Below are 144,179 nucleotides of genomic sequence, written 5' to 3'. Positions count from 1 at the left end.
TAGTTCAAGGCGATTAGACTGCCAAATAGAGAAGTGTCTGAACTAACAATGAAGGCAGGAAGACTGCCTCCAGTTCTCATTCTTTTATCACAACGAGGTCGATAAAGATGTTGCATCAATGCGCATTTTTAGAAATGGAAGGAGATTGACTTGTCTACATAAGATCCTCATATATCATGATCACACTATCATCACTAACTAGCATTACTTGCATGGACTGTGTTGCGACAAAACTCAAATCTTGTCTCTCAATGGGAGCATCAATACTAAGAGTGGAAAATATGACCATCTTGTCATCGTCATTAACCACCATAGCTTGTACATGCTCACCATCTTGTCATCGTCATTAACCACCATAGCTTGTAAATGCTCTTTTGCAAAAGAGCTTTGTGCTGCTGTGTGAATGGGAGTATCCATACTTGGAGGGGTGTTGAATGTGTGCTCAATTGCCTTCTTGTCTCTAATTCAACAGCATGTTCATTGATCACTCTAACTTGGAAAGAGTCCCTTAACAGACCTCGAATCTGTTGTGTGAATGGGAGTAGAACCAGGAGGTGCAATTGCTCATGATGTTCTCATGTGCAGTATGTGTATTTGTGTGTATGTGGTTGTTATTTGCCTGCTATATGCACCCGCGTCATTGTGCATGTCCATGTGTGTGGTGTGTGACCTGTCATATGCTTCATCTATTGTTGCTAATGTTATGGACTTCATTGTGAATGTCCATGTATGTGGTGTGTGACCTGTCATATGCTTCATCTTTTGTTGCTAATGTTATGGACTTCATCTTATTATTGCTATTGTATATTCAAGTGGACCCCACCTCCATACACCAAAATCCAACATGCAAAGGTTTGCACTACAAAGGAGGAGTTTCATGAACTTTACAATCTCAGCATGGATGGGGTTGACAACACGCATATGATGGATGTCTCAGACATAGGTTGGTTGTCAATGTTCACGGTGGTAAGAGCGAAAGGGGAAAACGTGAATCTCCGCACCTTACGACCATAGTTTTTTAACAAATTCATGGTGTTGTATTAAATGGTCTACCCTGAGTTACCTGTAAACGGTGAGTGCACTGCCTGGTTTACAAAAGCGTTTGCTTTCAAAAATTGCCAATGGGCAGAGTTGTCTAAGGACAAGTTTAAGCACAAGGTTGATTGGGCAGCCATGGCTACGACCTCAATCAATCAACTGGGAGCACACAAGCAGGGGCTCTCCAACAAGAGGGATAGATTAATCACGGACATGAGCAAGGGGGAGACGATGAGCACATTATCATTGGAAGTGTGAGTGTGCGAATGCGGTGCGTGTGTGGAGAGTAAGAAGGGGGGGGAGAGAGAGTACACAGGATGTGGGTGGAGCTCCCAAATGTCACTGTATGAGCACAATGTGAGAATCAGTGAGAGCTCCTTACTCTTTGTATGTATAAAGAATAAGGAGATAAATGTGGGCAGCCGTTGGACACTGGCTGATGGACACATGCAAAGCACGGTGAGGCACACCACCTTTACCTAATAGAAAGGTGCACCACTGAAGGCCAATCTAGTTGCAACAAATACTCAGCATGCGGATTTGGCACTGGCCTTGTTGGATGATGTACATGCCAAAATTAGGGATGTGGAGACGGATATAGGGTAGATCACAAAAGAAATGTAGCAAGCTGAAGTGGCAATGCAGGTTCAGTCAAAGGGAGACACCTTTTTGCAACAACTACATGAAGCTAGAGAAGAACTAGCCATATTAGAGGCTAGTGGGAATGCACCTTTGGAGCGGCCGATACAATTGCAAGCTGTGATAACTGCAAGCAAAGTTGTCCTTGCTCTTCTTGGAGTGACCGAGAGTGGCATGCCCGAAAACAACATTATATACATGTTGAATTGTGAAAACTTTATAGTTATTATATTTTTTATTGTGTGTTTGAAGAGTTAAGACTGTTTTTTTTTGTCTTTGGACACCAGGAGCGGCTCCAACAAAAGAACTTGCTGTTGGCAACACTTAAAAATCAAGAGGCTTTTGCTGGCAACAGTCTTTCTCACTTGCAACAAGGCAAAGGTCCACTATTTTCTCCCTCACCTCCTATGTCTCATGTACATCAAGGACCCATATATATCGAGGAGTTGTGCACCACTTGCGGAATGGGTCTTCAAGATGAGATGATGGTGGTTGTTTGCATGCTACCATGCAAACACCCTTATCACATTTGTTGTGTTGCAAATTTATGCATGTTACATGACTTTTGCTTGGCAATGGGATGCAGCGTAGATATCCCTGCATCTTTGAAGATGATGTTTTGTGCGAATACAACTTCCGCTATAGAAGACAAAGGTACCCCATCAGGCATGTCCCCAATAATCCATTGATAGCTCTACTGCCTTTTTAATAACTATTGTACAATGGCTGTTGTTGCTTATGTTATGGTTATAGCAGTAGTTGTTGCTTGTGTTATGTTGCCTAGCTATTAACACCCAATAATAACTGGACAATAGCTATTAACACCCAATAATAACTGGACAATAGCTATTAACAAGCTATAACATATCCAAAGTTTGCTAAAGCTATCTCACAAGAAGCTTCTAACCATCTTTTAGCTGCTGTAGACTTTCATAGCCAGAGGGTAATAGCTATGGCCTTAATTGGGTAGCTATTAATACAACTAATAACTGTTGGCTACCTTATATAAAGCTATTGTGTACATCATTAACCATTCAAGACCATTTTGATAGCTATGGAACAACTTCTAAATGCTAATAGTTGCCCAATAGTTGCCTCCAATAGTTTGTAAGTAGCTATGAACTATCCAAAGTTGGCTGTAGGTGTTTCAAAAGAAGCTTTTAACCAGCTTTTAGCTGCAATTGACTTTGACAGTTAGAGGGACACAACTTTGGCATTAATTGAGCAGCTATTGATACAGCTATTGCCTTTCTAATAGCTGTTGGCCACCTTATATATAGCTATTGTGTAGATCATAAATTCCTTAAGATCGTTTTGATAACTATGGAAGAGCTATTAACTGCTGATAGCTGCCTTCAATAACTTGTAAATAGCTATGACCTATCCAAAGTTGACTGTAGTTGTTTTACAAGAAGCTTGTAACCAGCTTTTAGCTACAATTGACTTTCATAGCTAGAGGGTAATAGCTATGGCCTTAATTGGGTAGCTATTAATATAGCTATTACCTATCTAATAGTTGTATAAAGCTATTGTGTAGACCATAAACTCCTTAAGACCATTTGATAGCTATGGAACAACTATTAATTGCTAATAGTAGCTTGGTTCTTGTTAAATAGTTCAACACTAGGTTGATAGAAAGCTTTTAACCAGCTCTATTAGGTAGCTATGTCTTGAATAGATAGGTGGTGATAGCTATGCCCGTTTTGACTAACTATTTATATAGCTTAAGTAGATATTACAGAAGAAATTATAGCTACATAGAGCTCTTGACTAGCTATCACACAGCTATTGTGTAGAACACTAACTCCTTAATAGGTATATGGTAGCTATGAAGCAGCTATGGGCCAGTAATAGCTACCTCATACTGGTAAAATAGCTCAACATTAGCTATTGGTTGCTTGTAGGGTATACCTTCTCATTTCCTTATTGAAAATACAACTATTACCTGTGTAATAGGCTATCACCGCTAATAGCTGTCTGATTCTTGTTTAATAATTATACATCATGCTGGAAGAAAGATTCTAAACAACATTAGGTTGCTATTTTCTTTTTTAGCTAGTTGGTTATTGTTTTCAAAAGGTTAACTTTGTTTTTTTTTTTTGCAACTTTATGTCCTCAAAACAATTGATACTGTTCCAAGCACCTCTGTCTTCACTCCATTGAAGAGCTTAGGTGGACTTGGAATGCAGTCGATAGAAATTACGATCGACTTTGAATGTCGGGGAGAATCTCCAACGAGGTTTTCTTGCAACCAGCTAGGTAGCGAGGCTATCTTGCAACCAGTTTTAGGTACTGTTTGTAAGCTTTAGCCAGTTATTTGCTAGCTAGTACACAATTATAAGTTAGCTTGAAGGTACTTACCAATTTTTATCACTTATTCCATTACAGCTACAAAGATTCTTGAAGCACAGAATAATGTTGCAGAGGCAAAGGGAGATGCCACAGAGGACTTGGCAAAACTGCAAAAGCCTGCAAGAGGTGGGAGGCAAAAGCAAAGCTTGCCTAGGGGGTCGACTGTAGTGGCACTCAAAGCGGAAAATGAAGATGTAGGCAACGATACATTCATGGTGAAAGCATGAAAGATTGTGCAGACACTCTAGAAGAGATGTTTGTGCAAGCAAGAAAAAGGAAACAAGGTTTGGCAAAGCCACCATCCAAGAGGCGGAAGAAAACCCTGTTCAGTGAAGCTTCTCAAGATGGTGGGGATGCCGTTGAAGTCCCTACTGGCAATGCTGCCAAGCAGGTACTTGGCCAACCCCTGGCTGATCGTGCGAGAGTTGATGGGCATGTGCCCGCTGGCAAAGTCCCTCGAGCTAGTCACCATGATGTTGAGGCGGTCCAGGGCGGGCAACAAGAAGAGTGGCCTCTAAGCACCCTTCTAGGCTCCCGTGCTGCTCAATTGGGTTGGGGTTGGAAAAAACAACAAACACACACACAAACCCGCAACCTAACCCTACACAAATTTGGGGCACCACCTAGTTTTGGATGCGAACTAGGACGTGTAGAGAGAGAGAGAGAGAGAGAGAGAGAGAGAGAGAGAGCGAGAGAGAGAGAGAGAGAGAGAGAGAGAGAGAGAGAGAGAGAGAGAGAGAGAGAGAGAGAGAGAGAGAGAGAGAGAGAGAGAGAGAGAGAGAGAGTGCTCGGGCTGCTTTGAATGTATCAGCAATGATCAAGCAAACACAATTTTATATGTAAGAAAGAGAACGAAGGGGGAAGGGGGTGCATGTTGCACTAATATCTTATTACAAATCTATCATGACCAATCAAAGTGAGATTAGTATTTGTTCAACATAGCTTGAGTGAATTACACCACAACACATCACAAGAAAAGCCACCCCAATCACTGTCTTAAGGCCAGGGGAGTCCTCTCCACCCTGTCACCCTCTTACAGTATGTGGGATTTATGGCTAAATTGATGACAACTCCCAGAGACAAGCTATTAAGAACTTAAAAAAAACACCAAGACACTTGCACATCATTGTTGTCCATTACTTCACGTTGGAAGAGAGAAAAAGTATCCAAGCTTAGTCCAAATCCACCCTCCTTGATTTAGCAAATGTTGGGCTTACACTAGTAGGAGAAATGATAGATTTCCTACTCTCAATTGAATGATCACTCTCTCTTACAGTGGCATAGAGTTCCCTTGCTAATCACCCCTAATACAACACATGCATATGCATAAGACAATGAGCTTCCACTCAAGAGCTCCTTCTAGAGAGGTTGAGCTTGGCTTCTCAAGCTATAGCATAGTGCTCCTTTTTGTGCTAGCTACACCCTCCTTTTATAGCAATTTTGAGAACTAGTTTTTTTGGATTTTTGTTGGGATGGAGTTACACCAAAAATAAGAGAAACTTGCATGAAATTATTTTTATATGGAATAAAGAGTATGCAAAATGGTAAGAAAAAATATGGTAATGGTGAGTCAATGTACATAGCGTAAATAACACACCATAGGTAGAAATATTTAAATAAATACCAAAATAATTATGAAAAATCCTTTTATTTAGGCCCTATATACAATGAAATATTTACACACAAATGGGTCATAATATACTTGTAACTTTTTTTAATTTTTTAATTTTTTTGGCTCAACTAGCCCAGTGACTAGCTAATTGAGGGTTTTTAAGAAGATATGGGAAAAGTCCCCTAACTCACACACACCTATATACAGTGAAATGGTAGGGATAGCCACAGCTGTTTGGATGATTTTGGTAGGGTGGGTTAACTCACTATGGCAATTATGGAGAGCCGAAAATCAGCTATCATTAGCCCTCCCCCAGGATGATGGTATATTCATGTACCATCATAGAGCATCTTTTCCAAAGAGAGTGCTTCAGAGTCCTTGACGAGATCTTCATTGTTTAGCCCCTTGGCATTTTGGCTCGAGTTACACTCATGCTTCATGTAACAATACTTACATGAGACAGCTGCCCTTTGACAGATCTTTGGTAGATCCTTTGGTAGAAGGCGACTCAAATAAGGCTTCAAGCGATACCCGTTTACCTTCCTGGAGTGCTCTTTTCCATTCAAGTCCATAAGTTGATAGTAACTTGAATTGAAATCCTTCTTAACTCTGTATGGCCCCTGCCATCTAGTTTCAAATTTGGCATCAAAACGGTTATCGAGTCGATTGTCATACCTTAGCACAAGATCTCCTTCATTGATGCCTTTGTCCTTTAGTTTCTTGTCGAGCTTCTCCTTCGCCTGCGTAGCTTTCCTCTTGTAGCACTCGTATGCTGCTTCTCTTTTCCACTCAAGATCAGCTAAGGTAAGAAGTCGATCCATCCATGCTTCTTGATCATCTTGTGCTGCTTTGCCATGAAGTCGCATTGTTGGAATGTTGAGCTCAATTGGTTGTAAAGCCTCTTGACCATAGACCAAGTGAAATGGTTTGAACTCCGTGGCTTCCCTATATGTGGTTCGATACGCCCACAAGGTACCATCCAAGAAGTCATCCCACAACTTTGTCTTGTTTTTCACCATCTTTCTAATGATGCCTGCAATGACACCATTAGCTTTTTCTACCAAACCATTTGATTGGGGATAGTAGGGTGTACTATGACGATGTAGAATGTGAAGTTCTTCATAGACTTTTGTGAGCAAGCCCTTTCTAAACCCTGGACCATTATCAGAAACAATCTCCAAAGGTGTGCCAAATCTACAACAAATGTGAGTGTAGACAAATTTTCTCACTATCCTCTCATTTACCTTTGCCACACTTTGTGCTTCCACCCACCTAGTCATATAGTCTACAGCCACTAGAATGTAGAGTTTACCATTTTTTGTCCTAGGCAGAGGACCCATAGCATCAATGCCCCACTTTTCAAAGGGTCCATTTGCAAGCACGATTTGCCTTGGACCATAAACCAATCTTCTATTCCCATTTACCTGACAATTGTGACAACTTTTACACCAATGTTGGACATCCACATGCAGACTTGGCCAAATATATTCGGCAAGCAAAATATTTTTTGCAGTGAGTTCCCGTGCAAAATGACCACCACACGCTTCCTCATGCAAAACTTTTAGAATGGCTGGAATCTCCTTGATAGTTGGTACTCTCTGCACACTTGATCCTTCCCTCTTTGATAGAGGGATCCTTCTAGGAAGAGATACGTGCTTGCCTTCTTCATGAGTCTCCTCTTGTGAGCCTTCGTGAAGTCTTGTGGAAACTCACCCTCCAAAATGTAGCTAATAATGGGAGTCAATGACTCCAATCCCTAGTATCTCGGTTGCTTGACAGTTGCTGCCACCATGATGACCTGCACTTCTTTCTCAACACATGTAACTACTTGCTGTGCAAGTAAATCGGCATCTTCATTCTGTTTCCTAGGAATATGATATAGTTGCACTTCTTCAAATTGATTAAACAATCTACGAATGGCATGAACTTTTGTCCTTAGGCTTTCATTCTTGCATGCCCAAATGCCTAAAATTTGCTTCACAATGAGAAGTGCATCCCCTTTTACCATGAGACGTTGTATACCTTGGCCAATGCATATCTTTAAACCATGAAGTAGTGTGTCGTATTCTGCTTCATTGTTGCTAGTTGAACCGGGTAGATTGACCTTCTCTTTTATGACCACCTCCCCACGTGGGTTGAGCAACACTAGCCCTCCCCCTGCTTTTCCTATGGCTCGTCGAAAAGCTCCATCAAAGAACAAGGTAAAAGCATTAGAAATACTTTTAGGTGGTGACAATGGTAGGGTCTTTACCTTAGGCACGTTAATTTCCTTCTCATGTACCTTATAAGTGAGAATCCCTGCCAATTGTGCACGCACACTATCTTCTACCCTAAAAGAGTATCGAAACTCTTGCAACTCCATAATCCACTTCGAGATCCTAGTACTAAGATTCATTTGAGATGACACCCAAGGGAACAAATTTTTTGCAGTGAGAATTACAAAAGGTTTTGGTAGCAAGTAGGATCTAAACTTTCTCACTGCAAACATGAGAGAAAGCATCATGAGTTCTGCCTCCGTGTAGCCTCTCTCTAAAGCATTCACGACCCAACTAACAAAGTAGATGGGTCGCATCCTGGTACTGTGGGGATCTTGTTGTAATAAAACTGCACCAATCGTTTCCTTTCCAACACTAGAGCTAACAAAGAATGTGTACTCCCAATAAGGAGGCATGAGTGTTGGTAGCTCTGACAAAATGACTTTAATATTACAAAAATACTCTTCAAGATCATTAGACCATGCAAATTCTACTTGTTGTGTCAACTTTTGCAAAGGGTGAAGTAACTCCGAGGCTAAGTGAAAGAAGAGTGACATATACTTCACCTTTTGAATGAATGAGATGACCTCCTTAAGACTCTTTGGTGATGGTAGCTCAATGAGAGGCTTTGTCTTTGTTGGATCCACCTCAATACCTTTATAGGAAACCTTGTGACCAAGCAAGATCACTTCATCCTCACCTATGTGGCACTTGTCCGGGTTGAGTTGACCTCCCATGTCGTAAAGTTTTTTTAACCCTTCTTCTACCTTTTGTAGATGCAACGATTTTGAGCTATAAATGCAGAAATCATCAATGAACACCTTGATTGACTTTCCAAAGAATGCTTGAAACACCATGTTCATGAAACATTGGAAAGTTGCAGGAGCATTTGTCAGGCCAAATTGCATAACTCTAAAAGCATAACAACCCCAAGGAGTGATGAAGGTTGTTTTTAACTGATCTTCCAATGCGATACCTATTTGAAAGTAACCTGAGTAGCCATCACACACAGTGTACTTCTCATTACCAGCTACCTCATTTAGTATCTCATCCTGAAATGGGATGGGAAAGTGGTCTCTTTTTGTTGGCTCATTGAGTGGACGGTAATCCACACACACCCTCCACTTGCCGTTTTTCTTAGGAGTGACAACAACGGGAGAGACCCACTCTGAATTCTCCACTGGATAAATGAAACCTGCTGCTAGAAGCTTTCTTACCTCCTTGAGTAAAGCCTGCTCCTTGATGACTCCTAGCCTTCGTAGCTTCCGAGCCTTAGGTGTGGCCTCTGGCTTCAACTCAATTTTGTGTTGAACAGCATCTACTCCATGCACGTCGGTGTAGTCTTTAGCAAAAAGCCTAGGAAATTTCCTTAGCACACATTTGAACTCCTTTCTTTCGTCCTTTGTAAGTGTTGTAGACCACATACCTTCTAACATTCTTTCATCTTGCACATTTTTTGGTTCTCTTGGGAACCTACCTCTTCCAAACCTGGGCAAGAGGTCTCTTGGTTGTTTGGATTAAACATTACCCCCATGACTTCGATGGAAGACTCCTCTTCAGTAATGCTGCCGCTATATTCTCCTTCTGAAGTGCTATCGGTCCAGCCTTCCTCCGTCTCACTTTGAGAGGATTCTTCATGGAGCTCTTCTTGGCGTTGTTCCTTCATGTCAAAGACAACCTTCTTTTGATTGTCATTCCTGCAAATTAGCTTTCCACTCTCCCAATCCTACAAAGCTCGCATTTTCATTAGCCATGGTCTCCCTAGGATAAATGGGTAACCATTTCCTTTGGTAGACATGACATAGAAATCCACTGCCTTCTTAATGCCAAAGGCCTCCACAGAGACATTTTTACAAATGCCTACGCACCTAGCCTTGCTATTGTTTGCCATTTTGACTTTAATTTCAGGTGTCTCATGGATGTGCATGCCTAGTCTTTGCATGAGTCCTTCTGTCATGATGCAAATTTGTGCGCCCCCATCCACTAGACCTTTCCTAACCAATCTTCCTTTGATGTAACAATCTAGCACAGGTGTAATATCCTCATTCATTTCAGCATGTGCAATTTTTACAACAGGAACACTCTCTTTTATCTTTCTCCTAGTGCTAACTGCCTTCGTTAAATCCCTCCTAACTTGTGGGCATAATGCAAGAAACTGAGGCCATGAGATATCAGGACCCTTACCTCTCATGTCTTCCAATAGGTTGTATGGAGCCATACCATGTCCAAGAGGGAAGTCTTGGAGGTTGATACGACGTCGAGTCCTTCTGGTTTCCTTGATCTCCTTTGCCTTCTTTTCTCGTCCATGATCACTTTGTGACGTGACTCCTTCTTTCTCCTTACCTTTTCCTCGGCCACGCTTAATGCCATTTGCTTCCATGTCAACCTCATTTGAGTTTTTCACCTCTACCACATGCACATTTGGATCTGGCAAAGGTGGAACTCCTTCTACCCCTTGTGGAGGTGGTCTTGGTCCATTTGGTCTTTGTAGAAGCCTTGGTTGTTGACCAGTTCCTTCACCTGCATTCATCACTGGATAATTCAAGTTAGGTCTCCCTAGCTCCCCATGGGGCCAAGGACAATTATACATCCCATGTCCAGACTCTCCGCAATTCCAACATTGCAAGACTCTCCTAGGTCGTGGATCTCGCTCTTCAGACTTTTTTGCTTGTCCCTTTGGACCTACAGCTTGTGCAAGGTGAATTGACAGGCTGCTTAAAGATTCATTTAACTTCTCGATCACTTCTGCCGTTACCTCAGGAAGCACCCTAGATGTTGATGCTTGTGACTTACCTTTGGGTCTAAGACCTTCTATTGGAACCTCTCCCCTTAAGCACTTGAGTTTTCTATATTTCTCAGCAGCCCTAGTTTCAGCTGCATCAAAGGTAGCAGGTGCATCGGCCTCAACTTTTACCTTAAGGTCAGGAAAGAGTCCGGCTATGAACCTCTCCTTCTTTAGAAATTCTGCACCATCACCAGGGTTAGCAACATTTCGTATCCATAGAGACCAAAGACGTAGAAACTATTGCTTGTACAAGTAGTAGTCGTCTAAGTCTTTTTGCTTATGAGAAACAATGTCTTGCCATAGTTTTTGAGTGTTTTGGGGATCAAAGAAGTATCTCTTGAAATGATTCACAACTTCCGTGTAATTCCCTTTAACTTCCTCAGGCAACGAGTCAAACCAAGTGCTAGCATCTTTCCTAAGGACCACTTCAAACATCTCTACGCGTTCTGGATCAGTTACTATCCTCTTGATACGACAAGACATCTTGAAATTTGCTAACAATAATTCTGCATCCTCTCCAAGCTCTCCAAAGAGAAGAGGATATCCAGACATTTGGCATTGGGCCTCCATTGAATCAGTTTTAAGGTGACAACACGTTTTTGTTTGTTTGTTTAAAAAAAAAAAGATTTACACAGTAATATTTTCTAAATTGCAATCTATTCTATAACAAAATAAAAATATTCACATCAAATGACCTATGATAATCAATAAGAGGTAGGATGACAGGGTTTGGTGATGCAAGAATTTCTCCTACTCTATGGGCACCAAACATGAACACCATACGTTGTTGAAAATGGATTTTTCTACTAATTGCAATGTTTACTCTAATGTGTGGAGTGAAATGGAAGGGGAAAACCTCTATTCCTGGGCCATTATCCATGGTCTATGCATGCCTTAATTCTTAAAACAAAACAAAAATATAGACGTCCAGACTAAGGTCGTACCTAATGAGAGGCAAAATACAAGGATTCATTTAAGCGTTTATCTCGGCCAACCTAAGCGGACCTAAAATCCTTCGAATTACTCATTGAAATTTCAACTTAGTACTAACAATTATGTGCACCTTTTGCCTTGCAAAGGGAATGAAGGGATCATACAAATTCTCGTGATTCATGCAAACTACTTGACTATGCTAAAGATTGAACCTACACAAAAGATACACTAGCCGTCTTCAGTGGGGGCACCAATTTGAGGCGGTCCGGGGCGGGCAACAAGAAGAGTGACCTCTAAGCACCCTTCTAGGCTCCCATGCTGTTCAATTGGGTTGGGGTTGGAAAACACAACAAACACACACACAAACCCGCAACCTAACCCTACACAAATTTGGGGCACCACCTAGTTTTGGATGCGAACTAGGACGCGTAGAGAGAGAGAGAGAGAGAGAGTGCTCGGGCTGCTTTGAAATGTATCAGCAATGATCAAGCAAACACAATTTTATATGTAGGAAAGAGAAAGAAGGGGGTGCTTGTTGCACTAATATCTTCTTACAAATCTGTCATGACCAATCAAAGTGAGATTAGTATTTGTTCAACATAGCTTGAGTGAATTACACCACAACACATCACAAGAAAAGCCACCCCAATCACTGTCTTAAGGCCAGGGGAGTCCTCTCCACCCTGTCACCCTCTTACAGTATGTGGGATTTATGGCTAAATTGATGACAACGCCCAGAGACAAGCTATTAAGAACTTAAAAAAAACACCAAGACATTTACACATCATTGTTGTCCATTACTTCACGTTGGAAGAGAGAAAAAGTATCCAAGCTTAGTCCAAATCCACCCTCCTTGATTCAGCAAATGTTGGGCTTACACTAGTAGGAGAAATGATAGATTTCCTACTCTAAATTGAATGATCACTCTCTCTTACAGTGGCATAGAGTTCCCTTGCTAATCACCCCTAATACAACACATGCATTGATAGCCGTTGTTCGGCTTTCCATAATTGCCATAGTAAGCTACCTCACCCTACCAAAATCATCCAAACACTGTGGCTATCCCTACCATTTCACTGTATATAGGTGTGTATGAGTTAGGGGACTTTTCTCATATCTTCTTAAAAGCCCTCAATTAGCTAGTCACTGGACTAGTTGAGCCAAAAAAATAAAAAATAAAAAAATAAAAAAGTATATTATGGCCCATTTGTGTGTAAATATTTTATTATATATAGGTCCTAAATAAAATGATTTTTCATAATTATTTTGATATTTATTTAAATTTATACTTAGGTGTGTGTTATTTATGCTATGTACATTGACTCATCATTACCATATTTTTTCTTACCATTTTGCATACTCTTTATTCTATATAAAAATAATTTCATGCAAGCTTCTCTTGTTTTTGGTGTAACTCCATCCTAACAAAAATCCAAAAAAACTAGTTCTATTTATGTGTATATTTTTCACTATTGTGATTTTTTCCTTCCTACATCTATTCTTTATTACTCTCATAAATTAGACCACAAAAAATATTCATCTTTTTATGGTAGACTTATAATGAGAGAGATTTATTTTGACCCCTTTAGATTTTTCCACCTATATTATTTATATTTGACATGTACATATTTTTTAGACCCCTCAATATTTGATTTTCTTAGTTGTACTATTCATTTATATCATGATCTCAACAATATCTTCAATTATAGACCTACCAAATAAGGTCAAGGGTATGTGGAATGCATGCATGCACCATGGGGAGCTCACTCTTGGAGGTATTCAAAAGAATCATCCAAAGAAAGACCTCATAAGGACCTTATGCAGTGGAAAAAAAAGTCGGTTTTGCTGAATTTTTAAAGATCACATGCTCCCTGAATTTGGAAAGGTGATACAAACAAAACTTGTAGCTCGTGAGCTGAACTTTCACCTCAATCTTTTTCATATTTTTTTGAGCTACGAGCTGTGAGCTATGATTTTATTGGTGGACCCCAGTTTGCCCATGCTATGCAGCCACACTCCCTCTTCCACTTTATCATTTTCCTCTTTCACACACACTCCTCTCTCTCCTTCCCACTCCCAAACCTGCAACTCCCATGTCCTAATTCACCCTCTTCACCATTGCCACATCTCTCACACCTCCATAGCCTTCATCCTCCATTTCTACACCCTATGTGTCCCCCTTTCTCTCTACATATATGTCCATATTACCATACTCTCTTCAACTTTGTAAAGAACTTCAAAAAATCAGAAAAAATCCAAGGATAACCTCTGCAAATGAAGGCTTTTATCATGAATTTTCCAAGGTTTGAAGATAACGTAGCTTCATCGACACGTATTGCTTCACCATGCTGACTGCTTCTTCCGGTGCTGTAAAGAGGTGAATGTCAAACTTCTCCAAGGCTTCAACCTTTCTTTACAAGCTCATCCCTTCTCTAACTTTTCTCATCATATATCTCACCATTTGGTGAATGATTTTGTAAATATTTTTTAGTGATAATTACTAACTACTAACCACTAACCTTATTGTAAAATGCACCCTCTACTAGAGTAGGCACTCCCAAATTATTCACTCAATCCTCTCTCCTATCATCTTCAATAATTCTCTTCCCTTGAGCCCACATCCATGTGACTCAAAGGACAAGAGAGAGCCACCCTCATTAAAAAATAAAATAAAAAATATGCATAATCTTTTATTCTTTCAAATAAATTTGATTAGGCCTAATCCTAATCGGGGCTTCTAAAACCTATAAATAGAGCCCTTCTCTCCCTTGTAAATCATCACATGATCACACTACACCACACCATTCTCAACACATAACACACCACTCTTCAAGCCTAGTTGTGTAGAGTGTGTGCATCGTGAGTGCTCTATTCCATCATTGCACATAGGTGCATGGAGAAGCTTGAAGTTAGTTATGACATCTAGAGGAGTGGAGTGATACTATACTCTACAATCACACTTGTAGCCTACTCTTGTCCATAAATAAGATTGATAGTTTTGGGTGCAATTATATGCTGCAAACTACGACTCTTCTCTCCAAATTGAATTGATAAGTTGGCTCATCAAGTGGTTGAAGGTATATTGTCCTTGAAGTTTGTTGTGCCATTTCATGCTTGGTGGTTTGAGGGCTTGTTGAATTGTTTGCCTAAAAGGTCAATTGTAAGAGGGTGCTCGGTGAGAGGGCTCCCGTGACCCTAAGACAATTTGTGTATTGGTAACAAGGTCATGTTTTGTGTTGTCTCTCTATTTCTCATCAAGCTTTGTGTGCATCTAGTCTTTAAGGCTAAGACTGAGTTGCTCAAGTTGATTTGTGCTCTTTACCTCTCTCTGACGTGGTGAATGTTTGTGTTTGGTGTGTGTGGCTATCTTGCATTCCCCTCTCTTTGTGCGTTTGAGTACAAGGAGATATCACGTGCGTCCTAGTTCGCATCTACAACTAGGTGGTGCCCCTTTTCTTGTTTGGTTTCTGGCTGTGGGTTGTTGTTGTCTCTGATTGTGCTTACCACAGCCCCAATTGAGCAGCACGGGAGCCTCGAAGGGTGTTTAGAGGCCGCTCTTCTTGTTGCCCGCCCCAGACCGCCTCAAATTGGTGCCCCCACTGAGGAATGACTTTGTGCTTATTGTTGTTGTATTGCATGCATGCTTGAATTTTAGCATAATCAAGTAGATTATATGAATCATGAAAACTTGTATGATCGAGTTGAATTTCAAGGCAACAAAAATTGATCTAGAATATGGTTTGGATTAGCATAACATAAGAAAGGAAAAAACATTTTCACATAAGAATCTAGAATTCATGTTGAAAGACCTTTCAAAACTTTGTGTAGTTAGTTGATGTCATGAGAGAAAATGATTGTTTGGAACTAATCTTTGTGTGGTTCTAGCATTGAGAGACTATGACACGCTATACCTTTGATGATATCCCAATCTTCTTCAGAAATCTAGAAGAAGATGTTGATGATTTTCTTGCTGATTTTAGAATGGTTTGTCATATCCTTGGTAAAAGGGATGACATTGAAAAAGGGGATTTTCTATTGCTATGCCTTAGAGGCAACGCTGAGCAATGGTTTTGGAGTATGTCTTCTCAGATTGAAGATGGGTATACCCAAATTTCCAAAGCTTTGAAGACCAGATTCTCTAAATTTCCAACAACGGAGAAAGCATGGGCTTCATTAGGGAGACTTCAACAACATGGTGAAGACTACTATGCTTATGAGGATATTTTTTCTCGTCAATGGGGAAGATGTGGATTTAGTTCTACATTTCCAGATTATGTAAAAATGGAGCAATTTATTTCGGGTTTGTCTCCTTTCCTAAAGACTAAGGTTACTTGTAGTGGACCCTCTACCTTTGAAGAAGCCGTCACTATTGCCCGAAGGAAGTTTCACAAGTACTTCTACATCAAAAATGGTTTCCATCATGCTGGAAGAACCAACCATCATGAAAGTGTTTCTATCAAGGAGTCATCTCCTTTTCCATACTTGTCTCCTTCTACTCCGACAAATGTTAGAGAAGTTACTTACATGCCAAGTGATTATTCAAGTGCTAAAGTGTGTGGCCAAGATTCAAATGTGGAATCTTTTTCTTCTACCTTTATCACAAGCATGCAAAAATCGACACAAGATATCTCTAATGGAATTGATGATTCAATAATGGATACATCCAACCTTTTGGCGGAGGATCAATTTCTAGTCAGAGCAGACAAAACTTTTATGCAACATGACTCTATGGAGAATGAAGACCTTGAAGGTAACCTTGATCTTATGGAATGTTTTGAGAGTGTATCTTGTCTAAAAGAAGAGAGTGAAGAAGAAGATGAAATCATAGGTGGGGAGATCATAGACCACATTGATCATAAAGAGATGATTGTGTACATGGAATGCCAACTCCAAAACAAAGTAGAAGAGTGTGAGTTGAATCCATGTGAGGATAATCTTCAAGAAGTGTTTGAGGATGTTGAAAAGCATTGGTATGACCCATGTATGTTAAGCATGGAGCAACCTATCATGCAAGAAGCCAAAGTTTTCACAAAATCAGACAGTAATCCATCAACCTTTGAGGTGGTACAATGTGAGGAGTTACAAACTTTCCAAAGGGGGGGCTTAGAAGGGGATGAAGAACATGGGAGAGTAGTAAAAAATAAAATCATAAAAGGAAACTGTCAGAAGGGTATCATTCTCTCCAATGGTGTTTTAGTGGGTGTCTCTTCATTCATGGGACAATCTCTTAGCAAGAAAGTCCAAACTTTTGAAGCCCCAATCATCTTCACATTGGGTTTCACCTTTTTAAAGTCAAATTCTCCTCTCTTCACATATACCTTTCATCGGGGGCACCATACCTTCTTAAGTGGAAGAGGACATGAATACTTGGTGATGAACGGATGTTTCCAAACCTTCTTCATTTGGTTCTTTGGTGTATGGAGGTCGCACATTGTGATGCTTCTAGTCTTCATCATAGATGAAAAACTTGTTGATTGCTACATGTGGATATTTCATCAATCAGTACCAAAATCTATTCTCTTCCAATGTGTTGGAAGAAATAGAAACCTTCGTCTATTATCTACTTATGTGGTAAACCATTTGCAATATCTTCCAATAGCAGTTGGAAGCATGGATCAAGCGTTCCTAAATCATGAAGATCATAGAAATTTTGACTTGATGAGCCTACCCAGGTTGAATGAAATTTATGAGCTACAGTTCAGGAATTTGCTCATACAAGCTCTTGAAGATCGTAGCAGATACATCAACTTTACACAGGAGGAAGAGCAACCAATCTTTTATATCACATTCATAGTGATAGATGCAATGATGGACAACAATAAAATCTACAAGTTTCTTCAACCGAAATCAGTAAGTGATTCCATACCATACATCTCTCTTTGGGAAAGATATTTCAAGATCTTTGATCCTAGGGGGTGCTTATGGAAACTTTCTCAATGGAGGAGGTTTACTCTGTCACTTCATTACATCCTGCTATTTGCTCTGAGAACCTTGCATATCACACAAGGTTTCTTAATCATACATCAAAGGTTCTTCAAAGATGAGAGCAGACAAAGACAGACGTTACACAATCTACGGATCAATGGTACATGAATGTACCATTATCTAAGGGGGGGGCTAATGATAGCCGTTTTTTGGCTTTCCATAATTGCCATAGTAAGATACCTCACCCTACCAAAATCATCCAAACACTGCGGCTATCCCTACCATTTCACTGTATATAGGTGTGTGTGAGTTAGGGGACTTTTCCCATATCTTCTTAAAACCCCTCAATTAGCTAGTCACTGGGCTAGTTGAGCCAAAAAAAAATAAAAAATAAAAAATATAAGTATATTATGACCCATTTGTGTGTAAATATTTTATTATATATAGGGCCTAAATAAAATGATTTTTCATAATTATTTTGGTATTTATTTAAATATTTATACTTAGGTGTGTGTTATTTATGCTATGTACATTGACTCATCATTACCATATTTTTTCTTACCATTTTGCATACTCTTTATTCCATATAAAAATAATTTCATGCAAGCTTCTCTTATTTTTGGTGTAACTCCATCCTAACAAAAATCCAAAAAAACTAGTTCTATTTATGTGTATATTTTTTCACTATTGTGATTTTTTCCTTCCTACATCTATTCTTTATTACTCTCATAAATTAGACCACAAAAAATATTCATCTTTTTATGGTAGACTTATAATGAGAAAGATTTATTTTGACCCTTTTATATTTTTTCACCTATATTATTTATATTTGACATGTACATATTTTTTAGACCCCTCAATATTTGATTTTCTTAGTTGTACTATTCATTTATATCATGATCTCAACAATATCTTCAATTATAGACCTACCAAATAAGGTCAAGGGTATGTGGAATGCATGCATGCACCATGGGGAGCTCACTCTTGGAGGTATTCAAAAGAATCATCCAAAGAACGACCTCACAAGGACCTTGTGCAGTGAAAAAAACAGTCGGTTTTGCTGAATTTTTAAAGATCACATGCTCCTCGAATTTGGAAAGGTGATACAAACAAAAGTTGTAGCTCATGAGCTGAACTTTCACCTCAATCTTTTTTCATATTTTTTTGAGCTACGAGCTGTGAGCTATGATTTTATTGGTGGACCCCAGTTTGCCCATGCTATGCAGCCACACTCCCTCTTCCACTTTATCATTTTCCTCTTTCACACACACTCCTCACTCTCCTTCCCACTCCCAAACCTGCAACTCCCATGTCCTAATTCACCCCCTTCACCATTGCCACATCTCTCACACCTCCATAGCCTTCATCCTCCATTTCTACACCCTATGTGTCCCCCTTTCTCTCTACATATATGTCCATATTACCATACTCTCTTCAACTTTGTAAAGAACTTCAAAAAATTAGCAAAAATCCAAGTATAACCTCTGCAAATGAAGGCTTTTATCATGAATTTTCCAAGGTTTGAAGATAACGTAGCTTCATCGACACGCGTTGCTTCGCCATGCTGACTGCTTCTTCTTCCTGTGCTGTAAAGAGGTGAATGTCAAACTTCTCCAAGGCTTCAACCTCTCTTTACAAGCTCATCCCTTCTCTAACTTTTCTCATCATGTATCTCACCATTTGGTGAATAATTTTGTAAATATTTTTTAGTGATAATTACTAACTACTAACCACTAACCTTATTGTAAAATGCACCGTCTACGAGAGTAGGCAGTTCCTACATATTGAAATAATATTACAGCAACCTACAAAAAATGTAAGCTTGCATTTGTATTCCTACCGAGTTTGACGGATATGTTTCTTTCGAGCTCCACCGTTTGAAGATAGCATAGACATCGCATATCTCTTGCACTTGTGAATGTGATAGCCCAATGGAATGTGTGTGAGATGATCGATTCGTCGGCGCCAATTACGTGCTGTGTGTTGTAGCTGAACATAATTATCTAGACGACGCTCTTGCTCCATTCTTTGATGCTCTACCTTTTTAATAAGCTTTGACATCTCATCATTTAGCTGCTTCATCTTCTCATTGGCTTCCTCTTTGACCTGCTAAATGTCTTTCACGTACTTCTCTTGCAATGATAAATAGGCAACACAGAGATGTTTTTTTGCTTCCCTTTCATTGAAAAAAACTGAATGTAATCTCCAGAAGTAGCCAAACAGTCCATCTCTCCCATCTCCAATAAAATGCAGTAGCTCAATGAAATTACGGAAAGGCGGTGATGCATTGGTCATTGGATCGCCAGGATAAATATGGCCATCAATCCATAAGTTGATTGCCTTGCATACATGGTTCCGTAGGCCGGTCTCCAACATTGGAATTATATGTGCCAAGCTGCAAAGTAGCATACAACTGCTCTAAATCAATGTTTAATTGATATCGTTTTGATTTGTTAGTAATGTCTTGCAACGATAGGGGATTGAATGACATTTGTGTTAGTTAATCAAGCAAATTAGTGAGAATGTGTAATGGTGACTGCTACAAGCAGGTGAAGGCGGCTTTGGAGGAAATAAGTGGAGAGTACTCAGAGTTAGGAGAAAAGGATTATGTTGTGGAGGGAAGAAAGAGAGGGAATGCAGCTCAATCTCCTTCGAATTCAAATTGTTGATCATGACTGTAGAGAGAGAAATGCTGCAGCACACAGAGGTAATGGAGTTTTCCATTGCACCCAGCTAGAGTTGGAGTGGGAGAAGCATGAGGGAGAGAGAGAGAGAGAGAGAGAGGGAGGGAGTGGGAGATAGAAAGACAATAAAGGAAGAGAGAGTGGGAGAGAGGACAGATCTGCAACCTTGGAGGATCTGCACTTTTTCAGAAAGAGGCAGCCAAGAATGTTCCTTAATGATTGGAAGAGAAGTGACATGAGAGAAAAGGGAGGAAAGAAAGAGAGAGAGTTGGCTCACATTTTAGAAAGAGAATGCAGTGAGAGAATGTGAAAAATCTGCTTTTCTGGGCAGGGGGGGCTAAAAAGTGCCTCCTTAAATGAGTTCTAAGTGAGAGAGTGTGTTTTATTTGTTAGCGAGAGAAGAGGGGTGGGAAAAGGACATTTGGAAATTCATTTACCCCCTCTCTTTTGGGTTATTAAATAAACTATTTTTCAAATTCAAAATATGGAAATGGCTTTTTTTAAAATCTCACCATAGGCCTTTTTGCCCTCTCTTTTAGGCTTGGTCAAACTTGGCTTAAGCTTTAAGCATTCCCTTAAACCGCCAAATAAAGAGGCCCTCCTATACCCCATTCACCTCCTAATGTTATGCTTTCAACACAATAGGAAAAGGAGATCTTCATTGTGTGGCTCATGGCTTGTAGCTTTAGATGTCATGTGTGGGGCTAGTTGAGAGCCCTTTTGGAGTCTTTTCCCTCACAAATGTGGGGGTTCCCTTGGAATCTCTTAGGGCCTCTCTCACATGGCATGTATGCTGAGAGAAATAAGAATTCCATGAGTGCTCCTTAGAGGGAAAGTGTGTTGGCAGGTCATTAAATCAAAAGAGAACATCTTTTAATGGCATAAATAGAGGCCAACATGGAGCTCAAGAAAAGCCAAAAGTTGGATTTGTCAAAGTCAATGATGTGGAAGCATAGGATTAGGGAGAGACTGAATGAGAGAGAGAAAGAGAGAGATATTTCTTTGAGCCAAACAACTTGGAAATAAAATTATATACTACCTTGGGGACCTTAAGTAAGCCACTCTAGTAAATTTCCCTACACAAAGTCATGTTAATAGAAAACAAGTGAATCATTGCTAATGGCTAAGTGGGATATGCTAGCTCAACTAAGCAGCTTAAGTAGAATAAATACCTAAAAGGTAGTATAACTAATGGGACCACATTGGGCATTCACTTGAGATGCATAAGCTTTAACACCCTCTTTGCAACTCATAGTGGACATATGTAGGAAGACTAAGTCAATGAAGAAGTTATTGTGATGTATTGCTTAATAAACCATGGCACACATACATTGATCCATATAAAGATTGCAAAACTTATAGGTTCTCTCTTATGTACAAAGATCATGGACATGTAATATATGTTATGGATAAGGGTGCTACTATACCTCTCATATCTCATGTACAAACAAAAAAGGTAATGAAAAAGAGTGTGTTTTCTTATTTGTTTTTTGTAAAAGAGTATGAGGATGAATGTATTGCACAAGTAGACATTTAAATTCTTACATGCATATGATTATTTTTTTCCAATGAATCACCAAATGAGCTACCACCAACATATCCAAAAGATAAACTAGCCTATCGTGTGAATGGCTCACAAAGAGAGGGAATCCTAAAACAAGTGAATGAGCTTCTTGACAAGGGTTTGACTCAACCTAGATCTTCCCCCTTTTATTCACTTGTACTTGCTTTGAATAAACTCACTCTTGAGAATTGTTTTCCAGATCCATGCATAGATGATATCCTTTACAAATTGAGTGGTGCTTGAGGATGTATATAAAACTATGTTTCACACATCTTTTAGTCTTTATGAGTATCTTGTCATACCCTTTGGTTTCATTAATGAACTAGGTACTTTTAATAGAATGATGGATAGCATACTTCCTGAGCATACAAAGCAGGATAGCATATTTCACGAGCATATAAAGTTTACACATGTATAATTTAACAACATTCTTGTGTTATTTCTTCTGATTTTTCATGAGTGCAAGCTTAAGAGTAATCATGAAGGTGTTCATGGATGACTTCTGTGTATATGGCAGGAAGTTGGAACATCTAGACTCCATTTGGAGCACTTAAGGAAATGTTTTATCCGTTGTCTGATGTTTTGATGTCTTCCTTTAAGTGTGCTATTGCAGTGAGAAGAGGAAAGTTGTTGGGAAATGTGAACAGAGGGTATTTTAATTGATCTTGATAAGATTGGAGTAATTCAGAAGGTACTTGTATCAAAGAATTTGAAAGAGCTATAGAGGTTTAATGGACATATGGAATATTCAAAATTTACGGTACCTGGCGGATATTATGGCACCATTGTCAAATCTCACAAAGAAGGATGTTGATTTTTTTTGGGGACTTGCACAGGATAGAGCATTCAGGGTGCTGAAAAAAATGTTGGTGGTAGCCCCTGTATTGGAGCCCCCCAACTAGGAATTTCATTTTCATGTGTTTGTTGATGCTTTGGATGTTGCAATAGGTGCAGTTTTAATGCAAGAAGTAAGGCAAGGATGGTTCAGATCCATTTACTATTCAAGTAAGCTACTTTCGTTCAACATAGAAGAATTACTCGGCTACAAAATGGGAAGCCTTGGGAATGGTTTATGCTGTGCAAAAATCCCGTCATTACCTTTTAAGTAATAGAGTAATTTTTCATGTGGATCATAAGGCATTACTATATCTTATCAAGAAACCTCAACTAGTTGGAGATTGACAAGATGGATGCTATTATTGCAAGAGTTTAATTTTATTATTGTCCATAAACTAGGAAGGTTGCATGTTGTGGCAAAATTTTTAAGCATGATGGAGCATGGTGAGCCACCTGAAGGAATTTCAGATAAGTTAATTGATGCTCATATATTCAATGTTCAAGATCAAAGTAAGATAATTCCCACCCAAGTGCACAATGAGGGATGGTATGATCAGTTTTTGGCTTTTTTAGTAGATGGGGTAATTCCACAGGGGTTGATAGTGGACCAAAGGAGGAAGTATTTTTTAAAGGACTCGGCCATTTTCAGTGATTGCTGGTGCACTATATAGAAGAGGAATCAATCAGATAATTAGGTAGTGTGTGCCCGATGAGGAGCAAAATGCGGTGTTACGGGAGGCCCATTATGGAAGCTCAAAAGCACATTACTCTAGAGAAATAATAAGTAAAAAGATAATGCAAGCTAGTCTATGGTGGCCAACAGTTCTTAATTGCACATATGTATGTTAAAGGATGTTTGCAGTGTATAAAAGCTGGTCAGCCAGGACCCACTTGTTAAGTATGGAGCCTGATTTACCCTTGTAATTTTCTGTGGTAAAAGCGCACATTTGTAAGGCCCCCATTATGAGGAGAATCCATCGTGCGTGAAGGAAAATCACTCACCGGAAACCAAAATTTTCACGGACAAGAATCAGGGGCAACTTTAAAGGCCTCGGGGGCGGAGGCCGGAAAGTGGTCGGAAAACAACCGGTCGGTTGGCCGGTGGTCGGAAGTCAATGGCCGGTGGCCGGTGGCCGAATTCAAAAGCGGTCTTGTCTTCTCAAGGGCGGCCACACATGGGCGGATTGGAGGGTCCGATTTGGACTTATTCGCACAAGGGCGGCTACACATGGCTGTCTCTCATAAGAGAGGGCAGCCCTTTTGGCCTATAAAAGGAGGCCATTTCTACACACATTTCAGAGTGTGAAGTTGATACAACAAGGTGAGTGTGAGGTGGTGAGAGTGAAGCAAGGCGGGAGCTCCATTAAGGGTATAATCCCTTTGTAAACTACTTCTTGTTTTGAAGTACTAAAGCCATTGAGTGGCTGCTTTCCCGTGGACGTAGCCCACATTGGGTGAACCACGTATATCGTGTGTACTCTCTCTCTCTCTCTACTCTATAATCTCTTGTGTGTGAAATCTATCTCTCTCCATTAAGTAATCTACTCAAAAATCTATTTAGCTACGTCTTATTTCCTAACAACTGGTATCAGAGCAAGGTTTGGTCGTAGCTAAATTATCTCAAGGAAAGGATTCCTTGAATTGAGTGGGAGTTATGGTGGAGGAAGGGAAGCTCAAGATTGAGAAGTTCAACGGCAAAAACTACCAACATTGGAAGATGCAGATTGAAGACTATCTCTACCAGAAGGACCTCTATTTGCCACTAGGCAGTATTGTGAAGAAGCCCGCAACAATGGCAGATGAAGCATGGATTGTCCTTGATCGAAAGGCACTAGGAACAATCCGGTTAAGCTTGGCGTCAACGGTGGCCTTCAATGTTTTGGAGATGAAGACAACGGAGGACTTGATGAAGTCACTTGACGACTTCTACGAGAAACCATCAGCATCCAATAAGGTATTTCTTATGAAGCGCTTGTTCAATCTAAAGATGAAAGAGAATGGTTCAGTTGCAGAACACCTAAATGACTTTAACACAAATATAAGTCAACTTCGATCAGTGAAATCAATTTTGATGACGAAGTACGAGCTCTCCTTATACTATCATCTCTACCGGATAGTTGGGACAGCCTTGTGATGGCTGTAAGTAATTCTATCTCTGGCACAAATACTCTTAAGTTTGATGATGTTATGGGTGTTCTCCTAAGCGAGGAAATGCGAAGGAGAAGCACAGGAGAATCATCAAGTGCTGCACTATCAGTGGAAACAAGAGGAAGGCTTAAGGAGAGGTTCAAAAACCGAAAGGGTCGTGATCGCTCAAGGCGGAGCAAGTCACGCACAAAGTCAGTTCTTGAATGTTGGAATTGCGGGAAGAAGGGCCACGTCAAGAAGGATTGCTGGTCCAAGAAGAAGAAGGAGACAGAGTCTCAAGACAACAAGCCAACATCGGAGGCCAATGTGGTAGGTAAAGTAGAGCAAGATGCTCTAATTCTCTCATTAGACAATGTGTCTAATTCCTGGATAGTAGATTCCGGGGCTTCATTCCATGCGACACCACACAAGCAACATTTCCAAGACTACACCAAAGGTAATTTTGGGTATGTATACTTGGGAGATGATGAAGCTTGTGAGATTGTCGGCAAAGGTACAGTTTCTGTCAAAATTGCTAACGGAAATGAGTGCAGCAACTACAGAAGTTGACAGTGCGGTGTGGCACTACCGACTTGGGCATATGAGTGCCAAAGGAATGCAAATCCTTCAAACAAAGAAGCTTCTACCAGGTTTGAAAGAAGTGGACTTAGAGTTCTGTGAAGATTGTGTTTATGGTAAACAAAAGAGGGTAAAATTTCAAAAAACAGGAAATGAAAGAAAAAATAAAAAACTTGAGTTGGTTCATTCTGATGTTTGAGGTCCTGCAAGTACACCATCACTTGGTGGCTCATTGTACTATGTAACATTCATAGACGATGCGACTAGAAAAACATGGGTTTATGTCATGAAGAATAAATCCGATGTATTTTCCATATTTCAAAGGTGGAAAGCCTTTGTGGAGAATGAAATAGGTACCAAGGTTAAATGCCTCAGATCTGACAATGGAGGCGAATATTGCAGCCAAGCTTTTGAAAGCTTTTGTGCTAGCAATGGCATTCGGAGGCAAAGGACAACCCCAAGGACACCTCAACAAAATGGGATTTCGGAAAGGATGAACAGGACAATCATGGAACAAGCACGAAGCATGCGGCTACATGCAGGCCTACCGCTTGAGCTTTGGGCGGAAGCTGTAAGTACGTCTGTGTACTTAATCAATCGGTCACCCTCAACGGCATTGGATGGGGGAGTTCCAGAAGAGGCATGGACAGGTAAACCAGTGAATTATGCATTTCTCAAAGTGTTTGGGTGTGAGGCTTTCATGCACATAGATAGAAGCCTAAGATCAAAGTTAGATGGAAAATCCAAAAAGTGTTTCTTCATTGGCTATGGAGAAGGAGACTTTGGGTATCGCCTATGGAATCCTGAAGATGGTAAAATCTTAAGGAGTAGGGATGTAATTTTTAACGAACAAAATATGTACAAAGATTACTTGGAAAGAAAACAAACAAAAGAAACAGGTGATGAGTACATGGAGCTTGAGGACGGTGAAGACTCAAGGACTGCAAACGGTGACAATGTGCAACAACGTCAACCAAATGAGGAGCCTCAACCTATTCCCCGAAGATCTACAAGAGCAAGTAGACCTCCACAAAGGTTTGTTCCTTCCTTCAACCATCTCTTGATCTCAGATTCTGGAGAGCCGGAATCATACGAAGAAGCTATGCAACATGAATCCAAAGACGAATGGACGAAGAGCATGCAAGTGGAGATGGACTCACTACATCGCAACCAAACATGGGAGTTGGTTGAGTTGCCTAAAGGTAAGCGGGCACTTCAAAAACACATGGGTGTACAAGTTGAAGGAAGAAGAAGGTGGGAAGAAAAGGTACAAGTCTAGGCTTGTGGTAAAAGGGTTTTCTCAAAAGAAAGGTATTGACTTCAATGAAATATTTTCTCATGTTGTAAAAATGAACTCAATTAGGCTTGTCTTAAGCCTTGTCGCTGCTCATGATTTACATCTCGAGCAAATGGATGTAAATACGGCATTCCCTCACGGTGACTTAGAGGAGGAAATCTACATGCTTCAACCAAAGGGGTATGAAGTAAAAGGTAAGGAGAAAATGGTTTGCAGATTAAAGAAGAGCTTGTCTGGTTTAAAGCAAGCATCAAGACAATGGTACTTGAAGTTTGATCGATGGATGTTGGATCATGGATTCACAAGATGCAACTCGGATCACTGCGTCTACACAAAGAATTTGGGAGATGGGAAATTCATCATCCTAATGTTGTATGTTAATGACATGTTGATTGCAAGTGCTAACATGCAGGACATCAAAGACCTAAAAGAGGAGCTGTCCAAATCTTTTTCAATGAAAGATTTAGGTGCTGCAAAGAGGATACTTGGTATGAAAATATCAAGGGACAGGACGAAGAAGACAATAAAGCTATCTCAAGAAGATTACATCAAGAAGGTGCTAGAAAGGTTTGCAATGCAAAATGCAAAACCAGTTTCTACACCTTTGGCTGGTCATTTTAAACTAACGAAGGATATGTGTCCAAAGACACAAGAGGAGATAGCCTATATGTCTAAAGTTCCATATGCTGCAGCGGTAGGTTCTCTAATGTATGCTATGGTCTGGACAAGGCTAGACATTGCACATGCAGTGGGAGTTGTGAGTAAGTTCATGGACAACCCAGGTAAAGAGCATTGGCAAGCTGTGAAGTGGATACTTAGGTATCTAAAAGGGACAACAACAAATGCTTTGTATTTTGGAGGAACTGATATTTTTCTAGAAGGGTATGCTGATGCAGATATGGCAGGTGACAAAGATACTCGAAGGAGCACTACTGGCTATGTGTTCACGGTTGGAGGCACAGCAGTAAGCTGGGCTTCAAAGCTGCAGAAAGTGGTTTCACTTTCTACCACGGAAGCAGAGTATGTAGCAATGACGGAGGCAAGCAAAGAAATTCTGTGGCTCCACAGATTCTTAGAAGAGCTTGGATTCAAACAAGACAATTGTGTCTTGTACAGTGATAGCCAAAGCGCTATCCATCTTGCAAAGAACTCAGCCTTTCATTCAAGGACAAAGCACATTGAGGTGAGATATCACTTCATATGCACCCTTTTGGAAGAGGGACAGCTAAAGCTAGGAAAGGTGCATACAAGTGAAAATCCTGCAGACATGTTTACAAAGGTGGTCAACAAGGAGAAGTTGAGCTTTTGCTCATCTTCAATCGGCATTCAAGGATAAGAAGCCAGAATGGAAAGCAATCACAGGTTTGGTTTGGAGATCAGTCTCCAAGTGGGAGATTGTTAAGTATGGAGCCTGATTTACCCTTGTAATTTTCTGTGGTAAAAGCGCACATTTGTAAGGCCCCCATTATGAGGAGAAGCCATCGTGCGTGAAGGAAAATCACTCACCGGAAACCAAAATTTTCACGGACAAGAATCAAGGGCAACTTTAAAGGCCTCGGGGGCGGAGGCCCCTGAGACTTTTTTTTTCGCCGGAATATTCTTTTTTGTCGGAATATTAGGGCCGGACGGCGGCCGAAAAGTGGTCGGAAAACAACCAGTCGGTTGGCCGGTGGTCGGAAGTCAATGGCCGGTGGCCGGTGGCCGAATTCAAAAGCGGACTTGTCTTCTCAAGGGCGGCCACACATGGGCGGATTGGAGGGTCCGATTTGGACTTATTCGCACAAGGGCGGCTACACATGGCTGTCTCTCATAAGAGAGGGCAGCCCTTTTGGCCTATAAAAGGAGGCCATTTCTACACACATTTCAGAGTGTGAAGTTGATGCAACAAGGTGAGTGTGAGGTGGTGAGAGTGAAGCAAGGCGGGAGCTCCATTAAGGGTATAATCCCTTTGTAAACTACTTCTTGTTTTGAAGTACTAGAGCCATTGAGTGGCTGCTTTCCCGTGGACGTAGCCCACATTGGGTGAACCACGTATATCGTGTGTACTCTCTCTCTCTCTCTACTCTATAATCTCTTGTGTGTGAAATCTATCTCTCTCCATTAAGTAATCTACTCAAAACTCTATTTAGCTACGTCTTATTTCCTAACACCACTGATCAGATGTCGGATCATCCTGTTATTCCTTTGGAGCCATTTCCGAAATGGGGGCCCGACTTTGTCGGACCCATTAAGCCTAAGGCCCTCGGGACTGTGAGTAGATACATATTGGTGGCTATAAATTATGTTACAAAATGGGTGGAGGTAGAAGCATTGATAGATAATATGGTAGCTAGTGTAACAAGATTTCTTTATGAAAATATTATGACAAGATTTGAATTTCCAATTGAACTAGTTTCTAATTAGGGGACACATTTTTTGAATTTAGTTATTGAAGAGTTGACTGCTGCACACATGATGATGCATAATAATTTGACATCGTATCATCCACAAGCAAACGAACAGGCAGAAAGTTCAAATAAGGTATTGCTGAAGATTGTGTCTAACAATAAGAAGGATTGGGATGATAAGCTTGATTTTGTGTTATGGTCCTTTAGGACATAATAAAATTGCAACATGGATGAGTCCTTTCAGGCTAGTGTATGGTTTGGAGGTGGTAGTGTCCATGGAATATCTTGTTCAGAGTCTGAGGATAGCAACAGAGCATCGGATGAGTTAGACGAGTCCTTCAAGCATCAAAGAGATCACTTACTAAAGTTGGAGGAGGATCAAGTTATCAACTCTTACATAGTGGAAGTCATACAAAAATGTCACCAACCTTGGGTGAATAGACATGTGAAGTTCTGACTGGGTTATGGCATATAACTCAAAGTTGGGGCCACATCCTGGTAAGCTCAAATTATGGTACATTGGACCATATCGGATCATTGCGGATTCGGGGCAAGGCACATTCAAATTGAGAGATTATTTTGGGATGGATTTATTGAAGCCAATAAATGGATTCCAACTCAAGTTGTTTACATGCACCATACCCAAGGAGGTGTATCTGCAGGAGGAGTTAAATCCAGCAAAAGCGGATTTGCCATTGGCATGAAATTTTCTTAATTTGTGAGATAATTCAAATTTGGGGGTGTCAAGTCATTTGATTAGCCTCAAAGCGAGGGCACATCATTATAAGTATCATACAGGAGGATATTTTGCATGGGATTAAGTCATTTCACCCACTACCCTCTTGTGTCTACATGAGTTATTCTCACGAAGGTACCATGCTGCCGTTAGCACTAGAGAGGCCAAATAAGCTAAGAGCACGCGTTAGAATCTGAGGTTGCTGCAGCAGGTGAAACTTCTCCAGTAGGTAGGTCTTCCCGCATGATGACACCGTGCAAGGCAAAGGAGGAAGCTATGCTGAAGATGGGAATTGTAGCGGCATCTGCAATCGTAGTAGTCATAGACGTAGATGAAGGGGGTGATGAAGCGTAGGGTAGCCTGTTGGAGTCGCCAATTGATACGGCTAACCCTAGTATGACTACGCGGCTAAAGCGTATTGGATGATGGGATTTTGAAACCAAATCATGGAAAGCTTGGGGGGCACCAGAGAATGTAGAAAATATTTTGGGTTTGTTGCAGCAAGGAGAAGGAGATACATTAGAAGGTGTGAAGATAACGCCTGAGGTAGTGTCCAATGTCTTTGGCTTGCCTTTGGTGGAAGATTCCTCGATGATGAAGGTGACAAATCATGTCATGCGCATAGAGTTTGGGGCACTCGCACAGGGTCAAAGAATTATTTTATGGTCAGATTTGTTGTGAAGGAGGCACATTAAGTGGTATTTCGACCAAGTGTGCCTGATGGTGAAGAATACATATATGAGCAAGGCTGCTTTTTAGTCATTGCTCATAGTAGAGAGAAATGTGCCAGTGGATTGGGCCACTTGGGTTTTTTCAAAGATTACATGTGGACGATCATATAGATAAGCTTTGGAATACACACTTGGACCGACTAACTCCTTATTTAGCAGGTTTGTATACTTTTGTTTCAGGAACTTTTGAGAAGGTGCAAAAGAGCATAGTGAAGAATGCTACCGAGAAGAAAAGGAGACTTAGCTGGGCAAAAACATAGCCAAGCAAGGTGCAGATTACTGAGACGGAGGATATTCCACCAAAACTGGAATCTCCCATTCAGGATGTAGAGAATGCTAAGGGAAAGAAGCTAGGGAAGAAAATTAAGTTTGTAAAGAAGAACAAGCAACCTGAGGTTGTTGAAGCTCATGTGCAGGAATTGAATGTCTCTATGAGCTGAATTTCTACGTTGATGTGGGTCATAAAAGATGTGGAAGCTGCAATGGCTTGTGCTTAGTCCATTCAGAATTTTATTTTGAAACAAAAGGAGGACCTAGAGGCTGCTAAAGACAGAGCTGAATAGAACTCAGAGACATTGAAAGCCCTTCAAGTGGAGGATCAGCAGTATAGTGAATTGCAGAAGTATGTTGCAGAATTGGAAGGGAAGATTAGGCACATTAAGGTGTCCAAGGTGAGTGATTATTAGAATTTCACATAACCTTGGATGAATTCGAGGCATGGATTGATGCATTTGAGGCTGATGTGATGGCAGGGATGACTGATTTGCAGAAGGAATTCGGAAAGTGCAGGAAAAAAATACGTTGTTGTAGGTTCGGGCACATGCTTTAAGTTCTCTAGAGAAGGAAGTATTGGAGGACAATGTAGAGATGCAAGGAGTAGTCCCAACCACAGATGAGGTAGAAGAACTGAAGCACCGATTGCATGAGAAATCAGAAGAGCTATGGGGTGATGTGAAAAAGACGCTTGGTGATTGGATGCAAAAACTGATTAAAGATTTAGAGAAGTTGTTTGTCAAAGCAGAGGACAAGGAGTTGCATGCCCATAACAGAATTTTGAAGGAACAAGTGGTGACTATGGAGGCAAAACAGGCAATGTTGGTAGAACAAATAGTGGTTTTAGGAAATGCGAGGTGTGGAATGTGAAACATATTGATGACATCAGTTTAGAAATTGGAAAATTTGTGTTCCTAGTTGTGTAGTCAAGACAAGTAGGAAGCAATGGCTCAAAAGACACAACTCCCTCTCTAATTCATCTTTGTTTCACGGGTTGTATTATATGAATGACACTATGATGGAAAATGCAAAATAGTGACATTCATAGAGGAAAAGGTAGCATAGTGTCATGTGTATGGGGGGTCTCACCACTATATGGCATGGGCTCCCTCAACATGGGGGATCTAGGGCCCAAATTAGGCAACATGGAGTGGCTTGTCATCCGATGCCTGGGTGAGCTAAGAGTGAACTAGGGAGAACTATGCGATGAACTAAGGTATTATACACTTGTTGTGCCCACATAGACAGTTGTGCTTGATGGGTGGTGATAAGGCTTTCACATGGGAACCATGAGGCCCCGAGTTCAGCCACACCTATTTCACCCTAGTTCACCCCCTAGTACACCCTAGTTTACACTAGCGATTGGATGGCAGAGATCAAAGCCACATGACGTTGCCTAATTTGGGTCCTCGATTCCTCTTGAACTGAACTTGAACTGCCATTTTTGGCCCCTAGTTCACCCTAGTACACTCCAGTTCACTCCTAGTTCATCCTTGTGATCGAGCGATAGAGATCAACGGCACTCAATGCCGCCTAATTTGGGCCCTAAATTCTTTTTGAAGGGGATCCCGTGCCATAGAGTGACCCTCGACACGAAAGGGCACATGGTAGTAAATGAAGGGGGAGCAGTGGGATCAACGGTGAGGGGTTGCGCACGCGAATCTTGAGGACATTGGAGGGCTCAAAAAGTTTGGCGATCGAGGCCACTCACGAGATTTGAACCTTGAACCCGGGCGGGTGTCGTGTGAGGCTCATGGCCTATCCAACCCTCCCGTGCGTATATGGTGCCCATGGTGGGAAACAAATGCATGATAAATAAACTTGGATAGGGACAAAAGTAAACTAGGACAAAAATGGTAAACTCGGACGGTCGAGCCGACCTCGCATCGCACGTGTCTAGTTCCTCGCCCTAGAGGCTAGATGAGCCTAGATCCCATCGTGGGGTCTTCATTTTAAGACCCCGTGCCCTTTAGTCCTGACATAGAGTGACGAGGCAGGAGCGTTTCTTTAATCTCTCTCTGGAAAGTTTGGATGCCGCATTGGCATAATGCTACTCTCTCTCTCTCTCTCTCTCTCTCTCTCTCTCTCTGTGTAGAGTGACGAGGCAGGAGCGTTTCTTTAGGCCCCTGTCAGACTGGGCCGCACGCCCTTGCTGAGGTGGATGGCCCCTGACCACCATGGTCGTGCGTGAGAGGGTGCTGGACTCCAGCCACTGTTGGGAATGGTGTCGCATTGGGGCAGTTGGCAGAACCTGGAAAAGCTGATGCGCAACGAATCAGATCGCAGCTTTAGCGTTGGAGCTGAGGTTGGGCGGGCAAAGGAAGCCGGCACACTTCATGGAAAAGTTGGCCGCTGAGGTGGAGAGCCAGCTCAGCCGTGCAACCATGGGCAGCAACCCAGTGTGACAAGGGCATCCGTGGGCGCGACACTTGATTGGCGGATTAGAGAGAAAAAGGTGGCCGCCTGGCCCAATGGGACACATGCCTTAATCTCTCTCTGGAAAGTTTGGATGCCGCATTGCCGTAGGCTAATGCTACTCTCTGTCTCTCTCTCTCTCCGTCCAGTAGTTATTCAAAGTTCTTGGTTCTCTCTAACTCGCCACCCCGACGATGGATGCAGCTCCAGGAGAAGATGTGCGCATGTTCAGACTGAGCGTGGACGTGCGGAGCTTCAAGGCCGGGCTGAGGCTACCAATGAAGGCCATCAACGCCTGTGTGCGTGTAGTTCTGCCGCCTGAAATTGTCAAGCTCGCCATGGCCACTCCCAACTCTGCAAATGCGGCCAAACTCACAGCTCCCCTCCGTACCCACCCACCTGTTATGGCCCAGAAGGGTTCGGAAGTGACTCTTTCCAACGGGTAAGCTGCAGTTCCATCTTGTGTATGTGGACGCCACACATGGTCTGTAGAGTGTTGTATTACGTGTGTGTGTGTGTGTGTGTGTGTACGCATGCGCGCCCGTGCGTACACACAGAGAGAGAGAGAGAGAGATTTGGGACTGAGTCTACATTTGTCCTGAAATTAGAGCAAATATTATCTGAGTGATCGGGATGCTCCCCTCATCGCAGTTTAATTAGGGGTTGAGCTATGGCCTATCAAGGCATCAAAGGAAGAAGCATCAAATAGATTTTGCCCTTGGGCAGAGGCTTCCTTTGTATCTTTCTATCTATTGAGGAATGTGCCACTTTTTTGATGGAGGGAACTATCATTCGTTCCTGCTGTTAGGGTGGGTGTCTCGTATAGGTCTATTATCTAGCACCCACCTGAGTTGGCCCTTGGTGTGCTAAAGAAGAGAATCAGAGTAGAAATAATTTAGCAACTTTCTAACCAAAACATATCCTAAATTTTTTTGTAAATTATGTTCGAGTTGAATGATTGTTGTTTAGAGAGAGCACCGTGTGTTAGAGACATTGGATGGTGCATGTAGTTCTAAAAATGGCATAAAAACTGTCAAATAATTTGCATTTGTTGGGCATGCAAAAAGATTTTGACAATTTGTTTTTGGTACAGACTGGCATATGCTGATGTGTGGCTCATGATGCCCTACTGCTTTCAGCTTTGTGTCTTTGGAGCTCCCTGCTTCTGTAAGCGGTCTCGCTGCTGCGCTTGCCCAAGATCTTTGTCTACAAGCACAAGTCTTCCATCGTGACAAGTAAGCACTTGATTACCATTCACTTCATGTACTATTTTTCAATGCACCTCTGTATCTTGAATTGAAAACAACAGGAGCATCAAGAAACATCAATTAGACACATGTTGGAATCAAAATAAGCAGTCAATCTTATATCTTTTTCTGTAGATATGTAGTTGACGGCCTGATTGGAATTGCTTCAATCCCAATGGCCTCTCTGATGAAGGAACCTTGGCTTGACGGCTATGCTCCTGTGTACTCCCCTTCTGATCATTCAGGGCAAGATGCTCAGGTTTGCTTTGAACCAAATCGTATTTGATAAACTGGACATCAAAACTACACTTTTTCACACTTTGTTATAAGTTTGTCTGCTTTCTCAAATTGGTTATCAGGTAATTGTTGGAACATTGCGAGTAGTACTTTCAGCCGAAGATCTTGGCCCGGCTAACACGTTGATCCACAAGCCCACTCAGGGAACTTCAAAAGAGAGAGCCATCTCCCCTTTTCCTAGCTTAGAAGATCCATTTTTCCTATTGAAGCGGGCCTTTAATGATAATTTCCCATCCAAAGTTGTTGGTGTGCAAACAGAGTCTCAGGAGGAGGAGTGTGGTGAAAAGAGAAAGACAAGCCCAGATGCTCAGAAAACTGACAGGGCTCCAAAAATGTTAAGCAAGGTAAAAGCATTAAGACCCCTCAAAGGGAACCAAGAGAAGTTGGTGCAAAATCCTGTAGCAGACGTAGATAGGGCAGTTCCTTCTTCACATGCAGACGAGAAGCTCAGGAGATATGAGTTGGAATGGGAGTTTGAGAGGTGGTGCCGTGCTGAAGAGGCTAAGTGGAGGGCAGGTCTCAAAGATAAGGAGACAAAGAGATTGGCAGCACTTGATGCTGAGTGGAAGCAAAAAGAGAAGGAGCGCATTCTTGACATTGATAAGACTCGCTCTGAGCTCAGCAATCTGGAGGCTAAGTTTCGGTGGGCATCTTACAACAGCTTATTGTTTGGTCGATTCTTTCCTCGATGATGTAAGTTTTATTCTGTTTTTTCCCTGAAGGGCTAAACTTTTTGCATTGGAGAAGAGAGAGCGCACGCTTGTGATTGCTGAAGAAGAAGCCTTGTTGAGAAGGGAAGCTTGGACTCGAGATTGTGCTCAGCGAGCAGCTGATGCAGAGGTAGTCCTTTTTAGTGGCCTTGTTGGCTTTGCCAACATTTATACTGTCTAAAAAGGATGGTTGCTTTACTTCATTTGTGTATTGTTTCTAAAAAGTTTGTTGATAAGTAGGAATGTTGGTCTATGAATAGTAATCTCTTTTTTTTTTTTTTGCTTTTGAGGGATAAAGTGTCCTATAATTCAATATGGATAAACTGAAGTTGCAGTCTCAATTGTGCATCTATAGGTTCTGATTTGTGAAGTTTTCAATGGAGTTGTGACCACTCGGCATTGTGCAAGTTCTTACTCATTCTACCAGTGCATTTGGTCCATTCACGAAAATTTTGTTTTTTATTTCTTTTAGGTGTTATTTCGCAGCTTCTTAGAGTTAGGCTTTACCAGCCCTACTTTAAGCCAGGGTGCACCTTTAAAAATGTTTTTGTACCACATATGTTCAAAAGAGCGGTATTATAATTGATAAAATTTATATTATTTTAAATTATTTTACTTACAAAAAGGGGTTTTTAATTGAGTTTAATAGGGAAAAGGGACCATTTTTTTGCCTCACAATATGTAAGTACATGACCATTTGAACACACATGATGTACATGGTTTTTGATAAGTGCACCCCCAAAGGCCTGGAGCCTTGACAATTCACACAATCTCAGATTCAAATGAAATGCATGCTCATACTTATGTGCACTTTTGCTGACGCACATAACTATGAGAGCATCTCTCTATTTGAAGTTCCACAGTCCCTATTGGTTAGGCACATAACTGTGAAAGCATCTCTCTATTTGAAGTTCTACAGTCACTATTGGTGCTTGAGCATGTAGCAAGGATGTCATACTATTAAATCTTAAAGACTTAGCATGAGGGAATTGGCAGTTATATTGCATCAGCAAGATTCAGTATTTACTACTCTGATTGTATGGATACCCTGCATGGTCATAGTAACAACTTGAAGACCACCCCCCCTCTTATCTTTGCTGTCCTTTCCTTTTTTTCCGTCTTTGTTCTATGTAATAATTCTTGATTGGTTTGTCTACATGTTTAGAGTTCATGGGTTTGGGCAAGAGAGTATCCATGAGTGTGTTTCTACATATGTGGGCAGTTGAAAGAACAGACGTGTGCGCACACACTTTTTAATAGTAAAGATGTATTTTACTATTGATGGGAAACTTCAAGACACGGAAAACCCATGAAGAATGTTACATGGGTTTGTCTACATGAGTTCATGGGTTTGTGCAAGAGTGTGTCCCTAAGTGTGTTTCTACATGTGTAGGTAGTATGAAAGAACAAGTGGATGGATACGACTGTCCGGGACCAGGGAGACTCTTTGGAGGTGGGGGAGGTGGAACTCCCAACGCCACTTTCTGGGCTCTGGTCATCACTGTATCGGGGGTGGAGGAGTGGTATCAAACTGTTGGATGAAGGACAACACCTTGTTCTTATCTTTTAACCCAAACAAAGTATCAAACATGACACTTAGACCGCCATCCTTGAATTCTTTCTTAGCCTTTCTTTTGTGCTCTAAATCTAGGTCCTCGTCATCAAAGTGAACTGCACATCGACGGCGTTTCCTTCTCGAAACATGTGCTTCACCTCTAGGTCCCTTTTTTGCTAGATCGGACAAAGTAAGTTTCTTACCCGAAAAGACTTGGACTTCTGTCCATTGCAAGTCGATGAATGATTCAAGCTCTTTCTATGTTTGCTTACTTGGGGCTTTATCTCCCTCTGAATGTGCTCTGCTGTGAGGGGAAAATTTGAACTCTTCTTGTTGGTAGAGGATGTTGATCTCGTAATGGGTTTGCTACCTTTTGCCCTTCAATCATCGGGTGATTTTGTACCATGTGTCTATACCTTGCACTTTCCTTCAAGGGTGAATGTGGGCTTATCCTGGATTTATCTAGGTATATTTTGTAGTTGTATAGCGGACATGCAGACTTCACATTGTGAAGTCTTCATCCGAGTTACGACCAATTGATATTGTGCTAATTCTTTCTATCTTTTGTGGTGCGCATGCCCTATCAACTATCTCATTTTTTGTGCTAATTTTCCGATTTAATGCTGCTAGGCTTCATTATGGCTGAGTCTGCCCTTGATCTCCGGAGTCATGACAAAAACTCAGTACGCTGAACTTTGTGTTTATGTATGCTCATATGTGTGTGTGTGTGGTGTGTGTGTGTGGGAGCATATGTTAGTTGTCACAAACTGCCGACGTGTCAAGCCACTAAAGACCAGAGCTGACTTGCACATCCTGGCCGAGGGGCCTAAATTTTAAGAAGCAGTAGCAAAAGAAGTTTTACCAACTTGCAAAGTCTTGCTGAGTGGCCTATTTTTAAAGAAGAGTTCCCACCAACTTATGGGACCCCGTCCGATGGGGCCCAAGTGACCTAGAGAGATTAAATAAAGTAGGACCCACTCACACACAATTTCTCTTGCGTAAATGACTAATGATGTGGCAGTTGTACGGACACTTGCATTTTAAATTTTACAACGTGGCAGGCTGTACGGACTTCTACGAATTGCGCTGGCAGGTGATGACGTTCTGTCCATTTTGGTTTGCTTCCGCGGCCTGAGGAGAGAGTACCTTCCGCTGGTTCCGAGATCGGGATTGTCTTGGAGACCCTGTGTATGGCAGCTTCAATTGCTTCCAAGGCTGTAGGTGTTCCTATAGTACACGTTTTGGTTCGTGACATTCATACCCTCCCGAAGGTGGTTCTCCTTCCAGAGGGTGAAGTATTCGGGACTCCCAAATTAGTGCTTCATTTGCAGACAGATGGGCCACTTAGCGAAGGTCTATCCTTGTCGGAGATCTCGACCCGCATCGCATGCTCAACCCCCAAGGTTGAACATGTCCAGTAGACAGGTACCCAACCAGGACACACAGGCTGGCACTTTGATAGAGGCTAGCGACCAACCAGCTGATGACTGGCAGCAGGTGCTCAGCCGCCGTCGATGGGAACGGGCTCGCCACACCGCCTCCCCCGGTGACTGACCTCCTATAGCCCAATAGCATTGGGTTCCGACAAGGAACCGTTTTGACCCTTTGCAGCAGGAGTCCCCTGAGGAGTCTCCCTCCACCTCAGTTTCACTATTACCCCCCCCACCCCCCTCCACTTTTAGACTCCTCGGCCCTGCCTCCACCTCCCTCCACCCCCACCTCGCGCTCCCCCCCTTTCTCCCGTTGGGCCCTCAGCCTCATAACCCAACCCATCCCACACCCCTCCTTGGACACAAGGCACTGGATCCTCATCTGGAGCTCGACGCTCTCTTGGTAGTAATTTCGCAACGAGCCGAATGGCTCGGGAGGGACAACCCTACTTGAGGATGCCACTTCTGGTACATGCCTCTCCTTTTGCATCAATCCCCCGTGGGCTGACCAGCTTTGACATTAGGCGACGGTGGGATTTCTTTGACTACAGCTTCACACGTTTTCTCAGTAACCCTTCTCCCGACCTTGAGGTGGCTTGCTTCTGAGTTGACGTTCTCTTCCTAGCAGCCAGAGGCACCGAGGCTTTGGACTCAGCGCTAGGTTTCTCCGTTCTGTTGTGTGGCAAGGATCACACAAAGTGGACCTTGCACACATTTCTTGATTGGCTAGAGTTCTCATACCACACAGTGGACATAGGGGTGACAAATTTGATACAAACACTTTGGCCTCTAGCCAAGTTCAGTGTGATGCCACCGGATGTAGACACCTTGTGGTTCACTTTTTTGCCGACACTCAGAGCTGTCCTTGCTATGCAATTGTACATGCGGATTCTTGGACAGAGGATGTAGCCCTACGGATTGCATGCTCTGCTTGGGCCTGGGTGGGACAGTCACTTCAGACGCGTCAATCTAGAGGTCGCTCGGATACGGATTACTTCCCATCCAGGCCGGCCTCGAAGATAGCGAGGTTGGTTGTTCTTGCAGCATCGGTCTTATCTCACTGATCCCATGAGGATTGTCTCGTGGAATGTGCAGGGTTTAGGTGGGCCCCGGTTTCAGTGCCAGAGGGGTCGCTTGCGTTAGGAGCTTCAGAGATGTCTTGTGGGTGGTATGATTGATATTCTTATGCTTCAGGAGCACTATCTTTGTGAGAGCCGCATTCGACGATGTGGTTAGATTCTACGTGACTTCTTTGAGACATTTTGGTCAGCTGCTGTTGGGCCTGGAGGCTGGAAGCATTCAAGGAGGGGTATGTATGACTATTGCGGACTCATGGCAGTAGGCCATCGTGGATAGAGTTATTATTGTGCCTGGTAGGGCCCAACGGATTACTATGCAGGTTCGTGGTTACCTCGTGGGCTTCCTTAACATTTATGCGCCCAATGTGGCAAGTGCACGAGTTGAGTTTTGGTCACATATTGTAGAGTCTTTGCCGCATGCAGAGTAGTGGTGTGTTGAGGGAGACTTCAACATGTTGGAAGACCCCTTGATAGGATTGGAGGTAGCCATGCTATTGTACACAGGGTTGAGTTGGTAGCTTGGGAGCGTTTATGTCTGACCTTGAGGATTTCAGATGTATAACAACATTCAGGCTTTGTGCGGCTCCCAAACAGCTTATCTTTCTCTCGCTCTGACCACAGAGCAGAAGGAGTGAATCTATCTCGGATAGATAGCTTCTACATGAGTCACCGTATTGAGACATGGGAGGATCTGTTTGTATTCTGGCAGAGACTTCTTTCCTAGATCATGTAGCAGCGATTCTTACTGTGACAGACAGATAGAGGAGTGGGAGTGTGATGGTGCGCATCGCCGAGAGGATTTTGCTAGATACAAAGCTCAGAGAGCGGGTGGTGGCACCTTGGACATAGAGTTTGAACACTCAAGGCTCCCCTGCTAGCAGAGTGGCCACTGGACTTGCTGAGCTTAGTCTCTTCTTCCTTCAGGAGTCTGCAGCTTGCTAGGCTGCAGCCAAGGAGGAGGAGAAGCGGCTCAGACGAGGCATTGCTTCCTTGCAGCGGATGCAGGAGCGCCACCCTGATAGTCCTTGGCTAGAGGAGCAGATGCAGCAAGCTCGACAGGAGTTGACCACCATTGAGGAGCGATATCACGAGTTTGCCTTTCTTCTGCAGGCATCTCAATGGACCCAACTGGATGGCAGAGTTACTAGCGAGTACTTTGAGACTGTGGGGCCTCACCATGCGTACACTAGTGCTAGCCAGTTGAGGTGACCTAATGGGTCAGTTGCTTCAGAGCATGAGGATATACGTGCGGTTGCTACTGACTTTTACCGTGAGTTTCTTTCAGCTGAGCCACAGTCAGAGAGCTAAGGTGCTTACAGAAAGCAGATTTGGGCACAGATGCCTTGCCTAGTTACTGATGAGATGCATCAGAGACTTGAGATGCCTCTTCAGCTTGAGGAGCTCCATGAGGCCCTTAGGGCACTCCCCTGAGGTAGCTACCCAAGGGAGGATGGTTTGACTCCTAGCTTTTTCTTGGAGTATTGGGAGCTCCTTGGTTTGGATCTATGTAGCACCTACGAGCATATTTTGCACACTGGTGAGATGCCTGACAATATGCGTGAGGGTCTGATTTACCTCATTCCCAAGGAGGGAGGCTCCTTGGAGACTCAACACTGGCGGACCATCACTATTCTCAACTCAACTTACAAAATCTTAGCAAAGCCTCCGAGTTTGAGGATTCATCCGCTACTTGAGGGATTTATACATGGGACTCATACAGGTTTCGTCAAGGAGCGCAGTATCCTTGACAACATCTTTACCTTCTGGGAGGCGTCTGCCCTCGCACGTCTCAGAGGAGAGGATCTTGTGATACTCCTTGATTTTGAGAAGGCTTACGACAGAGTTGACTGGGATTTCCTGAGGGGCACTCTGTGCAAGATGGGCTTTTTTGATGCTTGGATCAGAGTGTCAGCTCTTTACAGATGTGCGCACAGTCAGGTGCTCTTGGCAGGGGGAAGAGGGGAACGCTTCATGCTCATGCGTTCGGTTACACAGGGTTTTCCTCTTGCCCCCTTCCTTTTTCTCTTCTATGCTGAGGCGATGAGAAGATTTTTGACTTCATAGGAGGTTGGTTTGTGTGGTTTAGAGCTCCCTATTAGGGGAGACGAGTTGCTTTCTCACGGGGACGTGCACCACGTGCCAACGAAAAAGAACAAATTGAACAACTTTAAGCATTTCAAATAGCAACTGAACTGAAAGAGATGCATGACACACGAGACGAGGAGTGGCCGAGTTCCACCCCAAGAGAGCATTGGCCTCAAACCTTGGTGCCCCTTTCGGTATTTCTTTATAATGCTTGAATTCTGTACAACACGGGTACTCCATCCTCTGCACCTCACACGGAGCACCAGAATGAGCCCTTGGCTTATATTTAAAGGCCCTTGGCCATGAAAAGCAGTTACATGAAAAGTTTTCAATCTCAAAAGCATTTGGTTTCCAAAAACTGGCGCTTAAAGCTGCCTAGCGTAAATCACGGAAATCCCTACAGGTTGCCACGTCAGCACAGTCAGCGTGAAACGCGAAAATCCATACAGGTAGCCATGCTAGCAAGTTAGCGCATAATGTGGAATTCCGAATTGGCTTGCCACATCATCAGGATCCACGCAAGTCTTTGTGTGTGTGTGTGTGTGGGTCCTGCTTTACTTTATGGCTTTAGGTCCCCCGGGCCCCATCGGACGGGGTCCCGTAAGCTGGTGGGAACTCTTCTTTCAAAATAGGCCACTCGGCAAGACTTTGCAAGCTGGTAAAACTTCTTCTGTTGCTTGTTCTTCTTAGGGTTTAGGCCCCTCGGCCGGGATCTATAAGTTGGCTCCGTTCTTTAGTGGCTTGACACGTCAGCAGTTTATGACATTCTTGATGTTGAGTTTGTTGATGACTCAGACATGTACTTGGAGGGCCATGAGGCCAATTTGCATAGGTGTGAGCAGGCTCTCGAGGTGTTTTGTTGTGCATCAGGAGCATTGATCAGCTAGAGGAAGACTGTTGCTTTCTAGGTTGGCAGTGCTTCTATGTTGACTGGTTGTAGCGGAGATAATGTGTCGTGCCCTCTATAGTGGGTGCTCCTTAGTGCAATGTGCGTGAGATCTCACTCCACAGAATGCAAACAAGAAGACAATGAACAACAATGAGCATGAACAACATGAACATCGACTAACTCAAAGAAACCAATACAGACTCTAGCATGGCAGCACACTTAGCTCCAACCCAGATCTCATAGGTACAGTGGGGGTGTCAAGGCTCAACTATGCAGGGATGGTGCAGACGTGTTGTGTACAACTCAAGATGACAGACTCTAGACGACTGACCACACAAAAGTAGATGATGATGCGTGTTTCCCATTGGAACCAACCACTCATATGTATCTCCTAAGAGCCACCAACAGCTGGCACATATCCCAATCCAGCTCAGCCTGTCTCCTAATTGAGGTGGTGGTGATTTGGCCACGGTGTCCACTGGACCACCATCCGTAACACTTGCCACTATCCAAGCGAGAGTTCGCCCAGTGTGAACTCAAGCCCCACTACAACTAATTGCTTGTCCCATGCCAGTGACACTGTAGCCCTACTACAGGTTGCCAGTGGCCACGATGTCCACTAGACCACCATCCGTAACACTTGCCACGTGTCACTACCCAGGCGAGAGTCCGCCCAGTGTGAACTCAAGCCCAACTGCAACTAACTGCTTGTCCCATGCCAGTGACACTGAAGCCCTGCTACAGGTTGCCCGCCACAAGACTACTCACCGTCCCGGTGAGATAGAACAGTGAAACTAGAGAGAACAGTGAAACACCAGAAAAAATGCAGTATACTCTAACTGAAGAAGGTAATGTTTGGAGAAGATTCTGAGTTCCTAGGAGGAAGGTACCAATGAAGCAATGCCCGGTTTTAGATTGACACGTGGATCTCGGTTGCAATGAAACTTTGTGAAAATTTTCGGTTTTCTTTAAGGCAATGCTCAAACTCGGACTAGAATGCGCATGTAGCAGTTGTTTCTAACACTGGAGGGTTAAATGCACCTGTAGTAGTTGCTGCTAACACTGGAGGCTTGAGGGAAGGGTTGAGGGGGTGCTTAGTGGTCTAGGGAGGGAATAGGCGAGGGGAGAGAGATGGGTGGTAGGGGGAGGGTAGGGGCGAGAGGAGTAGGTATGGACGAGGAGAGGAGAGGGGGTGGCTAGGGGCGAGGGGTGGGTAGGGGCGAGTGGGTGAGGGGTAGTAGGTAGGGGCGAGTAGAAGTAGAGAGGGGCGAGAGTAGTAGGTAGGGGCGAGTAGGAGTAGAGAGGGGAGAGGGGTAGTAGGTAGGGGCGAGTAGGAGTAGGTAGGGGGCGAGTAGGAGTAGAGAGGGGCGAGGCCAAGTAGGTAGGGGCGAGTAGTAGGAGTAGAGAGGGGCGAGGGGTAGTAGGTAGGGTCGAGTAGGAGTAGGTCCCTAGGGGCGAGGCCAAGTAGGTAGGGAGCGAGGTGGGAGGGAGGGGGTGGGTAGGGGGTTGATAGAGGCGAGGGTAATTTAGAGGTGGATAAGGGCGAGGGGGTGTGGGGAGGGGCAAGTGTGTGTAGATAGGGGCCAGGGCAAGGGAGAGGTGGATAGGGACGAGGGGGTGTGGAACGGGGCGAGGGGATGTGGAGAGATGGCGAGGGGCTGGGTAGGAAACAACATAGGAAATAGCAGACAAGAGCAAGAGAGACAGACACAATGAGAACATAGCAGATACCATGACTTGAGTTGTTATAATGGCAGCACCGACAACGACAACAAAATTCCTCCTACTGCACTCCTTTGCGAGGTTACCAATTGTAAATGATTTTAGTAAAGGGCCAACTGAGCAATCAACCACTGTGACTTGTACACTAGTTGTTGGCTCAAGCGGCTCGTTGGGCTTAGTTACGGTAGGAACACAGGAAAAGGGTGTGACCTCAGGCAAAGGTTGAATAGATAGTCCATAACAAGGCGTAGACTTGGTAGCTTCCAACCACTCTAACAGATCTTCGTCTGACCCTTCAGGTGTAGTAGGCTGTTCTTGTTTAGGGTTTCCATTGACAAAGAAACTTACTGCACAACGGGATCCATGCCTCCTTCTAGGCGAATGGGTTGCATTGGGGAGCCAGGAGTATGTATCCACATGGCGTCGTTTCCCCAATCATGAAGTGCTTTATTGTGTTGCAGCCATGGCCTACCGATGAGCAAGGGAAATCGGCCCGAACCACAACAAAATCCAAGTTAAAGGTAAAGTCTTGTACCTGCAGAGGCACTTTGTCCACCATGCCCACTGGGTAGACTGTCCACTGGTCGGCCAATGCAACTGTGAAGGGAGCTGGGCGAGTAGGTTGTAGACCTAGAGCTAACATAGTGAACTCAGGCTTCAAATTGATGCCAACTCCACCATCCACTATCACTCCTGAGAAGTGCTGCCCCAAGACAGACACGATGAGATGAGGGCTTCTATAATCAGTGAGGGGAGCAACGGGATGGGATATCATATAGGACCTTGATGGTTGCACCGGGAGGAGCCCGCCACTAGGACCTGCTCCCGGGTAAAATGACTGAATAATTGCAAGGGTGTCACTTCTAAAACTCGCATCTAGCTACAGCATATCATAGAGCGACACTTGTTGGAAAGTGTTCTTCAAGATTGTCTCTGCTGTAAGCTTTTCTTTTTCAACATGTGGTTCTTCTGGTACCTTGATCTTCTGTAGATTGAAAACTGCTTCCAAGAAGGCTTCATCAATATTGGAGAGCAAAGATTTGGATTCTTGCTTGTCACTAGGTGATGGCTTGTCAACAGCTGAAGGCAGGGTATCCTCTATTGTGAGAATGTGTGGGGGGGGTTCAACTTGCTGGAATGCTAAGACCGAGAGCGGCTCTCTGGGCCTACTAACTGCAACTTATTTTGAGGAGTAATGTCATGTGACACATCCCAACCCTATGTGTCCGTGGACAAGCTACACCACAGCAGGGTTCAGTCAGTCCGATCAAGTTAGATTAGCAGTGATCTGACACTTTTGTGAGTCTATTCGTAGACCGTGCATGTCCAGTCACTTAGCATAGATGCATATCCTCCGGTTGCACACAACATGATCATTGGAATTCCCATCAGAATCCATTAGCATCAGTTAGGGGAATTTTCTAGTGCATTTAGCCTATTTTCCTATTTATTGGGATTTTCACTTATTATTTTTAAGTGACTTTCCAACAAGAGTAGGTAGGGCAATTTTGCTAAGTTAATATATAAGCAAACCCAAGTTAGCACTAAATGGCAGAAGAGGCAGCAGGAGCACCTTGCTCAACAGGCAACTTCTCAGCAGAACCTTGGTGGATTCCCTCCAAGCAAGATCCCAAGCCTTGGCGTTTTCTCCAAGCAGCAGATTCCTATCCCTAGCACTTTCAACAGCATTCATCGCCGGAAAGCCAAGCCCTTGGCATTTTTGCATCAGATTGTCACCGGAAAGACCATCACATGCTTGGCGTTTTTCACATGCCCAGCGTTTTTGGAAATGCAAGATCAGCTAGCGTTTTTGGTCAACCTCAGTCTCTAGCGTTTCGGATTTCAGCAATAGAAAAAGTAGCAGATTCAGACCACAAGAAGTAGCAGATTCAGCCCCGTAAAGATCATCAGTTTTCAGCCCAGCCCTAAAACGCAGATCTGCAGCAGTCAGAAACGCAGATTTTCAGCCTTATGCACCGTAGCAGATTCCCCCCAAGTTGGTTGCAGATGTTCCCCCATTTTCAGCCATAAAAACGCAGCCAAAACAGTCATTTTCCGCCATCGAAACAGTCCCGAAAATTAGTGATTAGAAGATCTCAGATTTCACCATCAAGTCGCCGTCGTCGTCATCGGCATAGTCCCATTGCATCAGTCCATTGCATACGCATTGTACACCTTTGTGCAATCAAAGTAGACCACTCTCGTCGACGAGAGTGGGGCCTTCGGAGGAGGGTTTTACAACCTCTTGGGTGTCGTATCTCTTCTCTCTCCTTCTCTCAGTCTCGTTCACTTGCACGCACAATATCCACTCACTTTGTTCGTGATCATAGCACTCTCCATAAGACGGAAAGCTCTCTCTTTCCCTAAGAACTAAAAAGAACCTTGAGCAATAAAGATCACTAATCTTGAGAAAATACAACATTTATTCCGTTGCACCTAACATTGGTATCAGAGCTTTGGAAGTGTTCTGCATTACTCAAGGAAAGAACCACAAGAATTTTTTTTGCTTGTTGTGATCGCACGAACCCAAGTTTACGTGGGCGTGGCGAATCCTAATCGTGTTTTGTTGAAGAGTGACAGGAATCCCAAGAAAGAAGGGCTTGTCCAGCCTCCCCTTGTGTCTCTTTTCACTCATTGAGAGCGGACCGTGCACTTAGCGGTGGGAAAAAGCAACCTTGGTGTGAGCGCAAGGCCGCCAAGGGGTGCGCCCCGCAGAAAAGGGTAGAACTCGGGTGAAGAGAAGATCCTTCTCCAACGCGATTTGCAAGCGAAAGAAAACCTCAAGAACCCAAGACCCTCAAGAATCAAGAACCTCAAGAACCCAAGATTCTGACGAATCAAGGACCTGAAGAACCTCAAGACCTTCAAGAACCCAAGTTCCTCGCGAGCTTAAGACACTGAGATCATAGTGCATGGTCGTCACCCGAAGCGGCATGGATACTTCGGATTCAGGTGATGAGCATGAGAGAGGCGACGAAGGATTCTCCCCACCAGGAGATTTTTCCAACCCTCCCCCTTCGCCATCTACGCCAGACCCTATGGAGGCAATGATGAAGCAGATGATGGCCATGATGGATAGACATGAAGACAAGCGCCTTGCTTTAGAACGCGAGCCCGACGCAAGAAAAAAAAGAAAAGAACTAAGGAAGGAAGAAGCGGTAGCACGAAACACAGCATTGGAGGCCGATCGTGCCGCTCATAGATTGGCTTTGGAGACCGAGCGTGAAGCTCGACGAGAGCTATGCACTCAAGAATTGATTGCCTAAGTCTTAGCCTCGAAGACCAAACCACCCAAAGATCGTGGAAGTTCGTCAAGTGGCGCAAGCCACGATGCGGATTTCAACCATCCAGTTACAGAAAAGTTAATTTTCAGTTTGTATGACGGTAAGATGGATGCTAGTGTTATTCATTTTTGGTTGCATCAATTTAATGCTTATTTTGTGACAACTAAGAAGACAAGCAATAGCGAAGTTTTGACGGCAGCTATGTACCTTGCCGGTGATGCCATTAATTGGTACCACGTATGGCAAGAGGCACAGCTAGCCGCGCACCTAGAGACAGCCGACGATTTCACGCCCCTCTCTTTTAGTTGGGCTGATTTCCAAGACAAGCTCAAGGCGCGGTTTATGCCACCTCAATACCTTGCACGATTGGCGAGCTCTCAAGCAAAATGGTATGCCGGTTATGTCTTTTTCTAATCGTGTTTTGCAGCTAGGTACCCAACTACGCATGTCGGATAAAGAGCGCAAAGAGGCTTTTCTCTTTGGATTGGACGAGTATATCAAGTACGATGTCGAGGTACTCGATCCAATCGATCTCAACAAGGCGGTAGCGATTGCTCTCGCACAGGAGATGAAGCACAACAAGGGAAAGCCTAACGAGAACAAGACTTCCACCAGTACCTCGCAGACTTTCAGAACCCGCAGAACGGTAAGAATGGTAAGAATGATAACTCTTCTAACCAATCTTCCAACAGTCTCTCAACAAACAATTCTTCCAATGAATCTAAGGGTAAGGCTAACATAACTGCTAAACCTAAGCTTACTCCAGATGAAAAGGCAGCACAAGGAATTGTAGGAGGACACATCACTTCGGAAGAACAAAGCACTTATTCTAAAGAAGATCGTTGTTTTTATTGTCACATTAAGGGTCACATAAAAAGAACATGTCCTAAGCTTGAATCGAATGAATCTAAAGAACCCACAACACCCACTACATCTGTCAATGCAATGAATGATAACACGATTGTGCCCAAAGTTTCTTAGGACCCTCCCATTGATGATTCTCTCATTAAATATTATGGTCGTATGTCGGGGCACGTTTTGTCATATTGTTTGACCCAAGTAATATGCATGAAGTGATCAGTTCCTCTCTTGTTGAGAGAGCTCGCCTCGAAGTTAGTTCGAGATCTCCTATCGAGGTCTTTGGCTTTCGTCCTGGTATGGATGCTCTCATCACGGAGGAGTGCCTTGATGTGTTGTTTGCAATTCAGCAGACTGCTTTCACTAGAAGATTTGTTGTTTCTCCTCTCTCAAGATGTGATATGATTTTAGGCATTCGATGGTTTCGTGAGACTAACGCTCTCATTGATTTTGAGGCTAACACTTTAACTCTCAATGCCAAAAGTGATTCTCCTACTGTCTTTCATGGAGTGGATACTTCTCCTTCTCCATCTCTCATTGCTAATATGCAGGACAAGGTTGAAAGGATTCGAGATAAGGAGACTCTCTCAGTCTCTTTTTCTCTACAGCATGACACACAGGATTTGCATGATTATGAGAAGCATGATGATTTGATGGATAATGATTTGCATGATGATTTGGATGAAAAAGACAAGCAAGATGAATTGCATGAAGAAGACGTGATTGTTCACAAGGATGATGTGTTAGTAGATGCTTTTCCTAGCGAAGCTAACCTCGTTGTGAATTCGATCAATCACGAAGATCCGATCTTGACTTTCGAGTCGAGGTCCAAAGAACCCCCACAAGAAGATTCGATAGATCCCGAAGAAGCGATCTTGGCTCTCGAGCCTTGGTCCAAGGAACCCTCACAGGAAGTATTATGTGTTCGCATGATTGATACGCACGCATTGTTCGAGTGTTTCATTTGTGAAGGTTTCCTGTATTTTAGTCAGCATCGTTATGTGATCCCTTTTCCTAGGCATGACATATTGTATGTTGAACACGTTTCTCTCATGGATGAGCACGAATGTATGCGGCTTTTTCGTGAAAAGCTGAAAAGTTTGTATGTCAGGAAGTCACATTCCATGTCTCTTCCGTGGCATGACACAGTTTCCGATAGAGCACATGATTGTATGAGCACCAAGCATGGGCATTTCCATTGTGATTTGCCACAGTTGATTGATTTCGATCAAACAGAAAAGATTCGACCTCATTGTTTGCATGTGTTTGATGAACGGGTTGTAACTCCGTCTCTATGTTCATCTACATTGCATACACAGTCTTTAGAGAAGACAATATTTTTTTCCTTCACTATACATGAAATGGGTATGTTCATGGTTTTGTGTTGGAGATGGGTTCAGGGATTTTCAGCCATGGAGATTCTTGAAGACGAAAGAAGCAGGATACTCGATAAAGTTGAAGCATCAAAGGAGCCACAGAAGACTTTGTGTCGCTTTCGGCGCGGCCCAAAGAAGCAAGCGTTGCAGACCTTTATGAAGTTCAAGTACCGCACGACCCACACATCAGAGTGGGCCGGAGAAGAGTCCCTTCCAGGATTCCGGATGCTGTTGGCGATCTCCCTCGATGCCATACAGTTCGGTACCAGTACCTCACTTTGAAAAGGAGGGGATGTCACGTGACACATCCCAACCCTATGTGTCCGTGGACAAGCTACACCACAGCAGGGTTCAGTCAATCCGATCAAGTTAGATTAGCAGTGATTTGACACTTTTGTGAGTCTATTCGTAGACCGTGCATGTCCAGTCACTTAGCATAGATGCATATCCTCCGGTTGCACACAGCATGATCATCGAAATTCCCATCAGAATCCATTAGCATCAGTTAGGGGAATTTTCCAGTGCATTTAGCCTATTTTCCTATTTATTGGGATTTTCACTTATTATTTTTAAGTGACTTTCCAACAAGAGTAGGTAGGGCAATTTTGCTAAGTTAATATATAAGCAAACCCAAGTTAGCACTAAATGGCAGAAGAGGCAGCAGGAGCACCTTGCTCAACAGGCAACTTCTCAGCAGAACCTTGGTGGATTCCCTCCAAGCAAGATCCCAAGCCTTGGCGTTTTCTCCAAGCAGCAGATTCCTATCCCTAGCGCTTTCAACAGCATTCATCGCTGGAAAGCCAAGCCCTTGGCGTTTTTGCATCAGATCGTCGCCGGAAAGACCATCACATGCTTGGCGTTTTTCACATGCCCAGCGTTTTTGGAAATGCAAGATCAGCTAGCGTTTTTGGTCAACCTCAGTCTCTAGCGTTTCGGATTTCAGCAATAGAAAAAGTAGCAGATTCAGACCACAAGAAGTAGCAAATTCAGCCCCGTAAAGATCATCAGTTTTCAGCCCAGCCCTAAAACGCAGATCTGTAGTAGTCAGAAACGCAGATTTTCAGCCTTATGCACCGTCGCAGATTCCCCCCAAGTTGGTTGCAGATGTTCCCCCATTTTCAGCCATAAAAACGCAGCCAAAACAGTCATTTTCCGCCACCGAAACAGTCCCGAAAATCAGCGATTAGAAGATCTCAGATTTCAGCCATCAAGTCGCCGTCGTCATCGCCGTCGTCGTCATCGGCATAGTCCCATTGCATCAGTCCATTGCATACGCATTGTACACCTTTGTGCAATCAAAGTAGACCACTCTCGTCGACGAGAGTGGGGCCTTCGGAGGAGGGTTTTACAACCTCTCGGGTGTCGTATCTCTTCTCTCTCCTTCTCTCAGTCTCGTTCACTTACACGCACAATATCCACTCACTTTGTTCGTGATCATAGCACTCTCCATAAGACGGAAAGCTCTCTCTTTCCCTAAGAACTAAAAAGAACCTTGAGCAATAAAGATCACTAATCTTGAGAAAATACAACATTCATTCCGCTGCACCTAACAGGTAGCCACATGGGCAGAAGGGGGTGGCTGAGGAATGGTGCTAACTGCTATCAGATTGAGCTTGGGAAAGGTAAACTCATTCTGGCTTTGACTTGGGTTCGAAGCCGTGGATGCACGAAGTTTAGGGCAATCCTTACTGTAGTGATCCTTCGTTTCACGGCAATGACCGCAGGGAAGGGACCCTTCAGGCAGGGGGCATTTGCTTTGGTAATGACCATATTCCTCGCATCTTTAGCACAAAATGGGCCGATTCAATGGGCGAGGTGGTCCTTGCTCCTGGTGCATGGAGTTGGAGGTGGAGGCATAGAAGCTTTGAGGTGATGAGGGAGCATGGGTATGATAAAAGCTCGGAGAGGGAAAAGTGCTTTGCATACCTTGGTAGGAGGGGCTGTCAGCAAAGGTGGCATGTGGTGTGGATGGCCATAGGGGGAAACCATGTTGGATGTTGGTGCGAGCCCTTGTTGGAGAGAAGGACCAAGACTTTATTGTATTTGTCGCAATCCCTTGAGGTAGTAGCAATCGTTGTCCTTGTATCCAGACTTTTCACAGAAGTGGCAGTAAACCCCAAGGGGGCGTTCATGTGGAGGGTTCCCTAGAGAGCGGCATGAGCTACACCAAACCATAGCCTTAGTCTCTTGCTGAGACTTGAGCTCTTCTAGCTCGCGCTTGATCTGTTCCAATGCCTCGTGATGTGGAGGATTCTCCTGTCTAAGAGAGAAGGTCCTCTCCTCTTGAAGAGCTCGTTGTAACTTTAGGGCTTCTAGTTCCTTGCATAAAGAAATTAAAGGATCAGAAAAACACTTAGGGGGTCTCTACCTGAGGGGAGTCAATGAACAGCTTCCTAGCTCTTTCTATCCTAGTAGAAGCCGCGACAAACTCCTCCAGAGCGGCATCAGGTCGGAGACTTTTTTGGAGTTTTTGCGGGGAAGTTTTGGGAAGAGCCTTCTTCACCTACTTCTTAACCATAAATTCCCCCGGTTGCTGAGGAAGCTTGGCCACCAGAGACTTTGTTTTGGTCATGAGCTTTGCAAAAGTCTTATTTGGTTGGAGCTTCAGGCTGGCCAACTCATCCAAGACCTTCTCTTAGAAGTCCCCTGGTCTGAAAGCTTCACAAAACTGATGTCGTAAAGTGGCCCAAGTTGCAAAGTGGTTCTCAACAAACTGACTGTACCACTTGTGTGCTAAGCCATCCAAGGTAGATGGGAAGAGTACTAAGTAGGCATCCTCTCGGTTGAGGCCACGACCTCTGCAGAGAGAAACAAACCTCCGGGCATGGTCGTCAGCATCCTCTGTGGAGAGACCCTTGAAAGTCGGAAACTTAGCATTCACCTTAGCTAGAATGCTTGTGAGCTCCTCCATGGTTGTGTGTGCAGGAGCTTGTTGCACTGGAGCTTGCTGTAACACAGTGGATGAGAAGATTATTGATGGGGGTGACTGGGGAGGTGTAGAACTGGTTGAAGGGGAAGGTAGGGATAATGGGACTGGTGGACTTCTGCTTGGCACGAAGGGTTGACGCTTCCTATGGTAGTACTTCAAAGGACTTAGTAGTGGGCTTTGTTGCTCTTTTGATTGCCTTGTATGTGTCATGCAGTAACCAAAAGCCCACCCAAGCTTTGAGCATGAAGACCTTTACTTACTGCACAGTGGTCCAGACTCCACTAGACGAGGACGATTGACTAGACCTCTTGACTAGACTTGGACGAGAGAGGACTAGACCCAGCCTACTCCTCGCTAGACCTAGACGACAGAGGACTAGACCCAACCCAGAGACTACTAGACCAGGATGAGAGACTAGACAAGACGAGCAAGTTGAAATTAAGCAGTTGAGGGAAGTCTAGATGGGACCAAGCTGAGGCAGGCCCAGACCTGTGCAAACAAACCGAGTTACAAAGAGTTGAAACCAGGTAGCTCCTCGACTCGACTTTCGACGGAGTGAGACTTCTGTTGAGGTCCCATTGGGCGTGCCAAAAATGAGAGCACCTATAGCGGAGATAATGTGTCGTGCCCTCTATAGTGGATGCTTATCAGTGCAATGTGCGTGAGATCTCACTCCATAGAATGCAAACAAGAAGACAATGAACAATAGTGAGCATGCACAACATGAACATCGACTAACTCAAAGAAACCGATACAGACTCTAGCATGGCAACACACTCAGCTCCACCCCAAATCTCATAGGTACAGTGGGGGGCTCAACTATGCAGGGATGGTGCAGACGTTGTTAGCGTGCAAACGACAAGGAAAACAAGCGCCTCTATAGCTCTGCACGAGTCACACCGTTGGAAAGAAACCGTGTATGACGGCAGAAAACACCAAAGTCGAATACCTGTGAAGATAGGCGAGAAACAGCTCTAACTCAAACCATGGCTAAAATTTTAGAAAACCGAGACCATGAAGACAAAGCTTGTGTCGTGAGGATCTCCGTAGAGCATCGATATGCTTGATTCTGATAACCGACGAGAGACTTACAAGCTTTTGAAGATGGAAGGTCTCTCAAAAGCTCCAAAAAACAAGTCTCTGTAAGCAGAAAAGGATGTGCAGGAAAATACAACTATTAAAGGGGAATTTTTTTGGTTCTTATAGAGAGGCTTGCCTTGCTGCAACACTTCACTAGCAGGAGGAGGGTCTCATAGCAGAGTTCTTGTCAGGCTTCTAGGAGCGGTTGTGGGACAAGTCACAACAGGCAATCAAGGAGAGTCACTATGTTTCAGTGGCTTGTAGCGCACAAGGCTACATCAATTTGGAGTTGGTTGGTACACAGCGGCTTCTTGGCAGCATGTGTAGCTTGTGGCCATCCTTTGGAGAGTCGGCGTCATTATTTGTGGGACTGCCCCATGGCACAACAGGTTTGGCTTCAGGTTCTCCGACTAATGCCAGCCCTCTCCACAGCTCGACAATACACTTGATGTGCTGCAGACTGGTCCGCTCTCACGGGTCCTGCACTCCACTTTGAGTTGACTTCCACCAGCAAGATGATAGTGATCCAGGAGGGTCAACCTACACTTCAGCTTGCCACAGAGCTCATCCCTTAGGAGTGGTGCAATGATAGAGAGCGGTGTTGGGAGCTCATCTACGGCCTGACACTTTGGTTCATCTGGCGGGCCCGTTGCTTTCGCATCTTTGAGACTCGCCCAGTTCCACCAGTAGAGACTGTTCGTGACATTTGGCTGGAGCTGATTCATATACTCAGGGGTCAGTTTGAGGGACTTTAGGGCAGCTCCGATCCCATGTAGGAGCGTCGAGAGGCTTTCTTGCGACCCTGGCGCCGAGGGTCTTTCTTCACCATGTTGCAGGGTGTGCCTAGATGGCACTACCGGCCACCAGTGTGGCTTTTTCCTCCTCCTATCTCGTGATCTAGCCCTCATTGTACATACTTTTTTCTCACTTGGAAAGCCTCCCCAATTTTGTTGATGTAACCGTCTCTCGCAGAGGTGATTTGTAGCCTTCGGGTAGTTATTATTAACTAATGGAAGGATACTTTTTCTAACTTTAAGGATACTCACAAGGCCCTCGCTTTTATTCAACAATTTGACATTGCGTACTCCGGAGGACGCTATTCAGAGCATTCCAAAGTTTGGAGGGCGGCATCGTACCTCAAGGGGAACGCACAAGCTTGGTGGTCTACTCTCCTTTTACAAAGGGAGGCACCAACAAAGTGGCTTCCATTCAAAATAGTATTTTCTTCTTCATGGCTCACTCAAGAATACGAACGTGATGTGATCATTGCTTGGAATCATTTGAGGATGACCAAGGAAGACTCACTAGATAATTATTGTCAAAGATTTTGGGACACTTTCTTATTGGCCTCTTCTCTCAAGAAAATTACATTCAAGCAGCAGATAGAGCGATTTTGTTGTGGTCTACCTAAAGAGATACGAGATTATTGTCTGCTGCAGAAGTCCGAGTCCATGCAACAACTGATGGGACATGCAAAGCAAGGGTTTTCCATGCGTGGGGGCACTCTTACGTACCCCATAGATAGATTGGTCACAGTCCGGACCAGACAAGATACAAACAACAACAACAAAAGGAAGGGAAAGCAGCAAAAGAAGAGACCTTTAGGCTCTCGACCTTCGGCAGAGCAACGAGCCGAATACTTCAAGGAGGGTAAATGTTACGGTTGTGGTGAACACAGACATGTGTTAGCTAGGCGCCCTAACAAGGCACCAAAAGAGCAGCCAGAGGACAAGCCTGAGAGTTCTAGAGCAGTGGAAGAGCGAGCAAAGAAGGGAAAGACAAAAGCTAGACTGGTAGTAGGTTTCGTGGGGACCGACCCTGAGCAAATGGATGAAAGTACGGAGCTCTGCAGAGCGTGGGAAAAAGTACAAGATCAAGAAGCCCTCATCTTCTTAGACGAAGGAGCAAAGGCCAACTTTGTTTCGACTAAATTGGCGACTCGACTTGGAATTACATCATAGGCAAACTTTGGTTGCATTGTCAGGGGTATTTAGGGCACGAGGACTTCTATATCATCCCTTTGGAGGGGTGTGATGTCCTTTTGGGAATCCCTTAGTTCCACAAGAACAATGTGGTGGTCCACTACAGGGCGAGAAAAGAAACTTTGAAGAATAAAAAGGGTAGAGAGATAGTACTCGATGTAAAATTAAAGGGCGAGTCGGTCCCACTTGTATCAGCTTCAACCATTTCCAGATTAATGATGACTCTGCTTATTTACTCGATCTTCTTAAATGAGATAGATGACAAGAAAATGTCAAATTTGTCCGACCTTGAGAAGGAACGACATGAATTTTTGCAAGCTCAAGCCGACTGTTTCTTTGAAGGCTTACCAAGAGATTTACCTCCTCAATGTCCTGAAGATCACACGATTGATTTGATTCTGGGCTGTATGCCATTGAAACGGACACCTTACAAGTAAGCAAAGCCCAAAATGGAGAGATTATGAATCAAGTGAAAGAATTGTTGAAAAAAGGATTGATTCAACCCAGTACATCACCATTTTGTTTGCAAGTGTTGTTAGTTTTAAAGAAAGATGGATCTTGGAGAATGTGCATTGACTACAAGGATCTCAATAAAATCAATGGCAAGAACAGGTTTCCGATACCTAGTATCTATGATAAACTGGACAGGTTACAGGGTTCTACTTGTTTCAATAGAATCGACGTGAAAAGTGGCTGTCATCAAATCAGGATTTCTCTTGAAGATGTATACAAGACTGCGTTCAGGACGTTCTTTGGATTATATGAGTATTTAGTGATGCCTTTTGGTCTCACAAATGCTCCCGCAATGTTCAACAGGATGATGGACAGGATTTTTTGAGAGTATAGGTCATTTGTGGGCACCCTTTTTGACGACATCATCGTATTCTCCAAGAATGAGGCAGAGCATCGACACCACCTGTTAGAGGTTTTCAGGCAGTAAGGCAACATTGGTTGGTGGTGAATGGGAAGAAGTGTAAGTTTTTCTTACCAGAGATTCACTTTTTGGGACACATCGTCTTTGTAGAGGGTGTCAAAATGGATCCGGCCAAGGTTGAGACCATGAGAGATTGTCCAGATTTGAAGAATGTTCATGAGGTTCACAGCTTTCTAAGTTTGTGTTCTTACTATCGGCGGTTCATTCGAAAGTTTGTAGAGATTGCTTCTCCTCTTCATGCTTTGACACAGAAAGGGGTTCCTTTCACTTGGGGACTATCTGAGATTATAGCCTTTAAGAATCTCAAGGAGAAGTGACTTGCAAAAGCCATTTGAGGTATATTGTGATGCCTGTGGCCGCAGTTTGGGAGCGGTCTTGATGTAGGAAGGCCATATTGTAGCCTATGAGAGCGAAATGTTTTCTAGACCAGAACGGGTTGTACAGATCTACGTGGAGGAGCTGTTGGTAGTTATCCATGCTCTTACTCAGTGGCAACACTTTCTGGTCGGAGCCGATTTTACAGTGTTCACGGATCATCAGAGTTTACGCTATTCTTGTCTCAGAGACAGCTTTCGGGCAACAGATGCGGTGGGCAAACATTTTGTCGCAATTTCACTTTCAGATTGTGCATGTTTAGGGACAAAAGAATGTGTTGGCGGATGCACTGTCTCGTAAGCCTTTGGTTTTGGCTATTTTGGTAGTTCATCATCACAGCTTCAAGAATATGGTAGATCAGTACGCCATAGATCCAGATTTTGCAGACATCTTTAATCGGGTGGAGAGTGGGGAAGTAGTTGCGGGCTATTCGCTCAAGGAAGGCTATTTGATGCGGAAGAACTTGTTGTGTGTTACACAAGGGCTGAGAAATAAGGTTTTGACAAAGTGCCACTGTCCACCCTTTTTGGGCCACCGCAGCATAGACACCACCTTGAAAGGTGTGGAACGGTTTTCCTACTTACCGAGGTTCAAAAAGGATGTGGATGAGTTTGTTCACAAAGTTCGACAGGCATAAGGCACCAAGTCTTTTGCAACCTTTACCTATACCTAGATGACCTTGGGAAAGTATAGCAAATATTTAATTTATTTTTTATCTTCCCAAGACTCGGAGTGGGCACGATGGCATCTGGACAGTCATCGACAGATTTAGCAAGCAGGCTCACTTTATTCCGGTCAAGAAGACGGTTGAGCCAGATCATTTGGCTAAACTGTTTGTCTCGCATATTGTCACAAACTGCTAACGTATCAAGCCACTGAAGACCTAAGCCAACCTTCAGATCACGGCCAAGGGGCCTAAACCCTAGAAGAAGCAGAAGCAACAGAAGAAGCAGCAACAGATTTCCAAAAATTGTGTAGCTGCTGATGACGTGCCAGATTTCCAAAAAATACGTTGGTTGCTGACATGCAAGCAGTACGGATTTCTGTGTTTTGCGCTGTCTGATGACGTGGCAGTTGTACGGATTTTTTTGATTTACGCTGGTAGCTTTTTGGGCATTGCTTTTGGACGAGATGCTTTTGAGTTTAAAGGCTTTTCACTGTAAACTGCTTTTGGGGCCTAGGGCCTTTAAATATGAGGCCATGGGCTGATTCTCTGGCATGCTTCCTAGCGAAGGTGCAGAGTCTCGAGTATCGGCTTGTACTGTGTTGATGCAATATAAAGAAATACCGAAAGGGGCACCAAGGTTTGGGCCAATACTATCTGGGGTGGAATTCTGCCACTCAGTGTCGCGTGTCGTCTCTCTCTTTCAGTTCAGTTGTTATTGAAGTGCTAAAAATATGTTCAGTCTGTTCTTTTCTATTGGGACGTGGTGCCCGTCTTGTGACAATGGTATCAGAGCATCAGGCGTGTGCTTTTCTGAAAGCATACCGGTTCTACAAAAGAGCAGATAGAGCAATCCAGAGACTTCTGGAAGTGTATTTGAGGTATCTTTGGCCTTTGACCCCGGACTTATGAGCCTCTCCCACCCTTACTATATCGCGCATCGGACACGCTCCCGTCTTCACCGCTCATGTCTTACAGGGCATAAGCCATAAAGATCACTTGCAAGAGAAGGATCCAAGATTTGTTTCGAGTTGCTGTTTTTTTCTCAGAGGTAGTGCCATGCAGATGTTGATAGCTACCAAGCAGCATACTCCAAGTACTTGCCAAGCTTTCAAGAAAATTTTTGCCTGAAGTTATATGGTTTTTGACATCTTCGTTCGGAGTGCAACTTCTAGCAAAGTGGGGTATCCTGAAATGCTTGCCATGGAAACCCTAGCAGATTATAACTTGAAATTTCTCGACATCTCCCAGTAGACGTCTCTTCATGAGCAGATGACCTTGGAGGTCCAGTGCGATTGCTATCTTGGGACTACCATCGCCGCCAAAGAAACACTTTTTGTCCAAGAGCTGATGGACCATGCTGTGCTCGGCTACGACCCTATGGAATGAACCTAACCCTACTTTTTTTGGTGCAGGTTTCAGGATGGAAAGTCAGTTGACTTTTCGAGCTTGGCTAATATCGAGATTGCTTTTTAAGTTTGAATTTTGTTTGAGAACTTGTTTGGTGATCTTGTTTGAAATGGATGGTATCTGTTTGAACCTGTTTTGGTGCCAATTTGAAATGTTTGACTTTGGTTTTAATACTGATTTCATTGATTGTGATTTTACTCCCGGGTGGTGTCATAATAATCAATATCTAATTCTCCTAAATGATTTTCTCATATTAAACTGATCATTTAATGTGGGGAAGTGCCAGGGGAGAAAAGGCTAGAATATTGGTTAAGCTAGCAGACCGGCCACAGTAGGGATCCAAAGGAGGGAAAATAGGGATCCAAAGGGAGGGCCATCTACAAAAGAGCCATGTGTAACAATGGGCTAAAAAGACCCTAAGGTTCAGTCCATTAAGACTTCCAAAATGCTAAGGTTCCAAAATTCAAAGGTTGTGTCCAAAGGGTTAAAGCTTAAGGGGAATTGGATGCTTTGTGTGCTCTCCAAAGTCGATGCATATCCCTACATGGGAGGGGGCGAGCCCTTCTTCTAGGGGATGAGAGAGAAAGTCACACACACACACACACACACACACAGGCTCCCTTTACACAAAGGGAATGAAGGACACATGTCAGCTCCCTAGGCCAGATGCCCACAAGGTGTACCCAGTTTCTATTGGATGACCCTTGAAGTGGACCAATGAGAATTAAGCTAGAGTAAATCTAGTTTAATTAATTTAAAAATATTTAATAAAAGAAACCAATGAGAATTAAGTCTCCTAGAAGACTATTGGGCAGTCTCCCAAGGGGTCCAATGAGCATTCAGGAGCCCAATGGCTTGCCTGATTCCTATTGGCCAGGAGGCAAAGGGGTCCAATGAGAGTTTAGTTTAATTATTTAATTACCTAAAGCTCTCACAAAAGGGGAAAGGGGGACACATGTCAAAAGGCTATCACTTATGCTGCTTAATTGTGATTGGCTTGACTTGGGGAGGGCCAATGAGGCTGGAGCAAGAGCAAATAGCAAGGGGGCTCGCCCAAGAGAGAGAGGGGGCTGATTTTTGCAAGGCATTATCACACACACACTCACACAAGCTCATGTGTGAAGAAAGAGAAGACTATCTCTTCCCAAGCTTTAATGGAGAACTCATCACCTACTCCAAGCTTGTGAGATAGAAGCCTACATCAACACTCTCTTGGCATGTGGATGCAAATCCAACCAAGAGCCAAGCTTCAATGCATGCTCATCTCCTCTACCAAGCTAATTACTAAGCTAATCTATGCTAGCATGAGTGATTATGTGAGGAGATGTACATCTTTCTCGTAAGATACTCCTTCTTCCTCTCAATCTACTCTCATACCCTGCTAGCTCTCACCATCTTCGAAGGTGTGTGAGGTCTTGGGTCTGAGAACGGGGATAATTCAAGTTGTATTTGTTAAGTGTTTTGCTTAGTGCATGAAGCTTTCATCTTCATTGCACTAGCTAGTCTTGAAGGAACACAAAGAATTGTATTGTACAATGTCTCTCTTGATGGGAGAAACCATAATACAAAGCCTTTTGGAGGGGGGACCGGCTCCATGCAAATCCGGTCCTCAACTGTTGTCATTAGCTTAATTTCTCTCTCTTTTGAAAGTATTGTCAATGCTATCTAACTAGGTGTTATGCTTTTTGTTGCTCTCTCCACCCAAGCACTCTTGTAATTCTCATTAGAAATCTATTCGAATGAAATGCCCACTATGTTCATGCTTATTTCCGCTACACACAAGTTATTAGGCCATTAAATGTTACATTGGTATCAGAGCACAAGGTTTCTCTTTTCTTGCTCAAGAAGGGAGTTCGTCAAGCTAGCTACAAATGGTTGGTATTATTAATTGCCTGTGAGTAAGTAGAATAGGGATTTTTCAGCCTTGCAGTGCGCCTGCCTTTGTGCAGTTAACGGGGCATCACCGTCGAGAGCTATGGTCTTAATAGTGGAGTCCTACGGGGCTTACCTACGGCTTAACCACTATTGAGCTATTAGAAGCTTGACAGGAGCCGGTGTTGTTTTAGTGTCGAAAGACCCTCTCTTCTATTCCTTGCAATTAATGGTATTCGAGCCGCGGGTACAGTAGCTTGAGTGCTTTTTCTAAAGGGGTAAAGAGGAGTAGCAACTAGGGCTTGAAGTGCCAAAGTACACCTAAAAGTTGTTAGAATGGCTGACAATAGTAAAGAGAGTGAAATTAATGTTGATAACTTTGATTTTGCTCATGAGCAAGCTACTAATGATGCTTCAATGCTTGTTAACTATCTTGTTTCTAGGCTTCAACAAGCCATGGGCAATCCATCTCTCCAAAGTGAAGTGCAACGGCAGCTCCGTGCTCACGGGATTCTCCAAGCTCATCACCATGACGAGAGAACACCTAGGAAGCCTCCTTGTGAGACTACCAAAAGAGGTCTCTCTCCGATTCGGGAAGAAGAAGAGAATCCATATGAAGGGCTCAAGAATTTACTTCTTGAAGATGCATCTCCTTCCCAAAGGAGAAATCAAGAGCCTCCACCAAAGGAACGAGAAAGAAGCGAGTCTCCTGCCACCTCGGCGGAGATGACTCCACGAAGACGGCGGGCTAAACGCTCTCCATCACCACAAAAGCGGAGAAGGCCATCATACTCTTTTCCACGTCATAATTCAAAGAGGGATGATAAAAAGTAAGAGAAGAAAAAGGCGAGAAAGAGGACATCCTCTTCTCCATCTTCTTCATCCTCTTTCTCTTATGAAAGCTATGGTGAAGACGACAAAGATCAAGACAAGAAAAAGGCGAGAAAGAGGTCACCCTCTTCTCCACCTTCTTCAAATTCTTCACCTTCTGAAGAAAGTGATGGTGCAACCTTTGAACCATCAAAAAGAAGAGGCCATAGGAAATCCTATGCCGCATGGAAGAGGTCGTCCAAGCTGAAGAAATTCAAAGAGGGAGGGAAGAGCATCTCTTTCCTTACCTATGACGGCACCTTTGATGCTACGGACAAAGTCTTGGGCTTTATCTAGCAATTCGATGCGGCGTTTGGAGATGAGGGCTTCACGGAGTCCTCTAAGATACGCCATGTAGCTATGCACTTTCAAAAGTCCGTCAGACAATGGTGGTCTAGCCTACGAGCCAACGGTGAAGCTCCACGAACATGGAAAGCTTTAAGAGCTTCCATTATGAAGCAGTTTTTGGCCACCGATTCCAAAGACAAAGTACTCACCGAATGGCGAAGCTTAAAGCTCTCTCGCAATGAATCCATCCACAAATATGTAGACAAGTTTTGGGACCTACAACTCAAAACCACTGTCTTCAAAAAAGTTGGATTTTGGAGAGCAAAAGCAACAATTTTGTGCGGGCTTAACCGAAGAAATGGCGGAGTATGTCAACTCCCAAAGTCCACGTACCATATCGGTGGTAATACACCACACTATGGTGGCCTCTCGAATCAATTTCCAAACGGGGGCTAAAAGAAATAATAAGCCCCCGGAAAACAAGGGTTCCAATGAGCCTAAGGGGAAGGACAATGTCCAAAAGTCTCCTAAGGGCAATTCCAACAAAGCTAAAGAGAAGGGAGTTTACAAAGGTAAGAATAAACTCTCTCCTGAAGAGCTTGAGCATTATCGTAAGGATAACCGGTGTTTCAAGTGCGGCGAACAAGGGCATGCATACCGCGCTTGTCCCCAAAATAACAACCGCCAAGATCCTCCTAGAGCTTCCTTGGTTGAAATCCAAGAGGAGGAGACTCACCAAACTCACCACAAAGGATCTCCTCTATGCCATGCTTGGGGAAAGGTAAGAGAACATGATGATTTTTTTCTCTTTGACCCTGGTTCTACTCACAATTTTATATCTATGGAGTTAGCCACCAAGCTAGGCATACAATCCTACGAGATGGGAGATGTCCTACCCGCAGACAGTGCCTTCAAGGGGCAAGAAGCTTCAGTCACTCCCTTAATTGGGAAATTGAGGCTTCATGTCCAAGGCTATGTGGACAAAGAGGACTTCTTTATCTCTCTTCTCAAGCATGAGGATGTAATCCTAGGGGCACCATGGTTTGACCGCCTGGCTGCCGATGTTAAATTTCCTGAAAGAAGAATCTCCTTTAAGTTCAGGGAAAAAGACATGTATATAGATGCTAAGGAAATGGGTAACACCATCCCCATTGTACATACACCAGCTTTCAACAAGTCAATAAAGAGCTCTATTTCCGTGTACATGATTTTTGTTAAAGATTCTCAAAATGAACCTAATGCTTTAACAAAAGAAAATAAAAGCAACCGAAAGGAATTAGAGTTATCCAATTTTCTCAAGGGGTTTCAAGATGTTTTTATTGACGACATCCCTTGTGAGCTATCTCCTAAACGAGGTAATGATGACCATGCAATTGAACTTCTTTCAGGAAGTTCACCGCCTAACAAACCTCCTTATAGAGTTTCTCAAGCTCAACAAGAGGAGATTATGCGGCAAGTGCATGAGTTAGTTGAGAAGGGTATGGTTAGGCCAAGCTCATCTCCATTTTGCTCACCTGTGCTATTAGTGCAAAAGAATGACGGCACATATCGTATGTGTGTCGACTATAGAGCACTAAATAGGATCACTATCAAGAATAGGTTTCCCGTTCCACGGGTAGAAGACCTATTTGATAAGCTACAAGGATCGACCTACTTTAGTAGGATTGACCTAAAAAGTGGCTATCATCAAATAAGGATAGTTGATCAAGACATTGTAAAGACCGCATTTCGCGCCACATTTGGTCTTTACGAATACATTGTCATGCCTTTTGGCTTGACCAATGCACCGGCCACATTCAACCGCTTGATGGAGAAGTTGTTCAGGCCTCATCGAACCTTCACTGGAGTGTTCTTTGATGATATTATCATCTACTCTAATTCATTGGAGGAACACAAGCAACACCTCCAGGTAATATTTCAAGTTTTAAAAGAGAATAAACTTTATGTTAATCGAAAGAAAAGTGAATTTTTCTTGCAAGAGATTCAGTATTTAGGTCATATTATCTCTCAAGATGGCATCCAAATGGATCCATCTAAGTTAGAGGTAATAAAAGGATGGCCTAAACCAAGGAATCTTCATGAACTAAGAAGCTTTATAGGTATGTGTGCATACTATAGACGCTTCATAGAAAAGTTCTCACAAATTGCGGGACCATTACATGACCTAACAAAGAAAAGCGTTAGGTATACATGGTCTGCTAAGGAGAACAATGCTTTCGAAAAGCTTGAAGAAAAGCTTATCTCTCAACTTGTGCTTACACTACCGGACCTCTCAAAACCATTTGAGGTCCAATGTGATGCTTGTGGTGATTGCCTTGGAGCTGTTTTGCTCCAAGAAGGGCATGCCATAGGCTATGAGAGTCGAAGGCTAGACCCTGTTGACCAAGCTCTAGGCATATATGAAAAGGAACTCCTTGCAGTTCTACATGCCTTAGACTCATGGAAGCACTATTTATTGGGGACTCCTTTCATTCTGCGAACGGATCATCAAAGTCTTAAGTACTTCATGACGCAGACCAAACTCTCCGACAAACAAATGAGGCTGGCAAATTTCCTTTCGCAATTTCATTTTCATATTGCTCACATTGCTGGCAAGCATAATTAAGTAGCTGATGCACTCTCAAGACGGCCGAGAGTGAATGCGGTTTCCATAGCAACTCACAATGATCTATCTTCAATGATAGATGAGTATGCTATTGATCCCGATTTTAGAGATGTGATTTCAACCCTTGCATTGGGGAAGAAAGAAGAACCATTTACCTTACAAGATGGTTATCTTCTCTATGGCAATAGACTATGCGTTACTAACTCACTACGTGAGAAAGTAATGTATGAATCTCATGCTCCACCTTATGCGGGGCATAGAGGGATTCAGTCTACCTTAAAGAGAATTGAAACATATTTCTATTGGCCTACCATGAAAGTGAACATACAAGAGTATGTTTCTAAATGTGTGGTATGTCAAAAGAAAAAATTTGATAGAGGGAAGCAACTTGGATTGCTTCAACCCTTGCCAATCCCTAATTCACCATGGGAGAGCATATCCATGGATTTTATCTTTGGATTGCCTAAGTCTATCCATGGGAATACGGGAATATGGACGATAGTAGACAGGTTCAGTAAACAAGCTCATTTTATACCTGTCAAAAAGACTATCAAAGCCCATCAAATGGCAACCCTCTTCATTTCACAAATTTTCAAGTACCATGGCTTGCCAATGTCCATAGTGTCGGATAGAGATCCTAGAATGACCAGTAATTTTTGGAAGGGTCTCTTTGAGAATTTAGGGACAAGGCTAAACTTCTCTTCGGCCTATCATCCACAAACGGATGGCCAAAGTGAAATAGCTAACCTAACCATTCTCCATCTACTAAAAGCCTATGTAACGGAAGTAGATCAAAGATCCCAATGGGAGAAGTACTTACCCTTAGTGGAGTATGCTTACAATAACACTGTACATACTTCCACGGGAAAAGCACCTTTCGAGGTAATTGAGGGAAGATCAAAAAGTCCCTTGCTATCTAAGGTACATGGGAAGATCTTCGCTGCAGATGAGTATAGCCGAGACCTACAAGAATCTTTCCAAAAGATTAAGGATGCTATCTCTATCTCACAGCAAAGGCAAAAGGCTGCTGCTGACAAGCACAGAAGAGCCCAAGACTTTAAAGAAAACGATTGGGTCTTGTTAAAGTTTCCCAAGGCTCGATTAAGGCACACGACGGGCAAGAATCCTACGGGCCACCAAAAGTACTATGCTAAACTAGCAAAAAGGTACTATGGTCCCTTTCAGATTCTTAGGCCAATCAATGAGATGGCCTATCAACTCAAGTTGCCTAATCATTGGCTCATACACAATGCTTTTCATGTGAGCCTATTAAAGCCTTACAAAGGAGAGCCACCTCAAGAACCAACTATTGAAGACCCACCGGAGATCGAGGACCAAGAGGTGCTGCAGCCCGAGTCCATTCTCCGACATGAAGACAAGGTACTAAGAGGCGGTAAGACTATCCGACGATATCTTATTAAGTTTAAGAATTATCCTTTTGAAGATGCTAGATGGATGCAAGGCATACAATTAAAGGATAACCTAAACCTTGTCAATGCTTACAATGCTTCCCAAGAGTAAGCAAATGTACAAAATGTTAAAAATGAACAAAGTTTTTGTCTTATAAGACTCTCTTTTTTCTTTATTGTGCACAAAAATGAAGTAGTATGCATGCTTAGATCAAGTTTGCGGAGACGACGTCTCCCAAACACCAAGTAGAGCTTGTCACTCTACTATGGAAGACTGATAGGACTAATGTGCAGACATGCTTGCGGCAGCCTCAGGCTCTCAAGCGCCAAATGGACTAGTCATCCATTGTGGAATGATGTCGTAGGGTAACATAGGGATCCTCTACCCGCTAAGAAAAGGACTCATGAATATGCTTTATCTTCTCTACACCATAGTCGAGGACGACTATGATTTCAAGAGAGAGGTAATGTCATAATAATCAATATCTAATTCTCCTAAATGATTTTCTCATATTAAACTGATCATTTAATGTGGGGAAGTGCCAAGGGAGAAAAGGCTAGAATATTGCTTAAGCTAGCAGACCGGCCACAGTAGGGATCCAAAGGAGGGAAAATAGGGATCCAAAGGGAGGGCCATCTGCAAAAGAGCCATGTGCAACAATGGGCTAAAAAGACCCTAAGGTTCAGCCCATTAAGACTTCCAAAATGCTAAGGTTCCAAAATTCAAAGGTTGTGTCCAAAGGGTTAAAGCTTAGGGGGAATTGGATGCTTTGTGTGCTCTCCAAAGTCGATGCATATCCCTACATGGGAGGGGGCGAGCCCTTCTTCTAGGGGATGAGAGAGAAAGTCACACACACACACACACGGGCTCCCTTTACACAAAGGGAATGAGGGACACATGTCAGCTCCCTAGGCCAGATGCCCACAAGGTGTACCCAGTTTCTATTGGATGACCCTTGAAGTGGACCAATGAGAATTAAGCTAGAGTAAATCTAGTTTAATTAATTTAAAAACATTTAATAAAAGAAACCAATGAGAATTAAGTCTCCTAGAAGACTATTGGGCAGTCTTCCAAGGGGTCCAATGAGCATTCAGGAGCCCAATGGCTTGCCTGATTCCTATTGGCCAGGAGGCAAAGGGGTCCAATGAGAGTTTAGTTTAATTATTTAATTACCTAAATCTCTCACAAAAGGGGAAAGGGGGACACATGTCAAAAGGCTATCACTTATGCTGCTTAATTGTGATTGGCTTGACTTGGGGAGGGCCAATGAGGCTAGAGCAAGAGCAAATAGCAAGGGGGCTCGCCCAAGAGAGAGAGGGGGCTGATTTTTGCAAGGCATTATCACACACACACTCACACAAGCTCATGTGTGAAGAAAGAGAAGACTATCTCTTCCCAAGCTTTAATGGAGAACTCATCACCTACTCCAAGCTTGTGAGATAGAAGCCTACATCAACACTCTCTTGGCATGTGGATGCAAATCCAACTAAGAGCCAAGCTTCAATGCATGCTCATCTCCTCTACCAAGCTAATTACTAAGCTAAGCTATGCTAACATGAGTGATTATGTGAGGAGATGTACATCTTTCTCGTAAGATACTCCTTCTTCCTCTCAGTCTACTCTCATACCCTGCTAGCTCTCACCATCTTCGAAGGTGTGTGAGGTCTTGGGTCTGAGAACGGGGATAATTCAAGTTTTGTTTGTTAAGTGTTTTGCTTAGTGCATGAAGCTTTCATCTTCATTGCACTAGCTAGTCTTGAAGTAACACAAAGAATTGTATTGTACAATGTCTCTCTTGATGGGAGAAACCATAATACAAAGCCTTTTGGAGGGGGGACCGGCTCCATGCAAATCCGGTCCTCAACTGTTGTCATTAGCTTAATTTCTCTCTTTTGAAAGTATTGTCGATGCTATCTAACTAGGTGTTATGCTTTTTGTTGCTCTCTCCACCCAAGCACTCTTGTAATTCTCATTAGGAATCTACTCTAATGAAATGCCCACTATGTTCATGCTTATTTCCGCTACACACAAGTTATTAGGCCATTAAATGTTACAGGTGGAGTAGTAAGAAATGATGATTGAGAATGCTTGTTCATACTCATGGCCCGGACCCTTGTGGTTATTTGCGGGGGAGTATTGAATGATTGCTAAGTACTGTTTTTTTTACTCATGGCCCGGACCCTTGTGGTTATTTACGGGGGGGGGGGGTATTGTTGTTGTGACTCTCGGCCCGGACCTGGATGGTATGCGGGAGGAGTATTAAAAAGTCTGAGCAATGGTTACTGTCAGCACCTCCAAACGACGCAGGCTGTCGTCTAGGGGGCGTTTGGTTGTAAAAGGCCTCTATGTCTCCCGGCCCATACCTTTTTAGGTTATGCGGGAGGAGTAATGAGGGAGTCGTTGAACAGCTCATGGCCCGGACCTGGATGGTTATTTGCGAGGGGAGTGTTCATCTGCGGCTTTATGTTTCTATGTCTTGTAACATGCATATGCGATCATTTGTGTTGCATTGTGATGTGCCAACCACTGAATATTCCTAATTGGATGAGATTGCCTGGGTATGTAATTTTAGTGTATCAAGACACCTGTGGAAGATCAGTATGGTCTGGGTGTGATGGCTAATTTTACTATGCCGGAATATCAAGAGTTCCGATCTGGAGGAAAGGAGAAGCTAACTCTTTGATCAAAAGAGCTGAAAGGAGAAGCTAACTCCTTAAGAAAAAAAGCAAACTGATTGTCCCTCAAAATGACCCTCGGAATTTTTTTTTGAGCTAACTTGAGTTGTTTTGCAGATATGTTGTAATCGCGGAGGATTACTCTCTTTCAAGAAGGGGAGATGTCACAAACTTCGGATGTGTCAAGCCACTGAAGACCTAAGCCAACCTTCGGATCACGGCCGAGGGGCCTAAACCCTAGAAGAAGCAGAAGCAACAGAAGAAGCAGGAACAGATTTCCAAAAATTGCGTAGCTGTTGATGACATGCCAGATTTCCAAAAAATACGCTGGCTACTGACGTGGCAGGCTGTACGGATTTCCGCATTTTGCACTGGTTGATGACGTGGCAGTTGTACGGATTTCCGTGATTTACGCTGGCAGCTTTTTAGGCATTGCTTTTGGACCAGATGCTTTTGAGTTTAAAGGCTTTTCACTGTAAACTGCTTTTGGGGCCTAGGGCCTTTGAATCATAGTTACCCGGAACGGGAAATCGGAACGGGGAACGGGGAACGGGGAATGGCAACATGCATGAAATGCCATTCCGTGTTTCGGATACTCACGTTTGAAACACGGAACGGGGATCCGGAACGGGGAATTGGGATGGGAACGGGGAACGGGGACTTGAAAATGACCATTCCCTGTTACTATGCTTTGAATATGAGGCCATGGGCTTATTCTCTGGCATGCTTCCTGGCGAAGGTGCAGAGTCTGGAGTACCGGCTTGTACTGTGTTGATGCAATATAAAGAAATACCGAAAGGGGCGCCAAGGTATGGGGCTAATACTCTCTGGGGTGGAATTCCGCCACTCCGTGTCGCGTGTCGTCTCTCTTTCAGTTCAGTTGTTATTGAAGTGCTAAAAGTCTGTTCGGTCTGTTCTTTTCTATTGGCACGTGGTGCCCGTCTTGTGACATGTATATTTTGACTTCATGGCATGCCTCAGTCTATAGTTTCAGATAGAGATCCCCGTTTTACTAGTTTGTTTTGGAGGGCAATCTGGGAGAATATTGATACTCCGTTACAAATCTCGTCCTCTTTCCACTCGCAGATAGATGAGCAGTTGGAGATTGCAAATTCTGTGGTTCTCGACTTGTTGAAGTATTACATCTCTTATCAGAAAGCTCATTGGGAGAAGTATTTGCCCTTGGTGGAGTTTGCCTACAACAACATAGTGCATGCGTCTATGGGGAAGTCGCCATTTGAGATCATTGAGGGTGCTAAGAAGGTTCCACCTATTCTAAGCACCAGGATAAGATTTTTGAAGCAGATCAGTATGTTTAGGATCTGGAGAAAAGGTGCGCAAGGCTCTTTAGAAGTCTCAAGCAAGGCATAAGAAGGCAGTAGACAAGCATCGACGTGACTTGCAGTTGAAGGAAGATAATTGGGTGCTTCTACGGTTTGAGAAAGCACGCCTACGGAAACGAAAGGGTAAGGAGCGACTTGTCCCAAAGTTACCAGATACTTGGAAAATTCACAATGCATTTCATGTGAATCTGTTGAAACCTTTCAAAGGTGAGGTGCCAGTGGACAGGGAGTCTGAGGAGCAACCTGAAGTGGAAGAGATATAGGAGATTCTGGTTCCAGAACAGATACTGGCTCACAAGGAAAGGAAAGTGAAAGGTAAGTTGATACATCGGTATTTAGTCAAGTTCAAGGACTCTTCGGCATTGGATGTGAAATGGATAGAGGAGGAGGACGTAGCAGATACTCCTCGGATTTTAGAGCTTTACCTTGAGGCTTTTGGTCTAGCTTCGACTCTTCCAAGAGTTGCGGATGATCAGCGGTTATTGAATCTGGTGCAGTGCGGACTGCACAAGAAGGGAGTTACTCCGCTCCTTTGTCACAGATTACCCAGATGGGTTAAAGTCACTGATTTCTTTCGAGATTTCAGGGGTTCTGATAGGCTGATAGTATTCTACTGCATGACTTTATGAAAAGCAGTACTTTGAAATGAGAATGCCTTGAATTTGATATATGTGCTCTCATGTGTGTGATGTTTGAAAGACGAAATGATTGCCATGTTTCGGTCTTGTTCACTTGAGGGGTGATGTGGATATGATATTAACAAGATTTAATCAATCCCAACATCTGCTAGAGATCGGTGAGATCTGGATGTGATTGCTAAATATGTTACGATGATCAGGATTCTCATCAAAGATCCTGACGGGGATAGTGATGTGGATGTTCAATGACTATCGTCTTCGTGCAAGTATTGGATAAGTGTTGTCTATTGCGTCGGTACTCAGAGTCAATGTCTACTGAACTGGTTGCTTGCTTATGTTGGTTTTGCAGGCATAATCGAGGGTGATCACATTTCTTTCAAGGGGGAGGTATGTCACAAAGTGATGACGTCGCATGACCTAAAGGACAAACTCCGGATAGAGAGGGGTCGGGGCCCTATGGGAAAGATGCAGAGAAATGCTACCAACTTGCAAAGCCTAGCCGAGAGACTTAAAAATAAAGACCAAGGATTTTAAAGTTGTTCCAACTTATGGGGCTCCTATCCGACAGGGCTTAAAGGGTCACTAGAAGATTAAAATAAAGCAGGAACCCCCGAATCACATGGAATGCTGATGTGGCAGTGCTGTACGGATGTTCCGCAAATCGCACTGGTTGTTGACGTGGCACCTCTACGGATATCCGCGATTTGCGATGGCTGTTGGAGCGCTAGCTTTTGGGACCCAGATGCTTTTAGACTTGAAGCTTTTCATGTACATTGCTTTTGGAAGGCCCAAGGCCTACAAATAAAGTGCCAGGGCCTCAGTCTCAAGCAGATACGCATGGGAGCACTACTGAGACCGTATCTTTCTGAGACGAGGACCCTTGGAGCTGGACATCCACTCTGATGCAACGAGGAGAACCATCTATTTGAAATTTTTCTTTAGAAATTGTTTGGAATTTGTTTGAAATGGATATTATTTGTTTGAACTTCTATTGGCGCCAATTTGAGATTGCTTGATTCTGGTTTTGAAACTCGTTTCAATACTTTTTGAAAATTTTTGGATACTTATGGCTTGGGCTTTTCTAGGGAGGAGTATTCGAAAGGAAACTGTGATTGAAAAGATGTGCTATACTTATAGCTCGGTCTTTCTTGGGAAGAGTATGCAAGACAATATGGTTGCTTTACTCATGGCTCAGGATTTCTTGGGAGGAGTATTGAAAAGAAAATTGGTTGCGGTCTGAGAGACATTTATTTGTACTTTTGGAACCTCCAAGCGATGCAGGCTGCGGGTTGGGGAGCGTTTGGTTTTTAGGTTATTTACAGGAAGAGTGATGAGGGATTTGTTGAATATCTTATGGCCCGGACCTTTGTGGTTATTTGTGGGAGGAGTGTTCATCAGCGACTATACGTTTCTATGTTTTTGTAACATGCATGTGTTAATCATATGTTTTGCATCATGATATGTCAACCATTGAATATTCCTAATTGGGTGAGATTGCTTGGGTATGTAACTTTAGTGCATCAAGAGATCCCTTTAAAGATCAAGGCGGTCTGGGTGTGATGGTTGATTTTTGCTATGCCAGAATATCAAGAGTTTCTATATGGAATGAGAAATTGAATGACCCTTAGGATTGACCCTCGGATATTTTTTATCTGACTTGAGTTTTTTTGCAGATATAATCGGAAACGATTACTCTTCTTACAAGAAGGGGGTATGGCACAAACTGCTGACGTGTCAAGCCACTAAAGGGAACTCCCTAAGCCTAACCCTAACCAACTAACCCTAACCAACCTGTAGATCCCGCCCGAGCGGCCTAAACCCTAGTAGAAGCAAAAGAAGAAGAAGTCCTCACCAACTTACAAATCCTTGTCGAGTGGCCCAATTATTAAAACGGGTTAGGATTTTAATCTTAACCCCCAACTTCTGGAACTCCGGCCGAGGGGCGTAAACATAAAGCAGACACACACACAAGCACAAATTGTGTGGAGATGATGACATGGTAGTCTGCTGTATGGACGCCCGCGATTTGCACTGACATGCTGACGTGACATTTGTACAGATTTCCACAAATTATGCTGGCAGCTTTTGGGAAGATTTCAGTGCTTAACCAGATGCTTTTAGAACCTACTGCTTTTCATGTAAACTGCTTTTGGATGGCCAAGGGCCTTTAAATATGCGTTGTGGGCTCTCTCTGTGGCATTCTACCCATGGGAGATGCAGAGCAGGGCCGCAGTGTTGTACCTTGTTGAAGCAATATAAAGAAACATTGAAAGGGGCACCACAGTTTGGGGCTAGTGCACTCTAGGGGTGGAACTACGCCACTCCGTGTCTTGTGTGAATTCTCTCTCTTTCAGTTTAGCTGTTTGAAGTGCTTAAATGTCTGTTCAGCATGTTCTTTTCCGTTGGCATGTGGTGCGCGTCCCGTTACACAAAGATTGAGGTAGCTACTGCAGGACAAGATTTCATACGAAGCTCTTGTGGCTTCAGACAGCTGCTGGCAGAGACAGGTTGGAGTAGATCATACTATGCACAGATAATACATTGGTTTAGCACACATGGTTTGGATGTAGAGGGACTCCCATCATTTAAGTATGATCTAAACTCACCATTTGTACGCCTCTCATACAGTGAGAGGAACGGGTCCTCAGACAAGGTCTTTGGGAGTTGTGCATTTGAGAGGCATGGATTACACCTAGGCAGCCTCTTCCAGCGAAGATGCTGTATTATGGAGGTCACTTCATGACTACTTCAGAGGATTCCTTCATCCAACGGCCAAGATGTATACACACATATATGCCACATAGTGCTAGAGTGGCGATTAAATAGCTCAGGGTTTCATCTCACATCCTAGAGTTTGAGGTTGGATGGGCAGCCCAGATTGACAGAGACGGGCAAAGGTTTGTAGAGGTGGCTGGAGAGCAAGGAGCACTATGTATACAAATGCCGAGTATACAAGAGCATATGGACCCGATATGTAGCTCTTTTCACAGCACAGCCCACACTTAGAGTACTATTGGAGTTGAGAGATCAGAGAGAGCTGGAGCTGGGTCTCTTCCTACTAGAAGAGATTCAGAGACATAGGGAGACTTTCTTCCGATCACCCCCACACCGACTGGAGAGCGGCAGTCACAGCTCAAAGCCTTCTTTCAGATACATTCAGAGAGGGCCGTCCGAAAAATTCGATTATGGCATGAGCATACTAGACATAGGGAGATAGAGTGGGCTTTTCTGAGACCCTGCTGATATGCTCGAAGGACTTTTGACTCCCTGCTCACCTATGTATGCATACTACTCCGCGAGATTGGTAGTGGATGGAGGTTGCTAATCTTTTGCACATCATGGGAGATTGGTAGTGGACGGAGGTAGCTAGTCTTTTGCACATCATGGGAGATTGGTAGTGGATGGAGGTAGCTAGCCTTTCGCATATCACGGTTATACCCCCCCCTATGTAGCACATAGTTTCACATCCATTAGAGTTAAGAGCTTCATCCCTCCCTCATACCTCATACACATGTATACACACGCCCATGTCAGTTTATTTTATTTTGTAGCATGTTTATTTTCAGCATTTCTGTTCTATCTTCTGGATACCCATATGCGTCTGACTTTGACCTATAGAAGATGCAAAGAAATCTCAATCTCTCTCTCTCTCTCTCTCTCTCTCTCTCTCTCTCTCTCTCTGACCCACACCAGCCCAAGCTAGGTTGCGCTGAACCACACCAGCCCCCTTCTGGCTCTCACTGACCTGCTCTGCACCTCGCACCACCCCACAACAGTCTTCAGTGCAGGTCACGCAGATGTTCAGGTTGCGCAGGTGGAGCTGACAGGCCGCAAGTTGTGCAGATCGCAGGTGTGCAGGTAAATGTAAGCTACTGGAACACGCAGGTATAGGGCACGTGCAAGTGAGAGCAAGGCATGCCCGTAGTGGACTGGGGGTGGTTCTCGTTCAGAGAGCTGGCAACGGATGCATTGTTCTCAGCCGGGGACTGAGTATTGTTGACAGGTTTGCGCCCGCAGTTGGCTGTGGCTAATTTCAATGGAGAGGGTAGAGGTAGAGGCAGCCTACGACTCTAATTCACCCTCTTACCTCACGGCATCCCCAACAGGGAAGAAAGTCACATTTATGGCCACCAACAAGCGGGTGGAAATCATGGAGAAGGAGATGAAGGGGTACAAGGCGGAGATGGAAGAATGGAAGAAAGAGAAGGCAATCTTTCTTCAATGGAAAATCAGCGAGGACAAGCTTCGGACTGATGAGAAAATGGAGCTTCGGACCGAAATTGAAGAGCTCAAGAAGCAGATTTCAGCCCTTAAGAAAGAGCTAGCCGAGGCAAGAGCTAGTGGTGGACTTGAAGAAGGAGAAATCCAACCTTCTATGATGGAAGAACTTAAGGTAATCAAAGAACAAATGCAAGCCATTAAGGAAGAGGAGAAGCAACAAGAAGCAAAAACGTCTTCATGGTAGAGGTGATCACCAAAACCCAAAAGAAAGTAGATGAGACAGAGAAGTGGATAGCGGTGGCCAAGAAGGACAAAGGAAAAGAAGTATCAACCCTCATTCCCACCATCATCAACATGAGACTTGAAGAGGAACAACGAAGGCGTACAAGGGCTTTACATGTGAGGGTCACCGGCCTCAAAAGACCGGGATCAAGTCGACGAAGAAGTGAAGGAGCTCATGGTACTAATGGGGATAGATAAAGCGACGCATACAAGAGCATGGAGAGTTGGCAAGAAGAGTGGAGGCATGGGGGATACAGCGAAAGAGAGGGCTCTTATTTTGCGCTTCCTCTGTATTGAGGCGAAGGAGGAGTTCTTGAGAAGGAGCCCATTCTCAAGAAGACTGGTGTCTTTCTTGGCGACGATCTTACCCTTCACAGCTTGCCCACATGAAGGAATTCATGCCAGAGATTAGGGTCGCAAGAGAAAAGGGGAAGATAGCCTTTTACAGAGATGGTCGGGTGGTGATTGTAGAGCAGAGCTCTACATGAAGGTGTGAGATCTATGGGACCACACTAAAGATGGCTACTTGGAACTGTAATGGGTCTATGAGGCTGGACGTTGGTGCCTTTGAGGACAGTTTTACAGACAGGGACATTGTATTCTTCTCATAGACTCACCAGGCCCTTGGACAGCTGATGCCACGTGTGGTGGGGTACAAATTGGAGACAGCCCACAGGACAGTCACGAGATTTGAGCATGAGAGTAGAGGATCAGGAGGTGTAGCAATGCTATTTAGGGAGGAGTTACAGCCACTACTACACATTGTATGGAGAGATGATCATGCTAGATACATGTGGGTGAGGTTGAGAGCTGACACAGGTCGATTTCTATACATTGCCATATGTTACTTCCCCCCCCCCCGCGTACATCAGTATATGCTGCATCCAGAGGGCAGTCACCCTTCTCTATACTAGACGATGATATATAAAGAGTTTTTGAGGGATGGTGATATCATCCTGCTAGGAGACTTCAATGCCTGAACGGGCAACTCTCAGATGGGCAACTCTCAGACAGTCTTCTACGACACTTCAGATGAGATGCTTAGAGAGCTAGATGTGGGTGAGTTGGGGCTTGACAGATGCTCACATGACAGAGAGCAGACGGAGTATGGGAGATACCTCACGGAGATGACGACTAAACATGGGTTACCTACACTTAATGGCTTACAACGATTTCCCGGAACAACAGGTTTCACATGCTTTCCACATAGACATGGGGCGAGTACAATAGACTATGTTATGACATAGCCGAGATTTATTCCTTGTATTCAAGATTTCACAGTAGGTTCAGACAAGTGGGAGTGGCAGTGGATCATGCTCTTTTGACACTGTCCGTCTCATTTCAATATAGCACAGCCCAGACATCAGGAGTCAGGTCACATACCCGTTATACATTTACACCAGAGACAGACTCGGTTTATATAGAGGAGATCTGGGATCGTCTATGCACAGTTGGTCCAGGCCTCTCAGTGGAGGAGTGCACCACTTTACTGACCGAGACACTGCATGGTGTAGCATACCCACACTCAGCTGGATCGGAGGCGACATTCTGGGAGCATGCCCCAGAATAGTTGGTATGATGAGGAGTGCAGAGAGATGAGAGCCCAACTTCAGGGGATCTTCTTTTAGGAGTCATCAATTACAAACAGTCTCGGATTGCTTCTGAGTGCTTTGTGCGACGGAAGAAACTGGCTTACTTGGCTCGGATGGAGCGAGACTTGTATCATTTGTTCTTGAGTAGAGACTCGGGAGAGGCATGGCGACTCTTTCATCAGCACTCCCCTCCCCCAGTGATTACTTCTCCTGATGTGTGGGGCCAGTTTGCGACATCGTTATATACGATTCTTGGATAGGAACCCCTTCCAGATCCTACAGAGCCATGCCCACCTACGAGCACCTTCTTTACCACTTAGATGGTAAAGAGAGCCATTGACAGGATGAAGACCCGGAGGCATATGATCACGAGGGTCTAGTAGCGGAGCACTTTATACATGCTAGGGATATGCTGGTAGAGGTTCTTGCAGTGTTGTTCAATCATGTCATGTGTGAGGGATTACTTGAGACTTGGAGGTTGTCTACTATTGTGCCTATCTTCAAGGCAGGTGATCCTACAGAGCTTGGGAATTACCGCACTATTATGGTTGGACACACATTGGCACGGTTGTATGCATCCATTCTTGAGCAGCAGTTGAGTAATTGGGCAGAGGGTGAGGGTGTACGGGCAAAGGGTCAGGCTGGTTTCAGGAGATGTTTCTCCACACTTGATCATATTCTGACACTCAGGGCCATCATTGAGAAGGGCAGGTTACATGGGAGACGGATTTATTGTGGCTTTGTGGATTTCTGGAAAGCATTTGACATGGTACCGAGAGCTTGATTGATGCGCAAACTGCAGGAGATGCGGGTACCCACAGTGTTGATTTGGGGGATTATGGCTTTATACAGATCAGTGATGGGACATGTACGCACCCCGGAGGAGATATCTAACTTAGTTCACTCTACTATTGGGGTGAAACAAGGTTGCCCATTTTCTCCTACTCTATTTGGTATGTATGTTGATGAGGTGTCTGATTACATTGACAGAGAGGGCGATAGAGGTGCCCAGCTGGCAGGGACGTGCATTTCATTGTTGTTATATGCTGATGATATTGTGTTGATCTCTGGCTCACCAAAGGGTATGCAGCGACATTTGGATGCATTACACAGTTTTGCAGAGGATAGTGGATTGTCTGTAAACCCTGGTAAAACCAAGGTTATGGTGTTTAACACCACACCATAGTGGATCAGGAGATCATCACCTACTTTCACATATGGTCAGGATATTGTGGAGTATACAGATGTATACACTTACCTTGGGATAGTCTTCACTGGACCGGGGTTTTCTTTGGTGAGAGCAGCAGAGACTAGACTGACTAGAGCTTATACGGCCTTGGGAGGCTCGGAGAGGATGTGTTCGCAGGTTGAGTTCCAAGAACCTCGGACAAAATTATGGCTCTTTGATACTTTAGTAGCCTCAGCTATGTTATATGGGGTGCATATATGGGGACCTTCTGTAGGCCAGGATGGTTGGAGACGTATGGAGAGGCCCTTGGTATCTATGATCTCTTGACTAATCAGAGCCAAGGCCTCCGTACCCCACGCTATCATTCGAGCAGAGCTAGCTACCCCTCATATGGAGATTGAGGCGCTTGCCAGATCAGTCTCCTTTGTGCACAGCTTGTGGGATACTACTAGAGACAGATATGCTAGATTGGCCCTTGAGTCTTCCAGACAGTTAGCTCTTCAGGGGGACACTTCATGCTGGTATGCACAGATGGCATCATGGTTTCAAATGCATGGCGTCACCATGGACATGCTGCCCCTTTCCAGTACTCTCTACACACACCCTCGATGTCTCTTACACGGGTGGAGATTACTAGACTCATTCGTCAAGACCTGAATGAATCAATAATCATATCTGCATCTGTATCGGAAATCATATTCTCTTCATAATCCACTGTATCATGTTGCTTGACTTGTACACGTGAGGCTTGAATCACTCTTTACGCATGAGAAAGCCCGCGTAAAGTCAATTCACGTCTATCTTTGAACAAATTGATAGTATGTCCTCGAAAGCTAATTGTTGGATCATATTGGAATAACCAATGCTGACCAAGAATCATGTCGTAATAAGATAAAGGCATGACTTCAAAATCCACTTGATCTGCATAAGTTTGAATCTTGAGTTGCAACTGTCGAACTGTCTGATAACAAGTCAAAATTGATACATCTGCTAATTCCACATCATATAAGTAAGATGTCTTCTGAGTTGGTAAGCCAAGCTGTTGAACTATTTGAGTGCTGATGAAATTATTCGAACATCCGCTGTCCACCAAAATATTGATGTAGCGACCATGGAGTAGTCCAAGAAGGCTCAAAACTTGCTTTGAGAGAGGCTCCAAAACTGAAGAATTGCACTGAGCATGCTTCATAAGAATACTCGTATCCTCTGTGACACGAATCGTATTGACCACAGATTTTCCTTTATCCTTAGCAGAGTCTGGTTGTTCAGAATTTGATGATGTTTCCGCGTTGGAATTTCTTTTCGAATTAAACGGATTTGGTCTCTTTGGACATTGATACCATCTATGGTCACCACTGCAAATTGTACATAATCCTTCCTTCTTTGAAGTCGAAGATCCATTTGACGAAGAGCCTTGCTGAGTATTGAAATGCCGATCTTGAGAAAAATCACGTCCTTTACCACGATCAAGTGGAGGAACATGTATAGAAGATCTGCCTTCAGATTGTCGATCTTGAGAATAGAACCTTGAAGTTGAATAAGGTTGCAATGCTTGCTATCTGAACTGAGACTGATGTTGCTGATTTTGGCTATAGTTGTCTCTGCGATCGCGCTGTGAAACGCGAGCGCTATTTGAAGATCTGTTACCAGGGAGGAAATTCCTTGTAGGGCGCCGATTATCGCCAAGACGCTCCGCATAGGCAATTGCAGCATCCAAGGTGGTAGGGTTGTATTTGTGCACATCGTCCTTCAGGTTGGGTTCGAGTCCGTCGATAAAGCTGTGAAGTTTATCAGAGGGACTAAGGGTCTCTATCTCCAGAGTTATCCTTTGAAACTCTGTAATGTACATGGCCAAGGAACCTGTCTGGCTCAGGCGGCGAAGAGAGGACCAGGCATGAAAATCCGCATTGGCAGGTTCGAACGCCTTGCGAATAGCACGCCGGCTTTTATCTCAAGAAGGTGTGTGTTTACCATTAGCAACCCGTCGTTGCCACCAAAGAAATGTTGTGTCCTTGAGCAAAGAACTAGCAAGTGCAACTTTTTTACTCTCGACCAAGTCCCTGTTTGTTAAGTAAACCTCCATTTTGAACAACCATTGGTTCAGCACGCGCTTGTCGCGGCGACCAGTGTATGGTCCCGGCAATTTAACATCAAGCTTCTTCTTCTGTGCAACATTAAAAATTTTATAAAGTAATTGAAGTTCGCAATTGTCTACCTTATCGGTTGGATCTGGTTCGTTCGGTTCATCCACTGAAGCTTCGAAAGAATGTGTTGAAGATGCTGCATTAGTAGTTCGAGAAACAGCAGGTCGACGTGTTTTCCGTGTGCATCTCATCCAAGCGAGTGTGAAGTGATGCGAGGTTTATGGAAAGTGTGAAAATCTGCTCCCTAATAAGAGTAAGGGCATCGTCAGATCGACCACTTCCGTCCTGAGAATTTGTCATGGTTACGTCTCAAAAGGAACTCGAACAAGCGCAAGTTCTGGGTCGGGAATAGGTTCTGGGACAACCTCTGGAATTGGTTTTGGTGCCGGTGAGTTGGAAATAATGATAATTTCGGGTTTGGGAACAAGCTCTCGGAAGAGGCTCTTCTGGGAGTACGTCAAGGTAGCTCAAGAATGGCACTGGCACGCAGAACTCATTGGCGTCAGCATCCATGCAACTGTGAGCACGAAGAGGAGCACCTAGAGCACCTAATAATTTTGGGGCCTTTTAAGTGATTAAGTGTGTTCTCATGGGCTTTAAAAATTTAGGGCATGTGAGTCAATGTTCGCCGGCCACTTTGGGGCTGAAATTTTGGGGTATTTTAGTAAGTTAAATTCTCAATCTTGTAAGGGTGCTGCCAGCGTAAAATAAAGCCTCAGCGTAGAATAAAAGACCAGCGTGGCTGAAATTTGCTGCCGTTTGGTGAAAAAGACTAGCGTTTAAGGATTTCAGCAGCGCAACGTTTCATCACTGCCAAGCGTTTGATAAAGTGCAGCGTAAGAAATTCTGCCGCTTGGGAATTTTCAGCAGCCAGCGATTTGGGTGAATGAAGGGGTGCGATTTGGGGGAAGGAAGGGGGCCCTCTCGCGAAGGGGTGCAACCTCAGTGAAGGGGTGCCTTCCTTGGTGCCCTCTCGCGAATAGGTGTTGTCCTTTCACATGAAGAGGGGCTAACACACGGGTGCAAAGGAGTGCAATCCGATGAAGGGTACGCAGGGTTCTTCGGGTACGCCCCGCACACACATCTGTGTTCTGTCGTGTATCCTTTATGTATAGAATTGGAACAGAATAGATTTAAGTTACCTCATGCTTGTATGCACATGCGTACCATCTTTCTTCTGGTGCCATGCAACTCCAAGAGGGCGGGAGAGGGTAGCGGCGAGGGTGAGAGGCTCACAACGTTCGGGTCCCGGGGAAAAATTTGCTGTGATACCACTGTGACAATTCTAGGTACTAATCCTTTATTAAGTACCATCTTTCTTCTGGTGCCATGCAACTCCAAGAGGGCGGGAGAGGGTAGCGGCAAGGGTGAGAGGCTCACAACGTTCGGGTCCCGGGGAAAAATTTGCTCTGATACCACTGTGACGATTCTAGGTACTAATCCTTTATTAAGTACTTAAACTCATGATTAAGACTTAAGAAACTTGAACTGTACTCGAAACAAGACTTAGAAGACTCTGTGTTTGATTGATTGAATGTGTGATACAAGGGCTCCTTATATAGGAGATGAAGAGACATAAATGAAAAGACACGTCTCTTGGTAAAGAGATACGACTTTACACGTAAAGACACATCCTTTCAGTGAAGAGCTGCAACCATTGGGCGAAGAGTCGCACCCGTAGAGAGAAGGGGTGTGACCAGTCGTCGAAGGAGTGTGGCTTTTGGCGAAGAGACACGTCCTTTGGGTGAAGGGGTGTGACCATCCAAGCGCAGGGGTCCTCGTTGGCATGACACTTCGCGTATCTGCAACTAGGAGTAGATGTATTGTTGTCAACATAGTCATAATCGTGACATTCCCTCCCATTTAAAATCAGAGCCCGTGCCAAAGAAATGACTTCTGATGTTGATAGAACTCTGGAAAAGCATTGAATCTTCGAAAATCTTCAGTCTTTGAGTTATCTGAAACCTTTGTCTTTAACCTTTGCCTCTTGCGAAACCTTTTTGGTTTGACTGCTAAATCCCATGTCATTGCATTGTTCAAAGACTTTTTAGAGGAATCTGGCATAATCAGGTTAACTGCAACAAGAGGTTGATCTTCAAAATCTTTCGTGTGATGTAAGCCTTCTGGTTCAAAATCTTCCAATAAATGTGAAATATTTGGGGAAAAGGAAATCTTCTCAAGGTACTCTCCAGCTGGGGTAACTTCAACTTTAGTAATCACTTGAGAGGATTTTGGCTTGAGACTGTAATCATCTTCCAATAATGAATCCCAAAATTCTCCAGAATCATCGTCTGGAGCTGTAACTTCATGACTTGTAATCGGCATATCATCTTCCAGTAAAGAATCAAAGAAAGCATAGTCATCTTCAGACTCGGAATTTGCAACTATCTTCTTATCTTTGTCTTCATCAATTGATTCAGGAGAAGTTAATGAATTCAAAAATTCATCAATAATAATATCTGCATCTGTATCGGAAATTATATTCTCTTCATAATCCACTGTATCATGCTGTTTGACTTGTACACGTGAGGCTTGAATCACTCTTTCCGCATGAGAAAGCTCGTGTAAAGTTAATTCACGTCCATCTTTGAACAAATTGATAGTATGTCCTCGAAAGCTAATTGCTGGATTATATTGGAATAACCAATGCTGACCAAGAATCATGTCGTAATAAAATAAAGGCATGACTTCAAAATCCACTTGATCTGCATAAGTTTTAATCTTGAGTTGCAACTGTCGGACTGTCTGATCACAAGTCAAAATTGATCCATTTGCTGATTCCACATCAGATAAGTGAGATGTCTTCTGAGTTGGTAAGTCAAGCTGTTGAACTATTTGAGTGCTAATGAAATTATTCGAGCATCTGCTGTCCACCAAAATATCGATGTAGCGACCAAGGAGTAGTCCAAGAAGGCTCAAAACTTGCTTTGAGAGAGGCTCCAAAACTGAAGAATTGCACTGAGCATGCTTCATAAGAATACTCGTATCCTCTGAGACACGAACCCTATTGACCACAGATTTTCCTTTATCCTTAGCAGAGTCTGGTTGTTCAGAATTTGATGATGTTTCCGTGTTGGAATTTCTTTTCGAATTAAACGGATTTGGTCTCTTTGGACATTGATACCATCTATGGTCACCACTGCAAATTGTACATAATCCTTCCTTCTTTGAAGTCGAAGATCCATTTGACGAAGAGCCTTGCTGAGTATTGGAATGCCGATCTTGAGAAAAATCACGTCCTTTACCACGATCAAGTGGAGGAACATGTATAGAAGATTTGCTTTCAGATTGTCGATCTTGAGAATAGAACCTTGAAGTTGAATAAGGTTGCGTTGCATGCTGTCTGAACTGAGACTGATGTTGCTGACTTTAGCTATAGTTGTCTCTGCGATCGCGCTGTGAAACGCGAGCGCTATTTGAAGATCGGTTACCAGGGAGAAAATTCCTTGTAGGGCGCCGATTATCGCCAAGACGCTCCACATAGGCAATTGCAGCATCCAAGGTGGTAGGGTTGTATTTGTGCACATCGTCCTTCAGGTTGGGTTCGAGTCCGTCGATAAAGCTGTGAAGTTTATCAGAGGGACTAGGGGTCTCTATCTCCAGAGTTAGCCTTTGAAACTTTGTGATGTTCGTGGCCAACGAACCTGTCTGGCCAAGGCAGCGAAGAGAGGACAGGGCATGAAAATCCGCATGGGCAGGTTCGAACGCCTTGCGAATAGCACGCCGGATTTTATCCCAAGAAGGTGTGTGTTTACCATTAGCAACCCGTCGTTGCCACCAAAGAAATGTTGTGTCCTTGAGTAGAGAACTAGCAAGTGCAACTTTTTTACTCTCGACCAAGTCCGTGTTTGTTAAGTAAACCTCCATTTTGAACAGCCATTGGTCCAGCACGCGCTTGTCGTGGCGACTAGTGTATGGTTCCGGCAATTTAACATCAAGCTTCTTCTTCTGTGCAACATTAAAAATTTTATAAAGTAATTGAAGTTCGCGATTGTCTACCTCATCGGTTGGATCTGGTTCGTTCGGTTCATCCACTGAAGCTTCGAAAGAATGTGTTGAAGATGCTGCATTAGTAGTTCGAGAAACAGCAGCTCGACTTCGAGAAGTGTTTTCCATGTGCATCTCATCCAAGCGAGTGTGAAGTGATGCGAGGCTTATAGAAAGTGTGGAAATCTGCTCCTTAATAAGAGTAAGGGCATCGTCAGATCGACCACTTCCATCCTGAGAATTTGGCATGGTTACGTCTCAAAAGGAACTCGAACAAGCGCAAGTTCTGGGTCGGGAGTAGGTTCTGGGACAACCTCTGGAATTGGTTTTGGTGCCGGTGAGTTGGAAATAATGATAACTTCGGGTTTGGCAACAAGTTCTCGGAAGAGGCTCTTCTGGGAGTACGTCAAGGTAGCTCAAGTATGGCACTGGCACGCAGAACTCATTGGCGTCAGCATCCATGCAACTGTGAGCACGAAGAGGAGCGCCTAATAATTTTGGGGCCTTTTAAGTGATTAAGTGTGTTCACATGGGCTTTAAAAATTTAGGGCATGTCAGTCAATGTTGGCCGGCCACTTTGGGGCTGAAATTTTGGGGTATTTTAATAAGTTAAATTCTCAATCTTATAAGGGTGCTGCCAGCGTAAAATAAAGCCTCAGCGTAGAATAAAAGACCAGCGTGGCTGAAATTTGCTGCCGTTTGGTGAAAAAGACCAGCGTTTAAGGATTTCAGCCACGCAACGTTTCATCACTGCCCAGCATTTGATAAAGTGCAGCGTAAGAAATTCTGCCGCTTGGGAATTTTCAGCAGCCAGCGATTTGGGTGAATGAAGGGGTGCGATTTGGGGGAAGGAAGGGGGCCCTCTCGCGAAGGGATGCAACCTCAGTGAAGGGGTGCCTTCCTTGGTGCCCTCTCGCGAATAGGTGTTGTCCTTTCACATGAAGAGGGGCTAACACATGGGTGCAAAGGAGTGCAATCCGATGAAGGGTACGCAGGGTTCTCCGGGTACGCCCCGCACACACATTTGTGTTCTGTCCTGTATCCTTTATGTATAGAATTGGAACAGAATAGATTTAAGTTACCTCATGCTTGTATGCACATGCGTACCATCTTTCTTCTGCTTGCATGTAACTCCGGAAGGGCGGGAGAGGGTAGTGGCGAGGGTGAGAGGCTCACAACCTTCGGGTCCCGAGGAAAAATTTGCTCTGATACCACTGTGAGGATTCTAGGTACTAATCCTTTATTAAGTACTTAAACTCATGATTAAGACTTAAGAAACTTGAATTGTACTCGAAACAAGACTTAGAAGACTCTGTGTTTGATTGATTGAATGTGTGATACAAGGGCTCCTTATATAGGAGACGAAGAGACATAAATGAAAAGACACGTCTCTTGGTGAAGAGACACGACTTTAGACGTAAAGACACATCCTTTCGGCGAAGAGCTGCAACCATTGGGCGAAGAGTCGCACCCGTAGAGCGAAGGGGTGTGACCAGTCGTCGAAGGAGTGTGGCTTTTGGCGAAGCGACATGTCCTTTGGGCGAAGGGGTGTGACCATCCAAGCGCAGGGGTCCTCCTTGGCATGACACTTCGCGTATCTGCAACTAGGAGTAGATGTATTGTTGTCAACATAGTCACAATCGTGACATTCCCTCCCATTTAAAATGAGAGCCCGTGCCAAAGAAATGACTTCTGATGTTGATAGAACTCTGGAAAAGCATTGAATCTTCGAAAATCTTCAGTCTTTGAGTTATCTGAAACCTTTGTCTTTAACCTTTGCCTCTTGCGAAACCTTTTTGGTTTGACTGCTAAATCCCATGTCATTGCATTGTTCAAAGACTTTTTAGAGGAATCCGGCATAATCAGGTTAACTGCAACAAGAGGTTGATCTTCAAAATCTTTCGTGTGATGTAAGCCTTCTGGTTCAAAATCTTCCAATAACTGCGAAATATTTGGGGAAAAGGAAATCTTCTCAAGGTACTCTCCAGATGGGGTAACTTCAACTTTAGTAATCACTTGAGAGGATTTTGGCTTGAGACTGTAATCATCTTCCAATAATGAATCCCAAAATTCTCCAGCATCATCTTCTGGAAATGTAACTTCATGACTTGTAATCGGCATATCATCTTCCAGTAAAGAATCAAAGAAAGCATAGTCATCTTCAAACTCGGAATTTGCAACTATCTTCTTATCTTTGTCTTCATCAATTGATTCAGGAGAAGTTAATGAATTCAAAAGTTCATCAATAATAATATCTGCATCTGTATCGGAAATCATATTCTCTTCATAATCCACTGTATCATGTTGCTTGACTTGTACACGTAAGGCTTGAATCACTCTTTACGCATGAGAAAGCCCGCGTAAAGTCAATTCACGTCCATCTTTGAACAAATTGATAGTATGTCCTCGAAAGCTAATTGCTGGATCATATTGGAATAACCAATGCTGACCAAGAATCATGTCGTAATAAGATAAAGGCATGACTTCAAAATCCACTTGATCTGCATAAGTTTGAATCTTGAGTTGCAACTATCGAACTGTCTGATCACAAGTCAAAATTGATCCATCTGCTGATTCCACATCAGATAAGTGAGATGTCTTCTGAGTTGGTAAGCCAAGCTGTTGAACTATTTGAGTGCTGGTGAAATTATTCGAGCATCCGCTGTCCACCAAAATATTGATGTAGCGACCATGGAGTAGTCCAAGAAGGCTCAAAACTTGCTTTGAGAGAGGCTCCAATACTGAAGAATTGCACTGAGCATGCTTCATAGGAATACTCGTATCCTCTGAGACACGAATAGTATTGACCACATATTTTCCTTTATCCTTAGCAGAGTCTGGTTGTTCAGAATTTGATGATGTTTCCGCGTTGGAATTTCCTTTCGAATTAAACGGATTTGGTCTCTTTGGACATTGATACCATCTATGGTCACCACTGCAAATTGTACATAATCCTTCCTTCTTTGAAGTCGAAGATCCATTTGACGAAGAGCCTTGCTGAGTATTGGAATGCCGATCTTGAGAAAAATCACGTCCTTTACCACGATCAAGTGGAGGAACATGTATAGAAGATTTGCTTTCAGATTGTCGATCTTGAGAATAGAACCTTGAAGTTGAATAAGGTTGCGTTGCATGCTCTCTGAACTGAGACTGATGTTGCTGACTTTGGCTATAGTTGTCTCTGCGATCCGGCTGTGAAACGCGAGCGCTATTTGAAGATCTGTTACCAGGGAGAAAATTCCTTGTAGGGCGTCGATTATCGCCAAGACGCTCCACCTAGGCAATTGCAGCATCCAAGGTAGTAGGGTTGTATTTGTGCACATCGTCCTTCAGGTTGGGTTCGAGTCCGTCGATAAAGCTGTGAAGTTTATCAGAGGGACTAAGGGTCTCTATATCCAGAGTTAGCCTTCGAAACTCTGTGATGTACGTGGCCAAGGAACCTGTCTGGCTCAGGCGGCGAAGAGAGGACCAGGCATGAAAATCCGCATTGGCAGGTTCGAACGCCTTGCGAATAGCACGCCGGATTTTATCCCAAGAAGGTGTGTGTTTACCATTAGCAACCCGTCGTTGCCACCAAAGAAATGTTGTGTCCTTGAGCAGAGAACTAGTAGGTGCAACTTTTTTACTCTCGACCAAGTCTGTGTTTGTTAAGTAAACCTCCATTTTGAACAGCCATTGGTCCAGCACGCGCTTGTCGCGGCGAGAAGTGTATGGTTCCGGCAATTTAACATCAAGCTTCTTCTTCTGTGCAGCATTAAAAATTTTATAAAGTAATTGAAGTTCGCGATTGTCTACCTCATCGGTTGGATCTGGTTCGTTCGGTTCATCCACTAAAGCTTCGAAAGAATGTGTTGAAGATGCTGCATTAGTAGTTCGAGAAACAGCAGGTCGACTTCGAGAAGTGTTTTCCGTGTGCATCTCATCCAAGCGAGTGTGAAGTGATGCGAGGCTTATGGAAAGTGTGGAAATCTTCTCCTTAATAAGAGTAAGGGCATCGTCAAATCGACCACTTCCGTCCTGAGAATTTGGCATGGTTACGTCCCAAAAGGAACTCGAACAAGCGCAAGTTCTGGGTCGGGAATAGGTTCTGGGACAACCTCTGGAATTGGTTTTGGTGCCGGTGAGTTGGAAATAATGATAATTTCGGGTTCGGGAACAAGTTCTCGGAAGAGGCTCTTCTGGGAGTACATCAAGGTAGCTCAAGAATGGCACTGGCACGCAGAACTCATTGGCGTCAGCATCCATGCAACTGTGAGCACGAAGAGGAGCACCTAGAGCACCTAATAATTTTGGGGCCTTTTAAGTGATTAAGTGTGTTCACATGGGCTTTAAAAATTTAGGGCATGTCAGTCAATGTTGGCTGGCCACTTTGGGGCTGAAATTTTGGGGTATTTTAATAAGTTAAATTATCAATCTTATAAGGGTGCTGCCAGCGTAAAATAAAGCCTCAGCGTAGAATAAAAGACCAGCATGGCTGAAATTTGCTGCCGTTTGGTGAAAAAGACCAGCGTTTAAGGATTTCAGCAGCGCAACGTTTCATCACTGCCCAGCGTTTGATAAAGTGCAGCGTAAGAAATTCTGCCGCTTGGGAATTTTCAGCAGCCAGCGATTTGGGTGAATGAAGGGGTGCGATTTGGGGGAAGGAAGGGGGCCCTCTCGCGAAGGGGTGCTGCCTCAGTGAAGGGGTGCCTTCCTTGGTGCCCTCTCACGAATAGGTGTTGTCCTTTCACATGAAGAGGGGCTAACACACGGGTGCGAAGAAGTGCAATCCGATGAAGGGTACGCAGGGTTCTCCGGGTACGCCCCACACACACATCTGTGTTCTGTCCTGTATCCTTTATGTATAGAATTGGAACAGAATAGATTTAAGTTACCTCATGCTTGTATGCACATGCGTACCATCTTTCTTCTGCTTCCATACAACTCCGGAAGGGCGGGAGAGGGTAGCGGCGAGGGTGAGAGGCTCACAACCTTCGGGTCCCGGGGAAAAATTTGCTCTGATACCACTGTGAGGATTCTAGGTACTAATCCTTTATTAAGTACTTAAACTCATGATTAAGACTTAAGAAACTTGAATTGTACTCGAAACAAGACTTAGAAGACTCTGTGTTTGATTAATTGAATGTGTGATACAAGGGCTCCTTATATAGGAGACGAAGAGACAAATGAAAAGACACGTCTCTTGGTGAAGAGACACGACTTTAGACGTAAAGACACATCCTTTCAGTGAAGAGCTGCAACCATTGGGCGAAGAGTCGCACCCGTAGAGCGAAGGGGTGTGACCAGTCGTCGAAGGAGTGTGGCTTTTGGCGGACACGTCCTTTGGGTGAAGGGGTGTGACCATCCAAGCGCAGGGGTCCTCCTTGGCATGGCACTTTGCGTATCTGCAACTAGGAGTAGATGTATTGCTGTCAACATAGTCACAATCGTGACAAGCTGGATACCAGGAGGACATGGATAGAGCCGCCACAAGTGTTGGGCACAAAGATGGCTTTCTATAGGGAGCACCTTCTCCACTTCACAGGAGATGGGTTTGTGATTCGACCCAGCTACATGGACACATATGTGTCTCATGGTTTGCGGTGTGCCATTGGTTAGATACGCACATCCTCACATCAGCTGGAGATTGAGACTGGTAGATTCAGAGTCGTACCAGCAAATAGCAAGATATGCTGCTTATGCGAGCTAGAGCCAGAGACAGAGCTACATCACATATGTCATTGCACAGTGTACTATGAGATATGGGGCTGTTTTCACTGCTTATTCAAAGTGGGTTTCGATCCTTTCTCTAGGGTCATGAGTTATGAGGATCAGAGATGTCTTGGGCTATATCTACTTGAGTTACACAGATATAGAGACACTTTATTGGGGAGAGCTAGAGAGAGACAGTCCCAGAGACAGATTACATATTTCTTTTCACTAGATATGGGATAGCAGAGGAGCAACCATCACTGCAGAGCTCGGCCACACTCTCTCGACCACTACCGGCACTCTCATCGACCGAGCACTAGAGCTACGGAGATCCAGACGGTCACAATTGAGGAGAGGGGCTACACAGCATCGACGAAGACTACAGCAGAGGATTCGAGCCATACTCTCTCGACATCCAGAGTGCAGATGAGGATGGATTCTAGTAGTAGTAGTATTTTTGTTCTAGTTCTTTTGTACCCAGACATGGTATCAAATTCACTATTTTGTAACAGATTGGTCATTTTGGCCTTTTGAAGACGTTAATATAACATTTCATTTCATCTCTCTCTCTCTCTCTCTCTCTCTCTCTCTCTCTCTCTCTCTCTCTCTCTCTCTAAAGAGGAGCTGAAACCACTACTACAGATTATGAGGAAAGATGAACAAGCAAGGTATATGTGGGTGAGAATGAGAGCCGAGACAGGTAGATTTCTATATATCGCTATATGCTACTTCCCTCCAAGTACATTAGTCTACTCCTCACCTAAAGGACAATCCCCTTTCTCCATATTGAATAATGACATATGGGAGTTCTCTAGAGATGGAGACATCGTTCTCTTAGGAGACTTTAATGCCAGAACGGCCAACTCTCAAGCAGTATTCTATGATACTTCTGAGGAAACGCTCAGAGAAGTGGATTTATCACAGGAGGGGGCTTACTAGAAACTCACAGGATAAAGAACACACTGAATATGGGAGACATCTCATGGAAATGGCAACTACACATGGTTTGGCCATACTTAATGGTCTAGAGAATTTCCCTCTATCTGGGGGATTCACATGCTTCCCGCACAGGCATGGGGCCAATACAGTGGATTATGTCATGACTTCACCAAGCTTTATTTCTAGTATCGAGGACTTTAAGGTGGGACCCAGACCGGTTGGGATTGCAATGGATCATGCTCTCTTGACCTTATCAATCTCCTTCCAATACAATGCCTCTTAAGTACAAAGGAAGAAGACACACACAAATACTTTCACGCCAGAGACTGATTCAGTCTATGTGGAAAAGATCTATAATAGGATGTGGGCAGCTGAGCCAGTATATACTGTAGAGGAGATTACTTCTCAGCTAACAGAGATACTACATGGAGCAGCACAAGAGGCATACCCACATACTCAGCCTGATCAGAAGAGAGGATCTGGGAACATGCCTCAAAACAGTTGGTACGACGAGGAATGCAGAGAGACGAGAACCCAGGTCGAGAAAGAGCTTACACTTGGGATCATCACATATAAGCAGTCTCGGATTGCTCTTCGGTGTATAGTACGTCGCAAGAAAAGGGCATTTTTAGCCAAACTGGAGAAGGATTTATATCAGCTCTTCTTGAGTCAGGACTCACATGAGGCCTGGCATTTATTTCATGAGCACTCATTGCCTCCGACAGTTACTTCTCCTGAGATTTGGGGTCAATATGTAACATCATTATATACGGTATCTGGACAGCCTCCATTACCAAATCCACTAGAGCCATGCCCTGCTACTAGTACTTTCTTTACTACGGAAATGGTGGAAAAAGCCATTGATAAGATGAAGACAAGAAGAGCATATGATCATGAGGGTTTAGTAGCAGAACATCTGATCCATGCAAGGGATCTACTTTCAGAAGTCCTTGCTCGTCTGTTTAATTGGGTCATGTGTGAAGGATTACCTGAATCTTGGAAATTATCTACTATCGTACCTATTTTCAAGTTAGGGGATCCTATGATACCCGGGAACTACCGTACCATGGTGGGTCACACCTTGACCCGACTGTACGCATCCATTCTGGAACAAAAATTGAGTAGATGGGCAGAGAATGAGGGCATAAGGGCAACAGGACAAGCTGGATCCAGGAGGGGTTACTCCACTTTAGATCATATTCTTACGCTCAGAGCCATTATGGAGGAAGGAAGAGCAAGCGGGAGAAGGATGTATTGTTGCTTTGTGGATTTTCAGAAAGCTTTTGATACAGTACCAAGGGCCAGATTGATGCGTAGAATGCAATAGTTAGGGGTCCCCAAAGAGATTATCTGGGGGATCATGGCCTTATACGGGTCAGTAACTAGTGTACGTACTCCAGAAGGGGATTCTGACATTGTTCATTCCACTGTTGGAGTAAAGCAGGGATGCCCACTGTCCCCTCCTTTTTTTGGTATGTATATAGATGAGGTATCAGATTACATTGATAGACAGGGTGACAGAGATGCTCAACTTGCAAGGTCATGGATCCCTTTGTTGTTGTATATAGATGATATTGTATTGATAGCAGAACCACCAGATGGAATGCAGAGGCAGTTAGATGCATTACATAAATTCGCGGAGGACAGCGGACTGTCGGTAAATTTGGGTAAAACCAAAGTTATGGTGTTTAACACCACACCGCAGTGGGGTAGGAGATCGGCACCTACATTTGCATATGGCCAGAATACAGTAGAGTACACAGATGCATACACATACCTTGGTGTGGTATTTACAGGACCAAAGTTTACTCTTATGAAAGCAGCGGATGCTAGATTGTCCAGAGCCTCTGCGGCCTTGGGAGGGTTGGAGAGGATGTGTTCACAAGTGCAGTTTCAGGAACCACGAACAAAACTTTGGCTCTTTGATATTGTGGTGGCTTCGGCTATGCTTTATGGGGTCCAGATATGGGGACCATCTGTGGATCAGGATAATTGGAAGTCAATGGAGAGACCTTTGGTATCTATGATTTCCCGAATGATTAGAGCCAAGGCCTCCGTACCACACGCGATTACCCGAGCGGAACTAGCTGCCCCTCCGATAGAAATTGAAGCTCTTACCAGATCAGTGTCCTTTATACATGGTTTATGGGATACAAATAATTGTCGATATACTAGATTTCCCCTCGAATCCTCTCGACAATTAGCAATGAAAGGAGATACATCATGCTGGTATGCGCAACTGTCCTCGTGGTTTCAGAGACACGGGTTCAGTATGGAAAGATTACCCCCCTTCCAATACTCTCTTGAGGCTCCATCACTGGCAATCACACGAACGGAGATTAATAAAATCATCCGCCAGGATCTTATACAGTTGGACACTAAGAGGACATGGGTAGACCCTACACAAGAATTGGGCACGAAGATGGCCGACTACAAAGAAAACTTCCTACAGCTATCTGAAGATGGTTTTGTGATTCGCCCGAGCTACATGGATACCCACCTGTCTCATGGTTTGAGATGTGCTATTGGTCAAATTCGTACATCCTCACCCCAACTGGAAATTGAATTTGGCAGATTTAGGGGAATCCCACCTGAGAGCAGAATTTGCAAGTTATGCGGAATGGAGCCGGAGACAGAATTACACTACATATGTCATTGCACCGTATACTATGAGATACGTGGGCGTTTCCATTGCCTATTTAATGAAGTCTTTGGACCTCTAGATAGAGTCATGCAATACCAAGATCAAAGGTGCTTAGGCCTGTACCTATTGGAACTACATCGGCACAGGGATAATCTAATGAGAAGACAAAGAGCACTACAGCCTCAGAGGCAGATCACAGATTTCTTCGGATCGAGAGAAGCAGGAATGGAAGGAGAAGCAAGAGGCCAGCAGCGAGCACAAAGGAGTACCCACATACCAAAGGCACCCTCATTGACAGGGCGATTGAGCTTAGGAAATCGAGACGACCACGACCGAGATGCAGAAGCACACTTCACCGGAGGAGACTACAACAAAGGATTAGAAGCATTCTAGCTAGACACCCAGAATGCTCCTAAGAAGTTTATCTAATACTTTGTATTTAGTTTTTCACATTTATTTTCACACTTTCACACTTTTCAGAGATTGTAACAGATTCACCGCTTTGTATCAGTTTGGTCTCATAGGTCACTTTGGCCTTTTTGAAGACGTTAATATAACATTTCATTTCATCTCTCTCTCTCTCTCTCTCTCTCTCTCTCTCTCTCTCTCTCTCTCTCTCTCGACATCCAGAGTGCAGATGAGGATGGATCCTCACCATTTCTTCCATCTTTGTTTCACACACTGTTACATCCAGTTTACCGGGTACCTATTGTATCAGCTGCTACACCCACGTAGTTTTAGATTGTAGTAGTAGTAGTAGTATTTTGTTCCACTTCTAGTTCTTTTCTAGTTCTTTTGTACCCAGACATGGTATTAGATTCACTATTTTGTAACTGATTGGTCTCATAGGTCATTTTGGCCTTTTGAAGACGTTAATATAACATTTCATTTCATTTCATTTCTCTCTCTCTCTCTCTCTCTCTCTCTCTCTCTCTCTCTCTCTCTCTCTCTCTCTCATGTGCGTGCACACAATGTTGCACACTCAACATCCAGAGTGCAGATGAGGATGGATTCTAGTAGTAGTAGTATTTTTGTTCTAGTTCTTTTGTACCCAGACATGGTATCAAATTCACTATTTTGTAACAGATTGGTCTCATAGGTCATTTTGGCCTTTTGAAGATGTTAATATAACATTTCATTTCATTTCATCTCTCTCTCTCTCTCTCTCTCTCTCTCTCTCTCTCTCTCTCTCTCTCTCTCTCTCTCTCTCTCTCATGTGCACGCACACAATGTTGCACACATCTCTTAATGTCTGCTGCTTATTTGTTGAGAAAACTGGCCTTTCCAAAGTACAGGTCGCAGTGAAGCGGCTACAGTCCGAGTGTGAACATCGTGTGGAGTTGGAGAGAACCAAATATATTGCATTAAAGGAGCAGCATTCTGTGTTAGAGAAGCGGCATGCGACAGCTAATGCAGCTCTTGCAGAACTGGAAAAGCAATTCTGCGCATATAAAACTGAACATTACAAAACATCGGAAGCAGAATTGCTTGGGCAAGTGATGCTTTTGAAGCAACAATGCAATGATTTCAAGAGGAACTATGAACAAGCCATAAGAACCAAGAATGATTACAAGGCTCAGGTATCATCTATCATTCAGAAGGAATATATTACTTGGGTCACTGAATAGATTCTTTTTGTAATCTTCATGAAGATTGATCTTGTGATCTTGTGCCTGCCCTATGGCAACCTTTCAGGTCCAGAACTTGGCTAGGGAGCTTGCAAAGCTTCACAAGCAGCGGACACAAAATGAGGCCAATCGACGTGCCCAAGATCGGGGAAATCTTGCTTTGCAGTCTCTTATTGAGTCTCAGGCACGGAAGACTGACCAGGAAAGATTGGAATTGCGCCAATTGAAGGAGCAATTACAGCGACTTCAGATGCATGACAATCCAACCTTAATGGCCCCAAAAAATGAGCTTAATTCAACGTCTCGTGGTGGGAAAGAAGTTCATAATACGTATGCAGCATCTACACTTCCATTTTCTGGCAATTTGGGAGTTAATGAAAGATTTACAAAGGATGGTGTGGAGAAGGGGAATTTCTTAGACGAGGCGGTGCAGGTGAGTATGAGAACTGATGATGTTTCAGCGGCGGGTGAAGTGTTGAAGCAAGGCTACTCTTCAATGCTACATGAAAGGGATGAGTTTGATGACTGCTTTAATGAAGAATTCGATGCTTTAGATAACTTGTCCCATGTAAATTTGAGTACTTCCATGTTTGAGGAAGCTGCCACAAAAGATGATGGAAGTGTGCCAGTCATGAGGATGGGCTTGTTGGATGGACATTCAATGAATCGGCATACCGATGTGGATGATGATTTTGGGAGCTTTGATGTCTCATTCTACACTTCACAGCTATCTGAATTCCAAACTGCAGAGATTAAAAGGCTCACAAAGCAAAGATTAGACTTGCTGCAGACAGGAGTCTACAAGGAGGAGGACAGGATTATAAAGGGATTGGATCAAGAGATTCAAAGATTACGAAGTGTGGATACCAACAAATTTGCATTTTGAACAGCTAAGGTTTAGCAGCATGACCCATGAATTTCTTGCTTATAGAAGCAATATATGTGTCATCACTTGGCAGCTCAGATGAAACTCTTTCTTCAAGAAGCAAATATTTTGTGTAATCTGTCCACATGACTGGAAGAGTTGCAAGAGTGGGATTATGTGGAGACATTCCAAGTGCAAGTAGCTGGTTATCTAGGTATTCAATCCGTGATTTTGTTGCCAATGCAGGCTCTAGTTGGCCTGATGATAGTTGGCTTGATAAAGGTGATTAGTCACCTTGATGTAAGAGCTAGAGATATTGATAGAGAAAAACTGCACATTGTTGGTCATATCCCTCGTGGGTATTGCAGATTATGGGAGTGACTTCACGGTTGCATATCGCCTCTTATGGAATCTTCTTTGACGATGAATATTTCCGTACCAATGCTCCCGTCACCCATGTTGCGACACACCAGAAATGTTTATAACTTGGTCAGTTCCTTACCGAACATACGGAAAAATCCTTGGCGATCCTCTAAGAGCTGAGTCGCACTATGTGCAACAGGGGCAGTAGGGAGAGGCAATTCTCTAGAAATGGAAAACACGAGATGTAGTGCGTGAGAATAGAAGCCCTCGTACAGTTCTGTTATTACCTCACCTTTTTGCAGTATTAAGCTATACTTATGGAGAATCTTAACTCTCCTCATTCCTTGCATAATCTCCTCTAATGACAAGCCTGCAGTGAAAGCATTTCCCTGCTTTAAAGTCTCCTCTTACCTCCACTGCCCTTCGGTGCAACCTGTAAAGCTGAAGTCACCCATCCCATGGCACATATCCCCCAGGGATTGGGAAGTTCCAAGTCACCCATCCCATGACACATCTCCCCCAGTGGTTGGGAGGTTCTAAATCACCCATCCCATGATGCATCTCCCCGATTGATTGGGAGGTTGAAAGTAAAATTGCATTAATCTCTCTTCAGCCGGTGGGTCCTTCTTTCCTCTATGTGGCCTTTGTGTTGATGGGGGTGATATTCTCTCCCTTGGTGATGAGGGGCTTTGGGAATTTTCTCTCATGCAGAACATCTTGCACATCTCATGCTACTCTTCGACGTCCTCCACTACCGGGTTCTGTTACAACTAGGGCAGCCAGAATGCCTAGCTTTTCTAGCCACTTTCTTTGACACTATTGCACACCCACTTTTAAAGGGGATCTAGAGTCCCGGACCTCAACCATTTAGTTCTGTGGTGAAAAACCAGGGTTAGAGGGGCTTGAACTCACATCCTCCCAGTTCCAAGGCAAGGACTTCATCAATTTGCTTACGCACGTGATTTGTTACTTCGTGTAGACTTGAGTTCATGCACACAGTCCCCCTCTTTTCTTCCATCCATATTGTGGCTCTTCTACTCAACCCGAGGGTAATGGATATATGTGTCATCTTTAAAGCTATATTCAAAGGTTCAGGAGTCTACATTGATTACAAAATAATTGCATTAATTAACACAATATTGATTACAAGGTTCAGAATAGAATACAAAGTAGGCATTGATTACAAAGTATGATTAACAGAATATTGATTACAAGGTTCAGGAGTCTACATTGATTACAAAATAATTGCATTGATTGACAGAATATTTGTTTGTATAGTGGCTAGTGGTTACAAGAAGATGGCAATTTTTTTGCTTCCAACTTACAACCTCAACAGTCACATGCTTGATGAAGAAAGTGTATTAAAGGAGTCTATTTGAAGTTGTGTGTGTATATGTGTGTGTGTGTGTGTGTGTGTGTGTGTGTGGGGTGGGGGCAACTTGCCCAAGCTTTGAAACCCTCAACATATTCTCTTCATATGCTCTAGGGAAAAACCACTTCACTTTTTAGCAGCTTGTCAACAGTTGTCCAATGTTCTGTTTGGAATGTCAATAGATACGAAGCGAAGGCCTCTCTCTAGATGCAATCAGCTATGGATGCATCTTGAAGGCGTGTGGCTCTACACAAGAAAAATTATGTCGTGCTTGCCATTGTCTTGGTCGATATGTATGTTAAATGTGGTGCGTTTGAGAAAGCACAAAAAGTGCTTGAGGAGCTTCTGTTTGGAATGTCAACAGATACGAAGCGAAGGCCTCTCTCTAGATGCAATCAGCTATGCATGCATCTTGAAGGCGCGTGGCTCTACGCAAGAAAAAAGATGTCGTGCTTGGAATTGTCTTGGTCGATATGTATGTTAAATGTGGTGCGTTTGAGAAAGCACAAAAAGTGCTTGAGGAGCTTCTTATCCAGAATGTCGCCTCTTGGAATCCACTGATTCCGGAATGTGCGAAACAAGAGCAGTGCCAGACATCTCCAGGCTGTGGCAATAAATCTTTGGGGTGTTTTTACAAAATGGAAAGGGAAGGTCTGTCTCGAATTGCAATCACCTACGCTTCCATCTCGAAGGCTTGTGGCTTTACGCAAGACCTTTACATGTATGATTTCTTAATTCACGATGAGATTGCTAGCCAGGGCTATTGGAGCAAGATGCCATGCTTCGTGGTGCTTTGATCTATACGTATGCCAAATGTGGTGTCGTCACGATAGCACGAGAAATTTTTTATGGGGATCCTCTTTAGGCTGTCTCTCTTGGAGTGAGTGGATTGCGGGATATGGTCAATGTGGTCGTGGCAAGGAAGCTTTGGGTTGTTTTTACCAAATACGAAGGGAAGGCATGTCTCTAATTGCAATCACCTACGCTTCCACCTCGAAGGCTTGTGGCCCATGGCAGGCATGGTGAAAAGGACCAAGCTGCTCAACTCATAAGTATTGGCAATATCTTGTAACTGGCTCCACGTAAGATGCTAATATAGGCACAAAAATCAGGTTGATATTGTTAGTAAGGGGCTGTTGTTATAAAAAGATGTCATGCTTGGCAATGCCTTCGTCGATATGTGTGCCAAATGTGGTGCACTTGAGAAAGCACAAAAAGTGCTTGAGGAGCTTCCTATCCGAAATTTCGCCTCTTGGAATGCATGGATTGTGGGATGTGCGCAACAAGAGCAAGGCCAGAAAGCTCTAGGCTATTTGTAGTGGATGCAAGCCAGGTGTATTTCTCCAAATTCAATCACCTATACTTTCTTCTTCAAGGCTATGCTTACATCTTGAAGGCATGTGGCTCTATGCAAGTGCTCAAGGAGCTTCATGTACGGAGTGTGGACTCTTGGAATGCACTGATTGCAAGATTTACCTAGGGCCAAAAAGCTCTAGTCTATTTTCAGCAAATACAAAGCAAGAGCCTCTCTCTAGATTGTGTTTTCAAAAAGCAGCATTGCAATGCACTGGTCACGGGATACGCACAACAGGACCAGGGCTAGGAATCTCTAGGCTGTTTTTAGCTTCCTATCCGAAGTGTGGGCTCTTGGAATGCATTGATTGCTAGATTTGCCACAAGGAAAAGCTCTAGTCTGTTCTCAGCAGATGCAATTACCTACGCATGCATCTTGAAGCCATGTGGCTCTATGCAAGATATTGATATAGACACAAAAATTCACAATTATATTGTCAGACAGAGGCTATTGAAAAATGATGTCGTGCTTGCCATTGTCTTGGTCGATATGTATGCCAAATGTGGTGCGTCCAAGAAAGCACAAAAAATTCTTTAGGAGCTTCCTATATGAAATGTCACCTCTTCGCATGCACTATCTTGGTCGATATGTATGCCAAATGTGGTGCACTTGAGAAAGCACAAAAAATGCTTCAGGAGCTTCCTTTCCAAAATGTCGCCTCTTTGCATGCGTTGATTGTGGGATACACACGACAAGAGCGCCAAAACAAAAGGTACGTAAATACTATATTATTTACTCATTACTAAGAACGTAGTGAAATGAAGACACTGGAAATTGCATGCTGTCGTGGAAATGGCACGTTCCCTCGTATTATAAAAATTGGGGAGGACTGTGAAAACTTCCCCATGCAAGGAGACTTGTATGTTTTTTTTTTTCCAAAGATAAAAAGGGGACAACATCTAAAAGTGAACATATTTCAAACGATATGTATCATCACTTCATATAAATTCTAACCCTTCTTGTGTTTCTTTTGCGAGGTACACGACTCAAAATTGTTGCATTACAATCATAGCGTACTCGAGACAATACCAATTAAGAAACAACAAAACTTGATTTGCTGAAAGGTAACAAGCACTCTCTCTCTCTCTCTCTCTCTCTCTCTCTCTCTCTCTCTCTCCCCCCCCCCATTTTCGTCTCCAGGAATATATTCAATTGTCCAATCTTCGAATGACACAACCACACTTGCACGAATGACAAGAATGCACAGAATAGAGCGAGGCTGAATTAAAGAATTAATACAATTTAAAAGCTAAGGAAATATTTAGACATGTCAAAATTGGGACATCAAAATCCTGGCATTGTAAACACAAGACCATGTCACCTTAAGGTAATAGGATTTGTGGAAAACAAAGCACAAACTCTCTCTCTCTCTCTCTCTCTCTCTCTCTCTCTAAGCTTTTCTCTTCTAGGTTCTTGTTTTCTCTTATCCTCGGACTCACTTCTATTCAATATAAATGCGGCTAACTAAGCACTTTAGTTTCTTTTAGCATTTCAGGGATACTATTTTCTTTGGTAGATTGTTTTGTCTTACTAGAAAATCCTACCAGCCTTCTACTTGCCAAACATGTTAGCAAGGAAAGCTCGAACCAAACTTTATTATTCAAATGTAAAGGGAGAATTTCCCTAAAGCAAGCAAGGCTTCAAAGCCCATGTCAACCAATCTAAAACATGGAAGGGTGTGCATCTTCTGTTGCATTACCGTCAAATTAATACGATTATTTTATAATGCATGATATATTGAAGAAGTTTAAACAAAGTTATCAAAGAAAAGATAAATACAACCAATTGTTATTCCAACACAATTTCATATTTAAAGTAAGTGTGAAGTTTTGATGGTATGTAATGGTACATCCTCTCTTATACTTTATTTTTTGTTTTCTTGGGGACGGGGATGCGCCCCGCTGAGGAGTTGGGGGGGCTACTTCTACCTTGTATACTTAGATGTCTTCAAAATCCTTTTCATCCCTAACTTGTACTTTTTCAAAAAAAAAAACCTTCCTTGCACTTGTATAGTCCATTTAGAAAGCAAACACGATAAAACTTTCTCAAAGTTTATCGTGGATATTTACCACATTTTGTAGTGGGAGAGTGTAAAATGGAGTGGCCAAAGAGGAGAGAGGGGCTTAGGAAGTCGCTGTTATTACTGCACAACGCTTTGGAGCCAAAAAAATCAAATTTCGATACTTCTTTTCATTTACAAAAAAAAAAAAATCAAATCTGGGTACAAAAGAAAAAGTTTATAGAGCATGATATTTTTCATCATAGGTGAACAAAGAAAATGGCAATATTTGATCTTTAAATTAGTCACATACATATGATTAACATAAATTAGCATAACGCTTTGAAGCAAAAATATTCAAATTTGAGTATTTATTTCTATTTTACCAAAAATTATAGAGACTTTGATAGTTTTATTAAAAAATAGGCAAATAAATGATCGATATCACACATATATGATTAACACAAATTAGCATGCTTGATAAAATGAGAGAGAGAGAGAGAGAGAGAGAGGGGGGGGGGGAAGGAGCGACACGGCAAAAACTTCTTATAGAATAAAATATACAAAATGTTTATAAATTATCTTCAAAAAGATCTCTACAAGTGGTATCTAAACCATGGCTTTTTAATCAACAAAGACAAAAATTGAAGCGCCATTTAACACCATATTAGATAAGATGGAAAAATCCCAATTTCCACTTAGACTTGTGAGTTTCATAACAAAAAAGCCTATGATTTTTGAAACTTGAGAATAAGATCTTTTATGTTTAAAATATGTGTGTTACACTTTGAGAAATGATTGAATAGGTTTCATGTGCTTTGCGATCCCAAAAATCAAAGATGATATTATTATCGTACATAATTGATGGTGTTGATAAACACCAAGGTGCCAATCAAACAAAAAACAGCCACAAAGTTGTCAAACTATGAAAGCATTACCTTCATGATGCCAACATACAAATCACTTAATGCACTCCCAATAGAAGTATAGGTATGAGTTTCATAACCAAAAATATTACCTTCATGATGCCAACATACAAATCACTTAATGCACTCCCAATAGAAGTATAGGTATGAGTTTCATAACCAAAAATATTATGATGTTTGAAAGTTGATAAAAAGCGTCTGTGTGTTTAAGTTCTATGTGTTAAACTTTGAGCAATGACTAAATATTTTTTATGCGTATTGCAATCTAAACAACCAAAGATGAGATTATTCTCATATTTAAATGATGGTGATAAACACCAAGATGCAAACCAAACAAGGAAACAAGCACAAAGTCATTGAACCATGAAATCATAACCTTCACGGTGTCAACATAAAAATCACTTGAAGTCTCCTGATATAGAATTATAAATCTAGTATCATAACCAAAAATTCAGTAATTCTTGCAAGTTGATAAAGAGGCCTTCCAAATATATTCTCTATGTATTACATCTTGAGGCAATGGATGGAATTTTTTTATGTGCATTACCATCCCAATAGCTTAAATAAACATTATTCTCATATTTGATTGACGGTGTTGATAAACAACGATGTGATTGACACCAAGATGTGAGCCAAACAAGGGAGAAAGCATGAAGTCCTTTAACCATAAAACCATCTCTTTCATGATGCCAACATACAAATCACTTAAAGTATTCTCACATACAACTTCAATTCCCAATTTGCTACTCCACAAATATGAATTTCATATAGAGCCTTGTCAATGATTTTAGCTCAAACAATGGCTTGGTTGCATAGGGTAAAATTTTCTTTTGTGTATGGATTGTGTTCTCCATGTTAATGTAGATTTCTCTCCAATTTATTCATCGAGTAGAACTACTAATATTTATTTGTGCCACCCATATGTTAAGTCCAGTATACCTTTCCTTGACTAATCCTCCACTTGCACATAACATAGATTCCTAGCATCAAGAGGACTTTGTCAGTAGTAGTTGTTCTTTGACAACTGGCCGTATATCAACTTCAAGGCCTAATGATATTAAATACAAAAGTTGATCTTGCATTAGAATATTATCGCCTTGTAACAACTGAGAAGTTGATGAATAAATACAATCCTCTAGAGGGTTCAAGTTGATGAATAAATACAATTCTCCTTAGATTTCATACAACTCTTGTAAGGTGAGTCATCATATAAGAATTGTATACCTAATATCCAAAGTGGGATGCTCTTTTCGTTATTCTGCTTGATGTGTTATGTGCAATGAAAAATATATTAATATTCATATTTAGATTCATAATATTGATAATCAAAGCACACTTAAAGCAACATATAATATAGTTTGGATGGTTCTTTAAGCTCAAAAAATATATGCGCTCATAAGGTTAGCAAGTCTGTATCTACAAACTATAGAGAGGCTAAAGCACTCATACATGCACAAAAGCTAGACCACAAGGGAAAAAAACTAAATCACTTTATCTTTTAAATTAAAACAAGACCAATATTCTCTTGAAAATTTCTTTTGAGCAAGGAAAAGATAACTAAATAAAGTTAAAGAAGCTTGCTTGTCTAAAAATTTGAAACAAATACTCAAATTTGAACAAACAAGGATAAGGCATAACAAAGACTTTATCTTAACAACAAATACTCAATGGTCTTTTATCTTGAGATTTTGAGAATCGAACATTAATGGTGCAAGACTCACATGTAAAATCAACAATAGTAGAATTTGGTAGTGTGGTTATAGAAACTCTATCGGAAATGTGGTTTTTAGAGATTGGGTTTGCGATTCAGACGATTTTTCAAATCTTGTTTGTAGTTTTGATTTTGACAATTGTCTAAATCTCATAGTTTTTTTGGTTTCTATATATGTTAGATATGATAAGAGCTCTAAATCTATGAGTGCAAGTGTGTGAGATTTGGACAATCATCCAAATCTCAAGTTCAAGCATGGATCTATTTTGGGGTTGAGATTTGGGAAATTGACTAAATCTCATCCCCTAGGATTATGTACTTTTTAGGGATATTAAGATATTAACAACAATACTAGCCAAGGGCATGAGACCTAAGATAAGCCCTGTAAATTGTATAGTCAATTGTAGCTGGTGCACTACACACAAGAAAAATTGATAAACGTAAAAGTTAAAACCTGGTTGTAGAAAATCCATGAGTAAGGTGTTGTCTTTGAAGCTTGGGTTTGATATTTTGTATGGTTTTCCAAATCACTTTTGGGTTTGAAATAAAGATGATAGTCCAATAGCATTGTCTCCTAGGTTCTTGTACTTTTGAGAGATAATAGGCATCCATAATCTATAAGTGACAAGTCTATGAGATTTGAACAATTGAAAAATATCATGTCCAAGCATAGATCATATTTGTGGTTCATATTGGAAAATTGTCCAGATCTAGTCTTCAGGGCTTTGTGCATTTGCTTGGGATGTTAAGATGCCAACATCATTCATCAAGGGCCTTGGATTTGAAATAAGCCTTGAAAACTATTCAATCAACCATAATTGGTACAAGACCCATAGCCTATAGGTAAAATTACCAAAAGTAGATTTTCATGCCAGGTTGCAACAAACCCGTGAGAAAGGTGGTCCTCAAAGATTTGGTGTGAGATTTGGATAGTTGTCCATATCTGGTTTGGTGTTGAGATTTGGGCCATTTTCCAAATCTCATCCCCTAGGTTTTTGCTTTTTTTTAGAGATGTAATGAGTACTAAACCTATGGGTGACAAGTTTATGAGATTTGAACAAGCATCTAAATCTCATGTTCAAGCATTGCTCCAATTGAGTATTGACATTTGGACGATTAGAGTTGTCCATGTCTCATCTCCTATGTTTTTTTTTTTTTTGGAATGGTAAGCATCCTAAATCTATGAGTGACAAGAATATGATATTAGGAAAACTCGTCCAATCTGTATGTTCAACATGGATCTAATTTGAGATTTAGATTTGCATGATTTTCCAAATATGATCCCCTAAGAGTGTGTATTTTTTAAGGATGTTAAGATGTCAAAAACATTTATCAAGGGTCTTGGATTGGAAATATGCTTTGCAAACTAGACAATCAATCACTAGTACAAGATCCAAAGGTAAAACTAATATAAGTAGAGTTTCATATCAAGTTGCAACAAATCCATGAGAAAAGTGAACTTTGGAGAGATTTGGTTGGTTGTTCGAATCTAATTTGGGGTTGAGATTTGGACCATTCTCCAAATCTCATCTCCTAGGTTTTTGCATTTTTTTAGAGATGTTATGAGTCTTAAACCTACGAATGAAAATTCCCTGAGATTTAAACAACCACTTAAATCTGATGTTCAATCATGGAACTGGTTTGGGATTGAGATTTAGATGATTGGAAGTGTCCAAACCTAATCCTAAGGGTCTCTCTATTTATTAAAAATGTTAAGCATTCTAAATCTATGAGTGAAAAGTATATCGTATTAGAAAAAAATGTCCAAATCTCATGTTCAAGCATCATTCAAGTTTCGGTTTCATATTTGGATGCTTATCCAAATATTATCCCCTAGGTTTGTGTATTTGTTATGAATGTTAAAAGTTAAAATTTCAACAACATTAATCAAGGGTTTTGGATTTGAAATTGGAATGGAGAATTGCACAATGGACTATAACTCGTGCTACAAGACCCCCATAGGTAGAATTAACAAAAGTAAGATTTGATATGAGGATGCATCAAACCCATGAGAAAGGTGGTCTTGGAAGCTTTGGTTTGAGATTTGGATCAAATATGGTTTGGAGTTGAGATTTGGACCGATGTTCAAATCTCATCCCCTAGGTTTGTGTATTTGTTAGAGCTATTGAGAGTCCAAAATCTATTGGTAATAAGTCTATGAGATTTTAAGAACTATCTAAATCTAAAGTTCAAGCATGCATTTGGTTCAAGCATGGATCTAGTTTGGGCTGATTTCTGGACTATTTTCCAAATCTAATCCCCCAGGTTTGTGTATTTGTTAGGGATGTTAAGAGTGCAAATGTGTTTTTTTTTGAAGAGGAGTTTCTAGGGTTGAGATTTGGACCATTATCTATATATTCAAAGAAATGTTTTTTTTTAATGGTGTACTTTCAAGAACATTGCTCAGACAAGTGCACATTTACTAGTATCGATGCAGTTGCTATGATTCAGATTTGAGCATGCAATTTGACCTAAGGGGGGAGGGGGAGCATGAGGTTTGGATGCCCGCCCAAATGTTGAGAGGAGAAATACCAATTAGGATGCACTTGCAGCAAGACTATTGCATAGAAAATTGTACATTTACTAGTATTAGAGAGGTTCCTAAGGTTGAGATTTGAGCACTTTGTTGTAAGAGGATTGCTTCCAATGTCGGGAGGATATTTGAATGCCCATCCAAATGTGAAGATAATAATTTAAAAAGTCACTTGCAAGATCAATGCACAAAAGAGTACACATTGCTAGTATTAGAGAGGTTGCTAGGATTGATATTTAGAAGGGCGTCCAAATTGGATGCATCCTACTACTCTTAAAATTTGGACGGCTCATCAAATCTCATGAGGAGGGATTACTAGAATTGAGATTTTGATGGCTATCCAAACCTCAAGAGGAGTATGCATGAGACATACTAATACTAAAATTTATACAAACAAGGATAAGGCATGACAAAGACTTGATCTCAACAACAATGATCAAGGGTCCATCATGGATTAATGCCTTGAGATTTGGACAATAGAATATTATTATTGTAAGACCCACATGTAGAAGTAAGAGCAATGAAATTTTGTAGTTTAGTTGCAGTAGCCCTATGGAAAATGTGATTTTTAAATCTTGGATTTGGGATTAGACACTTTTCAAAGCTCATCATCCCCTAGTTTCTTTGTATTTTGTTAAGATGGTAAGATTTCTAAATCTATGAGTTACAAGTTTATGAGATTTGGACAACCGTGATATTTGGAGGGTTGTCCAAATCTCATGCATTATGCTCTTGAGATTTATCTTTGAGGTTGTTTAAATTGATCTTTGGATAGCTGTCCAAATCTCATGCATCTTGCTCTTGAGATTTGGGATGCTCTATAAATCTCAAGAGGAGTTACTAGGATCGTGATTTTGATGGGTCGTCAAACCTCAAGTGGAGGATGCATGAGACATATAGTAATACTCAAATTTAAACTAACAAGGATAAGGCATAACAAAGACTTAATCTCAAAAAGAACAATCAAGGGTTTTGGATTTAAGATAGGCCTTGAGATTTGGACAATAGAACATTACTGTTGTAAGACCCATTTGTAGAGTTAACAATAGTAGAATCTAGTAGTTTAGTTGCATCAACCCTATAGGAAAGATGGTTTTAGAGCCTAAGTTCAAGATTTTAACCGTTGTCCAAATCTTATTTGGGGTTGTGATTTTGTTAGTTGTCAAAATCTGAGATTTGAGCAATCATTTAAATCTCCCGTTCAAGCATGGATTAAGTTTGAGATTGAGATTTGGACAGTTGTCCAAATCTTATCTTCTACAATTGTGTACTTGTTAGGATGTTAAGATGTCAAAAAGTCAAGGGTATTGGACCTGACATAAGCCTTGATAATAATAGAATCAACCATAACTAGGGCAGGACCCATAGGTAAATTTGACAAAACTCATGAAGAAGGTGGTCATTGAAACTTAGGTTTGAGATGTGGATATTTGCCCAAATCAGGTTTGCGGTTGAGTTCTATCCATGACTGTCCAATATCATCATCTCCTAGTTAATGTATTTTCTAGAGATGTAAAGCATCCATAATCTATACGTGACAAATCATGATGCTTGTACAATCGACAAATCACATGTTCAAGCATGGATCCGATTTGGAGTTTAGAATTAAACAATTATCGAAATCTCATTCCCTAGGTTTTTGTAGTTATTAGGATTATTAAGATGTAAACAACATTGATCAAGGGTCTTTGATTTTAGAACTGAACAATCGACCACAATTGTGCAAGACCCATAGATTGTAGCAAATCCATGAGAAAGGTGGTGATCTTTGAAGCTCTCATTTGAGACTTGGATGGTTGTCCAAATTTGGTCTGTTAGTTGATATTTTGACCATTGTCCAAAATCTCATCTGCTAGGTTTGTTTTGTTAGTGATGTTCAGAGTCCTAAATCTATGGGTAACAAGTCTATGAGATTTGGAAAGTTTTCTAAATCTCAAGTTCGAGCATGGATCCAATTTAGGGTTGAGATTTATACAGTTGTCCAATTCCCTAGTTTTTCATAGTTTTTAGGGATGTTAAGACTCCTAAATCTATGAGTAACAAGTTTATGAGATGTGGAAAAGCCATCCAAATCTCATGTTGAAGCATGTATCTGATGTGCGGGTTAAATTTGGACGATTGTCTAAACCTTATCCCTAAGCTTGTGTATTTGTTAGGGATATTAAGACATCAAAAACATTGAATAAGGGTCTGGGATTTGAAATTTGATTTGAAAACTAGACAATCACCCACAGTTGGTGCAAGACCCATAGATATAATTAACAAAATTAGAATCTGGTATCAGATTTTGCAGCAAACCCATGAGAAGGGTAATGTTGGAAGGTTCTGAATGAGGTTTGGACGGGTTTGGAGTTGAGAGTTGAAAAATTTCCCAAATCTCATCCACTAGGTTTTTGTATTAGTTAGAGATTAGGGATATTAAGACATCAAAAACATTGAATAAGGGTTTGGGATTTGAAAATTGATTTGAAAACTAGACAATCACCCATACTTGGTGCAAGACCCATAGATATAATTAACAAAATTAGAATCTGGTATCAGATTTTGCAGCAAACCCATGAGAAGGGTAATCTTGGAAGATTCCGAATGAGGTTTGGACGGGTTTGGAGTTGAGAGTTGAAAAATTTCCCAAATCTCATCCACTAGGTTTTTGTATTAGTTAGAGATGTTAAGTCCTAAAATTACTGATAGCAAGTCTATGAGATTTGGACAACCTTCTAAATGTCATGTTCAAGCATGGATCCAATTTGGGGTTGCATTTTGGACAATCATCCAAATTTCATCCCCCAATTTTTTTCTTTTGTTAGGGATATTAAGAGTCCAAATATCTTTTTTGTGTTCTATTTAAGAGGGGTTACTAGGGTTGGGGTGTGGATGACCATTCATATCTCAAGAGACAATCTAGATGCAGGTTTCACAGCTGGAGAGGAAAGAGGATAGATGCAGTAATCTTGGAGAGAGAGAGAGAGAGAGAGAGAGAGAGAGAGAGAGAGAGAATGTCAGCATGTTTTTTGAAAGATTCCCTTTAAGGGGGGGAGTCAGCACCCTCTAGAGAGAGAAAGAGTGGGTTTTTACCCCAACTTTATGAAAAATAATTTCTTTTTAAATTTCTTTATTGAATTAATGATGAAAAGACCCCTACACCTCTAGGCCTATAAGTATGACCACTCACTTTTAGGACCTGCCACACCCACCATTTCAGTCCATGATAATAGAGTTATGGAGATTTTGGTTTAGAATTTAGGGTTATGGGGCTTATGGTTTAGGATTTAGGGTTTAGGATTATAGGGTCTAGGTTTAGAGTTGTATGGTTATAGGGTTTAGGGTTTATGTTTTGGGATTTAGGGTCTAGGGTTTAAGGTTTATGATCTAAGATGTATGATTTAAGGTTATAGGGATCATGGTTTAGATTTTAGTGTTATAGGGTTACAGACTTTAGAGTTTAGGGTTATAGAGTTATGGGGTTTATGATAATAGAGTTATCGAGTTTAGGACTATAGAGTTATGGGGTTTAGGGTTTAGGGCTATGCAATTATGGGGTTTAGGGTTTAGGGTTCACATTTGAGGGCTATGATTTGAGGCTATTTGCTGAGCGTTATACAATTAGGTTCATGTTTGAGCGCTAATGGCTTAGCGTTATATGGTTTACGGTTTAGGCTTCAAATTTTAGGGTTTATAGTTTGGGGCTTAGGGTTTAGGGTTATCGGACTATGGGACATAGCACTTAGGATTCAAGTTTGAGTGTTATGACTTGGCGCTAATGGATTAATGTTATAGGGTTTAGGGTTTAGGCTTCAAAGTTTAGGGTTTAGGGTTTGGGGCTTAGGGTTTAGGGTTCAACGTCTAAGATCTAGGGGTTAGGATTTATGGTTTCGGGATTAGGGTTTAGGCTTCAAAGTTTAGGGTTTATGGTTTGGGGCTTAGGGTTTAGGGTTCAACGTCTAAGATCTAGGGGTTAGGGTTTATGGTTTGGGGATTAGGGTTTAGGACTTGGGTCTTAGAGTTTAGGGTTCAACCCTCGATAGCAGCGCCAATGTTAGCGGGTCGCCGTGACGGACGTCTGTATCATAGCGATCTGGCATTAACATAATGTCAATACTCATGGAAGTGACTCGAATGGGACATGGATACTGGTTGAGGTTGTCAATATTAAGAAGTGAACCTTAATAAGCAAACACATCAACTCAATAAGCAAACCAAAGTCAATGATCAAGAAAATCTGCATATATCTTTTCTCATTGCTCTAAGTCATCATGCCATTACGACACTTGAACGGACTCGATATGCAACAAAACTTTAGGAGGAGGTCTAGGACACCTAGGGACACTATTCTACCAAGTCTGGTTGCAATCCGATAAGGTACCAAAATCATAATCCATCATGAAAAAGATCTTGAAAACTGCAACAGATCAATCTAGAAAGGTCATCCTATGGTCTAGGAACGCTCTCCTATGGTCAAAATGTCAAAAAATAGTGATTTAAGCACTCAAATCTGCAATTAAGGCTCACAAACGCGTAGTTGCTAACCATTGCAAAATTCACAATGCTTACACTTGAATGAAAGAGAAAAGAGAGAGGAACACAATGCAAGTTGAAATTGAGTTACCCAATAATTAGAAAAGTTGATTACAAGTTGGAGCTTCGTAGTCGCTTGTGCGTACATACATCAGAGCTCTTTTCTCCTACCTAAGATAAGCCTCCCTTCACATAAATGTTATTGACCTTTATACCTAGGGCTTTCTAAATGGCCAGTGGCTAGCTCACATGGACCTTTACAATTATCATGATAGAATTACAACTTAGGGAATTGACCTGCTACTCTGGAATCAAGATTTACACATAATATCACTACACTAGCTCGAAAAATAATAGACTACAAATGTGGTGTGTGGCTACGTGTCCGACCAGGTGGACGTCTGTTCGGTCAATCCGCTAACACTAGCTCTTGCTATTGTCTCTCATTCTTGCATTCCCTCCCACCTCCATCGATAACATGCCAATGGGGAGCATCGTTAAGCAAGGGGGGAATGGTGCTCCCATCAACTCAAGTGCTTTTCCAAGGGATCCAAAGCCCATCGTTCTCCACATGCTCCAAGGCAATGCGTCTCGAGTATGAAATTGCACCTTTGCACTTAACACAATGGCAATGGAGTTTGTCCTTGAGCCATTCTCACGCTCCGGGCTATTTTGATGTCCACGATCATCGAATCGTCCTGCACATGCATGAAAGAGAGTTATATCAATTCCTAAATCTATGAAAATTCACATATGGCTTAAAAAATGAATAGTTAGTAGATTATACTAAAGCTAAATTTTGAATAGTGAAAGAAAAGAAAAAACTAAACAAATTATTTTTAAAAATATAAGAAGTAGGGAAAAAGAGAAAGAAAAAGTTTAAATTTTTTTAAAATAGTACTAAAGTGAGTCTGTAATAGAGAGGTGGATAAATAGTCCATAGCTCTCTAACCTTGGATTCTTTTTTCAACGTTTATAAAATCAACATGTTTTTATAGCATTGGTAATGGTGGTGATAGCAGGTGTGATATTATCCATAGTAACACCTGCTGTAATGTCTCGTGCTCTTAAAAAAGGAACAATAAGGTATGCCGTATTTTTTTGGCATACCTTGCTCTCTTCTTTGGACCATCATCGCATTTGCAAACCCGAGCTTTCTGCCTCTCATGCGACTCACCTCTCTCTCTCTCTCTCTCTCTCTCTCTCTCTCTCTTTCTCTCTCTACACATACACACACACACACACACACACACACACACATACACAAGTTCTCTTTGGAGAAGAATCATAAACCAGCGTTTGTTGGAGCTCGACCACAAAGGAGCAAGGAGGCTCTACTGTGTGGAAGCTCGACCGCAAGGAGGCAAGAGGTAAGCTTTTTCACATATCTCCCCTTTGGTCTTCCCCTATTATTTTAAACACACACACACATTAGAAAAGAGTAGAAGTCAAGATTTCTTACCACTTGCATGATTGCTGTAGAGGTTAACTCGTCTGCTTGCTTGCATTCTTTGATTGTTGCAAAGGCTTGCGGTTTACTTGCGGTCCATGTGTGATTAGTGTAGATTGAAAAAGAGAGAGAAAAGAGGGGGAGAAAAAGATGGATTACTGTAGATTAATATTTAATGATCAATTAGTGTTTAAGGTTAGAGTCAAAATGTTCAAAGGATGTTCAATTAGTGTTAAGTTTAAGTGAAAAATTTCAGCTTGAATAATGTTTATGTTAAGTCTAAGAAAAAAATGAGTGAAAATTTTCTTGAAAAATGTTAAAGTTTGGGAAAAAATGAATTAAAAAATAGAAAAAAGTATAAGCATTATATATATGCATCAAACATTAAAAGGAGAAAATGAAAAAGATAGTTTAAAGAAAGATTGGATTAAAAAGAGTGGTATTTTTTAGTTGATTAGAGGGTGGAAAAGATATAGACCAAAAAAATGTTAATTAGAGAGAGAAAATGAGAGCAAAATTGTTAATTAGAGAAAGAAAATGAGAGGAAAAGATAGAAAGAGGGTATAGAGAGAGAGGATAGAGAGATAGAGATTGTAGAGAGAGGAGAGATAAATAGAGATTGTGGAAAGAGATTAGAGAGTGGAGATTAGGTAGATAGGTAGAGAGAGAGAGAGTATAGAGATTAGGTGGATAGAGAGATAAGTATAGAGGTAGAGGTAGAGAGCGGAGAGAGAACTGTAGAGGTAGAAGTAGAGAAGTTGGATAAAGAGAGGGAAAGAGAGAGTAGAGAGAGGAAAAGAGGGATAGAGGATATAGAGAGAGAGTGCAAAGAAAGTAAAAGAGAGATTAGAGAGAGAGATATTACCGTGATAAGAGAGAGAAAAAGATAGGATGTAGATAGAGGTGTTTAGTATTACTTTTGATGTATATACTTATGTGTAGATAGTCGATATGTGAGTGTGTAATTATGTATGCATGTATGTAGACACTAAGTAAGGGAGCATAGCATCAGACGGTTGAACGCTTCCTCTCGAATATAGTCTTTTTTTAATCATGGCATCGTGGCCCTTGATCCACTCATTTATGGATTACCGCAATGCACCCTTGGTTTTAACACGATTGAGATTGTAATAATATCTAAAGAGGTATCACTAGACTATTGTCACTGTTACCCCTATTGGTGTCTAATAGTATATAGGTATGCATGTATATACGTATCTGTGTGTGTGTGTGTGTGTGTGTGTGTGAGAGAGAGAGAGAGCGAGAGAGAGAGAGACACTATAAGAGGAGCATTACCATCGGCAAAAAACACGGTAGTGGTTTATAAGAAATATACGCGATAATAGTAGCGGGAATATACCCGCAACTATTATTGCATGACTTGCCATTGCTATTTGTTAAGGTTCAACAACACATAAAGAAATACCGGAAACAGAAAACACATACAAATTCAGAGCTATAGTATGAATGTGCAAGATAAACACAGAGATAATCAGACAAAACAGAGAAGTAGACTAGGGCAAAAAATAGAGCTCGTATTCATCATCAAGAAGAGCTTACAACATCAGCACTTTTGGTTACAAGTCGTGCTCTCTCTCTCACAAAGACACCAAACCACAGTTATGAACTGATCGGCCTGAATACAGTTGTAACCACCTGAATCTTGGCACACTACAATATTCGACTTACTAAAATCCAACTTACTAACAATATCCGACCTACCAAAATCCGACTTACCAGAATTAGACATCCAACATCAGATAATCAGATAATCAGAGATTCAGACTGACCAATATCAGACTCGGCAATAATCCGACTAACTATGATCCGACTGACTACATCCGATGAAGCACTTCCGACTAACTACTAAATTGACATTCTGATATGCCTGTCAACACATGGCACAGCCTGGTGGTGGATTTCTCAGAAATTCAACTCAGATCCACACATCCCTTGATCAAAGTCAAATGCCTTATCCCAAAATATCAGTGCTAATATCCCTATATGATGCAAAGTGTAGTGCCTGAAACTTAATCCAAGATACACAACATACACCATACAAAACAACTAGACACCGCCCAATAATTCCCAAAAAACTTACATTGATATCCCAAAGTATTGCGCAGTACCTCACTAGATCAAGTGAATTACTTGTGCACCAATATATAGCAACATGCCAATACTCCGACATCATCATATACAAACACATATATCCAATCCTCCTCATACAAGATAAACTTGTAAAACCAATAATCAACAATCATACTGAATCTTCTTGAAAATAAATTCAACTTCAAGAGCATCTTCATCTCTGCAAATTCTAATATCTGCATCAAAAATTCAGAATTCTGATATTGGATCCAAAATATTGTATCCATCTGAAAATCTGCAATATCTGCTTCATAAAAACTTTGCAAATAGACAAAACTCTTCCAACATTGAGTTAGAATTGTCTCCAAATCTGAAATAAAGTCCTTCTCGTCAAAATCAAGAATTTTAGGTAAATCAGAGATAGAACAACTCCTTCCATAGGAATCAATCATTCCGTTCAGCAAACTGTGTAATTTTGTCATGAAAAGGATCCAAAATTTCATATCCCTTTGATTTCCACGTGACTTTTGCAAAATCAAGGAAAAAATTGTTTCTGCCTGATCATCAATCTGCAAAATCTGTTTTAAACAATATGAAATATGGATCATTGAGTCATCAGCCTCAACATTGTGCATCTGCAAAATATGATTTGCAGCTTCTGCATTGAGAACATCCGTAACATGTACTTCAAACATAGAAATTTGATCTTGAAAAACTCCACAAGTTTGAATATCTGCAACTTTTGACTTTGAGAACAAGCTCAAATAGCTGAGATACATCTCCATAATCAACTTTAGCCACCAATTTGCAGCAAATAACACTTCCAACAAACCAAATTTCACTTCATGATGACCTAGAATTGGTTCAAAATGAAAAAACCTCTTTGCAACCATCAAGCAATGCGTCGTCAACATCTGCACCATCTTAGAACACTGATACTTTGCTTCAAAATCTGAGTTAGGCTCCAAAACCAACTTTCTTGAATTTGCAAATTCAAAAAACAACCAATCTGATCTTCTTTTGCTTTAATCTGAATTGATTCAGAGCAATAAAACAGAGTAGTAGCATCATCCTCACACAAATTTGGCAAACCTACAATAGTTTGCTCAAGTTCCTCCCCAAAAACATCATAAAAATCTGAGTTTGTCTCTGAAATCAAACAAATCTGTTTTTGCATTCCAAGAAATCTTGGAGTTTGCTGCATCACATCAGAATTCAAATCAAGTACTTGTGACATTGTTTTTAGATCAGAAAATTCCACTCCACCTATAAGAAAATCTCTATGTTGGTCCATAGGATCACTTCCATAGTACTTCTCAGGCTTCAAAATTGGATCAAAAACTTGCTCAGAATCAACAACAAACATATCAGCATCAATGCCATCTCCCTTACTTAAAACATGAAGTCTTCCACATTTAGGGTGACTGCCCTGATCTGATTTTGGACACTCAGATTGACTCCCCTGATCTAATTTTTGGTGATGTTTAGTCCTATCTTGGTAAGGAGTGGAAGCATGCATTGATGTTGTGTTTCCATCTTGCTCCAATAGGTCAAGAAAACTTGCAAAAATAATGGTTTTTGCAACATCAGAGTATTCTCTAGGAGGACTTGGAACTGAAATCTGATATGGTTTACAAGCTGAATTTTCAAATCTGAGACTATCTGATGCAAAAACATTGCTTCTACACATGTTTTCAACATCATGGTTGTTATTTGGATGTATGTGGTAAAGAATTTGCCCATTTGGTGGAATTTCTGATGTTGGATTAGGGGTATCTATGGGTCCTTGGTGGCTCCTTTGGCTCACTCCTCCCACTTGTAATCCCTTTCCCTGACATGTTGACACGCCCATTGGGTATTCCCACTCATCATCCTCATCCTCGCTCAACTCAAACACCTCCTCAAAAACATCCCTCAATTTCTGACATGCTTCTCGCAAACAACTCACTTTCTTCCTACTTGCACATGACTTACTTCTTTCCCCTTTATGATTAGCAAGCCACTCATATGCACTCTCCAACTCATACTCTAGGTCATCTAGCTTGTCTAATGCCCTCTCCATCTATTCAAAGCATGATGCTTTATGCAAAATTTTTACAACTTTGCGAAGCTTTCTACACAATTTGACCATGCACCATTTTTTGCAATTCTCTCCCTTTGAGCACTCATCAACCACATACGGACAAGCATCCACCTCATGCGGCCTCCTCATGCAAACCTCACATTTCTTCTTCTTCTTTTTACCCATTTCCAGAAATCAAAAATCAGATAGCAAGTGAGCCCTCATATTCAGTGCACCACACTGAACTCAGACTACATGTAATTTGAAAGTGGACAGCATAGGATACAATACCTAGATCCACTCCCATCTTGACATATAGGTGCTTCATCATGCTATACAACTTCTAAAATCATAAATTCAGGTAAACTTTGTGCAAAATTTGAAATAACTCTTACTTGAAACACTCCAAACTTCTCAAGGATTCTTGCACTACGCAAGTTGTCTGAAATAAATCCCAGCTACAGTTCTGATTCAGCAGCACAAATAGAGTTGAATTCAGCAACTTCACATTTTGATTCAACAGCGTCAAGTTGAATATGCAGGTTCAGATTCAGCAAGTTGGATCCTCTATCTTGCAGCCCTTCACGAGACAACCCCTATTGGCTCTCTCACTTGGTACTTTGCTTCATCTATTTGCACTTCCAAGAAACAGCATTGTCCACCATCTGCTCTACAATCGCAATCGCTCATGCTGCTCATGGCCCAAAATTTCAACACGCCACAACACTAGACCCACTCTCAAGCCTCCATTAGAGTGAATGGTACGATTCAGGGACAGTCCTCCGATTCTCTGAATTGATGAAAATCTGAATCTACAGATGAATGTTGGGGATGGATGATGCCCCCCAAGGCAACATCAAATGGTCTCTCTGACATGCAACATCTCCCAATGGAACACACAACCCAACTCACGCAATGCCAAACAGTAATACATCAGGCACAACAACAAAATAGGCTTAGCAGAGAAACAGACGCAGCAGAGAGACAGACTCAGCAGGATCGCCAAATGTGTTAAGGTTCAACAACACATAAAGAAATACCGGAAACAGACAACACATACAAATTCAAAGCTATAGTATGAATGTGCAAGATAAACACAAAGATAATCAGACAAAACAGAGAAGTAGACTAGGGAAAAACATAGAGCTCGTATTCATCATCAAGAAGAGCTTACAACATCAGCACTTTTGGTTACAAGTCGTGCTCTCTCTCTCACAAAGACACCAAACCACAGTTATGAACTGCTCGGCCTGAATACAGTTGTAACCACCTGAATCTTGGCACACTACAATATCCGACTTACTAAAATCCGACTTACTAACAATATCCGACCTACCAAAATCCGACTTACCAGAATCAAACATCTGACATCAGATCCGACATCAGATAATCAGATAATCAGAGATTCCGACTGACCAATATCATACTCGGAAATAATCCGACTAACTATGATCCGACTGACTACATCCGATGAAGCACTTCCGACTAACTACTAAATTGACACTCTGATATGCCTGTGAACACTATTACTGCGTATATTACCGCTAAACGCCTATTTAAAAATAAAGGTCTCATTTGGGCCACCCAATTTGAGCACCTTTATTTTTGACATGCATAAAACAATGAAACATCAATTGTTTTTTGAAAGAGTATACAGAAAAAACAAAAAATTGAATGTGAATTTACTTTACCTTGACAATTTAATGTGCAGAAGATCAACAATTTAACAAAGTTACAAATAAAATGAAAATAATTGTATATGCATTGTGCCACATTGGGACTTTATGAAAGTTTGGACAAAAATTTTTCCATCTAATTCTCCTCCTCGTCCACAGGCACGTGCGTTTGATCACCTTGACTCTACATAAATCCAAACCAAATTAAACAAATATCAACAGCTCAAAACAGTTGATACAAAATTATTTGTTTAAACTTACCGCTTATAATGATCCAACTACTGTGTCAAATTGCTTGCAAGAGATGTGGTTGTTCTTGAATAACCATCGCCAAGTTTCAAATTCTGTATGCCTCTCCCAGAACTTGACCATCTCTCTAGTTGGTCGACTAAGAATTATATTTTTCTATGTTAGCAATAACAATAACAAATCATCAACTCTAATCTTTATAATCACCGATTTAGGTTGTAATTTACTCAATCTTACATATTTGTCCTTCCATGCTGCTTTGCCTCCCAATCCATAGTGCGTGGGAGTTTGTCTAGCCCCAGCTTTGCATTGTTGTCTATAGAATGAGCCCGTTGCAACCTGATCGCTCTTTTCTTGCATTGCCCACTTCCACTCCGCATCTGCCATGTTGCCACCACGATAGCTCCTGTTTGGATCTCTAACTTGGTTGGCCGATGTGCTCCATACACTGGACTACTTGTTTTTCAAAAATGCTTTTATGTAGCCCTCCAACCACTGTTGTGAAAAACTTTGATCCGAGACATTTGAAAATCTAGCATGCAACATGTCCTCAATGTAGCGTGCATGATCGGACAGCTGGTCTCTAAACTTTACAAAACAATTCTTATACGTCGAATGTATAAGAATGTAAAGATGGTGTCAAAACGCCCTGTTGTATGATGTACCGAAGCCCACCTCCCCTCCATATTTTACCATGTAGTAGTGTCCATACATGTCTGGCATGGATGCGTCAGTATCCCTCTTCCTCTGCATCAGGGGCGGCACTCTCTGAAAAAGAGAACTTTGTCCCCCCCCTCCTCCCTCCCCACCAAAACAAGCAAAGCCACAAGATCCTTCCGTCGCTTTGTCTCTCTCGGTGCTCGTTGCCTTGAGACGAGCGTCGACGCATGCCGCTATAAGAAGTGTGTCGATGGTGCTCTCACAGAGCAGGAGTGGAATGGAGTGATGTGGGACTTTGTGATTCCATGGAGTGGGACCCTATGATGCCATAAGAGTGGGACCCTACGATGGAAGGGGAATAGGATGGTAAGAATGGACCGTAGACTGAGGTGCCATCGGTGTGAGGCTCTGGATGTAAGGAGTCCCTTCCTAACTCCCCCATGGCGTGGACTGTGGAGAAATATTGTAGGTCGCAAGCTACTGTGGAGTGTACCGGCCAAACAATGCATCCATCGAACGAAGGTACTAATCCCATAAAGAGATAGCCCGCTGTAAGTCTGGATCTACCATCGGTGGAGGACCTTGAGTAGAGTAGGTGTAGGATGGCCATGCCTACAATTAACAAAAATAAACCTATAACACTCATGGTTTAGGATAAACTAGCCACAAATAATCTTTCTTTCTTTGCTTGGTCTCACCACCTCAAGACTCGGGTCCACTGGAGGCGATGTCCACCCCGGGTGGGAGCCCGCCGACCTAGGATGTGAACCAACCAAAAGAAGATCCAGATGGCTGCTCCCCACCAGGTGGTCTCTCGTGTGACATCTACATTACAGAGAGAAATATGAGATTTATCTTTCCCCCCTACTCACTCAACTATATATATGTACACAAGTATGTATGCACATAAGCACGTAGATTATATACATACTAGTAGACCTAAGTAGGGGCTAGTAGTGCCAAAGGTCAAGTGGCACCTCTTTAGATATCAGCGCAGTCTCAACTGTGGTAAAACCAAAGGAACATTGCAGTAATCCATGCATGAGTCAATCAATGATCACAACGCCACAATTAAAAAAGGACTATAGCCAAGAGGAAGTGTCTAACCTTTGGGTGCTATGCTCTCGTACTCAATGCCTTAATACATGCATAAACAAATATAAGTATTATTGACCCCCCTATTATTTAAGCATATACAATTTCATACTCTCTAAAATTAAGTATAATTTAAGTATATACAATTACGTTAATGTAGCCATTGTTTAGGGTTTAGGGTAAAGAGCTACTGTTGTAAATGTAGCCATCGTTTTGTGTTATGCGCAGTGTGAGAGTGCTTCTGCCTCTATAGGGGGCTTTGAAGAAGACCTTCTCTATTGTGCTTCTTGTGCAACATCTCTTCACAACAGCTGCTTCTTTGACCTAATGCCTCATCCGTAGGGAGAAAGAGAGCGATAGACAGAAAGAGTGAGAGAAAGATAGAGAAGGCAGAGAGAAGAGCGTAGAAAGTCATTTCTGAACTCCATCTTGGGGACGTTGTCAGGAGTTTTTTGGAGCAAGGGATTGCGCATATGTATATACACATGCATGGTGCATCAAATAAAGAATTGCCCATTTTCCAGAGCCAGGTGGTTACGTGGGGCCCACATGTGTACAGGTAGGACAGCATGTACATAGTGCATCGATTTTAACTATCACCAGTACCAATATGTTTTTTCTACAATAATGAGGAGTTTATAGATCGTAAAACTTCTCGAGGAAGCTATCCGCGGGCCGACGACATGAGGTAAGTAGGTGCGTCAGATGGCATCTAGTGGCGTCAGGAGGGCGAACGGGGTCAATATTTGCACGCGGATGAGGACGGACACAACGTGGGTGTTTTCTTGTGAGAGTTATGCAGAAAGGTCATCATTAGGACCACTTTTTGGGGCCACTTCACGTGGTTGCGAGACGCATTATTGAAAAGAAATGAGTGCCAGGTGTGCGGATGATGCAAAAAGGTGACAACTATGCACTGCGAGGTCAGTTTTTGGCCTGTTCGGGGTCCGTTTGAGGTCATCTAAAAGGACAAGGGTGCCCAACTAATAAAGCTAAGTGTGAGAACTGAAAAAAGTGAGAGAAGACCAGAAAAAACGTGGAGAAGAGAGGAGGAACAGCCGCAGGTGTGTTTTTGGGGTTTTTGGAGCCTGTTTTGGCCGTAAACTGCTCATCCGAGGTCGGATTTGAGCACTTTGACATTGTAGACTGGGGTTTTGGGCCGTTCCGGACGCGATGGCGCTATCCATTTTGCCAAATTTCTCACTCTTTTCCTGCTTTTTTTCTGTGTAAGTTTCTCCTATGAGCGAAGTTTCTGCTCTAGTTTGTGATTGTATCTGGCTTATTTTACCCATATTGTGTGAGCTATTTGCCCCATTGGTGTTGGCCCAAGCTCAATTGTATCTAAATATCAGAAATTCTCCTCTTTTGAGCTGAGTTTTTTGGGTGTGTGTGTGTGTGTGTCTGTGTGGAGTGGGCAAGTGGATAGTCTCCCTCCTCTCACTCCAGAGGTGTGTTCCCTGTCTCGGCCAGGTGTGTTGTCTAAGCCGAGGGGTGCCCCATAGTGTGTGTGTGTGTGTGTGTGTGTGTATCTTCCCAAGAGTGTGTGTCGGGTTGTTATCGAGGCGCTGTGTGTGTTTTCATCTCGCTCACATTCTTTTGGCGCCCCCACGGAGGATCTTCTTCGAGTACCTTCTGCTTCGAGCTTCGAGCTTCGAGCTTCGGGATTACAGGTTGCAAGTTGCAGATTACAGGTTACAGGTTACAGGTTACAGGGACATGGACAGGTACAGGTACAGGTACAGGTGATTCACACAGGTACAGGTAGCTGGAGTGCAGTGATATACTAGCAATGATGTCACTTGCAGTTGTTGTGGGTATGCATCACTTGGCGCCTGTTTGAGCGCATTGTCTGTTGGATTGTACGTTACTTGTGGAAACTGCCATTGTACGCATTTGTGGAGCCATACTTGGTTGTATTTGGCAGTCCCAACCATTTCTGAGACTTGGTCTGGAAGATAGTCATTTCTGAGACTTGACTATACGCGATTTGCATTAGCCTTCGTGTGAGGGTCGATAGCGTGAGGTTTTTATTGAGCTGGGGGATTCTCAAATGTAGAGATCCTTTCGGTGATACAGGTAGCTAGAGCACCCTTTTTGTGACCTCGCCATAGGATATGTACTAGTGAGTCCTACTTGATGCTCGGGTTCTATTGTTGACAGTTTATGCATACATATACAGTCTATATTTTGGGTTCCTACTGCTCTATTTCTGGGGAAACTCTGCCAAAATTTTTCCAAGTTATGATGGCTGGTTTTTTGGTCTTTTGAGCCATTTATGCTGTTATGCTACTGAAATTTTGGCAAAATCAGAGGTTAAGTCAGGTGTGCCTTCTTGGGAGCTTCATGGTTGGCTTTAATGAATGATCAAAATGGCCATCAATTCACTCCATTTCATTTAACTCAAAGAATCCAGATAAATGTTCATGTGTCCAGGAAGATTTTTTCTAGCAGCGCATAGTCTTTATGTTTGGGCCAAGAAGATTACGAGAGATCTTGGAATGTCCTTTGCTTGTTGTAATTCCGATGATCAACTATGAAAACTCATTTGATGTGCATGTGTTTGTCCTTATCTAAAGTTGAGCTCCATTGAAGTTTTTGGGGATTGGGTAGTCAAAAGTTTTGGGTTCTTGCACGTGTGTTCAAAGGGGTTCTCAAAGCATTGAAACTTGGGTAGCCATGGCTTTCTCTTATCCGGAGTTTCATGGAAGAAGTGATGAAGATGTGGAAGAATTTTTGGAAAAGATGGAGGTTGCTTGCATTAGCAACCAGATTCATGACCCTACGCAAATGTTATGCCTTCTCCAAATTTGTTTGAAGAGTGATGCACGAGTTTGGTCCAAGGCATTTGAAGAGGAGTTGCGTGCAGCGGATCCACCTGTAAGATTGAGTTGGTACAATCTAAGGCATGGATTGGAAGTGGAGTTTTTGAAGATAGAAGATCCTGACAAAGTGTGACAAGAAGTACAAGGTTTGGTGCAGAAGGAAGGTGAGCCAGTAGATGCGTACATACGTAAGTTTTCATTGGCATGGGAGCGAATGTGCAAGGCCTTAGCACCACAGGTACCCCCGCCTGACATGATGAAGAAGGACAGGTTCTTGGCTGGTCTTTGGGAGAATATACGTTGGAGAGTGGAGCTAAAGAATCCTAGGACATATGAAGATGCACTAGAGGTAGCAAGGAACAAAGAGTGGAAGTTGAGGAAAATGAGCCAGTTAGGGGTGGAGTCTTTGCCAATGAGGTCTGAATTTCAACCTATAGAATCTTTACAAGGTCACATGTCAGGGGTTCATCACGAACCAGTGGTTCCTGTTACTACTCAGGTTATGCCAGTAGTGGTCACTACAGCAGTGCAAGATGATGGGCTAAGGCAAGACATGAGGCAAATGGTAGATTTGATGAAGAATCTCAGCCTAAACATGCTAGGTCAAGTGGGAAATAATCAAGGTCGAGGGAGGTATGCAAATCAGCCAGGAGGTGAAGAAAGACCTAGGAATGGTGTTGGACAAAGCAATGGTAGGTTTTGGAGGCAGACGCCCACCTGTTACAATTGTGGAGAGTTGGGTCACATCAGCCCGCAATGTGATAAGCCACCAAGGATGGGGGGAGACATGTATCCATTGCCAAGACAGGTGTTAACTAGGTCAAATGATTATGGCAACGAAATTAAGGGAGACGAAGGAACCAGTGGACTGACCCAGGAGGAAAAAGGAAAGACAAAAGTGCTAAGTGTAGTCACCTTGGAGAAGGCATCAAAGCTAGAGGATACATTAGTGATGCCTATTGGGAAGAGGACCACAGAGGAAAAGGAAGGAAGAAGTGCCCCAGGTCCTAGTAAGAAGAAAGGAAAGAGCCATGAAGGCAAGGATGTCAAAACCAAGAGGAAAAGGAGAGCTCGTCGAAAGTTTCATGTTTCAGATTTTCCACTAGGGGATGGGCAATTAAGATATGACTTGAAGGAGGATCTAACGAGCAGGAAGGTAGATGTTACTTTTGGGCAGCTTATAGAGATGGTGCCTAAGCTAAAGCGACAGTGGAAGAGGATGGTTAACCCAATGGAGAAAGAGCCAGAGAGAGGTTCAGTAAAGGTGTTGGCAATGGATGAGCTACGAGACGTTTGTCCAATAGTAGATGTGTGGCATACGTGCAGTGGGAGCTATTCAAGATTGGCGACATGGTACGATTAGCCTCTATGGAAAGACAGGTACCAAGAAGCTTTATAATATGGACACAAGGAAACGATTAGAGGAGCTTTATGAAGATGAGGATGAGTCTAGTGATGAAGACTCTTCCACGGTGACAGATGAGGACAATGATAGCACTACTAGCAGTGATGACGACGCTGATGTTGCATTTCTTTTGATGGACAAAGAAATCCAGGAGTTTGGTTTAGTTGCATTTGCGAATGAGGTTGAAGATGAAAGTGAAGGGCCTTATGAAGTGATTGAAGGGCTGATGCAAACCAAGGTTGAGTTGTCAAAGAAGCAGGAATTGATGACACAAATGATCAGTGGAGACCTCTCAACTATGGAGAAGGATATATATTTGCACATGCTGGCTAGTTTTCCTGATTTGTTCATTACTTCATATGAAGAGATCAGAGGGTTCAAGGGCGAAGAGATGCATATAGAGCTGAAAGAAGGTGCTAAGCCAGTGCGGCAAAGGCTAAGAAGGATGGGTCAAGAGCAAATGGAAGCCTTGCGAGAAGAGGTGGACAAGTTATTGAAGGCAGGGTTCATAGTCCCTGTGGAGACCACAGAATGGGTGAGTCCAGTTGTAGTCAGTCCAAAGAAGGATGGGAAGTGGAGAATTTGTGTAGATTTTAAACCCTTAAACGCAGACACTAAGAATAACCCATATCCTCTTCCATTCATTGATCAGATCTTGGATTCAGTGGCAGGTTATGAGAGGTACAGTGTGTGTGATGGTTTTTCAGGCTATTTTCAATTGAAGATTGCTCTTAAAGACCGCACAAAGACAACTTTTATTACGCCATGGGGCTGCTATTGCTACACAGTATTGCCATTTGGGTTGTCAAATGGACCTTCCTTCTATCAAGAGAGAGCAAATTGGGTGTTGGAACCATTCATTGGTAGTTGTGTTAAAGCTTTTATGGATGACTTATATATTTATAGCAGTAGGGCTGAACACCATGAGAAGCTGCAGATGGTATTGGCTCGATATGATGAATGTGGAGGACAACTAAATCCAAAGAAATGTCATCTAGCACAGCCAAGGGTGAAGTTATTGGGCCACATGGTGTCAGAAAATGGCATTGAGGCTGATCCAGACAAGGTTAAGTCTATTATTCTTCTTCCATCACCTACGAGTACGAAGCAATTGGCAACCTTTATACACAAAGTCAAGTACATGGCAAGGTTTATTCCATTGTCTTCTCAGATTCTTTATCCATTACAACAAGTGGCAAAGCATGATCCATTGCAATGGGATGACAAGTGTGAAGAAGTGTTTCAAGAGGTGAAAGAGGTGTTAGGGGGTTTGTCAGCCATGCAGGCTCCTGATTGGGAGAAAGTTTTTTATGTAAATCCCTCAGTAGGGGATGATGCCATTGGAGCCATGCTATTGCAAAAGGGGAAGGGCAGCCATTATATGAGGCCAGTGTATTGTGCAAGCCGAGTGAAGTTGGTAGCGGAGAGAAAGTTCTCGGAAGTAGAGCTAGTGATGGCCAGTGTAATATTTGCTTGTCGACGATTTCGTCATTACTTGCTACCACGGCCTTTTGTTTTCTTGACGAGTTATGCCTTTTTGCCACAGTTAATTAATGGTACTAACATGTCAAATGTGGTGAAGAAATGGGTAATTGAGCTGCAAGAGTTTGAGTTCTCTTTTCTAGTGGAAGATAGTACACGGGCTACCCTAGCTGATTTGTTGACCTACAAGGAGAATCCCCTTATTGTTAAGGAAGAGGTGGTGAGAAAGGTAGTTGAAGAAGTGCCACAGATCAGCAATGCACATGTGTTGTTCTTTGATGGTTCATACAGAAAGAGCCATAATGCAGCTTCAGGGGGTATAGCACTTTATGATTCAGAGGGGAAGCTAGTATGCAAGAGAGGGTTCAAATTGGATGCTCATAGTAACAATGAGGCTGAATATGCTACTCTGGAAGCCGGATTACACATTTGTTTGAAGCATGGGGTTCGAAGGTTGAGCATAAAAGGTGATGCCTTGTTAGTGGTAAAGCAAGTGCTGGGTGTGTGGAAGAGCAAGAACACCTCATTGAAGGAAATGTGCTTCAGAATTAAAGGCCTGTTAAAAAAGTTCGAAGCATGGATCATCAGACACATTGAACGTGCTCTAAATGGAGAGGCACATGAAGCAGCTCAAGGCATGATTGGGGAGCTATTTGTGTTGAGGACCACTTTACCTCTTTATCATGGCCGGGAAAGTTTGGATCAAGAAGAGGAGTTTTTGCTAACAGGAATCATTCCAAAGGAGATTCAGAAGTCTAACAAGTATGGATTTGTGAGTAGAGCATACAGGTACAAATTGATTGGTGATGTCTTATACATGAAAGGGGCTGATCTCGTGTTGAGACGTGTACCTTGGCAGGAGGAGCTTTACAGAGTGTTGGAAGAGAATCATGAAGGCGCATGTGGTGGCCATTTTGCTCTAAAGATCACCTTGCATAAGATTTTGCAAGAGGGGTATGTATGGCCTAGTTTGCACAAGGATGTTCACCATTGGTGTAGGTCTTGCAATAGGTGTCAAGCATTTGGGAGGAGAGTGTTGAAGCCAGAGCTACGAAAAACCATTATGGCATTTGATGTGTTTGAAAAGTGGGGGATTGATGCAATAGGCCCGTTACCTATCACAAGCAGGGGCAAAAGCTATATCTTGACGGCAGTGGACTATCTCTCTAGATGGGCAGAGGCTATATCAGTAAAACAGATCACTGCAAAGGATGTGGCAAAATTTGTGTATGATGAAATATGTTGCAAGTTTAGGGTGCCATTAAAGCTACTTTCAGATAAGGGGCCAGGATTTAGAGCTAAACTGCTAGACTTCTTATGCACAAAGATGAAGATTAGGCACCAGCATACCACTCCTTATTACCCGCAGTGTAATGGCTTAAATGAAAGATTCAATGGTGAGTTGGTACAAATTCTTTCTAAAGTGACAGAGCACCAAGGAAAGAATTGGGATTTGGAATTGCCTAGTGCATTATGGGCTTACCGTACTTCGGTGAAGACAGGTACAGGGTTTACTCCATTTCATTTGGTGTATGGAAAGGAAGCACTATTGCCTGTGGAGGTAGAGTTGCCTGCGGTCAAGATGTTAGAGAAGTTGCTTGGGCCGCCTAGTGATGCATTCAAAGAGAGGCTCTTGTAGTTACAAGAGGTCCAGTTGGATAGGATGAGCGCATTGGAGCATTATGGGCAGATGCAGGATAAGGCTTTGGCAAAGATAAATGAAAAGGTCAAAAGTAAGGGTATCAAGAAACATGACTTGGTTTTGCGCTACAACAGTAAGCTTGACAACACCTTCCAAAAGAAGTTTCAAATTAAGTGGGAAGGCCCGTTCAAGGTAGTGGAGTGTTTTCCAAATGGCACATATCAGCTGGCTAACCTGGATGGTGTTCTACATAAGTCAAGGGTAAATGGATTGCGTCTTAAATTGTATCATGCTAGATTGATGATGGTGGAGCAAGATGAGTTGTCTGTGGATAAAGCAGTGTTGGTTAGGGATGAGGAGACCTGTGATGCGGCGAGTCTCATATCTCTCTTTGCTGCTGTTGATCATGAATGATCTAGCAGGCTAAGGGAGGGGCAAATCATGTCAGGAGTTTTTTGGAGCAAGGGATTGCGCATATGTACATACACATGCATGGTGCATCAAATAAAGAATTGCCCATTTTCCAGAGCCAGGTGGTTACGTGGGGCCCACATGTGTACAGGTAGGACAGCATGTACATAGTGCATCGATTTTCACTATCACCAGTACCAGTATGTTTTTTCTACAATAATGAGGAGTTTATAGCGCGTAAAAATTCTCGAGAAAGCTATCCGCAGGCCGACAACATGAGGTAAGTAGGTGCGTCAGATGGCATCTAGTGGCGTCAGGAGGGCGAAGGGGGTCAATATTTGCACGCGGATGAGGACGGACACAACGTGGGTGTTTTCTTGTGAGAGTTATGCAGAAAGGTCATCATTAGGACCACTTTTTGGGGCCACTTCACGTGGTTGCGAGACGCATTATTGAAAAGAAATGAGTGCCAGGTGTGCGGATGATGCAAAAAGGTGACAACTATGCACTGCGAGGTCAGTTTTTGGCCTGTTCGGGGTCCGTTTGAGGTCATCTAAAAGGCCAAGGGTGCCCAACTAATAAAGCTAAGTGTGGGAACTGAAAAACTGAGAGAAGACCAGAAAAAACGTGGAGAAGAGAGGAGGAACAGCCGCAGGTGTGTTTTTGGGGTTTTTGGAGCCTGTTTTGGCCGTAAACTGCTCATCCGAGGTCGGCTCATCCGAGGTCGGATTTGAGCACTTTGACATTGTAGACTGGGGTTTTGGGCCGTTCCGGACGCGATGGCGCTGTCCATTTTGCCAAATTCCTCACTCTTTTCCTACTGTTTTTCTGTGTAAGTTTTTCCTATGAGCGAAGTTTCTGCTCTAGTTTGTGGTTGTATCCGGCTTATTTTACCCATATTGTGTGAGCTATTTGCCCCATTGGTGTTGGCCCAAGCTCAATTGTATCTAAACATCAGAAATTCTCCTCTTTTGAGCTGAGTTTTTTGGGTGTGTGTGTGTGTGTGTGTGTGTGTGTGTGTGTGTGTCTGTGTGGAGTGGGCAAGTTGATAGTCTCTCTCCTCTCACTCCAGAGGTGTTCCCTGTCTCGGCCAGGTGTGTTGTCTAAGCCGAGTGGTGCCCCATAGTGTGTGTGTGTGTGTGTGTGTGTATCTTCCCAAGAGTGTGTGTCGGGTCGTTATAGAGGCGCTGTGTGTGTTTTCATCCCGCTCACAACGTTAAAAAAAATAAATCAAAGCACTCTATAGAAGCCTCTGCACTCTCGCATGATGCACCCCACAAAACGATGACTTTGCTTACAATCATTGCTCTTTACTTACTTGCAATCATTGCTCTATCTCTATCTCTCTCTCCCTCTCTTTTCCTCTATTCTCTCCCTCTCTCTCTCTCTCTCTCTCTCTCTCTCTCTCTCTCTCTCTCTCTCTCTCTCTCTCTCTTCCTCTCTTTTTATCTCCCTCTCTATCTCTCTCTTTATTTCCCTCTTACCCTATTCTCTCTTTCCCTCTCTCTCAATGTATCTCTTTCTCCCTCTCTTTCTCTATTCTCTCTCTCCCTTTCTTTCCCTCTTTCTCTTTTTCTCTCTTGAGCCTATTCCCTTGTGGTGATACACACTATCACAGCCATTCGGCTTAGTTCCCATTTCCTTCGATGAGAGATAGGGTGTTGGGGCAATGGAGAAGAGTCAAATCGACTGTGCACATTATGCTCACTGCAAGTTCAAGAGTCTCAGTACCACACACTACTAAAGTGCTCAGATTTTGGTCACATCCGAACTTGCTTCTCTCACATTTTTAGCCAGAACTTAGACCTACACACTTTCCTCTCCCAGCCAAAGTGTGGGCTCTCCATTGCAACTCTCATCACCACAATTTTGGAGCATAGAGAGTCACTCATCAACCATACATATACTACATCACATGTAACTTTGGTCCCATAGGTCATATTTGACCTCCGAGGACGATAATAAAATCTATCTAACTCTCTCTTTCCCTTCCTCTCTCTTTCTCCCTCTATCTATGTCTATCTCTCTCTCTCAATCTATCTCTTTGTCCCTTCCTCTTTCTCTCTCTCTCTCTCTCTCTCTCTCTCTCTCTCTCTCTCTCTCTCTCTCTCTGTCTCTCTCTCTCTCTCTCTCTCTCTCTCTCTTTCTATATTCTCTCTCCCTCTCTTTCTCTACTCTCTCTCCCTCTCTCTTTCTATCTCTCTCCCTCTCTTTCTCTCTTCTCCCTCTCTCCATCTCTTTATCTATTCTCTCTCTCCTTCTCTTTCTTTCTATTTCTCTCCCTCTCTATCTCTCTCTATTCTTTCTCTCTCTCTCTCTCTCTCTCTCTCTCTCTCTCTCTCTCTCTCTCTATTCTCTATTCTCTCTCTCCCTCTCTTGCTCTCTATTCTCTCTCTCTATCTATCTCTTTCTCTCTCCCTATCTTACTCTATTTCTCTCCCTCTCTTTTCCTCTCTCTCTCTCTCTCTCTCTCTCTCTCTCTCTCTCTCTCTCTCTTTCTCTATTCTCTCTCTTTTTCTATTTCTCTCCCTCTCTTTCCCTCTCTCTCTGTCTCTATTCTCTCTCCCTCTCTTTCTCTATTCTCTCTCTTCTCTCTCTCTCTCTCTTTTTCTATTTCTCTCTCCCTCCATCTCTTTCTCTATTCTCTCTCTCCCTCTCTTTCTCTGTATGATCTCCCTCTATCTATCGCTTTCTCCCTCTCCTTATCTTACTCTATTTCTCTCCCTCTCATTCCCTTCCTCTCTCTTTCTCCCTCTCTCTCTCTCTCTCTCTCTCTCTCTCTCTCTCTCTCTCTCTCTCTCTCTCTCTTTCTTTCTCTATTCTCTCTCCCTCTCTCTTTTTGTATCTCTCTCCCTCTCTTTCTCTATACTCTCTCTCCCTCTCTCTTTCTATCTCTCTCCCTCTCTTTCTCTATACTCTCTCTCCCTCTCTTTCTCTATTCTCTCTCTCCCTCACTTTCTCTCTATTTCTCTCCCTCTCTATCTATATCTATTCTTTCTCTCTCTCTCTCTCTCTCTCTCTCTCTCTCTCTCTCTCTCTCTCTCTCTCTCTCTCTCTCTCTCTTCTCTATTCTCTCTATCCCTCTCTTTATCTCTATTTCTCTCCCTCTCTTTCTCTCTCTCCCTCTCCCACTTTCTCTACTCTCTCTCTCTCTCTCTCTCTCTCTCAAGGAGAGTACCCGCGACGCTACGACAGGTGATGACACTTACGAAAAACTTGATATTCAAGAATTTCGTGCACTTCATACACGCATGACAATCATAAAATGAAAATTTTAAAGGTTTAAATGCAAATGTTACTAAACTATCCACATTAGTAATTCAATTAATGCAACAGCAGCCTAAGGGTCTTGCTGACACGCACATGCATGAGCACGTTGCTACACAAGGGCAAGGCCCTTCTAATCTAGGGCAAGGCCCAAATGCTGATACGTTGCAAAAGAGGTGGATGAATTGTTGAAAAACACTAAACCACCGATTTTTAAGGGAGAAGATCGAGACCGCAATAAGGATGCAGTGAATATCTTTTTCAGTAAGTGGGATGGAATTCATGCCTTACAGCGTACTCCGGACAGAGTCAGAGCTCTACAAACAAGCTTAACTCTGGAAGGCAAGGCCTACAAATGGTGGATGTCTCTCAAGGAGAAGAACATCATACCACAGAGTTGGGCAGCTTTTGAAGCTATGTTAAGCAAAGAATTTTTTCTTACAAATGAGGTAGATCGGAATTAGACGGCTTGGGACACATGTTCCATGCGCCAATACCCATCATTGCTTGAATATATCTCTCACTATCGGGATGTTATCCTCAAATTGGAAGGCTTAGATGACTTTCAACAAGTACGGGGGTTTGTAAGAGGTCTGACACCAGAGCTTAAGAAGTACGTCAAGACCCAAGATCCTAAAACACTTGAGGAAGCAATAGTGAAAGCACATATTCGTGATGATCCAGGTGAAAAGAAAGCACATAATAGTCACGTGCCTGCTAATACACATGGTAATACACGCACTCAGTATGGGCACAATAAAAGGAAATTTATAGTTGCCAATTCAGATGCATCTAAAAAATCCAAGGGGTCCAGGGGTCCTCTCTCTCATGAGGACTTTGATAAAGCTAAGAAAGAAAAATTATGTTTTCAATGTTTAGGAAGCGGTCATGGCAAAAAGGATTGTCCCAAGGGACAATCTGCTACTCATGGCAAGAAGAAAGCAGTGCACACGGTGCAACTGCTACCTCTTGAGTCTTCCTCACGCTTCTCTACAATGGAAGTAACACACACACAGAGGTGGTACATGAATGTTGTCTCACATCTTCCATGTGGTAATAAACCTTTCGACCACATGAGTTAGTACGTATGCACGGATCTCTGCCACAAGGTGCGCATCTTGGTAGATTACAATGCTACTCACAATTCCATCAATTATGGATTGGTGAAAAAACTCAAATTGCCTCAAACTCCGAGTACCCACCGCTACAAGGTAGCAATGATAAATGGACATGATACTGAAATTTGGGATACTCAATGCCGAGCTGTTCCGTTGGAAGTACAAGGTTACTCCACATGCTTGGATTTTTAGGTTATGAACATGGAAAGGGCAGATGTGGTTCTTGGTAGGGAGTGGTTGCATAGCCTAGGACCATCACTGAAGTGTAGCTATGAGCACAACATCTTGATGTTTGAATCCCATGGCGCACATGTGTTCTTGTTAGGAGAGAAGGATATACCTTCATCACCATTGATTTGTACCACTGAGCTTATGCAGATCGTTTCTGATAATGAAATAGACCAAGTTTTCTTGTGTTACTCACTGTCTCATTTTCTTTCTAACATTGAAACTGTTGAACATTCCTCAACGCCGCATACTTCTCTCTCATCTCTTCCACCAATGGCTAATTCTAAACAAGCAAACGTTTCTAGTGAGTTATAGAAATTACTAAAGGAATTTTAAGATGTTTTTCCTAATGATTTGCCACCAGGATTACCGCCGACACGATCGGTGCAACATAGCATCGACGTGGCTGCAGGCTGTAAACCTGTCAGTAAACCGCCTTACCATATGAGTTATTCTGAAGCTGCTGAGGTGGAACGTCAGCTTGCTGACTACCTTAGCAGAGGGTATATACAACCCAGTTTTTCACCATGGGCCTCTCCTATCCTATTAGTGAAGAAAAAAGACGGCATTATGCGCATGTGGGTAGACTACCGTGGCTTAAATGCGGTCATGGTTAAGAACAAATACCAATTGCCCAGAGTAGATGAGTTGTTTGACAAACTCACTCATGCTCACATTTTTACGAAAATAGACTTGCGGTCAGGATATCACCAAGTCCGTATTCGACTTGCAGATATACCCAAAACTGCATTCTGAACACGGTTTGGACACTACGAGTTCTTGGTGATGCCCTTTGGGTTAACCAATGCGCCCGCAACATTCATGACACTTATGGATAGTGTCTTGAAGCCGTATTTGGGCAAATTTATCATTGTTTTTGTCAATGACATACTAGTCTACAGTGCTTCTGAAGAAGAACACTTACAACATCTCAGGCAGGTGTTTGAGTTGTTACGCATAAACAAATTATATGCCAAGGAATCTAAGCGTGATTTTCTAAAAGACAGAATTCACTATTTAGGGCATGTTATTTCAGCTAATGGGCTATATCTGGATCAATCCAAAGTGGATACCATCCAAAAATGGCCTTCTCCTAAAAATCTGGAAGAGTTACAGATTTTTTTTGGGATTTGCAGGTTTTTACCGAAGGTTTGTTAAAAACTATGCTAATATTGTTGTTCCCATGACGAATCAACTAAAAGGCAAAGGAAAAGCTTTTCAGTGGGGATCGGCTCAACAGCACAGTTTTGATACGCTCAAGGATGCATTATCTACAGCTCCCATACTGGCTATTGTAGATCCTTTAAAACCATTTGTTTTGGAAACAGATGACAGTGACCATGCTATTGGAGCAGTCCTGTTACAAGACGGACGACCGATTGCATTTGGAAGCAAAAAGCTTGATGCAGCTCAGCATAACTACTCTGCTTATGAGTGCGCTCTATGCAATAGTGTCTGCCTAAAAACATGGCGTCATTATCTGTATGGTGCTTAGTTTGAGATTGTGTTTGACCATGAAAGCATCAAATGGTTTACACAACAAATGGATTTGAAGGATCGGAAAGCCAGATGGGCCACAATTCTTCAGGAATATGAGTCTAAGCTAAGGTATCGTAAAGGCCGATACAATGTAGTGGCTGACGCTCTTAGTCGTATGCCAGAGATCAATTCTCTCTTGTTCACGGAACTTCGTAGTAGTGAATTTTTAGATTCTCTCAAATGCAAATATGAGCATGATGAAGCATATTCCAAAGTGTGGAGCCATGTTCAAATGAGGGATCCTTATCACTCCAATGATGGTAGTGTAACGTTAACCCCACACCTAGTTCTTCTCTATCGAGTGATGAACTACAGTGATGGAAGCATTTCACCATCGACAATGGGTACCTACTCCATAAGGGGAGAGTTTGTGTACCGACGGACACAGACATTTGGTGTCAAATTCTTTATGAATGTCATGATAGTCCAAGTGCAGGGCACTTGGGTATTAGAAAAACTTATGCTCTCGTACGACGACACTTTTACTGGCCAAGTATACATGGCTTTGTTCAAGCTTATGTCTTGCATTGCCAAAAATGTTAAGTTAACATAGCAGAGCGCCTGAAAGCAGGAGGACTCTTACATCCTTTGGAGATTCCCAATGAAAAATGGGAAAGTATCTCTATGAACTTTATTGTGGGTTTACCAACCGTTGTACGAGGTCATGACTTGGTATGGGTGGTCGTAGACTGGTTGACTAAACTATGTAAGTTTATTCCAACCAAATCAACAGTTAAGACACCAGAACTAGCCAAGTTATTTGTGGACAATCTATACAAATTGTATGGTTTGCCAAGTAACATTGTCAGTGACCGTGATCCCAAGTTTAACAGTCACTTTTGGAGAGCTTTGTTTAAACAATTGGGTACACAACTGACCCTCAGTACAGCCGATCATCCAGAAACAGATGGTCAGACTAACGAGTTAACCAGGTGCTAGAGGATATGCTAAGAGCATGGGTCAGCAAAAAACAGTCATACTGGGAAGAATACTTACCTATTCTCGAGTTTGCCTACAACAGTGCTAAGCATGTCACAACGGGATTTAGTCCTTTCATGCTCATGTATGGGTTTCAACCTAGGTCACCAGTTACGGTGGGGTTGGCAACCAAAAAATTCCAACAGGTTAAGGATTTTCTCCAAGACCACATGGATATGCTGAAACTTGCTCGTTAGAATGTCCGACAAGCACAAGATCGGTATAAGAAGTACGCTGATGAGAAACGTCGGCAAGTTATCTTCGAAGAAGGGAAGGAAGTATTTTTACGTGTGCCAGAACATTCAAAAAGTCTGAAAGCTGGGCCAACACCTAAATTATCTTCCCGATATTGTGGGCCTTTCAAAATACTCAAGCGATTAGGTGATCGTGCCTACAAATTATTGCTACCTTCACATTCTCGTATTCATCCGGTGTTTCATGTAAGCCGTTCACGTAAGCGGTTACATGGGGATAACAATGTCATTGACCAACAGATTGTGGTTGATTTCATTGAACCTCCTACCTTACCGCATGAACCTGCACGTGTTCTTGATTATCATGAGTTGCGTACACGTCATCATGTACGTCAACAAGCCTTACTCAAGTGGAAAGACCGACCTGAGGAAGGTGCCACTTGGGAAAACATTAGTGTTCTTAAGAAGAAGTTTCCCACTTCTATTTTCGAGGACGAAAACTCTTCTTAAGGGGGGAGTAATGTCAGGACACCGGTAAGGCCGGACTAGACAAGGGAAGGGCCGGGCTAGGCACTGTGGAAAGGGAGTCCAACTAGGGCAAAGGGCCAGGGGCTATGCTATATAGTGGGTGGTTGGGTGGTGGACTCCTAGGTTCTAGTTCCCCTTGTCTAACAACTGTACATGGAAAACAAACAACACACATGATGAAATTTTGTTGATGTTGTGTGAGTACGATGCATGTCGTCTCATCCTTGAGACTCTTGCTAAGTTTGATAAATTCATTTCTGTACACATAAGAAAATAATATGTTTCTGTTGTGCATGGTGAGCCACGTCATGAATAATAAGCCAACTCCACTTTTTTTCGACAAAAGGGCTTCAAAGAATGTGATGGTCGAAAAAACATGAAAGAAAAAAACCTTTTACACTCCAAGACACCTCATTAGGAAGGGAATGGGGTCTAAAGGGGCCTCTTTATTTGCCATGGGATTAAAAAGGAGATTATGGAAGGGGCAAATGGGTGGATACCATGTGGACCGAAATAGTGGGTATGGCAGGGCCTAAAAGTAAGTGGTCAAAATTGTACTCTTTTATAACATATAAAGAGAAAATCTCTTATAAATTCAGAAAACTAAACTTTTCTCTATTTAGTTGAGTAAAAACCAATCCTTTCTCTCTTTAGTGGCTGCCAGTTTCTCCCCCCCTCTCTCCTAAAAGGGGGTCCGTCCAAAAATGTGTTGATCATTCCCTCCCTCTCTCTCTACTGTACCATCTCTCACTTCTCACTTCACCTTGCAAGTTGCTTCTCTTTCCTTCCTTTCAGTTTTCCCTCCCAAAAGCTATGCAGTAGCAGAAGTTTGAATCTCCTTTCCCTCCTCAAGCTTACTGCATTCTTGAAGGCTGCATTCTCCTCAAGCTGAAGTTCTCCATTTCTCCATGGGCCTCACTAAACACCTCCACCTAAAGCTGAAGATCTACAACATATCCTTCTGCTAGATCATCCCTCTTTCTTTCCTCAATAGGTTTCCTACTCCTTCTCCATTAAGCTCTGTAGAGGGGATCTAGTTCCCTCTCAAGTTTTGCAACATTATCTTCCCCATTAATCCAACAAGCAAGTGGAGAAGTATAGCAGTAAGTGGCATCCTTCACCTTTGTGTACCATCAAGAATCTTACTCTTTATACAAGTGAGAACATGGATGTGCAATTTCTAATCATAAGTATTTGTCTGCAGGTTGTGCCACTATTCCCCATGGCATCACCAGGTACTCGACGACCTAGGAGTGTCATTGACTCCATTTCATGCAGCAATGTACAAGATGAAAATGGATATTGGGTGACGATGGAGTTCAAACGAATGATGTGGGTGACAATGCAGATCAGCTAAAGAGGAGCACACAAGGTCTCAAGGAGACCCATGGCATCTCGAGCACACCATTGGAAGAAAAGAATCATGGAGTTCAAGCAAACACAAGATGGCAAGAGGCTTGCGAAGATGCAACATGTGTATGTTGCTTCACAATTGAAGCTAGAGACAATAGTTCCTCCATCGAGGTTTCTTGAAAACGGTAATTTTACTCCTCTTGCAAGTTTTTTGGTTGTCTATTTAGTAGTTTTTCCTTGTATGCTGCTTTTGATGACTGTAAGACTTCCATTGCTTGTTAATGCTTGCAGATGTTTTTCCATCCAATTTTGTAGAGTGGGAGCCAATAGAGTCCTTCATAGGAACTTTTGAGGCCATCCACACTGAACTTGGCAAGTTGCTCTCTATGCTAGCTATCCATCCTCTGAGCTTGCCTCACGTGACATTTCTTTTAATAATCATACTTATGTCACACCTAGGCAAAATGGGTATGGTAATCTTTCTCCTGTTCACTCGCCAACCTTGGAAAGTTTGGAATGGCCTAAGCCAGACAGTGCCTTGATCGTAGCAACCAAAAGGAGAATGGAGGCGGATGTGCAAGTAGTAATGAAGTGCACCTATGGTTCCCACAAAGCCAAAGTAACATGGTTTATGTCTCTTCATGCGTTTGTGTTTATATTTCGACTTCAGAGTACTATTCACAGGACACCAACAATGTGGACATACAAAGGGGAAAGTGCGATCAACGGATTCCTTGCATATGGATGCGAGGCTAAGGTGGTCAACCACTAGGGAGATAGAATTAAGTGCTCTGTAGTTTCTCACAATGTGGTGTTCAGATACCATATTGCTAAGCAAAGCTTCTTGATGGTCTTTCCCTATAGAAGATGGAAGTTGACGATGAGAGGATGGGAGGTACTAGACTCTCATGTTACTGCTAGAGAATCAGTTGACCTGCAAATCTGCCTCCACGATGATGCAGTGCACCACATTATAGTGAATAATGACTGGCACCTCAGTCACCTTTGCAAGTATCTTAATCTCAAATATACCTTGCCCAAGCAATATCTCTTTGTAATCAATGAAAAAGTTGTTCGCTCCAGAAAAGAAAAGACCTTTCTGTGTGAGAACGTTCCATTTTCGTGATGTATTTTTGTAAAAGCTTGTAACTGACAGGGATTTTACTCCCATTAATACATACACTGTTTTGAATATCTTTTCTGTGCATACTTGTTTATTCTCAACTTGTTCAAGTTTTTGATTGAAACGTGCAATTTCTTTGATGTGGAGCACAAATGTTTTCAATGCTGGTGTCTTTCAATGCTTTGTCGTGATTTTGTTTAAAACTATAGTTTTAAGTTATTTTGACGTAAACTTTAAGTGCTTTTAATAGAGTGACTTTGGGTATATAAGTGACTTTCGAGGTTTTAAACTTCATTTCTCACATTCACAAAACTCTAGCTCTAAGTTGTCTTCGCATCTTCTTTGCGAACAAACCCATGGCAACGTCTACTGATGCACTTCTCACACAATTAGAAAAGGTAAGACTTGCAGATCAAGCACATGAACTACTAAGTGTGTTTGAGGGGACACCCTCATGGAGAGGCATTCGAAAGCTTTCTTGACTACATGGTGCAACACATGGAAGAATATGCCATAATCTTTGAGGGATCCGACACGGCGTGGTTGCCAGTGGATTGCCTCAAGTATCTTTATGCTGTTGACAAAAACATTCACTTCCGCTTGTTGAGGTCTCTTAAAGGCCTCACAGAACGGGATTACAAGACAAAGGATGAGGGTGATCTCATAGATTTGGGCATGGCATGCATAGGCACCCAATTCATTTCTTGGGACATGGTTCTAGCCTTACTTGTGCTTGAGGGCATGGATAAGGGAAGATCAAAGGAAAAAGTTAACCAAAGACCACCTGTGACCATTGTGGAGGAATCAAATGAATTTATCAAAGATATTGATGAGCAGACTGAAGCATGTATGGCATTCATGATTCATCCTCTTGCAAGATCCCAACCTTGGGGGGTCACTATGTATAAATTGTGTATATCACATGCGTTCAATGACTATTTCTAAAACTCCTTATATGTGAACTATTGACAAATAAGATACACCCTTTTCATATTCAATCTATGAATTTTTTTCCAAATCCTTTTATGGGATCCTTATGTATGTGAAAATATAAGAAAAATTAAAATTTAATAACCCCTTCTATTGTTGGAATTAGGGTTGCAGAGAAATGCACACACCTTGGAGAAGACAAGGAAGCTCAAGGCACAGAATAGAGAGTGTGTTACTTAGTGTGCAATGGAAAGATAGATAGCCCTAGAGTGATGGGCACATATACAATGCACGGGGGAAAAACCTCCTAAAGAGGGAAAAAATGCCCCGGCGGTCCTAATGTGTTCACACAAATCACTACCACATGTATATGGTAACAAATCCCCCCTGGAGTGATGCGGTGAACAAGAGCTGCCACATGAGTAAAGGGAAGTGCCATGACCTGAGGACATGATCAGTCCACAAAGGGGAGTAAGCCCAAAGCTTTGCGGCAAGCTTTAAGCTTCTCGCGAGACAATGCCTTTGTGAAAAGATCTGCAAGGTTGTCCTGTGTTGGCACATAAGCCAAGCTGATCTCTCCAGCTGAGAGCCTCTCCCTGACATAGTGGTAATGCACCTCAATGTGCTTTGCGCGAGAAAAACTGGGTTCCTCGCAACTGCCAATGCGCTCTGACTGTCAGTTTAGATAGTGTTGGCAGTGTCCTGTTTAACACCCAAATCAGCCATAAGGCGTCTGAGCTATACACACTCAACTGTAGCTGTGAAGACTGCCATGTACTCAGCCTCACAACTCAAAGTGGCCACAGTAGGTTGCTTCTTGCTCAACTATGATTTACATGAACTGCCAAGCATGAAACAAAAACCACTTGTGGACACTCGTACATGTCAAAACAACCAACCCAATCTGAGTCCGAAAAAGCATGCATGTCTGGCGGAAATGATCCCCCCTTGGGATAAAACAAGCCAAGATGTAAAGTGCCACTAAGGTAGCGGAAAATCCTCTTGACAGCTTGCCAATGCTTAGACCATGGGCTATGCATAAATTTTCTCACCTATGAGACTGCAAACTGATATCCGGCCTCGTGTTGCCTACATAAATGAGGCAACCAACAGCAGTTTGGTAAAGAGTGACATTAGCAGGATCACCAGCATCATGTAGACTTAACTTCAAACTTGTTTCCATGGGAGTGGCAATAGGTTTGCAATCCCCAAGTCCAAACTTACATAGCAATGTCTCTATGTAACTTTTCTGATACAAGGCAATACTACCATCACACTACTTAAACTGTATACCCAAGTAATGATGCAACAGCCCCAAATCTTTCGTCTTGAAAGTAGCATTCAAATCAGCCTTAAATTTGGCAATATGTCTCTCATTTGGTCTAGTGATCAGCAAATCATCTACATAAAGAACCACAATGAAAAGTACATCACCCTCACGCTTTACATATAATGTGCTTTCTGTTGGACTGTTACGAAGGCCTTGTTTGACCAAATGAGTGTCAGCTTTCTCATACCAAGCATGAGGAGATTGCTTCAACCCATACAAAGCCTTGTTACATTTGCACACTTTGTCCTCTTGTCCTTTCTTGACAAAACTGAGAGGCTGTGTTACATAAACTTCCTCAAGTATGTCACCATGCAAGAAAGCAGTAACAATGTCTGATTGATGTACATCCCAACCAAAATGAGCTGCCAATGCACATAGAAAATGCACAGTAGTCATACGAGAAGTGGGAGCAAAAGTCTCTTTATAATCTATACCTTTTTGATGTGCATAACCCTTTGCAACAAGTCGAGCCTTATGGCCATCGATCTCACCATCTGGCTTGCGGTTCAACTTGTAAACCCACTTTGTACCAATGGCCTTTTTGCCAAGAGGCAAATCACATAAAGTCCATGTGTCATTTTCTATAAGTGCATCATATTCTGATTGCATGGTAGCCATCCAATTTTCTGAATTTTGTGCTTCATCAAAAGACAGAGGTTCCTCGACATCATGTAAGCTAGACACAGCCAAAGTATAACAATTTGATGCATAAGATGCATGGCCAGAGCCTAAACAAGTACGACTAGACAACGGTGCACCCAATTTATTGTCACGCAATGTATGCACTAGCCATTTTGGCATACCTCTAGCCTGGTCATTTTATCCCTTTCCTCATCAAGTACATCATGTACATCTGCATCCGTAATAGGCTGATCTGTAACATTTTCAGAAACCCCCATAGGCTGTACATTTGCCTCATTGGAATTTACATTCGAACTTCCACCACTGAAAAGAGGCAACAAAGTGTCATAAATGTCCTGTGAGTTTATATTATTGTCTCTAGTACAGGACAACAAGGGCTGAATAGAATCTTCCACAAACACTACATCCCTTGAAACCAGAGTATGTTTTGTTTGTGGATGATACAACCTGTAACCTTTGCTTTCAGCACTATAACCAACAAAAATACATTTGACAGCCTTATCATCCAATTTTCTACACTGTGTTTGTGGCACCAAAGCATATGCCAAACAGCCAAAAACACGCATGTGCTCAATAGAAGGCTCTCTATCATGCCATGCTTCATATGGAGTAATAGACTGCAAAGCTTTTGTAGGACACTTGTTTAGTACATAAGTGGCACACATGATGGCCTCAAGCCAAAAAGAATGCGGTAAAGCTTGACTTTTGACCATACATCATACCATTTCCATAAGTGACCCGTTTTTCCTCTCAACAAAACCATTTTGCTGAGGTGTATAAGGCACTGTACATTGGTGTTTTATCCCACGACTAGCCAAAAATGCATTGAATTCATGAGACATATACTCCCCCCTTGACCGGAACGGAGGGTGCCCATAGTACATTTTGGGACATTTTCAGCCATAGCCAGAAATTGTTTGAAGCACATAAAAACTTCGGACTTCTCTTTAAGCGGAAGTACCCATGCATGCCTAGAGTAATCATCAATGAAAGTCACAAAGTACAGGTAATTGTGCAAGGACGGAGTTTGCATGGGCCCACAAACATCACTATGCACAAGCTTCAACTTGCATGTGGCTCGAACCGAACCATCCTTTGGAAACTTAGAACGCTGCATCTTACCCAAAATACAGCCTTCACAAACATGTTTGATAGGTGCTTCAAGAGGCGGCAAAGAAGCAACCATATTAGATTTCTGCAAACGCAACAAACTGGCAAAATTCAGATGACCAAAATGTGCATGCCAAAGTTTTGCATCTGAATTAGCCCTTGAGTCTGCAACTGCATTTGCAAAATTTTGTCCACACTTGTCATACAAAGTGAGCTTATACAGCCCACGGCACAAAAGCCCAGATGCAACGATTTCATCATCAAAACTGAGGTCATGAGGTGTACATCTCTCAACCACAAATTTGACTACAAGTCCAAGTCTAGCAAGTGCAGATACAAACAAAATATTCTTCTTGATCCCAGGTACATAAAGTGCATCAACAAGTGTGAAAGAACTGCCATTAAGCACAATCTTTCCAACTCCCTGAACTGGATAACATGCATTGTTGGCACAAGTGAGTGAATTTCCATGAGGGACAGACTCGAGAGACTGAACAATTCACGATGTGAGGTAATGTGCTTTGTAGCACCACTATCGAAATACCATACATGTGAATCTCCAGCAACTGACATGCATGCATCATGGACATCAGGATTGTAAGTGCACTCTACACTAAAAGCCCATTCTGCATCAACATCAGCATCACCGTCTCCTTTCACAGAAGACTCAACAATGGCTGCATTTGTAGTGGAACCACCCTCTTTCTTCTTAGCCTCTTTGGCCTTCAACTTAGGACACTTCTTGATCAAGTGATCATTAGCTTTACAATAATGGCAACGTATCTTCTTTTTGCCCTTATCACCAGAAATGCCAAACAAAGTGCTGCCAACAAAAGCATTAGGAACAGAAGTTTTGCCACTCGCAACATAACCGTAAGAGTGGCTGCATTGTTGTTACCACCCTTTCTTTGAGAAGCAATAAAAGCATATTCAACTGCACACTGCCTAGTCCTGTTTTTTCTAAAAAGTGACTCTTGCAACAACAATGTGCATAATGCATCAAAACTTGACAACTTCAGGATTTCCTTGGGTCATAAGTCTCCAAAACTAGCAAAAATCTGGTAAGAATCTGGTAAGGCATCAAGAACACTCTGCACAAGGGAACTTTCTGAAATGACTTCACCTTCAAAAATAAGTTTCTCATTGATATCCTTGACACTAGCAAGGAAAGTTTCCATATCATCTTCCTGATGCATAATCTTCGATTCCAGTTCGTTACGCAACAAAGCAATTTTAGCCTCATTGCGGCTTGCATAAAGACCAGCCAAAATATCCCAAGATTGTTTTGCAGATTTTTGCTGAACGGGTGTGAGGAACAATGGTGCATTTCACAGAAAACGCAATTAATGCATGAGTCTGCGCATCCTTTACATCCCAACGAGACTATTCTACCATAGGCAAAACAATTGTAATAGCAGCAATCCTTGCAGCAAAACCTGCAACATCCTCAACATCGCCTGCATCCTCAGAACCAGGACGTATATCAATGCCCTGCACAATATTCTAGACGCCCTTTGACACAAGAACATGTTGCATCATGTAAGCCCACATAGGATAATTGTCCCCATCCAACCTGTCCTCAGCAGAAAACATCTTGAACACATCCGTGTTGTTGTCAGCCATGGTAAATGCTACACCTGATGTGAAAACAGCCCAAAAAGAGGAGAAACATAGCGGGAACAACACGTGCTATATAGCACAAACCATAGAAGACTGTAAGGCACCTGCTATGCAAAAAACGACACTGACAGAAACTCTGCACAAAATGACAAAATAGCATGTGCAACACTGCATGTAGTGGAAACGAAGGCCAAAATGAGCCCGAAACAAAAATATGAGCAGACTAAGATCTACGAGCTATCCCGAAATTTTTGTCGACTTGCGAACGCTTGCCAAAGCTCGGTGAAATCGGAGAAAGTGAGTAGGCGTGTGCTGGAGATGCTGGCGACCAAGCTCGGAGGACACAACCTGCTATGATACCAATTGGTTGAATTAGGGTTGCAGAGAAACGCACACAGCTTGGAGAAGATGAAGAAAGCTCAAGGCACACAATAGAGAGTGTG

The 144,179-nt window shown here is 42.6% G+C and overlaps 1 protein-coding gene across 2 annotated transcripts; it reads left to right on the top strand.

Moving 5' to 3' along the window:
* Positions 1-33,284: 33,284 nt before the first annotated feature.
* LOC147431043 (uncharacterized) lies at positions 33,285-96,382 on the top strand. Of its 2 annotated transcripts, none has more exons than XM_086494506.1 (7): positions 33,285-33,611; positions 34,309-34,404; positions 34,552-34,675; positions 34,776-35,356; positions 35,436-35,553; positions 94,761-95,045; positions 95,161-96,382. In XM_086494506.1, exons 1-7 carry the CDS (start codon positions 33,364-33,366, stop codon positions 95,977-95,979), a joined length of 2,271 nt encoding a protein of 756 aa, XP_086350632.1. In that variant the 5' UTR covers positions 33,285-33,363; the 3' UTR covers positions 95,980-96,382. The 2 variants fall into 2 exon arrangements, with proteins under 2 accessions (XP_086350632.1, XP_086350633.1); XM_086494507.1 differs by having other exon boundaries at positions 33,473-33,611; positions 34,263-34,404.
* Positions 96,383-144,179: the final 47,797 nt, after the last annotated feature.

Source organism: Adiantum capillus-veneris, chromosome 21 (assembly GCF_014529385.1).
Source record: "Adiantum capillus-veneris isolate H3 chromosome 21, ASM1452938v2, whole genome shotgun sequence".
Classification (NCBI taxonomy): Eukaryota; Viridiplantae; Streptophyta; class Polypodiopsida; order Polypodiales; family Pteridaceae; genus Adiantum; species Adiantum capillus-veneris.
Note: the sequence above shows the minus strand (reverse complement) of the source record. Positions and strands in the feature narration are given on the sequence as shown.

What these genes read in the sequence shown, in the direction of transcription:
- LOC147431043 (XM_086494506.1), top strand. Translation starts at nt 33,364, where the DNA reads ATGGATGCAGCTCCAGGAGAAGATGTGCGCATGTTCAGACTGAGCGTG. An exon ending in AATCTGGAGGCTAAGTTTCG is followed by an intron (nt 35,357 to 35,435) that starts GTGGGCATCTTA and finishes TTTTCCCTGAAG; the next exon opens with GGCTAAACTTTTTGCATTGG. An exon ending in AGAATGATTACAAGGCTCAG is followed by an intron (nt 95,046 to 95,160) that starts GTATCATCTATC and finishes GCAACCTTTCAG; the next exon opens with GTCCAGAACTTGGCTAGGGA.